Source organism: Poeciliopsis prolifica, unplaced genomic scaffold, assembly GCF_027474105.1.
Source record: "Poeciliopsis prolifica strain line A6 unplaced genomic scaffold, Auburn_PproV2 SCAFFOLD099, whole genome shotgun sequence".
Classification (NCBI taxonomy): domain Eukaryota; kingdom Metazoa; phylum Chordata; class Actinopteri; order Cyprinodontiformes; family Poeciliidae; genus Poeciliopsis; species Poeciliopsis prolifica.
In genome coordinates, this window is record NW_026562474.1 from 946494 (window position 1) to 1063465 (window position 116972).

The 116972-nt window shown below is 38.1% G+C and overlaps 7 protein-coding genes and 1 pseudogene across 10 annotated transcripts; 4 read left to right on the forward strand and 4 right to left on the reverse strand.

Moving 5' to 3' along the window:
• The first annotated feature begins 42169 nt into the window (after nt 1-42169).
• On the forward strand, nt 42170-48582 carry zc3h15 (zinc finger CCCH-type containing 15). Its single transcript, XM_055023394.1, has 11 exons — nt 42170-42391; nt 44476-44577; nt 44737-44848; nt 44952-45104; nt 45202-45293; nt 45413-45595; nt 46454-46534; nt 46645-46710; nt 46788-46898; nt 47600-47729; nt 47860-48582. The coding sequence occupies exons 1-11, from the start codon at nt 42317-42319 to the stop codon at nt 48042-48044; spliced, it is 1290 nt and encodes a 429-aa protein (XP_054879369.1). The 5' UTR covers nt 42170-42316; the 3' UTR covers nt 48045-48582.
• Nucleotides 48583-50106: 1524 nt separating this feature from the next.
• Nucleotides 50107-59520, reverse strand: rbm45 (RNA binding motif protein 45). Of its 3 annotated transcripts, none has more exons than XM_055023392.1 (11): nt 59214-59520; nt 57510-57632; nt 56565-56691; nt 56282-56407; nt 56030-56188; nt 55407-55527; nt 53948-54038; nt 53151-53308; nt 52992-53067; nt 52282-52412; nt 50107-50484 (listed from the first exon to the last, which is right to left on the reverse strand). In XM_055023392.1, exons 1-10 carry the CDS (start codon nt 59487-59489, stop codon nt 52296-52298), a joined length of 1374 nt encoding a protein of 457 aa, XP_054879367.1. In that variant the 5' UTR covers nt 59490-59520; the 3' UTR covers nt 50107-50484; nt 52282-52295. The 3 variants fall into 3 exon arrangements, with proteins under 3 accessions (XP_054879367.1, XP_054879368.1, XP_054879366.1); XM_055023393.1 differs by having other exon boundaries at nt 53151-53287; nt 56018-56188; XM_055023391.1 differs by having other exon boundaries at nt 56018-56188.
• Nucleotides 59521-65360: 5840 nt separating this feature from the next.
• Nucleotides 65361-67996, forward strand: LOC129353957 (cytochrome c). Its single transcript, XM_055023406.1, has 3 exons — nt 65361-65479; nt 66667-66849; nt 66945-67996. The coding sequence occupies exons 2-3, from the start codon at nt 66681-66683 to the stop codon at nt 67088-67090; spliced, it is 315 nt and encodes a 104-aa protein (XP_054879381.1). The 5' UTR covers nt 65361-65479; nt 66667-66680; the 3' UTR covers nt 67091-67996.
• Nucleotides 67997-76453: 8457 nt separating this feature from the next.
• LOC129353956 (gap junction alpha-5 protein-like) lies at nt 76454-86161 on the reverse strand (annotated as a pseudogene).
• A 5464-nt stretch (nt 86162-91625) lies between these two features.
• Nucleotides 91626-96550, forward strand: LOC129353932 (follistatin-related protein 1-like). Its single transcript, XM_055023360.1, has 10 exons — nt 91626-91700; nt 91841-91912; nt 93609-93698; nt 94230-94357; nt 94454-94483; nt 94597-94748; nt 94835-95114; nt 95208-95318; nt 95402-95493; nt 96325-96550. Exons 4-10 carry the CDS (start codon nt 94333-94335, stop codon nt 96337-96339), a joined length of 705 nt encoding a protein of 234 aa, XP_054879335.1. The 5' UTR covers nt 91626-91700; nt 91841-91912; nt 93609-93698; nt 94230-94332; the 3' UTR covers nt 96340-96550.
• A 144-nt stretch (nt 96551-96694) lies between these two features.
• Nucleotides 96695-101457, reverse strand: runx2a (RUNX family transcription factor 2a). The gene is made up of 6 exons (XM_055023359.1): nt 101409-101457; nt 99008-99201; nt 98728-98887; nt 98238-98342; nt 98090-98152; nt 96695-97032 (listed from the first exon to the last, which is right to left on the reverse strand). Exons 1-6 carry the CDS (start codon nt 101455-101457, stop codon nt 96695-96697), a joined length of 909 nt encoding a protein of 302 aa, XP_054879334.1.
• Nucleotides 99830-109173, forward strand: supt3h (SPT3 homolog, SAGA and STAGA complex component). Of its 2 annotated transcripts, XM_055023358.1 has the most exons (12): nt 99830-99907; nt 101160-101257; nt 105072-105156; nt 105232-105318; nt 105932-106028; nt 106101-106237; nt 106401-106476; nt 107363-107475; nt 107558-107662; nt 107747-107875; nt 107965-108054; nt 109043-109173. In XM_055023358.1, the coding sequence occupies exons 2-12, from the start codon at nt 101178-101180 to the stop codon at nt 109082-109084; spliced, it is 1041 nt and encodes a 346-aa protein (XP_054879333.1). In that variant the 5' UTR covers nt 99830-99907; nt 101160-101177; the 3' UTR covers nt 109085-109173. The 2 variants fall into 2 exon arrangements, with proteins under 2 accessions (XP_054879333.1, XP_054879332.1); XM_055023357.1 differs by lacking the exon at nt 109043-109173 and having other exon boundaries at nt 107965-108351.
• Nucleotides 109166-116398, reverse strand: cdc5l (CDC5 cell division cycle 5-like (S. pombe)). The gene is made up of 19 exons (XM_055023356.1): nt 116203-116398; nt 115015-115118; nt 114713-114874; nt 114461-114588; nt 114283-114382; nt 114049-114175; nt 113853-113944; nt 113628-113772; nt 113306-113497; nt 112934-113082; nt 112488-112650; nt 111676-111840; nt 111509-111589; nt 110796-111047; nt 110607-110714; nt 109981-110070; nt 109753-109884; nt 109587-109667; nt 109166-109476 (listed from the first exon to the last, which is right to left on the reverse strand). The coding sequence occupies exons 1-19, from the start codon at nt 116245-116247 to the stop codon at nt 109363-109365; spliced, it is 2430 nt and encodes an 809-aa protein (XP_054879331.1). The 5' UTR covers nt 116248-116398; the 3' UTR covers nt 109166-109362.
• Between the last annotated feature and the right edge of the window lie 574 nt (nt 116399-116972).

Here is a 116972-nt window from a genome sequence, read left to right on the forward strand (position 1 = left end):
GGCTCTGAATGCAGTCCAAGCTGTTTCACACACAATGAATTCATATTTATGAAGTGGACAAATTGTGTTTTTTCCTTCGGTTTGTTTTAAGCACATTGTACAAACAAATGACAACAGCATTAAAAGCAAAATGCAATAAAAATTTTCTGAAAACGCTAGATGGCAAAAGGAGGGTAAAGATTGAAGGCATTAAACACAGAAACATTTTTCTCCAAAATAAAATTTAGGGAAACATCAATGAAAACAAATAAGTCTATAAAAACATTATTATGTGAAAAGTATTCCACAAATTACGAGCAACGATTGAGCAATTACAGACAAATGTTTCCATCTACTCACAATGGGGATGAAAGTCATACTAAATTTAGGTCTTTAATTATTTATTCCAATTATATTGCTAGAGCACATTAAACACAGTATGTTCAGCCACATACTGTACAAAACTAGAACAGATCAAACCAAGATATAAGGTAAAAAATAAAGTACAAAGAGCAAAAAACAATAACAGCAGAATAAAATGTGCTGTAGTTGTCAAATAAAAATAGAAACTACAATAAAGCCACAGAAGCTGAATCAAAAGCCACTGAAAAGAGGTTTCTGAGAAAGACCTAAAAGCTTAAAGAAGTCTGTCTAATATGAAATGACAACTTGTTTCAAACTTTTGGAGCCACGACTGAAAAAGAAAGATTAGCTCTGAGTTTTAGTCCAGTAGTTATACCAGAAGATCTCACCTCTTTTCTTTTCAATGTGTGTTTGCTAGTTTTGTGAATTAAGTAGTTTAGTTTTAGTTTAGCTTCTGGTAGTTATAGCAGTAATTTTAGTTTTTTAGATTTAGTTGTTTGGAGGATTGAACAAGAACTGTAAATTTTCAGGTGTAGTGTTAACATGATCACAAAGTCGTGCTTTGTGATTATGTTAACACTGATTTGGTAATGAATACTCAACAGAACATACAGTTTTCCAAAAATGTACTCAGTTATTTCTGAACAACCAACTGATTGATGTTTTCTCCCAACTTTCGCTGTCATCATTTTGCGGACCAGCCAACAAGTGATGTAAACTGCTTGTGTGGGATAAATAAATACATTTCACATCAGTTGTACTAGAATAGATTCATTAACACAAAATCAAAGGGAGTTACATCTACATATCCAGTATGTTTTATAGCAAAGTTCCAGTTAGTTAAAGTTTTTCCATATTAATTAACATTTTTATGTATTTCAGTCAGTGAAAATGTTCTCAATTTCAGTTTACATGATTTGGATGGTCTTAGTTCACCATAACAACTAATCAAATCATTTGCAGCCAGTATCCATGTTGCCCCAGAGACGGGTCCAAAATATGAAGAAGTGGTGAAGGCCACGGCCGTGGAGACGGGGATCCAACCGTCTCCTTAGTGACTTTGACGGCGAGACTACTGCAATCGTTCTGACTAGAACTTCTAAACCTGTTGGTTTCAACCATGTTCAGACCTGAAGAATCATTTTGGATGAGAAATGAAACAAGAAACAAGAGTGGTCCGGTTTCCTTCATCTGGAGAACTTAGTGTTTCCTGGACGACTGAATGTCAGCCTCAAAGAATATTTCTGACCTTTCCATGAATTCCTTGTAGAACAGAAATCCTGAACTGCTTATGTTGCATATTGATTATCTTGTCATTAATGCATGTGATTGATCCTCTATCCCATCACTCATGCTGAGTTGTGGTGTAACTTGCCGTTTTTGTCAGTATTTTTACAAGCAGGAAGTCTATTAAAACAATCAATATGACTCTCTGACATTTTCACTTCACTTTGTATGTATGAGGCTAATTGGCCTGCTAAGCCCCTCCGTCAGATCCCAAATGCTTCTACGGATCACGGAGGATCAAACCATGGAGAGAACACAACATAAGTCAAAATGGCAACCTTGCACACTGTGGTCAGTTTTCAACTTCGTTAAGGAAATTGTAATGTCTTCCTCCAGTTCTCATTGTTCCATTGCTATTTCTGCTGGTCTGTGCTGCCCTGGCAGCAGATGGATGTCCAGCTGTCACTGTCGGTTCCTTCTGTCAGGATTTTGTCCGGAGCAGGGTCCGATTATATTTGCTCTGAAAATTCACAGATGACTCATGTAGCATGTGGTGACCTCCTAAAGCGCCCTCGAGTCATAAGGACAAAGTTTAACTTTGTAGTTTAGAAGTATTATTTTTCAGAGTTAAAGCTATTATGGTGAACTAACTTTATTAAAACTATATATATTTTCACATATTTGTTTAAATTGTCGCTATGTTGACACTGTAATATGAGGCATATAATCTGTGAAAAGATCGATCTCCTCCACTTTCTCCCTGAGTTACCATGACCACTTAAAGGAATGCATCGCTCCCGACCAAAAACAACCAGAGCAAGGAGAAGGGTCTTACCGCGGTCAATCATCCTCGTATAGTCGCTGCTAAATGTGCTAATGGCATTGAAAAAACTTACTGTTACAGGAAAACTATTTGTCCACCATCATCTGTGGCCATGCTAATTAGCTTTAGCATTCACAACAGACTTTGCTAGCTGTAGCGTTAGCGGTACAGAGAGGAGGGGGGGAGTGAGAGGGAATGAGCAGATAAGATTGCGGTCGAAACTTAACTATTGCCTTGGTTTAATCTTTATGTTCAACAAAATATTTCATAAATAAATGTTTGTGTACTTTTCAATAATAATATGTTATATTTGTTAGCATTTGTTGTTGTGGTTTCTCAGTTTTGTTTTCTCTCTTCCTGAAGGCAGACTTCATCGGTTTTGGCTTCATTCTCCTTCTCTCCCATCTTCTTCCCTTTTAAGCCTTGTCTACCTTCTTGTTCTCATTTTTCCTTTTTATGCTCACGGTGTTTGGAATAAACCCAAAGAAATTTATAATAAAGTTTTATTTGTATATTAAGTAGAGCACCATGGAGAAAGCCGTAAAACTCCACTCGAGCATTACGGATCAGGAGGAGCTTTGAGCAAAGCAAATTGGTTTGGTGTCACTTTAACACTCAGACAACAAATCTGAGGGCAACAATAAAAGGACATGTAAAAAAAAAAATCAGTGTTCATTGGCTTTAGTTTTGTAATTCCTTTAGTGTAACCAATTCCTTGATTAGTTGACAAAGTAGTCAAACTGATCTTATGACAACCAGACTTCAATATAGCTGAAAAAAGAAAAAAAAAGTCAGTGCAACCAACGACTTTCAAAAGTTACCCTATTAACGTACAGAGTCCACCTGAGAGTAATTTCATCTCAGTACAAATCCAACGGTTCTGTGCAGGGCTCCGAGGTTTATTAGAGAACATTAGTGAACAAACAGCAATAATCAGGAAAGAAGCCAAGAGGCCCGTGGTCCACAGCTCTCATGGGGGAATCTAATCAAACCACATTTATTCGTGAGGCAATCAAAAAATCTGGCCTTTATGGAAAATCCGCAAAAAGAAAGATGTAGTTAAAGGAAACCTGGAGCAGATTCCCTGCATCCCTCTGTAGTATAAGTGGCCACAGTACCAAGCTTTTCTGCAGCATCTTTAGCACTATGGAGCGCTAAAAGGGACATTATATTAATATGTCATTAAAAACACCATGAAATAAATACTGTATAATACTTTACAATAAATAAATGCATAAATAATTTATTTATTACATTTGTCATTAAATTATTGAAATGCAAACTTCTAGTAGTCAATTAAGGTAGTTACAGAGCAGCAGGGCCTAACTTAGAAAATCAAACATTTACAGGAATAAAGTCAAAATTGTGAGTACAGTCACAATTATGATAATGAAGTTGTAATGTGAAACTAGTCACAATATTATGACTTTATTCTTGTAATGCTGTGACTTTATACAACAACTATGCAAAAAAAAACCTTTTTTTTATAAAAGCTACATACTGCAGCTTTGAAGGTTATTTTGAAAAGGTAGTAATAATCTGACAAACGGTCAACATCTGAATGTAAATTGAACATGACTGTTATGGATAAATGATTATGTTTTTTTATCTGATCTATTTTAACTCCTCACATGCACATGGACACACATACACACACACACACACACACACACACACACACACACACACACACACACACACACACACACACACACATACACGCGTTCGGATACAAAAAGACTGCACAGGCGAACGCCCTCTTTAAGGCGTAGCTCATGTAAAGCCCACAGGGCCAGAAATCTGTGTTTTCTCTGAAGGGCGCCTGGTGTTGGACCAGCTCTGAAACTGTAAACTATTTTTCTGTTTTTCCTAATCAATGTTATCATTATTTGGCTTTAATAAGTTGAGCTGATGATCTGAACTCTTGTTTTCATGGTTATTAAAGACAATTCCTCCCAAATAAAGAGTCCAGGGCAACATGACTGTATTTTTTTCGGTAATGGAGCACTTCCATTAAAGTAAAGAATAAAATCATAAAAACAAACAAAAAACATATTGTCCAAATCTCATCTTGTTCTTCTGAAGCCAAAACCATGAACTGTTTCATTTTGTGAGCAGGACAAAGTTAAAATCTGCATTTCTATTTCCTGTTAAAAACCAGCTCTTTGTTCTTTGTTCTTCACTTCATTCAGAAGGTCTGGGCTCTCGGCCTTTCCTGAAGGCGTGAACTCTGTCAAAGTTTAAAATTTTACCCAACAGCTAATGTTTTGTCTGTGATGTGTTAGTGCACTAATTCGGTGCTATGAAGCTTACAGGAAATTGCCTCCGCTGAACAAACGTCCTCCCCTGCGAAGAGAGAGGTGCTCAGTCAAAAGAGGCGATTATAAATATTAATTCAATATTTGGAAGCGTGGCCAACATGGACTGAACGACTTCGTTCACTTCCTCTGATGCTGTTGCTAAAGCTACAGGCAGACGACAATTTTAAAACAGAGTAGGAAATTAACTTTACTGCTGATTGGCACCGTTAAATTCACTTCAATGTGATATGAGATTTAAATCAAACATAGTAGCATAGGAAGCTAATGCCCAGGCTAGCATCGCTAGTGTGGAGAAGAATTTACAGCTTGGGTCCAGTGTCTTTGTTATGAGTCACAAAAGATGGGACATGAGGGGAGCATGACATTCGTTAAAAATAGCAAATGCTGACAAAATATTTCTTTGTCCTTAAAATGATTCTGCAGGAACAGATTTGGCTGTAGCCCATCCTAGAGGATGCGTGTGTGTGTGTGTGTGCGTATGCGTGTGCGTGTGTGTGTGTGGGTGTGTGCGTGTGTGTGTTGGGGGAAGGGGTGCGTGTGGGTGTGCGTGTACATGCGTGTGTGTGTATGTGTGTGTGATTCAGAGGAGAAAGTGGGAGGAAATGAACGTCTCTGTCTCAGTCTGCCTTGTTTCTTCCTCCTAATACATCCTGAATAGTTCAGTTATCATGAGAAATCTCAAACAAGATGCTGTCCTTTGTCTTGGGATAAAAAAAGAGCTTAAGACAGCATTTAGTCTCACTAGTAGATGAAGCTAACTGGACATGTTGGCAGGGACAGAGGAGAGACAGCACGTTTCTGTGTGTCACAGTGGGAGCTTGTCATGCCCAGTTGTCCATGTCCGGCAGATTTCTGCTCCCGATGGGATGCTCTCACACACTCGAGGACACGCTGTTGTCCAATCACACACACACACATACACACATAGGTTATTTTGCTGACGCTGCTTTTTATTAATATTTCACTACATGCAGGGTTGGCCATATGCTGCCCTGTCAAACACCTACACACACACGCACACACACACACACACAGAAATGTGAACACTTGCACATTTTCCTGCAGCGTTTTTCTATATTTCCATGTGTATCTGTGAAATACTCAAGCTAACACTCTGTACTGAATAAAAATCCTCTTTGGAACATTTAACAGCAACAAAACCTGCTGCATAATGAGATCAGCTCTTTTACTCGCCAACAAGTCTCATAAGCACACATATAAATCTCCCACACACTCCTAACACCTACAGTTTGTTTTCTGTTACACTGGAAAAAAAAACAAAAAAATCTTTTTGCTTCAGTTCTTAGAGGCTGGGTTCTCACCATTCAGTGTGTTTATAAGTACAAAGAATGTAGAGCAAAACTGCAACGACTTTGCCTCGCCTCCTTAACCTAAGAAAAACGATGCAACTTGTCAACTTGTTTTGAGATTTTTTTGGGGAAAAAAGGGTGAAGTGAAGATTTTCTGCATTTCCTGCTATTGGCCACTGCTGTAAAATAATACAGCTTTAGAATTCAACCTCTTGTACATCTTCAAGTTTTCTGTACAAAAAAAGCTAAATAAATTTTATATCAACCCATTTAAGCAAGACAGTTACGTCAAAACTTCCTGAAAAGTGGCAAACACTAACTGTTTAATTAAAGAAGAGAAAATTACACAAAAAAATGGTTATGAATATCAAAGGCAATCATTAACAAATTGAATAATTTACTATAGATAAAAATGACCAAATCAGTGCACAATAGCCATACAGTTTAGTGTTTCTTTTAGCCAAAAATAATTATGTTTGGATAAAAAGTAAAAACAGTGAAATTGAACAAATAAAAATATTACCAATTACTTGTTGGAAAACAAGGTTTAGTCTGAGGAATTAAAAAATTAGTCAGAATTAGTTTTCAACTAATGAAGATGAGCTCCGATTGAAATACGTTATTACTCACACAATGCAGAAAATCCACCTAATTTAGCTAAATTTGATCTTATTTACTGTTTGTCATGTGAAAGCCTGATGTAAGAAATGAGAAAGTAAAACCAACCAGCCTGAGTTTATTTGTCAGTACAACAGTGGATGTAACTCTTCTAAAGTTAAAGTCTGCCTCACCAGAAGTGCTAACTCTGTAAATTCAAACTTTTTAGCTCATAAGCCACTGTGGGAAAAAAAAAAAAAAAAAAATTCTAGGCTAAATTAATTATTGATATGAGGTCAAGTCAGTATTAGATTATACTAAGAGCTGGTGAGGAATCTTTGAGCTTAAAACAGAATACTAAAACTACGGAGGGCGCATGAGATGCATGTTTGTGCTGGTGGGGAGGTGCAGCTTTCTGTCCTCTTTCCTTTACTGCATGTTAGACAAATTAGAGCCTAATTCTAACACTTTCCATGTGTTTGGTTCTGCTGAAGCAAGACTGAGTCTGTCTTGAGGATTTCACTTTCTGTTCAGGTCTGAGTCTTATAGTGTCTTGCAAATATGATCATTCTATTTTAGGACTACAAATAAATAATAATAATAAAAAACTGCTTTAATATAAAAAAACAAACAAATCCTTCTAACCAAGGGCTGAAATGCAATGAGAAATTATTGGTTTTCAGCTCTGATTATTTATTTGTTTGTTTATTTCAGTCTCAACTGTAGTAGAGACTGTTCTTCCTGGAGTCCACACAAAGAGTTACAACAAAAATCCTTTACAAATATTACAAAACAGACAATGGTATTCCTTAATGGACCAAAACATAATCAGCCTGCTATAGCTTTCCTTCAGTCAGCTTCGTTTAAGGAGCTGCTCTGTAAACAGACACAACATTTTGTTTCCATCTTTCCAACTAGCTGCAACTTTGTAGACATCTTGTTGTAAAATCTGTGCAGTTGAGGTCATGGAATTGAATTTTCGAATGAAAAGGAAACTGTTCTCATTGAAAGGACAAATCAGGGTGTCAAAGCCTAATCATAATTTAAAAAAAAAAAATGTGTGTGTCTGGTTTAAGCTCATACAAACGTGTGTCAAAGATCCATTAGAAATGTACTTACTACTTAATTGATATTCTGCTAACGTTGGTAAAACTACTTTGCAATTGCAGTGTTTCCCTTAAATAAGAAACCCAGTTAAAATCACAGTTTGTTCCCAATAAGTCATTAAAAAAAAATTCTCCTCCTACCACTTCCTGTCGTCGTCTTCTTTGTGGTTTTTACCAGTAGTAACATCCAGTTGTTGATCACGTGACTCATGTGATGTGAAAAAAGTGTTCCCATTACAAACTTAGAGTCTCTGACCAAAGCCAACGTTACTGGAGCTCTTTAAGACAAAAATAATACACATTGTTCAACAATTTAAATATGTTCTTCTAGCCTGTTGGCATCTAGGGACATCAGGAACACAACAATTTATGGCTGCAATACATGGTACAGTAGAACTTTAACAGTTCAAAGTTTAAACGCAGGTTTCACCAGGGCCATCAGACATCTCAAAGTCAGAGTAAACTGCCAGTCCTGCTTGCTTGACTCTCAGCAGCTCTTTCTGGATATGCAAAACAAAAACTGCTGGACTCTGATCTGAATTGGATGTGCTGGAATAAAATGTGCAGATCCAATAAATCCATCTCAGTCTCATCATGCCGTAAGCTGAGGATTGATCTCTGGATGCGATTCGTCTGTATGGGAAAAGAACAAAAAAGAAAAGGCAGAAAATAAGTCAGACTTCTCTGTCTTATTAAACAGATGAAACGGGAATTTCAAAACGCAACTCCTAAGAAAAGACCGCAAATCTAAGTTGGCAGCATTAACAGCTCATTTATTGAGCGTCCGGGGCCCGGGCCCGGCTCTGACTGATGGCTGTAGGAATGATGGAAAAAGGAATTATAAAACTCCCAGCTGGCCCCGCCGCTCCTAGCAAGACCAAATAAATCACACAGTCACTATGAATCACGGAGTCTTGTCATGCTCTTGACTCCAGTTGGAGACTTCTGTCTCCTGTCATGTGCATTTAATCTGATTTTATTTTTATGCTGATCCGCCGCGGCGCCACCGAGGGACACAAAGACAATAATGCCTCCCTCTGGCTCTCGCTGTCACAGTATCGCCTCCCTCTGAGCGCCGCCGCTTTCACCCTGCTTAAAATTCAAACAATTCAGTCTTGACATACTGGAAGCTTTTATTGCAGTGTTAATAAAATTGCAATCAAATGTTCGTGCCTGGTAAAGGGCCCTGGTCTAGAGTGTCTGTTAGACTCAAAGGGGGGAAAAAACAGAAAAATATAAAGGATTTTTATTTCATTTTTTATTTTTTTTATGATTGTTTGTTGAGAGTACTTTCAAACTTTTAGTCATCCAAGTTTCATAAAGTTTCATGTTTGTTTTACAGTGAGTCAAACATTCTTGTTTTCTTTTAAGGTGGTATTTATCACCAGTTCCTCAGGCTTTCTGAGCGTTCTTTGTTACACTCGGCCTGCATTTTTTTTTTTGTTGTTGTTGTTGTTTATTCATTGCAATCAAACAGAATATGGAATTTAAATTTGCAGGAAGTAACTCTTCCATAAATGTTTTGTTATATATATTTGTTAAAGCTGTCCCCACACTGTGAAGAACAATATGAGACAGATAATCTGTATTGCCTTTTTTTTCACTGTCATTATTAATATAATTTATTAATGATTATCTGCCATTGTCATTGACATAATTATATTTTTTATAAAACTTTCATACTTCAACTTCAAGCATAAAATCCTGAAGCTGAAGATTTTAGCTTCAATCTAAAGTTTGATTGTGTGACACAAATGTTTCTGTCACACTTTTTGTATGTGGGAGGATCTAATAACTTTGTGTTTTGTTTCTCTGAATGTGAAGAAACATATTCTCTGGAGCAGTAAGTTCTGTCATCAAGAATATTTGATGTGTTTTTGATGTCCCCGTGTTTCTTACAGTCATGTTCAATAAATTAGAATATATTTCCTGATGAATCCCATTTGACAGATTAAACGTCCATTTTGAAAATAACATCCTTTAAGCAGACATTAAGAACATATTAAACATGTTTTACTTTTTTATTGGTCTGATGTAATTTTCTAATTTTAAAAGTCCTGCTTTAAATAGCTGTAAGAGGAAAGTTATAGAAAATAAAGGCTTTCAGACATTGATCTGCGTGTAATTGATCTATATCATGGATTCACATAGCCAAAGCTCCTGAAATAAAAGAATTCAGAAAATATTATAATTTATCAAATGGGTCTGTAAGCATTCATTATGAATTATCATCTTTTTGTTACTTAAATAGTTTTACAGAAGTAAGGATAAAAAATCTCAGTTAGCACTAAGCATTTAGCATGTAGATGTGAGTAAATCTTCATCATTCTGCACATTATGTAACGTTATTAGGTTGCAATATTTAAGTAGAACCTCTAGGCGAGTTTGATACTTTCACAAAGCATTTCAATCTGGATCAACTCACACAGAGAAAAATAAGCAGTTAGAGGATTTTAATGAACAAATCTTTGGCGCTCGAACCGGCGGAAGACTAGTGAGCGTAGATCGCCGGGGAAGATGCTGAGTCCGGCGAAGCTCACTAGTCTTACCCCCCGGTCCGAATACTGGTGATGGAGCAGAGCCTTGGATGGAGGAGCGCGTACGGCGCCTGAAGAATGGTCATCGTGCTGAAGGTGGAGATGGGGAGGAGGTGGGCGAAGCACAGCTGACGAGCAGGCAGATCCCCGGAAGCTCGTCTTCTTGAATGGACCGGCTTGACGTTGATTGGCTGGGACGCGCAAGGGCGCCGATCCTGATTGGCCGCAGCAGGGTGTGACGTGATTGAAGAGGATCAGCTGTGTTGTGGATCAGCTGTGTTCTGTCTCCCAGCTTGAATTTACGCCTTAGCTCCATATCATAATATTTTACATTTAACAATATGCATATAGTTTAATAATTCTAACATGTTGTCTGTTCTACTTTTTGATCTGGTAAAAAAGAATAATTACTATTTTATATTATTGGTACTCAAAAAAAGCACAGAACATCCATTCAAAATTCTATGATAACAACATTCTAACAATAAGAATCTACAATTTTATCTCAATCTTGCTGTGGAACAACAACTAGGAACTAGAAAACTAGGAACAAATCCCTACAGGACAAATGGAGAAATAAAAGAAAGACAATCAATTTCTGAAAAAAATAGTGAGTGATGTATTTTTGCTACATCATCTGCTCAGTAAAGTCAAATAAATTCTGGAAAAACCACGTTATCTGAAAAAATAAAAAATAAAATGACTATGTGAGTTAGAAAGTAGGACAAATCCAGCAGTTTAAAAGCTTTAAATCTGGGACCCTTTATTTACATTTTAAACCGAGGAGAAGTTGTTTCTCAGAATCCTCTAAACATTGCTTAATTTTAATATCAGGTTTGGATTATAACTTTAAATTGAACAAATGATCTTTGATGATTGAATAACTTGCCCTGTTCAGAAAGTGCCAGTTAATCAGCGTACAAATACTTTATTGTAATTTGATATGTTACAATATCAAATTTTTTACTTCAAATTATATTTTCTGTGATTTATTTCACTTCTAAAAAAAATAAAAAAATAACAAAACAAAGATGATATTCTGGGCCTTATGGAAATTCTCAAAGCTTGAAACCACAAAGCTGTTTTTGAGGGAGAAGAGCTGCCAGTGACATAATGACAGTAGTAAGAAAAAAACAGGCCCATAAAAACATATTTATTTACAGAAGTTAATCTGGAGTGCACTGACAATATTAGTGCTGCAGTGTTGTCATGGAAACAACACTGTAGCGACGGCCAAGTCAACACTTGCATGTTTAAGTGGAAAGTCTGTGAACAGGAACACTGTAGTTGGTTAATTTTTCTGTTTATTTATTCAAAACCCATAAATGAGACTTGAATTCGTTAATCACAGCTCTTACATTTTGCTGTGGCTTCATTATTTCAGCTCATATTCTATGCAGTTTTCTTTTCTCTTTTCGGACTTTGTTGCTGTATAAAACTTTGAGTGGCTTGTAAATGTCTTCATTGTGTTCAGTGACTCAAGGCGGTTGTGGCTATTGCTAACCACCTGCTAATATACCCTTCCTCGCGGCTACCTAAAGGGGGTAAAACTAGATAGCTTTTTTACGTTCATTATAGATAAGTGCAAATTTATTGCCAGTTGGCTGAACACTGTTGATCTTGGCCATTGCCTCACTTGTGAAGCCATACGATTTATTTCTTTGCAATTTTCTTTTATACATGCTGCAGGTCTTAAATTTCTTTCACAAAGGTCTTAAAAAGTTGTTCATTTGAGTTGGTGAAACCACTCAAATTAGTGCCGCACTCAAATAGCGACAGACCTGCTGCAGTTTATGCAACAACATGATGGTGATGTAAATGTTCCATATTTTGCTTTAACATTTGTATCATTCAGGTGTTAAATACCTTTAAGAGCCAGCATCATTCAGCTATCTGCTACATCATCATGTAGCAGACAGCTGTACATGTACAGTGTCTCAGAGTGAGGAGATTCATACAGTGGTTGGTTGAAGATCAAATACTGAATGTTACAGTTTAAAAGGCAAAGGAAGGAATGACATTTACTTAAACCAACTAAGCAAAGAACCAATTTCTAACTGGATCTTTAGGAACCTTTTTACCGACTGTAGACAGTTTTAAAAGGTTTACTCTTCTTCTTAAGTTCAGCAAATACCAACTCTTTTCCTCATTTTTAAGGCACACATTCCACAGTGGGCTGTAAAGTGTATGGAATGTCCAGAAGGTCTGGAGGACTGTTGATTTGGACCAATATTAACAAATCACAACAAAGTCTTGCTGCAATTAGAATTGGTTTAAAACGCTTGTTTAGTTAAAATGGAGCGTGTCTTCATTACAATTAGTTTGGGATTAAACATGACAATACATTAGTGTTCATCTACAAGCCTTTTTGTATTAAAAAGAAAAAGCTGGAAAACATATTTTGATGCAGAACATTGATGCTGGAGATGTTTTTCTTATAGTTACAAATTATTAGTGCTATAAAAAACAGTCCTGTTGTAATTAGCGAATGCCCAAAGACTGAAACTTTCACCCAAAAGAACTTGCAGTTATAATGAGAAATATATATATTCTTGTGAACCAAACTAATAGAACAACTATTTTTTGACTTTCCAGAAAAAGACAATTCAACTTCATAATTCTGGTTTCAGTATGGTATAAATTTAATGCGTAGCTGTCTGTCAGTTGAATACTGATTTGCATGTTGCCCACATGTAGTGAATGTCCAGAACATTTGAACATTTCACTCAACTATTCTGTTTCTATAAACTGCAAACTGAAATATTTTTAGAAATAGTAATTTTGTGTTTGTAGACCTGCAGCCTTTTATGACCAAAATGCAAAATATTGTCTATATTAGATTTCAGTACAAAATGTCATGCATTCTCACACACATAATACATAAAATACTATCTCTATTCCCAGCTCCATATGCACTTTTTATGCTTTGGAAACTTTATTTATGGTACAACTGAAAGATTTTTTTTTTTCTTTTAACCCGATGCTCATGAGCCCCCCCACTCTTCCACCCCCCCATTCTGATGCCACCCTGAGCAACCGCCCATATGGCCCATATCAAATACAGCCACTGGCTGCAAGTTTAGATAATGAAAGACATTAAAATACTGATAAACAATCAGATGGCAGCTGTCGTCAAAGACTGGAGGAAAGTGTGAGGCAGAGAGTGAAAACTGCAGTTTGTTTTTGGATTACAAACAACACGTCTTCCTGCTTCGTGTTTTATCATGGCAGCTGTGTTGTAGATGTGGCCTGACCTGCTTTCTGACTCCATCCCTCAGCCTTATGTTGCTCCACTCCTTAAAGCAAAGGTTGCGCATGAAGTATATTTCCATAATTCTGTGGTAAAAAGTGTTTCAACAAAGTGTTTTTGGCAACAGAGTAGAAATAATCCTTTTTCACCTACTCACTTAAAATCTGCTCCCTTTTCCAAAGGGAATGGATCCTTGGGAAAAATAAAAGTGTTCACTCTTTCCAGGAAGTTGTAACACACCCTTTTTTATATGTTCTTTTTGGATTACAAACACTGTTCTGTATTTATCCACCAATTCAATATGGCAGTGGTTCCTGTTATAACATCTAAATCACTCTATATAACTACAAGCATTTCAGCTGCACAATATCAAGATAAATTTGGTTTTATCTTGTTAATGTTGGGTAGACTGATAGCATAAATTTATATATAAAATTTATGTTGCCCAAACATAGGACAGCAGAATGACACCTTATTTGTTTGATCTTTTAAATCTGAAAGGGAATGGTTGACCTTTGTTGACCTCTGGAAACATTTAATATATTTAAAATGATGGCAGCACAAGCTAAAAGTGTTTTTTTTTTTTTTTACAAGCCAGCACAAACGTTTGACACCAATTTTTTTTCAATCTGAACGAGGTGGGCAGCTTTACTCAGGTAAATTGAGAATGTAAGAAGTAAGCAGGAAAATCCAAAGCTTTTTAAATAGATCTAATTGAGATGCTGTATTGTTTTGTTGTTTTTTAAGGAGGCCATAGATTCATAAAACTGAATTGGGGCTTTAAAGTTTTTTCCAATTTTCAACTAGAAAATAAGAATAGAAACTGAAATAAAAGTATTCGAGACTGACGTAAGAGCGGGTTGGGGTTGAAATGTTACTACAGGAAAATACTAATGTGGGAGAATAACAGGAAAGGGAGCTAAAGAACTGTGGTTTCCCAGCCAAAACAGGAGAGTTGACAGGTATGGTGTTATTACACTCAAACTAATGTTTTCCTCAACTGGAAATCTTAGTTTTGATTATATATCATCTTTAGTGAGATTTTTGGTCTTTCCATGCCATCACAAGCCTTTCTTTTCCAAGGACAAAAACGCAAAAGCAAATTAAACATCAGTAACTTTTCTATTGAGAAAACTATATTTTTAGTGTGATGTCCTAATTTTTTTCACATGCTTGTATAAAGTAATCCATTTGGCTATGACAGAGTTCAAAGTAAACAAATTATTTCATCACTGTAAAGGAATGTGTGTTTTCTAACCCAAAAATGTGTGTGTTTTTTTTTTTTTTTTGATGGTCTCATATTTACTGTTTACATAAGCATCATGCTTGTTTTGGTCCCTGATAGCTTCAAAACATTTACACTTGAAAAGCACTGCTGTATAAATAAGAATTAGTGAAAAATCTCTAAGAGGAGAGAGATAAACATCTGTGTTGTTCCTGCTTTCATGACGGATCAGTGTGATGCCTCAAGAGGTCCAACTGGGAGCAAAACTATAAACTCTTGTACAATTTTCAGTTTAGTTTTCTAAGGTTATTTACTGCATCATCGTTAAAGTAAGGTATTTTTTTTATTATATTAGCTCAGATTTGTAGCATTTTGACTAACTGTAATGGAAATGCACCAGATTTTATCTCTAAACTAAAGTTGTCGTAGAACTGTAACATTTGGGAACCTGTATAGCTGACAACCAGAGAAGCTAATCATAAGTGAGTGGATGCAGCTGGGAAAGGGAGCAGAATGGCAGGTATGGTGACAGGTAATGCAAAAGTAACCGAAGGGTATTTACAAAAGTTGTTGATAGCTAGCTCAGAGCCTGACCTAAACCTTCTCCTTCCTGATGTGTTCGCTGATTTGATCAAACCTGCCTGAATTCACAGAACATGATTTATTAACCTGTGTCATAAACAGCGTTACACCAGAGCAGACAGTACAGAAGTATAGATGGTGAGGCATTTTTTTCCATGGTTGCTAATGGTTAAACATGAACACTGATTACATGTAACTAAATCTGACCTATTATGAAGTATGTGAACGTTAATCTTCCTACCTTGTAAAAGACATTCGCTGCAAATTTGCAAATTCACCAAGAGCTGCAGATCCTTATGATTGTCAGCTGCTGGTCATCTCCTCATCTGAAGGTTTACAGTGGAATATTTGGTTTGCATCCTTGTCTGTTTGTGAAATGAGGTTTTTGTGAATATATGTGAATGTTGAAGTATACATTTATGTATTGTCATACACATCTGTCAGTTATGTTGTACACTTTCAAATCTTGCTGTACACTCATAGATCTTTTCAAATCTTGTTGAAAGCTTTGTGAATCTTTTTGACACCAATGTAGTTCCATATTATGTGGCTTAGTGACATTTGTTAGAACGTAAACAGAAAGAGATCCAGAAAAGCTGACCATGTTCCCTCTGTATGGATCAAACCTCTTTGTCCCCCTCCTCTCTCCATAAGCTGGCTTTATGGTCCATAATTGTTCATATTTATCACACTCGTAAGACTACAACTAACCTCGGCTGACTTTGATAACTCCACATGGAGCTGATGACGATGTGTGTGTGTGTGTTTTTTTTCCTGTGCAAGTTTGTGTAAGACCGAGTTTGACTTTCAGAGCATCTGCTGACTGCGGACATGGCAGGGGGCACAGGTGGTATATTGTTTGTACCCACACACACTCGCACAATCACACACACTGATGAGGCTCACAGATGCTGACCTTGTACGAGGCCAGACTCCTCGACTGTCAGCACTTGTCACACACACACAGACACACACACACACACTCGCATTAAAGTGAGGTGCCCATTTACTCTGGGCTTGTCAAGGGCTGCCATCCTTCCCAATGGGGGTATATTTGTGCTGCTTGTGAGGAAGAGGTGGAAGTAGGTGGGGGGTATTGATGAATAATGCTCCAAGTAATGAGATGGGTGATGATGGGGACAGAAACATGAGCAGCCACAAACTTGTTTTATGTACTTTCCTGTCTTCAAACCTCTCAAAGTATTTGTCAAATCTGTGGAGAGATAAAACCCGATACTCGGAGCGCAGAGGCAAAGTCACGATGCTGGAACACATTACAGTTCCTAAGGAGCTTTGAGACGAGCATTACTCTGCACTGTGACAAAATCTTAATACATAGAAAAGGAGAAGATGTGGAACATACCGATTATTTTTCATCAAAATATTCTGCTGCCAACACAAGTATAAACCCAAACTCCTGCTGCCATCACAAGTTGAGCTTTCATTCCAAAACTAAAAAGATTTGAAGCTATTTTCTAAAAAACACTAAAAGATGAAAACAAAATGGCTGTGTATCATTGGCACATTACATTTGTTTTACTATACAAACCATGTAGGATTCATGTTTAAACATAATGTCTTAAAAAAACATTTAAGATAATCATTGTTTGCTCATAGTGACAGTATTATGTGTTTTCCAGACACATACTGCTTTTTTATAACACAATCAAGTTGCCTTATAAAAATGCTCAAAATATGTCACATGATTGAAAAACAATTTAACTTCACAATTTGACACTTTGAAATTGAGCCTCTGTCTCTTTAAAATGTCCTGCTGTGTTTTGAACATCCAACCAGGAGTTTTGAACAGCTAAATAACCATTCAAACTATGGAGGTGGAAGTATTTATCAAACATGCTTGAAATAATCCAGGCAACATCCCAGATATGAATTTGATGAGGGAATAACATTATAAGATGACGTAAGCTCAAAAAGGTTGATTTTACATAGTGCTGTCCTTATAAATGTTATTTTATCAATTGAATCAGAGTTCTTTGTATCTATATGAGGTTAAATTACATCAATTGATTTCTTTGGTTTTTTGCAATTCCACAAAATAAACAAATCCCCTGCACTTATTCACACTAATGCATAATTGTGAGTATATTGGAAATTTTATTGTAAAGTTATTCTACCTCCCACCTGTAGGTGGCAGCATGTCTTATGTCTATTACTGTGCTACTTAGCACAGTAATATGAAAAGTAGCCCCAAGCATTGCAAATTCCCTTGCAAATATTTCTAAATTAATTCCTCAAAATCGATGGTTTTGATTGCAAATTTTATTTTTTTTGAATTACAAAAACAATCTTGAAGTCCAGGAGTGAAAGGATGAAAGGATGTTGAATATTATTTGAGTTTAAGAAGTACTCATTGAATGCAGACACAACTATTTATAAATATTTTAACAGTGTGTCAATGAGTTTTACCAATATATTCTGTCTCAACTGGCCCTTTAAGAACATTCATGATCTTGAGTTTAACACCCCTGATATAAGATTAAGATTAGCACTGAACATTTATGGAAAAAAGTAAAGGAATAACTCAATTTTTAACATTGTGTGAAATTAAAGGATTGATTCTGTTTTTGTGAAGTGACGTTCTGTGACGTCGTCAACAATTGGCCCCTAGAAAGATGGTCATGTTCAGAACAGAGGGAGCTAACCGCTAGTCAGACTAATCTGTTGCTGCCTATCTTTAGTAAACAACTCAAGCTGAAATGTTCATATCAGTGAGATAAAACGTATCTTAGGGGATGTTAGCAGCGTAGAATTTCACAACAGATGGCTAAGCCTGAGTCTGTGTTGTTGAGCTGAAGACGTTTGCGTTCCTGTGTGGATTTCCATTGGTTGAGGCTCCCGGTTCCGTCAATCTGCCAGATCTGCTGAGATTTGTCAGTCTGCTCCCGCTGGAATGGACTAAACTTTTAGGTTTTTCTGTCAGGCTGTCATCTATTCAGACACTTTGAAGATAATACTTTTCTGTGTTTTCTGTTAGCAATTTGAAAATTACTCTATTCAGTTAAAAAATACTTTATCTTAAAAAGGAAAGTAAATGTTGCCATAATTAATTAAGTCATGAGTGCACATCAACGGGGGTGCACTTATGGGGGTGCACATCAACGAAAACCTCAGCTGGTCTCCCCACATCTCCTCACTGGTGAAGAAGGGCCAGCAGCGCATGCACTTCCTGCGTCGGATGAAGAGAGCATCCCTCCCGCCCCCCATCCTTCAGACCTTCTACAGAGGGACCATCGAGAGCCAACTGACCAGCTACATCTCCATCTGGTCTGGGAGCTGCAGGGCCTCTGACTGGAAGTCTCTACAGAGGGTGGTGAGGACAGGGGAGAAGATCACGGGGGCTCTGCTCCCCTGCATCAAGGACATCGCAGAGAGGCGCTGCCTATCTCGCGCTCACCAGATCCTCTTCGACCCCACCCACCCCAACCATGGACTGTTTTCCCCCCTGGCGTCTAGAAGAAGGTTCCGCAGCATCTTGTGCAGAACAACCAGACTACTGAACAGTTTCTTCCCCCGGGCCATCAGACTGCTTAACCCCACATAACTCCCCTCCACACACTCACAAACCAAATCACCCCCCCATGGACATGGTCAATACATGCACTTTAGTTTAGTTTTGTTCACAACACTGAACCTGTGTATTTTATGGCACTTGTATTGTATTTATTTATTTATTGAGTAGTATAAGGTTTCAGCTCTGCTACACTGGTAGCCAAGTAATGACATTTCGTTGTCAAGATTCACCTTGTGTTTTTTTGTACAATGACAATAAAGGAAGTCTAAGTCTAAGTCTAAGTTTCTAATTCATTATTGTGGATGGTGATGCTAAGGACAGGAAGGATCTCTGGTAGCTAAAAGCTTAAATAGTTTAGTTTGGAATAATTCACTTGGTCACCAATGGAAATGGCAGAATTGAAGAAATAAGGAAGAAATAACTTGTTAGTTACATTTAGTAGTCTGGTAGCTTTTGCAGAGCTCTTTGAGTGGATTATAAGATTTTGAAGTTCCAACTTGTTACAGGAAAATAGAAAATCTAAAATTAACAAAGGGACGATCTGAAAGCACATTTAATCCACAAGAGCAACTGAGTTTTTTTTTTTTTTTATTATTAGGTGTAAAAATAACCAGAGATGGTAATTACATTTCTGGGTTGCAAGTGAGGTAAAAATTTACAGCTCATCAAGAGGAATATTGGCAGTAAAGTTTGTCTTTGTCTGACCAGTCAGTCAGAGTCAGAGAATCAGTCAATTAAACATGAGACGTATCTGAATCCTTCAACCATGGCTCAGTCACAATTAATCCTCGAAAGGGAGAACATATTTTCTGTTCACATTTGTCTTTTATGAATATCTCTTATGTTAGTGGTTTTCATTACCTCATGAAGGGAACAGGGTGCTCTTTTAGTTTCTTTGTGGAACAGGAAATACTCACAGATTTTAACTGTCTTTTAGGTGTGGAAAAATTGTGTTTTCCTTCTTCCTACTAACTGATTAGCTCAGTGGCAGGTAAAATGGAAGACACGGGAAAAAGTCTGGAAATTTCCTTCGAATCTGTTTGAAAGGATTTTAAATGAAATATTTCAGAAGTAGGATTCAGATCCATTCAAACCATGGAAGTTATAGGAACCAAACATACCAATATGTTTAAAGTCATAAAATAAAGAATTAGCTCAAATGTATGCCTCGAGAACAAGAGGGCCACATAAAACTTATGGCACTTATGACTTAAAACATCTGATTTAATCAAGATTTTTATTAGACATGGAAAGATATGAAGTTGTGGTCAATTTTTTAAGTTTAATTAAAACATTTCTTCCATTTAAAACTTAGGAATCTTATACTTACAGATGGTAATACATTTACAGTTGGTCTCCATTTGGCTCAAGGGGCCAATTAGATAGAAAATTACACTTAAAACAAAGTTTGTGTACAAACAGGAAGTCTCATGTTAATGTAATGTGTGTCTGTGTCTCACAAATGTATGGGTAGAATATGTTTCTTCTTCATTCTGTGAAGCTACTCACAGCAAGAAGAGTAGCCATAAATTTTATAAAGTAAGTGTAGTGATAGTTCATAAAAATCTGTGGCGTTTTGGGAAAATTGTCGCCGACCGTTTTACAGAGGAGCGATGGATTCAACACTTCTGGATGGCGAACTGACCTTTTGATGAACTGAGAGATCCTATGAGTTGTTGGAGCCAGCCGCACATTACATAAGCATGTAGCAAATAAACGTTAATACTTTATAAAACTGCCATTAAAAAGTGTTTCCATTGCAGTTTTGCAAAACACCAATTTTGATACATCTGGAAAACCTCCTCATGCTAGCACAGAAACCCATGTTTTCACAAAATTGACACATTTCCGTTAGGCAGTTTTTGTAAGTCAAACTTTATGGTCAATGAAATGCAGATTATGTCGTTCCACACCTCATCGTCCCAAATTGCCCATTTTGTCACTTGTGAAAGCTCACAGCTACTCAGGATGTCACTGTCTCCACTGGCGGCTTATAAATAGTCAGATGCATTTTGGAAACAAATCATTTTTGTGTTCATGATGAGATTTGTGTTTTGTGAAAGATGCCACTCACCGGCCAATTCCTGTACCACACTGCCCACATCTCTGATTGTTGAGGCAGTGGAAAAAACACAACATCCTGTAAACATGCCTCTTAGTATATATTCTGAGAATTCAAATCTTCCACACAAAAACAAATGTTCAATAAATACAAAGGGCAATAATGGCAAAACTGTAAAAGTGAAAGATAGAAAACTGTCAACCCTAAAGATATAAACTTTTTAATCATTAGATAAAATCCCTCAGGTCAAATATAATGCAGTGTGAGAAGCTAAGACATGACCAAACAAATAGTAATATTCTTGTGGATCATCTGATATTGATATTTTTATCAGGTAGTCAGGTTGTCTTCTCAGAGATGAGTGCATCTTTACACACAGTTTCCTGCTGTGGGCGGGGCGGGTTCAACAAACAGAGGCAGAGGAAATAAGAACCTCAGGGAGAGGTTTTCTCTCCCAGATTAGGAAACATCCCTCTTCCAGCACAGACATTTCAGCAATAGGTGCCCTGCAGACAAAAAGCAATTGAGATACAATATGGAAAAAGGAAGTTCCAAACATCAGGGCAAAAAAACGCATCAAATAAAGCATTCAGAATGCACTATACGCTTGTATTTCCCCAAGGAAAGAGAATACGGGAAAAATGCAGCTGAATCAAACAAAACTTGTCACATCAAATTGTTTTATCAATTTAGAAAACTTTTCAAACCTTCCTTATTAAAAAAAAACAGTACCACCTCCATTATGTTTTCCCTAAAGCGTTCTCTTTCATAAAACAACAGCAACTAAATCTAACGTTATGGAAGGTTCTAGGTTTTTCACGCCGAAGCATCTCATCAGCTGCAGAAAATAATACGATTAAACAGTTTGAAGCCAGGAGCAAAGTCTTCAACAGAACCCACCTGTAAAATAATAATTCATATGTGACTATTTCCCACCTGAAGGGCTTTGTCATGTCTGTGTGAAGCTATTTAAATAAAAACGCGTACCACTGCTTTCTTTGTTTTATTGCCTGCTTTTTGTTCTAGCCTTTACAAACTGAGCACAACGAGGATTTTCCTGGCAGCTGGGCTACCCTGACCGCAATAGGTTAACTGAAAATGGATTTGGCAGGCTCCACTTAGCCAATAGCAACCATTAGAAAGAAAGAAAGAAAAAAAAAAAAAAAACGGTGATTGTTCCAGGCATCGATCCTGTGGATCACCTCTGGATTTACAGCTCTGGAAGCTGCCCAGTACGACCCAACTGGTTGATGAAGCTGCTGCGGGTGAAGCACTTCACTCAAGGGCAGAATGATTGTCGAGGGAGGCTTCAAAAGTGCAATCCAAAACAGCACTTTTTGGGAAGGGAAGAAAAAAAAAACATGAGTAAGTGGAGATGAAAAACAACGTAATGCGTCAAACGTTCTGCCTGCATTTGGTCAGACAGTTTAATGTTTTCTGGCGTGTTGCTGGAAGAGTAAGCGGCTGCATTACTCGCTCTGAGGGCCACAGTCATTCACATTTATTTTAAACGTGGAGGAAAACAACACTTCTAGGACATGCTGCGTAGAAAGGTGGCAGATCCCATGTAGCATTATTTCTCTTGGTGCCCAGGGTCAGACTTTTCAAGGGAAATGTTTCCTTCTCAGCTCTTATTGATATTGAAAGCTGCTGAAAAAGCCATTGCGTGCCAACCTTGACTCTCTGCTGGAAGAAACACTCAGAACAGAATGAAACAGATAGAAAATGATTCATGTGCTATTATGACCACTTGCCGTCTCACTGTGAGGGTTCAGCTGCTGTCATGAACTCAGCTGGCGACCAGATGTGAAAGCACAGGTCTTAGAGTCACAGGTCAGAGGTTATCTGTGAGGCTCGGTGGTTCACCAGGCCTGGTTCCATGAATATCCACAGACGTCAATTTATTCAGTTGGGGCTTCATGAAATTGAAAAACATAACATTTTTCTTAAATGAAAAAAAAAGGTTGTTTTCTTTTTTTGTTCTTTACAAATAAAAGTATAAAAAGTGTGTCTTGAGTTTTTCTTCGGTCTCCCTTAGTTAGTCGTCTGCAATACTTACCATCCAAGGAGACATTTTTGCTCTCAGTCCAGCTGCTTAAAACTTGTTCAGGGCCAGTAATGGTAATGGAGATGCATCGATCCGATCTTAATATCTGTATCAACCCGATATTAAAAAAAACTAATTGACACCAATGTTCCCGATCCATAGGGGCAGATCTATTCAGTCTGATTCTATGCTTTGTGCTTTGTTATGTATTTTACATAGTATTATAAATTTTGTTTCTTAATATAGAATTAGTGCTTTCTGAACCATTTGAAACAAGATTTGTTGCAGTTAAGTTTTTACATGTTTTGCCTTTATAGTCAACATGTCAATCTCAATTCCTTTATTATTTATGTTACTTTGGCTATTATATGCCTAAATAACAGTTGCTTTCTTTGTACATGTTTGTGTTGAATTATTAAACTAAAATGTTATAAGCATTTTTAGATGTGATCTCAGGTAACTGCAGATTTTAGCTAACCTCTGTAGCCATTTACTGTGCATGTGAGCTAAAATGATGCATTTTGACAAATGCATCTTCCACCTGTTCACTGTGTCCACCGTGGGACAGTTTAAAGGTGATTTCCAATGGGTTTCTTTCAGTTATGACTTTCTGATTGAGCTATTCACATTTCTATTAGCAACACAGTAAAAGTGTGTACTTTTTCCCTCCACTTCACTTTGCTGCTTTTTGATTAAATCCAAATGCATGAAGTTTACAGTTGTAACGTGACGGTCCAACACTCCATCTATGAATATTTTCTCAAGACATTTTATAAGAAACAGAAGTCTCAAACCATTTTCTGTCATTGTATCCTCAAGTCTGTAAAATATAAAATCATGTCCTATTTTATTTCAAACGGATCTTTAAAAACTAGAAATCAGTAGGACAAGAGAAAATTATTGAGTTTCCAAACAGTGAACTACTTCACAAGGTTATTTTAAAAAAAAAAAAAGCTTTGCAAATTATTAGAGAAATTAAATGCAACACATACTGTAAGAGTGGTTCTATTTTTTTTGTAATTTTTAAATGTCAGAGGACACAAAATATTTAAACCACCATAATCAAACCAATGTTTTAAAAAGATGGATGGATGGATGGATGGATGGATGGATGGATGGATGGATGGATGGATGGATGGATGGATGGATGGATGGATGGATGGATGTTGATTTATCATTGTTTTGATTGTAGACTTATGCAATAGGATTAAACTACAATCCAGTTTAATCCAGTCAGACTTGACAACACAGTACTCATTACCAGGGTTCACAACCAGGAGGGGGTTTTAATAATACTTTGTTGAAAACAGGGAATACAATATTATTAGATCAGTCAGAGATATTCAAACTTCAGTTCACAATCGCTATCATAACTTTAAAAATAACTTCTTTGCAGTCTCTCATTTTCTAAGAAACTTTTCTTTTTTGATAAATCCAAGAAAAAAATTAAACAAACAATAAGCTTTCAGCGCTACCTCTATATGTCTCTGTTGTTGCCATGGCATACGCATGGTATGTGGCCCAAAATAGAAGATTAATAATATTGTAATCTTCATCATCATCTTTTACCTCCTGCAGAAAAATCTTCACTTGTATATAAAGCTTTTCTGATCGTTACTTTTCTCACATGTGGCACAAGAGTTCTGCAGTAAATCTCAATTTCTGATATAGTTGAGGCTGGCAGGTAAGGAATTATCTGATACTTTTACTTGTACAATTGGAATAATACTTTCTCTTCTTGCAGCTGAGCTACTGCTAAAACGCATGACTGCATAGCATTGCAGAGCCAGAGAGGACAGAATCATCTGCCCAAATATTCAATGATCAGTTGTCATGAATTTAATGTTTTTCAGGTATTTTTGCAGTCTAAAGGACATTAGCTTGGTGAAAACCGTCTCCTTGTCCAGACCCTCAGCTACTGGAAAACAACCACTTCCTGGAGCCGTGGACTCTGTTGAAGTTTGACGTTTTACCCAGTCGCTCACATCAGCCCATGACATATGTAATGTGCCAGTTTGACGCTACGAAGCCTACCAGAAATTATCTGCACAACTCAACAGGCAGCTGTTGATATTTGAATGAGTGGGAAACACAAACTGACCTACTCTATTTGCATCCTCTGCTGCCATTGCCAAAAATGCAGGCAGAGTAAAAGTCTAAAACAGAAAATTGATGCGATTGATCACAACATCTTCTATTTGCTGATTTTGTCTGGTGGAAATTCTACTGGAGAAATCCAAGACAAAGAGAGAAATGCTAGATAGAGCAGTGAAGAGAGACTAGAATCGAGCTGAGTCAGGCAAGAAGGCAATGACCAGGCTAAAAGACGCCATCCTGTGATGGCTTTTCCAGGCACATTTAACTGGGAGTCGAATTGAAAAGAAGATGTGACATTTGAGGATCCCACATCCGAGCCAGAGGAGACAATAGATAACTTGGCTGGACCTGTTACAGGATTTGGATCTCAATTAACCATGTGTTCTCTAGAGATGTTACTTGAATATAAGTTTTCTCTGCTCTTCACTTCTAATATGCTGAAATATCTGCTCCAAATTCCTTTCTTGATATTTCACCTGTGAGAAACACAGCTGAGCTGTGATCGCTCATCACTGAAGTAAGTGATTTTTATCTTCATTAATGTTCTCTGGGCTGAATTCAAATGTTACACTTTCAGAGATGCTTAACTTTTAAATGTAGCTTATCACAAGGCTTTTGTTGTTGGCCGAGGCTTTGCTGTGAAGAAAAGTATAACACCGAATTTTAAAAGTTACTTTTCCCACCTAAAACTAAAAATTCAAATGGTTTCAGATGATGGTTTTTGAAAACCCAAACGTCCTGTGGCAACATGCAAGTTCCCAGTTATAAACCCAGAGGGAATTTTCAGCCGAAGCTGAGCCTAGCTTTATCTTCACGAGACATCACCAACTTTATGTGCTTCAGCAACGATGAAGACCTGCAACCTCAGAACCCTACTGATGGAGTTCCTGTCAACTCCATCAGTAGGGTTCTGCCAGTGTCTGTTTGTTGTGACTTGTTGATACAATTCATCTGAAAGTTGAAATATGTGTTTATGTCTGTTTGGAGGGCTGACAGTACTGGTTCCTTTTATGGCCTCACATATTGTGGCAGTTTATTTGAGAGCTGGAGGAAAAGAAAGGGAACAGAGAAAGGAAGGGTGTGTGCAGTAAATGATCCAGACCAACTACCAGAGCCAGGACAACTTAAGACTTTCCCCTTTAATATCTGCTGTTTATTGACAAAATTGATGAAATGGAAATATAGCTTTTATGGTAAAAGTCATAAAAGACTAACAGAGCCAGCCCAAGGCATGTGTGAGTTGAGTGGCTGCTCCCAAAAGGACCAAGCCTGCATGATGAAAATAGAAAATCAAAAAAAACAATGAATGATACAAACCAAATGCTATTACACATAGAAACATAATTTCAGTATTATTTTTATGGTTGGTACGTAATTATTAACTTCATTTCGTCCTGTTGTTTCCTGCTGGCTCTGTTGGGAAAATAGAATTAAACTTCTTAACTTACTGTAAGTTCAGTGTGAGTAGCTGACGATACATGCAAGAACTTAAAATGATATCCTTGATAATACATTTCAAAATTCAAATTTATGTTTTTCAGTTTGTAACTCAGTTCAAATCAATGGCCATTAATAACTACTATAACAGTAATGACAGCAGGCATGTTGCACACATTCTAGTCGAGTAGATCAGGAGCGATGCGGCATCTAGTGTTGGCATTTTGGGGGGCAAATGAGAATATGCTCAGGGTCTCAAAACGACTTAATCCAGCCCTGCTAAAGAACAAGATGGAGTTTTTCATTTTTTAAATAGTCCAGTTTTCACCTGCGTCTGAAATAATTTTACACATACACATTTCACAAGTTTACAGTTTGAGGCATCCGCCCCAGCAATGCGTAAAATGGAGGATTTGCCTGTCAGTAGTTAAAGAAAGACGTTGTTTACAGCTTTAAAGTTGGGCTATTTTGTTTTTAGAAATTCTCTGCCTTAATTGGAAATAAGTGTCTCTGTGATTATTGCCTATTTTGTGAAGAGTACACAGCATATGACCAGTAGTACACAACACAGACAGAAGCTGAAAGCAGTTCAATGAATCCATCTACAGATGTTACAGAAGTTTTAAAGAGGAACACAAATGATTTTTATGTTTTTGATGGAGAACAGGGGTTATCAAATCCAGGCCTCGCAGGTCGATGTTTTTTCCCTTCATTTTAAAATTGTCTCTCATATAAACAAAGCTATTCTCCTTTTTGTCATTATTTCTGTTGATGTTTTCCTTTATCTAAGTGTACACTTCTGTTTATGCACCACCAGCATTATGTACATTATCTGTAATGTACATAATGTATAATATACATTATACATTAATATGTATAATGTACATAAGAATGTACAATAATATACATTATTGTACATTACATTACCAATAATGTAACCAATGTTACATTATTAGTAACTTTGAGAATATTTAGCTCACCCAGCTTCAGTTTCTCTGGATAAATTCTAAAGTGCTAGTTTACTTGGCTGCTTTGTAAACTATCTGATGAATAAAATTTGACATTGTGTTGAAGTTTTGGTTTTCGCCTGCTGGAAATTCTTCAAGTCGATGTTTAGCAGAAGGGATGGACTGTAGAACCACCAACCCTCCACCTGACCCGGGAGCTTTCACTGCTCCCCTGTTCGTGTTATGATTTATGCATTACAGCTGTTTAAATAGTTCAATAATGTAAGATAGTTTTATCTAGGTTTGATATGCCTTTAACACATGCAAACCTATAATGTTGGTGAAAAATAAATGCATCATCTCAACCAGATTGTGTGTAAAAGCAAATCCCTGACAGTCCACTTTGTTAACAGCCTTTTTATGATAATATTTTACTTGTGCAATAATTGGAATGCTGTGCAACATGAATAAATCATCCAAATCTGTCTTTGCCCTTGGCCTCTGCGTAAATATATGAAATACTTTAGTGATCACTCAGTCTGCATCGGTCAGAATTGATCATTACTGGAAAAGAAGTGTTTATGTGTGTGTATATTTCTTAAGTGAGTTAGAGGGTGTAAGGCATCAACATAAAGTATGAGATTTTCTGCATTATTGCCCTGATTGGTCATTAATTAATACTAACTGCTCCCAGTCCACATGAGGTTAGTTATAAACCTCTTAGTCTTTCATAGATCAAGTACAAGAAATAAAATTAACCTTTCAAAGCTTCATGCAAGTTAGATTATTTACAGTGGATGGCAAATTGAGTAGAGGTAGAGCAGGTGCACTTAAAAATGTTGATCACTCTTCCACATATTACTAATGAAAAGCAACTCTAAACAGTCTGAATATTTAGCTCAGCTTTAGTTTCCATGTTTATAGTGGTTGATTTTTTTTTCGATTTCATTCAAATAAAGTTCTGCAACAGGACAGGAACTGAATTATGAGAAGAAAAAAAACTTTATTTGGTGAGTTAAGTTTAATTCAGTTTATTTTTATCAGCGCCACTTCACAAAATCATGTAATCTCAAGGCACTTTACAAACTATTCAGTTCGGCTGAATCACTAACATTACAGTTGTAAAAAGTCAAGTTCATTATTCAAATTAGATTGAAAAAGTTTTCAGATTGCATCAAGTTATTCTGTATTTCCATTGACGTTTAAATTGTTCAAATTGAAATTAGGAAAATGAATTTGCTTAATGAATACTCGGCAAATTGGGAAAAAAAAAAAACATGTTTGCATGAAATGGTTTTGGGCTTCATCGCATGAGTCAAACACGAGTTTTTGTTACTAACAAAAACCACGAAGAAGAAGAAAGCAGAAAGTGGGAGGAAGACCATGAGTTATTAATTAATTATTGCGTGAACAAACTTGACATTTTAGTTGCGTTTCACATTTAATGGAAGCGCTGCAATGATTAAATTGTGTTTCTTCAACATTGCCAGAATATTGACAAAGAAAGAGATTTGGATGTAAATAAGATGAAATGAGAAAGGGACAGAAGCAATGAAGGCGATTTACTGAAAACTGAAACTCAAACAGACTTTATGTCAACTATCCAAAGACTTAAGACAATAACCCCATAACCCACAGTCCTTAAAGTTATGGAGGGCATAAGGATAAAAAAGCCAAGAGGTAGACCCCAAAAAGCCTCAACCTAAAGCAAAACTTGTTTTCAATTTGCAAAGAAGCTCCAAACATGAGTCTGTTAGTCTTAATGTTATTGAGAGAACATCATAATCTGGGGACTTTTTTATTCAATGGTACAATGAAACCATTTCTGAAGCCACATTCTACACTTAGGGAATCTTTGATTCAGAGGCAGACACCTCGGGTCCAGTATTTTGTTCTGCTACCCCAGTTTGAGAAAACAGCCTAAAAAGCAGGACAGACTTTTAATAACTACATATGCACAGTTAAGTCTTGATTAATGTTCTAATTCATTCCTCACTAAACATAGAATTGTTTACAGAAACATTTCTCTGTTATGTGATATCTTCTTTCACCATATACACATAACAAGAGGCATTCACAAGCAGTACAGGGAATATTGAAACAGACTCTAATATCCCGACAGAGAGACTGCAAGGCTGGTCAACCACACCTCCGTGGTAAATTACTTTGCAACCAGAAGCTTCCCTTTCAACCATTCGCCTTCCTGATTGTCAGGTTGAAAGACTGAAAGACTGCCTCAGAGGCCTTTCAACGTCCGCTTTCTCGGCAGCTTCTAATCTTATTTTAATTTCCTCTCACTTGTGAAGTTATCTCTGTGAAAGAAATGAACCCTTTCTTGATTTTTGTCGGTTTAATTGTCCCCAGGTTTGCTTCATCTCGTCCCGTCTCGTGACGCTATTATCTCCAAACTAACACGGTAAACAGAGCGGAATCAAAGCTCACGGTTTGAGCTGTTCCCAGGGTTTATCAGGCTGCCTTTGAGTTCCAGCTCATCGCGGGAGTTTGGATGGGAAAGAAAATCGTCTCGGTCAACTGTTTCAGAGCCACGTGTGAGAAAAGGAAACGCGTCATCTGTAAAAGTCACACACCTGCAAACAAGAAGAAAAGTGCAAGGTGATACATGAACTCCCATATCCATTACACAGGCAGTCAATAAAGAGGTTGAGATTTTCACACAGATAAAGGAGTGAGTGGGGGAGGTCAGGGCTGAGGAGGACAAGAAATCTACTGCAACACACACAGAGAGAAAAAAGAAAGAGAGAAAGAAAGAAAAAAGGAAAGAAAGAAAGAAAGAAAAAAAGAAAGAAAAGGGGTGCCATCAGAGGTTTGATTGCCTCTCCATGTCAAATCACTGCATTTCTTATTAACAGCCTTTTTCTTCTTGCCCCCCTTGTTTTCTCCGTCCTCTTTTTTGCCCTCCTTTCTTCCTCTTCCCATCCCTCTCTTCTCTCCTTTCCATTCCTCTTCCCTCCCTCCCACTCCTCTGTCAGAGAGCAGATCTGCCTGAATAATTTCTTCCCCCTGGACCAGCTCTGCTCTTTAATTCATGAGCCGGAGCCCGAGTGAATGTGTGTTTGAGAATGTGTGTGCTTTTGTATTTGTGTGTCAGCAAGTAAGAGAACAGGAAAAAAGGCTGGTGGTGACAGAAAGTGTGACACTGTCTGTGTGTAAGCAAGTTTTTTTTTTTTTAATTAAAAAATCCACAAAATATAATTGTGCCTTTATAAGTTCATGTTTGTGTGTGTGTGGTGACAGTGTGCATCTTTGCATTTACGTACGTGCGTGTGTGTGTGTGTGTGTGTGTGTGTGGATGTGCGTGCGTGTGTGTGTGTGTGTGTGTGTGTGTGTGTGTGTGTGTGTGTGTGTGTGTGTGTGTGTGTGTGTGTGCGTGTGTGTGTGTGATCTTTCTTCATCCACAGAAAACCTATTTTTAACTCCTGGATGAAAACAGAATGCGAGTCATTTAGAACCGACTCCTCTGAATGAATCCCTCGCTTTCATTCATTCTGCTCAGATGAATCGTTTACTCTCAAAACTAATTTTTTACTCTTTTTTTTTTTTCAAATGTCCCAAAATTAATTATTTGCTTTGTTTCAGTCGCTCCAAATTGAGCCATTTAGCTGATTGCAGATCTTAACTGAAACGCTCAGATCATTAACGCAAGAGTTCATTTCAACTCTAATCAAAGTAGTTTGAGTGGAGCCGCTCGCCATTCACACCAAACGTGACTGGACTTCAGATAAGGATCGCTGCCTTTATTATTCAACAGTTTATGCATCTAATCATACCGCGCAGTGAAAAAGTATTTGTCCCCTTCTTCTGATTTTGTCTTTTTGTAGCGTTTTTCTCACACTAAGAAGTTTCAGATCAAATAATAATAACCTCAGTAAATATAAAAAGTAGGTTTGAAGGGATTATTCTTTTTATTAAAGCTTCCAAACCAACCTGGGCCTTTATGTAAAAGAACAATCGCCCCTAAACTTATTAAGCCACCCTTGCAAGCGTTAGCAAAAATGGTTAATGAGTCAATAACATCAGAGTTGATGAACACACATACTCGTTTAGCCTCATTGTATTAATTACTTTAAAATTTGATTCAGTGGATCCCCAGTGGGCTGCACAGTGGTGCAGCTGGAAGCACTGTTGCCTCGCAGCAAGAAGGTCCTGGGTTCGAATTCCAGGGTCTTTCTGCATGGAGTTTGCATGTTTTCCCTGTGCATTGAGGATTATTTCCGGGTTCTCAGGCTTCCTCCCTCAGTCCAAAAACATGACTGTCAGATTAATTGGTCTCTAAATTCTCCCTGGGTGAGTGTGTGTACATGGTTTTTTTGTCCTGCCTGTCTCTGTGTTGCCCTGCAATGGACTGGCGACCTGTCCAGGGTGACCCCGCCTCTGACTCAGAACGTTAGCTGGAGATAGACCAGCACCTCCCAACCCCAGTAGGGACAAGGGTGTTAGAAAATGGATGGATGGGTCCCCAGTGTTCTCAGTGTTTAGGGACCACAGCCGCCCACGAACACCTGAAGATCATGATTACTTGAGATCCTCTCTATAAATGCTTATAGATAAAGATGAACCTATTTAAACCTAGAAAGCCCAAATGCACAAGAAGGCAATGGCCAGGCTTAATTGAAGTATTTCAAGTGGCATTTTCTTTTTAATGTTTTTAATATTCGCTCCAAATTATTAGCGTTTTCACTAATAATTTGGAGTCAAGCTCCAACATAATAGGTGAAATATTTTCGTCATTCTTTTAATAAACATAATTATCTGTGTACCATCCTCACTGGCAGATATGTTTTCTTAGGGAAGGCAGTGTTCCCCAACATTGGTCCTCAGACAAATTTCATTAATTTAAAGTTATTAAAGATATTAGATCTTTTAGCCTACTGAATGTTGTGAGACATATTTTGTTTAAGTCATTTTTTAATTTTAAAAGCCAATCAGTGAGCAGGTCTGGGAGTCACTAATACAACCAAAGAGATATGGATGAGCTGTGATCACTGTTGAATTACAATTTGATACAGAAGCTGGTGCTTTTTCTAAAGAGGTGTGCATAGCTTTAATCCATTAGTAAGTAAAATTATCATATGAACATTGTGTTTTGTACTCTGAAAAAAGGTTATTGTTTTCTGATATTAGCACTTGTTTTTTAATTTGAAACATTCAAGTTACAAAGAAGCAGAAACGACATTTACAGGGTGAGAGAGAAAAAACTCAGTCGGAGATCAGAAACTGATTTACAGGTTTAATCTTCATGCAAAATTTTTCTTCAGCATCTAAAATTAATCTGTTAATATTTCGCGGACAGAGTTTATTAAAGGCCCTAAATTTTAAACAATTTCCTCACGTCTCCTAATGTAACTCGACCAGGCTGACAGCTATGAGTTTCACTGCTGCAATTACCGTCTGGTTTTCATAAAAACACATTAGAGTACATATAAATATTTCTTTTGGCAAGTTCCTTGTGTTTAATCGCGGAATGAAGGCATAAATTTTTGATTAACAAGAGAGACTCTAATTATCTCCAGCTGCTTTTTAACCTGGGAACAGAGCCGTTATAATCCGAAATAAGATTTTAATCAAACAAAACATGAACTTTTCAAAGAAACTTTGCAAAGGAATAGCAAGAGAATTACTTTTCTTTGGGTATTAATGAAGGGTGACTGAAATCAAAAGTAAGACATCAAGCAAGGGGGGAAAAAACACATTCTATTGTGCCAGACTTTGGAGAAACAGCATTTAATTTTGAACACATTTGTGCATTAAATATTTTCAAAAATCATTGAAATGTGAAGACATTTATTTTACGTACAGGGATGAGATCTGAAGTCTGGAGAAAAACAAGAGCTGTGGTATCAGGAAGAAGCTTTCATTTTAATATTCATCGCTGAGTGAATAATAAATCACAGGGCCAATATGTAGAGCATCAAAACCTACCTCTGCAGAAAGGAGCCGGATAAATAAGCGGCGGTTACTGGTGCACGATTAGAGACACAAAGATGGAGTGTCTTGTAAACGTTGTCACACCACTTTCACTTTTCAGTTACAAGCACAACCTTTCATGCATTTTGCTACATTAGGGGAACAACTAGAGCTAACATTTCTTTGGACCAGTACCCCCGTAATTCACCCAAAGGCAAACGTCCCATTTCCACACACCTGTCACACACATCAGCATCAACACGGGGACAACTCTTCCATCCATCCATCCATCCATCCATCCATCCATCCATCCATCCATCCATCCATCCATCCATCCATCCCATCCATCCATCCATCCATCCATCCATCCATCCATCCATCCATCCATCCATCCATTTTCTAACAATTTTGTCAAAACTGAATGGAAACATTTTTGCATCATACAAGTCACATGATCAACAACATGATGACAAGAAATAGTTGGAAGACGATGACTTATCTAGTGAGCAGCTATTCATGTGACTTTAGTTGCATTTCTTAATTAATGGAAACACTAACTAAGAAGGCTTGTGCGGTTTTTCAACATTAACGGAATACTGATAAAGGTTTGTGGTTGTAGAGTGATGGGTAATATTTAGTTGGTGTAGATATTTTTGCGAGGCCCTGTGCTTGAATGGTTCTGCAGGATTGGACTCTGGGCTGTAAACAGTAAACTGTGAAATTAAGCAAATCATCTAAAGGCTGCTCTAACAACAGATGGATGGTTAGGCCTTCTAGAACACAAGATGGATTTTTTGGGGGCAAAATAGATTTTTTTTCCACCTTTTGTCCGTTTGGAAATAGATTGTTTTTTTTAATTATTATTATGATTATGCCTCACAAGTTATTTGTTTCCTCTAGTTGTGTAAAGTTCTGTAGTTTCAGCTCACTAATGACCTCACAAAACTCTTCAAGGTGGAATTTAAACATTTTTCGGCCATCTTTGTGACCAGCACAGTTCTAAGGAATTATAAGATATATAAAATAACAATGAATCAGGCAAACCCCTTAAGTAAATAAACGGAACAGGAAGTGCTTTTATTTTGATACCAGTTTGCCGGATCCTTGTCATCCCACAGCTAACTTAACAGTGACAGAATGTCAAAGGTAAGTTACTTTTATTTTGTTCTGCAATGATCCAAACTGCTTTAATAAAGCTTTCATTTACAGAGGTAAGGTGAGGTTTATTTAAATAGCACATTTTCTGCAACAAGGCATTTCAAAGTGCTTTGCATGAATAAGAGTCAAGACAAAAAAAAACAGAAGAAAAGCAAAAGAAAAGAATACAACAACAACAAAAATACTTCACAATTATAACCTAATAGGAGTTTCTCTAAAGAATAATAATAAGTATCCAAATTTATAAACTAATAGGGGTTTTTTCTGGATCCTAGGTTTGTTCTAACTAGGAGGTTTTATTCCTGTTCTGGATTGAGTGAAGTATAAAATTAAATTATCCTGTTCTGGGTTGCTGGATAAGAATAAATCCTCCACAATTTACAAACTAAAAGGAGTTTCTATGGATAAAGTAGGATGAAATGAAACCATCAGGAAGGATATGGCACCGTTTGCAAAAGGTGGTGCAAGCAAAAGAAAGACAAATTATATTCTTGACATTCCTGCAAGACGACAAAAAAACTCTGTGAAGAAACTCACTGGTTTCCAAAGAGAAAGCTCAACTATGGACTTAATTTTCTTTAAGCAAATATGCTAAATGAGTCAATAGTGACTGATTAGCTTTTGCTAAAAACAGCTTCTGAAATTATATCCACATCTCTAATAAATAAGTGATGAGGAGTTTGGTGTCTGACGTTTCAGCTGGGGTCTTCCTATTTTCCTGTGGGGAGGATGGAAATGCATTTCACCTGCCAGCTCTAAGACAGACTGTTCATTATGTGGAAATGCAAATTCTGCCAACCTGCAACCAATTTTCAACAATTACTCCAGTATCTTGAGTAACTGGAAGTAAAGAAAGGCATGTAGAGTGATTGAAGAATAAGTTATGAAATCAGTCTAATTTTGTTGAAATGTATAATATCGCTTTAAAGATACTGAGGTTAAAAGGTTTAATTCAGAAACAGACTGGAAATTGTGTTGTTGTGCGACTGGAACTAAACATATAAATTCAGTTAACCATGTGTCATCTGGATGCATGGCAGATCTATTAGGACCCAATGAAGCCTTACAGCCAGTGATTTATTTAGGACTAAAGGCCAAATCAACATCTGTGCTATTTTTTCCTTTTTATATTCTATGTATAATATTCCTGAGCAATTCAAGGCTCATACATTTTCAAACTCACAGTACAATTTTGAATCCTATCAATTTTATCATCCTTATTTTCTAAAAACTGTCCCTCCCAGCAGACAGGTTTCATTGGAAGTATAGGGGCAGTGCAGCAAATAAAGGAATAAGTTTCCCAATTCACGTAAACATTGTTGGCATATAAAATTTTAAGAAATAATAATAACAAAAAAAAACAATTTAAAAAATCCATATGTAGCCAAACATTTTGTATTTGTATTTATAAATGCTACAGAAAGACAATTTATATACTGAAAAATGTAACAAAAATATTCTTATTTTCAGAGTTGAGTTGAGGAGCAAATCGACTCAGCCAGTAAGATTTATTATTTTAACTTATATTTTACGATTGGAAAACAGATTAAATTGTCTAATTAAAAAAACAAGTTTGTCAAAATGTTCTTTAAAAAGTATTAGAATAATTTCTTTCTGGTCATCCCTCGTTTTCTGAGGCCCCTCAGCGCCCCCTGATGCCACCCACTTAGAAAAACACTGCTGAGACTAATTCAATGTCCGAAAAAAAGGCTTTTATAAGGTGGATGGAAAAATCTGGTTTCAACTTTAGATGTGTTTTCTATGTTCGTTTTATTATCGCTGTTAAAAATGTACTTAGCCATGTTTTATTTCTGGGTATTTTTGTACGTTACTTTACCTAATGGAACAGTAATCTAAAAGCAACACTTCACACTGTTTGACTTCATGAATGCAAACCTCTTCATTTTAGGCATCTAACCTGCTTGTGTTAACACAATTTATGGTCAAAGTCACAAATGTATTGTTTCACCTGAACCTCTTTTAAGCTCTATCAAATTCATTTATTTTTCCAACCATTAGCCAATAAAAACAACACTTTTCATCCCTGCCCCACTTCCTCCCTCATCCCCTTTTTGTTGATTCTGTGCAGCGCTGTTCAATATCTGTTGTCCCCCGAGAGGAGCATAGTTTGTAAATTGAATAAACAATATAATAATGAAGTGAAATACACAATAGAAGGCATATCAGGAGTGAATTAAAACAGAAAAACACAAATATGATAAGAAAAAAAAATCCTCAACGGTTTTATGGCACGCCAGTAAAAATAATCAATAAAACCTTTCAGGTGTGTCGTCACTTTTACCAAAGACAAACATGCTTGCAGGCGTATAAATAAAGATTGGTATGGAAAAGATTTCTCAAGTAGCTAGAATCACCCTGTGGTCAATCTGGTCATATGTCAACATGGTGTTTCTATTTGAAGTAAAGGAATTTAGAACAAGATGGCGGATCTGGTGGACCACATGCAGGGAGGACTGGGACAAAAAATATTGCATTTTTGGTCCACCATGATGGGTCAGACATAATCTATGTAGATGATCTTCATAAATTCTAGTTTGTAGTGGTGCATTGTAGGAAAATGTTTGGTTGTTGGGTTTATGTCTTGCCTGGTGGAAGCCAGTCCCTTGCTCTACACTTCACTTGGTTCAGAGGGTCTTGACTCCGGGCTATTGAGAAGCGATTGCTTCCTGGAGGCAGGGATGCTGTTAAATTTTTCAATTTTTACCAATCACTTACGTTCATCCGTGACATATGCAATATGTCAGTTTGAACCAGCAACCCACCGGTTAACCCATGCCATCGCCACAGTTGCTGCCACATTCCCATCAGCCCTTCTTGGTCCTCTTCAATACAACTCCAGTCTGTTTGCCATGAAAGACTGGCAAACAGCTTCATTTGGGGAAATATGAATGAAATTCTGGTCCACCTAAAAACCCAAGGTCTTAGTTCAGTTGAAATGAACTTGTATTCGTTTGAAAACAGTTTAAGCTTATTGAACTTATCTAAAAACAAGTATTTCAAACGTTCAGTTCTTTCTTCTTGTTTGATTTCCTGGAGTTCTGTGGCTAGCTAACACACACACGCACACGCACACCCCACCCACACACACACACACACACACACCATTTCCATCTCTCTCCGAACATCAGCAACATACTAAAGATGGTGTTTTTGGTGCCAGTCCCTCAGGATTACCGAGCAAAGCGTTCCTCTCTCTCGACTCTTCATTTCGAAAGAGTCTTTCAACCATCACACGGCGAGAAGGAAATCCACCAAGAGAGGAGGAATACAACAATCTCTCGACTGACACCAGCCTCCAGGGACCGGGGGTACAATGCATCCGGCAGACGAGTTTTGTTATCAGTAAAGGATACGATTCATCCAATTCACGGATGACAAAAAAAAACACGTCACTATCGCCGCTGCTGCTGGTGTTGCTCATTACCTGAATACAAAACACAAAACTAAATAGAACAAGCGCACACCTCCTCTCTTGGGGTTGAATGAAATGTAAGAAATCCTCATTGAAAAATAAATGGAGGGAGGGATGGATTTTTTTTAAAGGAGGATGTGAAAGATGTGCGAGGAGAAAAAGGACTGCAACTCAGAAAGCATTCTGAAGTGAAAAAGATGTCCAGGAGATGATGAGATCTCAGCGGTGGGCAGAGAAAAAGCCGGGGGAAGTGATGGGTGGTCCGGGTTTTAAGCTGCAGTTGACTCTGCTTTCATCTGGAGCACAGTTTTTTTTCTCGTTCATTCTCGCTCTGTAGCAGGTAGTTACCTGGGCGTACCTGATGGGAGGCCATGTTTTCCTGGCCTTTTCTTCTGCTCTCGGTGTGCTGCATCTCCTTGACAGGAAGGAGGAAAGGGGGGAAGCTGACAGCCGGTGACCTGCCCAGCTGTCTGTGGTCCAGTCAGGGTGGACGCCGTTTGTCCTTGGAAGCGGGAGGCCGAGCCAGACTGAAGATAGGGTCTTGAAAAAGTATCCATATCCATATGACTTTTTTTTATTATTCTTTCATCTGAACCACGAGCTTGAATTGCATATATCTGCTATGTTTCTTTCAGTGCTAGCAGCTTTAATGCACGTTAATCAGAAACTTTAAGTCGTTCATATTATGTAACTCAGATTAATCTACCGATTTTGACTTAAAAGCCTCTCTAAGGTTACCTATTTAAGGTTACCTATTCCAAGCAATGCATTATAAACTCAACAGGCAGGGAGCGACGAACAGTTTTACACAACAACAAAAAAAAGCTGAACATTTTCCAACTTTCTCGTGCCGTGTTTCGAGTCCGTATGTACATGGAGCTTGTCCAGGGAGGTAACAGAAAAGGGAAGGGCGACCAAGAGCTATAAAATAAAATATCTCATCTGTCAGTTGTTCTCTGAACAAGTTCACTACTGCTTGTTTGCATGTGCAGTGAAGTAAGTTTTCTTTAGTTTCTGTTGAGTCCTGGGACACCACATTACCTGCTTTCTGCCCCAAAAAAACAATACATAATTGCTTGCATTTTAATTGGTTGAAGTGTGGCAGAAGGCGGGGCTTGCCCAGTACTCCATTCCTGCAAGAACCACAGCTACGTCCATGTTCGTATGTCATGCTTACAAAGTCTGGCATAATGATCAATCATTATTAATCACAACCCTGGAGTGTAATTAATATTATAAAAGTGTTTAATCAATTGCTAAACATTTTAGCACACCACACTTTTCAGATTGTATACACCAAAACATGCTGCTCATGTGAACATGTTCAAGAAATATGAATACTTGTGCAAGCTGTCTCTGTAAGCAGGGCATCATTAATACCTCAGACAGACATTAAACTCGGACAGGCTCTGTTTACTGTTGTGCTTTGCTAATTAGGCAGGGGGATGCTTCTCACATTTGCAGGCTGCAGGTTGAAATGCATTCACTGGAGTGCGTGCGCGCGCACCTGACACCAGTGACCTCTGCAGAAAAAAGATCAATGCTTGTATGAATATGAAGAGGTTGGTATTGGAAAAAGTGTTGCTGTGATTTATTAGGCTGCTCTCAGAGATACAATCTCTTCCCAGGAAGTGAAGAGGACGGCGCGAGACAAAGACAGGAGCGGAGATAAAAGTGAGCCCGAGGCGATAAAACACGGCTTTGTTGTTAACGCTCTCAGCCATGCAAGTTAGTGGTTACCTTGTCAATATAGGTTACGATACGCGCTCTCACTCAAACTCTCATGCGCCACGCATGATAAACGTGTTATGAATAAATACCTCCACATCACATGGAATGGAAATCACACCAGAGCGCGGCGGAGTGACGACACTGACGCTGCTTGGTAACACGAGAGCGATATTACTGGAGTAAATTCACACTTCGCACTCTGGGACTCATTAAGGCGCACTTCTAGCTACGCCATTATGTGTGCACCCAAACTGAGTAAATGTTGTTCCGAACCCTCTAGAATCAAAGCTCATTAAAGCGCACGAGAGCAAACTAGAAGCCCGAAAGGAGCAGCGCGCGTGACCCATATTGGATCCCGGTACTGCTGTGGTTTGCTAACAAACAACAACAAAAGAAACTAACGGTGAACTGACCCCTGAACTCCTTCAGGATGAGGCCAACATATTTCAAATGTTCCTCATCAAACTATGTTAGTAACTTAAGTAAAAATCTCATTAAATCGAGCTGAAGCAGTAAAACCCCTGCTGATTGGCTCACTGCCCTGCAGCTATCACACACTTCTGGTTGCAAAAGAAAGAAAAGACAGAAAAGAGGGGGACTTCTACTGATTAGGAGTTGAAACACAAAGGACTGCAGCCGTATTGTAGTTTTCCTGTTTTCTATTTCCCCAAGTGTTCAGGCTGCGGGAAATACACGGGAAATTTCTTCCGTTTTTGGTTTTTCTTTTTGTCACAATAAAACTAATGAGATTCTAATATATATGAGTTAAATATATATCAACTGAATATAAAATGCAGTTTTCAAACAAAGATTTTATTTATTAAGGGAGAAGAAGCTATTGAATCATTAACTGCAATTAAGTCATGATTAGACACATCTTAGAGCTAATTTTTATTTAATTATGAAATGACTTAAAGGGTTAGTATTATCTTTTTTTCCAGCATATAGTGTCATTTTATAGTACAATCAAGTAACTGCTTTCAGTTGTTTAAAAAATTCTAAGTATATTAAATGTCACTTAAAAGAATTGACTTTGTAATTAGCGCCTTGAAATTGGGCCTCTGTCTCTTTAAGAAACTCCTACTTTCAATCCTGGTGCCACTACTTCCAGTGGGCCTCCGAATTAGAGAATAATTATTTAAGGATGGATCCCTCCATGTGAAGTGGAGCGGACGTCTGCTCTGATTGGAGCAATAAACCAGCAACCCTAAATTCTTTTGGCAAAATTGAGGGAGTTATTTGAATTTTGGGTTGAAAATCTTTGACGTCTGAGATTCAGAAATTTCCAATGTTTTTTCTACAAGATTTGTGAGACTAATCTGAAAATTTGTGAGTTTTTCTAGCAAATCTCAAACTTATAAATGTCCTTAAATTTTGGGGGGAAATTTCTAACATTAATCTCACAATTTCAGAGTTTTCTGTTGTAAATGTACTCACTATTTTTATTTATTTATTTATGTCTATTTATATTGGTGATAGTATGCCGTTGTACAAAAGTCCTCTTTTTAGACTGAAGTCAGTTTTGCAATCAGGGTCCCAGAGTCTGAAGGAACGGTGGAGAAGAACAGAACCCAAGTTGCTTTAAATATTTCTAGTCAGTAATGATTGGCCATTCATTCAAAAAGAGCCCTGAGAAAGTACTGAATGCATATACTCTACTACATCATACGAACTATTCCAATTTTCTAAGGGATGTATTTTGGGACTACTATAAGCCACAATCAAAGACTTGAAATACATCACAATGTGTGTAATAGACTCATCTAATATATAAGTTTCCCATTTTGAATTAAAATCCTGACATTAATAAATTTTTGATGATCTTCTAAGCTATTGGAGTGATCACATACAACAGTAATTTTTTTCTGGTAATCTTCTGAATATTCATACAGCAGTGGTTTGTGCAGTCTTTGCATCAGACAACTCAAGACCAGATTTCTCTCTCTGATTTGGACGTTTCAAGCGTAAATCAACTAAGTCAAAGCAAAAACAATTAAATTCAGGGGAAACTGAGGATTATTAGTGAACATAAAACTCTATTGCAGCATAAATGCATTTTTTTCCAGTATCGGGCTGAGTTAGAAGAAATTAGGTTACTTGATTTTCACTGTTTGAAATGATCCATCTTGATCGCTTCTTTCAAATCACCAAACAAATGTTGTGATACTGACCCCAAGTGGTCAAATTGTAAAAATGCAATGAAATCTGGAACTGGTTGCGGAGACATTAAATCCTGTCAACTACATATATTCACTTGCGCTCTAAATGGCTGATTAGGCTCAGCAGATTGAGAATGAAGCTGGTATCCAAAGAAGAAGTCTCACTTTAACTAAAGCTGTGAATGTGTATATATAATAAGGTCAAGTACATTTTGGGATAAAACTAAATTATCCCAAAAGTTTGGGGGTTTGTGAACGTCGCAGAAAGATGTACCGCTTACTGCGTTACCCGTCATGCCTCTTTGGCTGGGTGATGACGTCACCGGACAGCAACAACTCACATGTGGCCTTGAAGGCGCCGCCGTTGCTTTCCTGTTGCTAGCATTAATTGGTTTATGTCCATTTCCAACCGACATACCCGACTCAAACAGCCACACGGGTTCGTAGAATAGCGTTTCCTAAACCAACATGCCACCGAAGAAGCCCGCTCCGGCTACGGGAAATAAAAAAACTCAAGAGAAGAAAAAGGAAAAGATCATTGAGGTAAATATAGCACGAGTTAGCATGTCGGTTAGCTCGTTGGCTAACGGAAGCTATAATAAGTTAGTATTAAAGTTATTTCGCTCTACATAGTCAATTATATGCTATTTTGACTTTACTGTCTTTTTCTAAGTCAAGAAAGAAGTTGACTGACTGTTAATGTTAATTTGAGACGCTGTCATAACTCACATTTGTACACGAAGCTCGTATTGAAGCGGTCAGTGTCTGCTTTAAGGGCCCAAGCTGGTCCAGCGAAGATTTAGCAGTATATTTAAGATAATGCTCACATGTCGTAGATTATGTTGATAGTCTATGTATTGTTTTTCTGTTTTTGTTTTTGTTTTACTTTGTGTTTACACACAAAAGTAATAGATAACCTGAGAGTTTCGTGTAAATGGTCTTCTAAAAATGTCCAAAATAGAAATAAAGTTAAGCAGAGCGCCTGACATATTAGGCTATTAATGCGTTTTAACTGTTTAAGTCTTTCTACGTCCATTAGCCACCTGACAGGATAGATTATTTTCATTTGTAAAGATCATGTTCATATTAGGTGTTAGACTTTAAATGGGGTGATGATCAATAATTCACCCATTATGACCCAGGTACTCCTGATTAGCTTTTATTTTTCAAGCCTAATATAAACAGTGCTGAATACTACCACTTGGAAAAATCTCCAGAGTATAAAATACACATTTTCCCCTACTGTGGGTTGATGTCAGGTGTTGATGAAACTTGGAGACCGACAGTGAAAATAGCAAATAGATGGATTTTTTTTTATTTGTCCTAAATATTAAATTTGGTGGAGAATCTAGACCAGGGGATCAGAAGAACAGCAGAAAGCTGTACATGTTGCTCCTTTTAATTCTGAGTCAAAAATCAAATAATTTTATTTGCATAACGCATCTCAAAGTGCTTCATGTCATAAAACACAAAAATACAAAGTCGTAGAACACAGTCAACAATTGAAACATTACATTTTGCCTTTATGACACATCAGATTTTTGATTGTTTCATGATTTTGTTTCAAAAGCAACTCTTAACCAGGTGGGTTTTGGCCTTCATTTAAAGGCACTCACTGTCTTGGCTGTTTTGCAGTTTTCTGGAAGTTTGTTCCAGATCTTTGGTGCTTAATGGTATCTATTAAGTAGCTAATAGATAAATGTTGTATCGCTATGAAATACAAAAGATTAACAATATTTAAGAAAGAAGCCATTTTAAGATGCAATATCTTGTTTTCAAATGTCTCTTATGTCTACATTCATAGACATAAGAGATGTGCAATATTTTCCGTCCAAAACAGAATTATGCACTTTTAAAAATGTATTTATTGTATTATCACTTATAGTGATACATTTCTTACAGGAATTTTGCTTTATTGTTCTCATAAGTTCCAATTAATGATGTTTAAAACCTCCCTTGTTGGTGGTGATATTTTCTCCACTGCTTGCTTAATAAAACTATCGATGGATACCAATATTTTTAAGAATAGTTTCTGTTTGCAGTTTGGTGATACAAATCACAATTCTGTATTTGACAGGTGTCCGGTACACGCATTGCAATTAGTATTTTTTAAAGGCATTGATTGTTTGTGAAGCTATAATTACTGACTCACCATTATATAAATAGTTAAAACATAACTTCAGTCAATTAAAAAAAAACAAAAAAAACTTGGTTTTCAGTACAGAACATTGTGGCTGACCAGATGTTATTTTTTTAAACATGGTTGTTTTATAGAGCTGTGGCTCCTCTAACTTGTTTTTCTTTAACTTATTTAAAGAAAAAAGTTATTTAATTAATAACTTTTTAGCAAACATTGGAAATGCTTCTCTAGGTTTTTATTACCCTGAAGTTAAACCTGTGATTAGTTTTTTATGGAGCCACGCTAGTGGTCACCATGTAATTATTTCCTTCCGTCAGTTGTTGTCCTTTATTTAGAAAATAAATGTAAACACAAAAGCAAAATTATGTTTTTTTATTTGTCTTGTATCATGTCTCATCCAACAGTATAACAATTAGAATTATCAGAGTGCCAGATAGGTTTTTAGTGTTTTTTGTATATCTTGATGATGGGACTGTTTCTTTCTCAGGACAAGACTTTTGGCTTGAAGAACAAGAAAGGTGCCAAGCAGCAGAAGTACATTAAGAATGTCACACAGCAGGTCAAATATGGACAGCAGAGCGCCAAACAGGTCAGCACACTTTATCTGTTTAATGCTCAAATGACCTGTGTTTCTCTAATAATCCAGTTCTCCATTTTACAGGGATTTTACCTGAAATCTAGACAAAGCCTCTGTTAAAACTAGCTAATTTGATCCAAAACTCTACGGTATCTTTATTCCTGTGTTCAGATTGCCCAGGCAGAGGCAGATAAGACCACTAAGAAGGCTGACAAGAAGAAAGAGCTCGACGAACTCAATGAGCTGTTCAAGCCTGTAGTTGCTGCCCAGAAAGTCAGTAAAGGTAACGCACAGTCAGCCAAAACAACTCCCTTTATGGCCTCAGTCTGATCTAAACTAACCATCGTTTGCCCAACTAACTGTTTTCTTGTCTGAATTGTGTTCAGGTGTCGATCCAAAGTCAGTGCTGTGTGCGTTCTTTAAGCAGGGCCAATGTACTAAAGGTGACAAGTGTAAGTTCAGCCATGACTTGTCTATGGAGAGGAAGTGTGAGAAGAGAAGCGTCTATGTGGACGAAAGAGACGAAGACCTGGAGAAAGGTTGGTGGATATGCCGTTCAGTGAGGCAGCTTCAAAGCTGCTTCCCGAGTTAGAAATGGAAACTTCTTTCATATTAGTAACTTTCTGATTCATTCAGACACTATGGAGAACTGGGATGAGAAGAAACTGGAGGAAGTGGTCAACAAAAAACATGGAGAAGCAGAGAAGAAGAAAGCCAAAACACAAATAGTAAGTGTATTTTTTCATTTTTCATGTCAAACTGAGTTCAAAAGTAGTGATGAAACAGTCCCACTTCACCTACCGGCCCCCAAACACACCGTCATTTCTCTTTGTTTGCTTTTTTGCAGGTGTGTAAGTACTTCTTGGAAGCCATAGAAAATAACAAGTACGGCTGGTTCTGGGTGTGTCCAGCAGGGGGCGACAATTGTATGTACAGGCACGCCCTGCCACCCGGTTTTGTATTGAAGAAAGACAAAAAGAAGGAAGAGAAAGAGGAGGAGATCTCGTTGGAGGAGCTGATAGAGAGTGAGGTGAGCCGGCCACTCGTAAATAAAGAGTCAAAAACTAGAGATCCACTGATCTGATGTTGATTTGTGTCAGTCACAATACTGAAAAAAAATCTAGACCAGATATTAATGACAATGTGCCTGAACTATAAGAGCTGATCTATTCTATCTAATTCTGTCATGATCAGAGATATCATAATTTATTTTTCTATCATTATATTGAGAATTCTTAATTGTTTATTTCTGAACCATTTGAAAGGTTTGTTGCTGTTTTATTTTACATCTTTGACCAAAGTAGCCAACCTGTTTTTATCAGTTTCAGGTTCTTTCGTTTCCATTGGCTGTTCTAGTCCTGTTTGCTCTTACTGAACAAATTAAACTTGTTGTTTTTACATGTTTGACCAAGTTTTGGAAGGTATTGATGAATTAAATGTTAATTCAGTACATTTGCATATGTGTTTACAAGAAATGCATGTAGGGATGGACAGATTTGAAAATTTGGGCTAATATCAATATCTGATATTGTTATTACTTTTATTTACCAATATTAGATTATTTCACTATAGTTTCAATACTTATGGGGGGAAAACATGACCAGAAACAAGATAAAAATAATGCTGGTTGTTCATGTCGGCTCAGTTTTGTTCGTTGTGAAATATTTGCATCTCTAGTTTTTTCAGTGCTGTGTTTCTGCATCAGATTGGTATCGGCTAATACTAAACCTCAGATATCGGCAACAGAAGTGAAAAAAGTAGATCGCTGCATCTCTCGCTAAAGGTTTTCTTTGAGTCAAACGTTTGGCTGTATCATGACATGCTGACATGACAGCATGTCATCGTTTGGGTTCCTTGGTTCTGTTCTGACGTGTGTCTCCATGCGCAGCGGGCCGCTCTGGGAGTAAACGTAACTCGGATCACGCTGGAGACCTTCCTGGCCTGGAAGAAGAGGAAAAGGCAGGAGAAGGTTGGAGTTCTCTTCACCATCAGTGTCGATTTCGTTCCTGTCCTGCTTACTGCTACAGAATTCAGCTGCTCTCCGGCTCTGATTGGTCCAGTTTCTGCTTTTGGTTGCAGGTGGATAAAGCCAGGGAGGAGCTGGAGAAGAAGAAGGCGGACTTTAAGGCTGGCAAGTCACTCATTGTAAGTAAATGTTTATTTCTGAAGGCACTACTTTTCTACTGGGACCTGCAGCTTTCAACCCGGTGGTATCTGTCCAGGTGAGTGGCCGTGAGGTGTTTGAGTTCCGGCCGGAGCTGGTCGATGATGACGACGATGAAGCTGATGATACTCAGTACGCAGATGAAACGAAGGAAGAGGATGAGGAAGAGGTAAATGGATAAAAAAGATCATGTATTGGTTTTTATTTCTGTTTGAGATAAAAACTTCATATGATGTCTGTTTTCCAGGTTTATTATGACCTCATAATTTTATAAATATACTATTTACTGTTTGACGTAAAACCATATAAGCAGGTAGCGTGGAAATTGTTGTTAATATTAGAATAAACTCTTCAATCTTTCAGATGTGATTAGAAACCTCAAAGCTTGTTAAATGATCTAATTTTGCAGTACTGATTTGTGTCAGCAGGTGGCAGAGTTGTACTTTATATTGGACTATATCTTCTGTAGCCATGTTTGTTTCAATCTAAAGAAAGGATCATTTACATTAAAATACAATCCATACTGTAGTTTATTGATACCAAACGTCCTTTACCTCATTTTTTGCTAGAGATGGAATCAGTCAACTTATTTACCTCCGTATTAATTACATCAGAACTACAAATGGAGGTTAACACCATATAGTTTGATGCATTGAGTTTTATTAAAACCTGCCAAAGGTTAAAGATTCTGTGGCGCATAAATGAGGATAATTTTAGTTTCTTTTATTTTTTGTTGGATTTAAAACTTAATTCAAAGTGTTATACAACCCTAATGGGAAAAAAATAAAAACTGCATAAAATAAACATGTTCATGCCATTGTGTTGCTATATTATGAAACATCTCTGAACTTCCTTCTTCCCTTCTTTCAGACTGATCTTTCAGATGTCCAGGACATAGACTTATCCCGTTTTGTTCCACAAGAGGTCGACCATACGGGTATTACAGTAGCATCTACAGACCGATTCAGCTCCAGGAATGAGACGGCAACAGGAGACAACGGTGAGGAAGAGGATAAACCAGCTAATGTCCACTTTGACCTAAATCCATTCAATTCTTGACTGTTTTTCTACTTTGTTTCACAGAGTGGACATGTTTAGATTTTTACCTGACCTCCTTCTTCTATTTGCAGAGGATCAACTAAACTCAGCCTGCGGCGGCGCCGAGGCAAACGGGCTTTCAGGAGCAGAGGGAGGAGGGCAGGACAGTGGAGGGGAGGACGAAGAGGAGGACGTCCCTGTTGACGAAAATCTGTTCACAGGAGAAGATCTGGAGGAGTTGGATGAAGAACTGAACACGCTGGGGCTGGAGGACTGACGAAGAGGAGGACTAAGTGACTAAAGGGAACGACAGACAGATGCATGGAGCTAAACATCAAAGAGACCAGACGTTTGAATGATTTCAGAGACTCCAGTAATAAAAGCCTGATTATCTCATGACATCACTTCCTGTCTCTACGCCCTGTGTTTTCAGCACCGACTGTCAAACCTTCATCATTCTGCTGATCTTCACAGCTGGGCGATAATCTGGGGCTGCAACCTTCTCTTTGTGATTTGTTCAGTAATATATTTAATAATCCAAGGCATAAATCTGAAATGAAGTGTCACTTCCTTTTATGCTGGAGTTCCACAGTAAAGATGCACTTTTTGGCTCAACAAATCCATAATTTCATTAAACTGATTTAACACTTCAGCCTGATGACAGACCGGTTTTCATTTAAATCCAGATCTTTCTTCATAAGCATCACCCTCAGAGACTACATTCATTCTCATTCTCAGCTCCATATTGTAAATAATCTGAGATGCCTCCTTATGAAATAAAATAACTACATTCAGTGTTTTTTCTTCTACTTTAACTCACCCTTTATCTGTTTTTTACTCCTGATTTGTCACTTAAAAGAAATGTGATTGGTGCAATCTAACAAGCATACAGTATGACTGGTTCTCCACTGGACTACACAGTGGTCATAAGGCTTTTATCTATATTTGATACTTGTAAGAAAAACAGAAGCACTTCCACAGCAATGAGATTTGAAAAGTACATTTATTTCAGCAACAACTGACAGATCAAATACACACAGACTGATCTTTTCAAAGCTTTATTTCTGTGATTTTCCACTTCATTGGAAAACATTTGATTCCTTCAGAGATTAGAGTATCACATCAGAACAAATTCATTTCATACAGTTGAGGGTTTAATGATAAATGTTTGATACTTACTTAAAGGTTGCTATGTCCTAATTTACTGAGATCTACATTTTGATCTGTATGGCTTGATCTGGTGGGTTTTGTAACAATAATGAAAACCTGGACATTGAACAAGTGTACCTTAGAATCACATTAGCAGGCGTCTCCTTAGGATGGATTTAACTGGTTAGTCCTGGTTAGTGCTTTGACTTTACAGATAAAGCTTTAATTTCTGGGCTTATTTAGTCATAGTGTGTCAGCAGACCATCTATGTACTGTAACACTTAAAGTCTATTATTGGTTAACTTTGAAGCAAGTTAAATAGATTTTGCATAATATTATTCATGGAAATTTGTTTTATGTAGGAGTGAGTCGATTGCAGTTTTTGGGCTGATCGCCGATTTTTAAAAAACCTCATCCAGATTTTGGCCGGTACTGATTTTATTTGAAAGAAAAGTCACAAAGTTGGCAAAAGTGGTGGGCAGCTCTATCAGTTAACTGCAAAACAGAGGGGGACCGTGACTGATTTTTAGACTTGCAGCAATGAGTCAGATCAGTTTTTTATGTATCCACCAATCACTAATCTACCAAAATATTAGACATCGGCGACAATTTATTATTCTTAACCTAAAAATGTGCTCTTATGGGAGTTGATGGGACCCAACTGGTCAAGACACAGCTGCTATTCTTTTAGTATTGATGTACAATATATAGTGGTATCGATCAATTTGCCTTTTTTAACATATTAGAATTAGAGTTTGCATCCATCTTGTTGCAAACAGCATCGAGATGGTTGCAGAAAGGGGAGCGAGTATTAGTTTGGTATTGGTTTGGTCATGTGACAGGTAGTGATGGATCAGGATTTTGGGGTCTTTAATTAAAGCAGAGGTGCAGATGGTTTTTACAAAGTGTTGAAAGTCTAGGAAAATATGTATACAATATTGATAAGTGTTGTTATCAGCTATAACAGCAGTATTAATATGGTATATTGGCCCAGATTTTCAAATTGGTGCATTCCCAATAAACTTTGCAACAAAAGGGATCATAGAAATGAAAAATTAATAATAGAAAAAAAGTTTGAAATTTTAATTGAAATGTAATTTCTTTGCAATGTATGTTTGCATGTCTTGATGTCAGAAATTGTAACAATAACATCCAATATAAATTATGAATAAAAAACGCTGAATGCAGACCTTGATGTACTTTTTATTAATGAAAAGAATAAAAATCAGTCCAAATAACACAATCATCTGAGCTTAGTATGGGTTTACATACCTGATCTGACTGTTCAGGTCAAGTTCTTTAAACTTAGACTACAGGATCCTGCTTACAGTTTAACAAAAACAGATCTTCTGAATCATAATCTAGCTCATTTTTAAACTCCAAATTTTGCCTATTTTTTTCCACAAAGTCTTGGTTTGAAATGTAAATTAAACAGAAACATCATTAAACACAGAGATGCTTACTGACTGAATACGAGTCAGGCAAAGGGTCGGGTCAGAGGTCAGGAGATGATGTTGGTGTCTGTTGGTCTGTCAGGTCAGGTGTCGTTTTGTTATGACAACAGTCGCCTAGGGAACAAAAAGCTGCAGTGTTATTAACAGGGAATGGGGTGACATCTTTTCAGCTTAAAAGTGCTTCATTTAACCAAGCTGTCAGTCGACTTTACCTTTAAATAAGAAATAAGGAACTAAATGAAAGCAGAACAACAAAGCCAGAGCATGCAAGCTGACAGACACAGTGCCTTAGAAAAGTCTTTGTAAATAAATAAATGAAACACATTCAGATGGTCTCAGTCCAACCTGACTGAGCAAAGAAAAAATATTAAATAAAACATTTTCTATTGCACCTTCATTTATTAAAAATGAAGGTTTTTAACCCCATTAAACCAGACTCAAGTTGTTGAACAAAACACAACAAAATGGAAAAAGTTTGCAGGATATGAAGACTTTTGCAAGGCTCTGTAACTTACATATGTTATTGTGAAACTAGGGCTGAGCAATAAATCAACGTTTTCAATTCATCACATTTTGAAGACTTCATTTTTGGAAAATTTAGACATTTTTTTTCTCACCAATTCATCTTGTTTGATAAACATATTTTATAGTTTCTATTTATTTAGACTTTTAATACAGGTCACCTCTACCAGGAACTATTATACCCAGGCTAAAAAATGTTTTTAATTACGGGACTAAAGTCATTATGCTATCAGAATAAACTCATACTATTAGGAAAGTTAAAGTAGTAAGTTTAAGAGAACTATGACATAAAAATTTTTTATTAAAATGAGAAATGTTAAGCATCTTGAGAAGTTATAGTTTGTAATCAATTTTAAAAATAATATTTTATATTTTATCACATCAGCATTGAATTATTAATTCAAGCTTTAAAACAACATGCAAATAACTGACTTTATTAAGAAAAAAACTACACACACTGAGGTTCTGATAGTTAAGCTCTTGTAATTTTATATGTGTATTTTCATATTTCATAATGATTTTTTTCTGAGGGGTTCTGCTAATATTATGACTGTATTCTCTGATCTAAACAAACATTCTCATATGGCCCTGATAGTCAGACATACAACCCACAGAAGGAATGATAGAAATAAATTCACTTTTTGACAATATTTTTTTGTAATTTCTATTTTAGAAAAGGGAGAGAGCAAAATAAGAATAATCAGACAAAAAAGCCTAAAAAGCCGACAAAAAAATGGTTAAAATTAAAAAACGGATCTGGTTTGAAAAAAATGTTTTTTTAAATTGAATTTTATTTTTAATCCTTATCGCCCAGCCCTGTGTGAAACTCATGCACACAGTTCTAACTACAATACCATGAGAGAAATGATCTGAGTTGTTAGATACAGGGTCTCCCCCAGAGTTTTAAAAGATTGGCAGACTACTAGGCTTGACTTGTGTCCCCACCAGGCTACCAATCTTTTATTTGGAATAGGTTTCTGCCAATCTTGTACTGGTCTACATGCCAAGAACTTCAGCAAATAAAGTGACAGGTCATGGATAAAGGACCAATACATTTTGGACACTTCAATTAGTATGAAGTGACTAAAACAACAGTAAAAAAAAAATTTTTTCAGGCACTTCATACTAATTAAAGTGTCCTTTTATAATTTTACAGTTGGTGTTTAGGTATTGCTGATAATATCTTCCAACAATACATAATTACAAATTATATTTTCAAATTTTCTGTAAATGTAACAAAATAATGTAACTCAAAAACATGGTGGGCCACAGGGTGAAGGCCCTGGCGCTCCATCATCAAGCTTAGCAAGTTTTCTGTGGGAAACCCTGTAGAAGTGTGTACAACATTTAGGCATTGTTTGCTTATGTTCCTTAAAATGTAACCCTTACCTGCCAGTTCTGGTCTAGTAGGTCCGCGGCCGCTTGTGAGACTCCTCCCGAGGAGGATCAGCCAGCATCACCTTCATCTTCACTCCGTTGACGATCCGACCGTGGAGCACGGCCATGGCCTCATCTGCACACTGAGACGCACAAAGACACAGGACTGAAACTCACACAAACTCCTTCCCACCAGGCTTCACACCTCTGTCTTTGTGTCAGTAGGTAACTTCTCATCGGAGCAGATAGAAATCACATGTGGTAACCCAAGGCTCAATTCTGGAACTCCCATTTATCTACATCCTCCTGCAAACTCACGTTTTGACAAGACAAAAAGTTGCCATAATTACACAGATGATACACAGCTTTACATTTCCATGTAACTACTTAACTGAATCCATCCAACCACTGAACAGATGCTTAGAACAAATCAACATAAGGATCCATCATAACTTTCTCCAGCTGAACAGAAACAAACCAAAGTTATTATCTTTGGACCTCAGCACTCAGTTTTTACAGCTGGAAACTAGAGATAGGCTGAAATCTGAGTGTTGTGATGAACTTTGACCTGAAAATTCAGAACTACATAAAAACAGTTACAAAGTCAGTCTTTTACCACCTGAAGAACATTTCATAAAGACTTTTTATGATCTAAAGCACTTTTTTAAACATGTGCTATACAAATAAATTTGATTTTACTCATTCATTCCTGAGAGACTCACCTGTTTGTCAGCATACTTCATGTATCCAACCTTCCTTCCTGGAACCAAATGGACTTCGATCAGGGAACCGAAGCGACTGCAGAGACAGACATTAGCAGGCATGTTTTAGCTGTGGGATAACCCAGAAACATTGCGACGGAGTGGAGTGTCAACGTTTACCAGAATACATCCTCCAGCACGTCAAGCGGCAGCGGGGAGGGGTTGAAGACAACAAACAGGCGTTCTTTGGCCTTACTGTCAGATGGAGCTAGCTTCTTGAGAGGTGGCAGAGTGACATCCGTCTGAATGCGAGACATCTGCGAGACAGACGAGTATCCCTGGTGGAGAGAGACCAGGGCGGGAAATATTAGTTTTATTAAAAGCATTAGGGTTAAGTGATGCTACCTCCCACCTGCATGTGGCATTATGGCTGGAAGACATAAATTCCAGCTCCAATCAAATAAGAATAAAATCTGATTTACAATTTTAATATATTTTTTTCCCCTTGAATTATTTTATTTATTTTACAAATGACAGAAAATATCTTTAAAAGCTAGCTTTATTTCAATCATTCCTTCACATGACCTGAAGTCAGAGTTGAGGCTGAGGGAAAGATGGTAGTTCTTGGGTTGGTTGAAAGAAATCCAGATTTTGCAAAACTGTAAATCTTCAAAGCAAGAAAATTTTATTAAAGATAAAAATGATTTACTGTCCATCCGTAAGTGGCAGCATTTCACACTTCTTCTACACTACCTGGATGCTGAGTCAATATGGTAAATAACAAAAAGTCCCACTGGTTTTCACACATAAGTGTTAAGATCACAAAATTCCTTGCAAATATTTCTAAAGTAGCACCACAAAATCAGTGATTTTGATTGTAAGAAGAAAAAACAATTACAAAAACATATTTAGTCTTGTGAAGGAATGTATTTGCAATAAGAGGAGGAGCAAGGAGAACAGGAAGTGAATAAACTCACGGTGGGTTTGATCATACTGCTGGAGGCTCCGTTCCACACCGAGGAGAGGATCTGGGCTGTAACAAACTGAGAGGCCATCCGGTTTGCAGGGCTGCACATAAACAATGTTACTAGCACTCAAACGCTCTTGCACGACCTCCCATCAGTCAAGTTCTCATTTAGTTGCTACGAAACAATATCAACATTTATTGTAGGTCATATCAGTATTACATATTAATTAACCTAATTCTATGACAGGTCAGTCCGTCTACATTTTCAAATGTTTGTAGAATCACCTTTAAATACAGCCTCTGAAAACATTATATGACAACCAGACAGGCTCAATTTATTAAATGCATAACTTCTGATTTGATGGGTAATGAGAGAAGGGGGAGGACCTGCGATACTAGATTTGATTTTGCTGCATCAAAGTAAAGGGGTTTTGATTTGTAATATATTTCCTAAACAGATTTGTAACAATGTCAGATTTTTTCCCCCTCAGGTATAGTTGAGAAATGTACATTCACCCAGTAAGAATTTCTTTTTTTTCTGAAGTTAAATCTGACTTAACTCGTCTTATTTTAGGTTAGTCAATTCTACTAACTGATGTCTTCAGAATCAGAAGTTTACATACATTTTCTCAGTATTTGGTAGTATTGCCTTTGAACTGTATGGCTCTGATCAAACCTTTCCTTTCTCAAGCTTCTTAGTTTGCTGGAGTTCTGGTTTGTCCTGACAGAATTGGTGGAACTGAATTCATTTTGTGGGCCACAGTGTCACGCTTTTTCACACCTGCCCACATTTTCTCCAAAGAACTGATGTCATATCTTGGCTGATTTCTTCTGGCTTTCCATTGTGTCAAAAAGAAACACGCGTATTGATGTGGCCTTCAAAAACATCTACAAGTGTGACTCCAATTAACTCAAATGTGTCAGTTAACCTGTCAAAACTTTTTGCTGCCATGACATCGTCACTTGGGCTTTTTCACACCTGGCCTCATTATTTAAAGAGACAGTAAGCATTCTGTATGTAAACTTCTGATTTTGAAGACATGAATAAATAAATCTCTGACACATTCTGTAGTCATTGTGGAACTAACAAATAGAAATACTTTTGTTATTTCTAAGTGACCTAAAAGAAGAAAACTTTGGTCTGACTTAACTTCAGGCTGTTTTTTATTGGATGTAAGTACAATTCCAGTTTCAACTGCATTGTACTGCTTAATGACCCATTAATGACATGCTGAAGTTTGTGGTTGTAAAGAAACAAAATGTGATAACATTCAAGAGGAATGAAAACATTTTCAAGGATCTGCCAATAGATTGTTGATTAGAAAGATTATTGACAGTGAATGCACTCTCTAAAATATTCAAAGCTATCTTCAGCAATGCAGGTAGCTGTGTGTGTGTGTGTGTGTGTGTGTGTGTGTGTGTGTGTGTGTGTGTGTGTGTGTGTGTGTGTGTGTGTGTGTGTTTAGTACCTCTCTCCATCATCGTAAAAAGCCACTTGAATTCGGTTGCCAGGTGGATATTCAAAGCCGTTCAGCTTCTCCTTGGCATAAACTGCTGATCCGAGATTATTGTAGCGAATCAGAGCGTGACCTGGAGGCACATGGAGGAGCCCAATTAAAGCGGGTCATCTCCAATCAGAACCAATACAAACTGCTGACACCAAAACTTCTGCTTCATATAAAAATGTTTCAGTGAACAGGTTTGTTTAGACTCCATTGATATCTACTAACAAACTGATCCAAGACAGCTGACCTGCCATGTGTGATCATTAACGCCAAGGTTTGGTCATAACTGGCCCAGTTACCAGCATTAAGGTTTTAAACAGCTTAAAGACTTTCCTATCATACTCTTCCACTATTTGGAAGTTATTTTACTGAGATGCATGGCCACATTTCTATGTCATAAGCTATGTAACAAAGAGTCCCTCCTGCCCCCCACTTCACAACTGCTCACATCATACATGATGCTCGAGCATGTATCGACTTCCATTTGCCACTAAAAGCCATAAGAACAGTGAGAACAATCTGGATAAGACCTGATAAAACTCACAGCAAAATGAATCCACAGTGGGGGCAAGTACCTTTGCTCATACCGTACGAGTCTCTGTGCAGCTCACAGTACTCCATGCCTGGGATGAGGTCAAACAGAGCAAAGATCTGCTCCTGGGTGAGCGCGGCCCGCGTGGACACCATCAGAGAGCGGGTGAACTCACTTTGGCGGTAGTCCATCATGGAGTAGTTCCCCTGATCAGCTGTAGTACAAAAAACAGAAACAAACAAGGTAAGAAACAGAAAAAGAGTTCATATTTGAAATGCTTGATTCCATGTGTTTTTAAAATGCATACTAGTGATGATGGGGTACTGGTTCATGGAGTCACCAGAGCTGTAATCTCCACCCCTGGTCCCTCCTGCAGAGTAATCTTCAGAGGAGTTATTTTTACTGCGTGGTTCAGCCAGGATGGCTCTGTAAGCTGGAGACGATACCACAGTTTTTGTATTTAACCAACAAGACACTGGCTGAGGTTCTAATTCATGAAGTCTATTGTTATGAACATTTCCAAAACTACTCTTCAAGTGATAAATTCCACACTACAACCTGAACCAGTGGACCAACCGGCACAGACTCACATTTGTCACAGTTCTCGATGGCGAGGGCAGCTTGAGAGGGTTTGTAGTAGCGCACATAGCCGAGGCCTTTGCTTTCACCTGTGACCTTGTTTCTGATAAGGATGCAATATTCAATATCTCCGTACTCCTGGAAGACATGCAGAGAAGAAAAACAGCCGTGGGACAGAAATGAAACAAATGCTCCTCTAATATTCTGAACAAGTATGCAAGGCAATCTAAAGTTGATTGGTCTTATTGATTAACAATTAATTGATTAGCTTTCTTAAAAACTTGAGTTTTCTCTTATACTAAGATGGCTAACGAACGTTCCATAAATTTTTGTATGATAAAAAACAAAAACATTACATTTTAACATTATTTTGTGTTCGCTGTATGAAATACTGACTGAAAAAAAGAAAACTGTGGTTTCCTCACATTAATGTACTTTGACATATTTATAAAACAATTTAAGAAAAAAGAAACTTCTTAGGTTGCTGAACAGAAAAATAAAAGATAAAAAGTATTAAATATGTGAAACTGTCTGTAGTTGCTCTTAAAGGAATGTTAAAACTTTGCTCCAGGTAGCGCACTAACTCACAACAGCCCTCAAAATCATTTTGCATCCCTAACCAGACTCTGGACCATTTCTCTTTCCTGTTCTGGCATGGCTCTGCCATCTTTGTTTCTGTATCAACTGGCTCCACTAGAGGATGACCAGCAGCACCATCTTCTATGTAGCTGGCAAAAGCAGATCAGTGGTTGATTTTCATTCTTTTGTAGAGGTAGATAAGCTCAATAGAATAAGATCAGTTTCTAAGTATCGGCAAATCACTAATCTTCCAAAACAAAGGAAATTGGGACAGATTTATCTGTGTTACTCCTAAAAAAAAGGGCTTGAAATATTTCACTGTATTTGCTTTACAATTTAAAATGAATGACAAAATGATAATGTAACAGAGTAATTACTCTGAATGTGTTTTTTAGATCCTCCTCTGTGAAAGTTTTGGGAATCATGATGAATATCCTGGTCAGCTCTTCATCCTCAACATCTCTGTGTCTGCCTGATCCTCGTGACTGTGCTATAAACACCTAAAAAACACACAATACAGCATCCATATTATAGTCTAATAAATCATATTCATAAATTAAGACAAAGCAGAACTTTATTGTCATTCGTTCAGGACTCTGCGGCTGACACCATCTGGACCTGCAGCCTTGCTCTGATTCAGTCTCTCCAGCTGCCTCTTCACTTCTAAATACAGAAAAGTAGGACGGGGAGGCAAAGGGAGCAGCAGCATCTCCTGATTTGGTTGAAGACAAACTTGTGGAAGCAGAAGAATGCATGACTGAGGTGGAAGATAGGACACCTGAGGTTTGACAGGAAAGCTGTCAGTCAGAGGAAGGTGGGATGTCTGGAGACAGGAGAGGATGATGATGATGCTGAACTTGTTCCTGAACTGAACCTGTTAAAAAATGTGTTAAGCTCATTTGTTCTGTCAAGGCTTCCGTCAATCTGATTCTCCTTTTGCTTGAAGCCTGTGATCTTCTTCATCCCTGACCACACATCTCTGATATTGATCCTCTGCAGTTTATTGTCCAGATTCTTCCTGTACTTCTCCTTGCTGTCTCTAATCCTGACTTTCAGCTGCTTGTATACTCTTTTTTAAGTCACTGGTGATCCAGGGTTTGTTATTTGGGAAGCATTTCACTGTTCTGGGAGGGGTGTTGCTGTCCACACAGAAGTTTACATAGTCAGTCACACACTCATTCATGGCCATGATGTCGTCAACATATGGCTGGCAGAGAGTAGTCCAATCAATTTCTTCAAGACAAGCCTGGAGGGGCTCTTCTGCTTCCTGTGACCATTTCCTAACAGCCATCTTCCAAATAGGTCGCCTCACCAGAGTTTTGTATTCAGAACAGAGAAAAACATGTTTATGGTCAGATTTCCCCAGAGGAAGTCTTGGTTTGGAGACACGCATCCTTGACATTGGCATAAAACAAATCCAAAATCTTGGTTTTTTTGCTCCGGCTCTGCATCCATGACACTTCCTGTTTAACTCCTCTAGGCTTTCTGGCTTCAGCTGTGGTATTATTTCAGCTTTTCCAATGTTGATCAGCTGCTCCCTGTTGTAAACCACTCTGTTGCTATGGTTATGATTACACAATAGCAAAAATACAAAAAATATTGGCAAAATATTTATCCAAAATAAGAAAGGACAACTGTTCAAAACAAAATATTTTTCTAAAAAAAGCAGGAATTAATTTTTTTAAATAAAAAAATAAAAAGAAATCTCAATGAAAACACAAAGCTATTGACCGACTAAAGAAAGAATGGGTAGTAATTTAAAAATGCTATTTCTTAAAATTTATAAAAGATAAATTAAAAAATGTAATTGGATAATATCAGCAACATAACTTTTGATGAATACCTGGAATATGAAAAGATGAAAACGTTACATTATAAAGAAATGACCTCAGTGGGTCAAAAGAAACATCTTACGCGTCAGAGGGTTGATAGCTAACATGATAACATGTTAGCTGTTATCATGTTAGCCACTAGCATGCTAGCTACAGCTTTAACCAAATTTACTTAAACATTAACATTGACAGATAATATTTCAGTCAGCTGGTGTAACTTCTCTGTTATTACCATCCCTTTAGTTGTACCTTTATCGGTTTAGTCCCCTCCTGCAGCACCTTTCCGTGCATTTCTTCCATGGCTAAGCAGGCCTGTGACGACTTAGCGAACTTCACATATGAGACGCCTTTGGGCTCCTTTGTCTGCTTGTCTTTGACCAGCCAGACCCCCTGAACCTCCCCAAACTTCGAAAAACTCTCCCGAAGCTCGTCTTCAGTTATAGACCGACTGGTGACCACGAACAGACGGCTGTTCGGAGGGTCGTCCAGGTTTTCGGGCATCTGTTTTGAAGAGCTGTCCTCCATCTTTCCTTTTCTTGCAGTCGCCGGTGATGCGTTTGGGTGTTCCTCTTCCTCCTCAGAAAAAAAACCCCTGCGCTAGTTCTCAAAGCTCCTGCTTTCTGTGAACTGGTTGCAGATGCGACTGCAGATCTCAAACTGTGAATATTTCCGACTTGTCCTGTGTTCCTAACAACCCAAAAGTTACATATTGATATAAACATTTTAATATATGAGTTTAAAACAAGAAATGTGTCTCAAACTTCTCTCGTCTCGACAAAAACAGATTATAAATTACACTTCCGTTAATAAAAACATAGAAAACATTATCGTCATATTTTCATTTAATTGTTTTCTATAAGAACCTTGCTTTTATTGGTCTTTATTGCAGATATTGTAGAAATTCCAACTCAACGATTTACTGTGCGGGGATTTAGAGCCGTTCAATGGAAAAAATTATAATTACATCAACTAATTGATGTAATTGGTTGATGTAATTTTTTTTTACTTAATTTATACAAACCAAAACAAGTGATTTATGGCCTGTAGGACTCATTAAAGTATTGGTGTGGGGCGTGAATGTTTATGACTAATATGCAAGTGATGTATGGTGGTCAGAAGCAAAATGAACCCAACGAACCCAATCAAACAAAACCACACCCAGAGGCCAAAACTCCAGGGGAATCTAAGGTAGAAATTAGCCAAAAATGTTGGGAGAAGTTGGCTTAGACATAGAGGCTACGTTGGGCCCAGGTGTTCCTGGTCAGCCCCTGATGCCTGTCCAATCCCATCTCACTGGATAGACAAGACGTAAAAGCCAAAAAACAAGATTTTCACATTTGATGACTGCTTTCAACCTGACTCACTTTCAGATGAAACCTTTTGTCTATATAGTGTTGGTTGATTGCCACTACTGGACGTCAATTTTCATCCAAATTGGATGAAAATATAATCCAGACTGATCATATCAGGACAAGCAGTCCTGATATGAAATAAAAACAGAAATTATTTACAAAAAATGATCATTCAGTACAAAAATAACCAAACGCAATCTAGGACCAAAAATTTAACTCAAGAAAATTTCACTGAAGAGAAGTTTAAGAATCCTGTTATCTTGTTAGTGAATGATGGTAAGATGGAGCAAGAGACAGACAGGGGTCTTATGTGCTGTGGAGAAGCCACTGCTCTATGCTACTCTTCAGGTGAAGAACAAAACCGAAATAAAAACCTCCAGATTTACCACTACAGTATGACTCTAAGCAATGGTCATGAAATGTGGATCATGATCAAAAGTACAATTTCTTTCATTCAAGAGGCTGAATTGAGATTCCTCTATTGGGTGACTGGACTAAAGGGTGTGAGGTCTGTCATCTGAGTAAGCAGATGACAGAAGCATTACTTCACCTTTACTTCATGGGATCTAATGAATGCCTCTTCATTCCTTGGAAATGGGTGCTTTTCAGGAACATCCCACTGTGAAGAAAGCCCTGCACAAACCCAGAAACAAAGCTTTTGGACCTATCACCCCATTACCCAGTCTCAGACAACCAGAGGTCAATGGATGGACAAACAGACAGATGGATCCAACTTATTTTTCAAAAGTGCATGTCTTTAGATTTTTGCCAGTCAACAAAATTTGACTATTGACAGGTAAAACCGGTTCTCCAGATGAAAATAAAATCCAGGAGCTACAAGGGTAGATGTTGTTTTAGGCCCAGATGGTCCAGTTACCGTTGAACCTGATGCGTGGGAATTAATTTAACTAAAACGTCTGAACATATGTGTCTTTTGGCATCCAGATAAGCAAGGATTGTGCAATGAGCAGCGAATGGTTGGCCTGATGTCCAAATCCTAAAAGTCCATGATGGAGTAGATGTGTGTTAAGATCCTGTCTAAGAGCATCAGACACAGGATCAGTGACAAGAGGCTACCCTGACTGACTCCAACCTGAACTCTTTGCTTTGTCCTGAAACTGTGGATGGAGCCTGGAGAAAATACAACATCCGATACAGAAAAAACTCATTACTCATCATATTTGTTCACTGAGAAAGTTCAACAAAACTTTTCTGCTTATTGTTGTATTGAAACACATGACTTAATTTTTAGATAATGCTGATGACTGATTTCTAACTAGTCTTCTTTACTACTGTCTGCTGAACAGATGCTGTCAATGCATCTATGGGCATTTTAAGACATAAAAAACGTTTCCAAATAACTAGGAGTTACTAGTCCTATTCTCATCTAACTATTTTTAATACTCTCTTATTCTTGCTCGCCAGAGCACCATAGACACACAGGACAAATGAGCACACCTAAGGAAATTTAGAGAAACCAATCAACCTGACAGTCATGTTTTTGGAGGAAGCGGGAGTACATGGAGAGAAGTCATGCATGCATGGGGAGAACATGCAGACTCCAGGCAGCAACACCTCAGGCTGGGATTCGAACCCAGAACCTTCTTGCTGCAAATCAACAGTGCTACCAGCTGCGCAGCCTATGCAATTTCCACTGTTTTTATTTATCCACTTTTCAAGAATATGTCAAGCCATATATAAATGTACGTATTAATTATTTAGTTAAAGCTATTATTAATATCACTATATGCATAGCCTTTGTTACATTCATTTTCTTAGATGTCTGCCTCTAATTGATAGTTATGAAACTAGGCTGATCTCCAACAACTCCTTAAAACTCATCCTTGTTTATCTTTTAGGTATTTTAGGTATTTTATTTTAGGTCACCCTAATTTGATCCTATTCTATATCTAAACCCTTGACAGGTGAAAACGTTAACTTTATTATCCCTTAGCGGCTATTATGTCCAAGGAATTAAGAAAAATCTCATGATTTATTCAAGATAATATAAATAGGACTCGTTTTGTTATTTTGTGGGTTTGGGCATGAAATTAGAAGTGCGGTAAATCAAACTTTTAATGCTTTAGGGATTTTTCTGGACCAAAAATATGGATTTTCTTCACCAGATTTTCTATTTCATGAAATTAAATTAATTTTGTTGTAATGTGATGAAAAATTAATTTTATTGTATTCATCCTTTAGTTTAAACCTGGCCAAAATTCCTCCTAAATACATTTCCACAATACTTTAAAGCAGATTGTGTAACAATTATCTTACAGAATGTTAAATGTTATAAAGTATTAAAAGAGACCAAAGCAGTGGTAATGAATGTTGATGCTTTCTGTCACATCTGATCTACCTCTGAAACGCTAATCCTCTTCAGTTACGGCCTTTCTGAAAACCAGGACAGGATTTGAAAGTTCTTCAACAAATCATTGTTGCTTAAATGAAAAATATAAAATATATATGAGAAATAAATAAACTGGGTGCAGTGAAAAACACATAAATAGAAAACAACTACAGGAAAATAGGATATCTTGACTTGGTTGGGATGAAACATGAAGGTGTTACAAGGGTAAGGATTATCCAAGAATATTATGAATTTAAGTTGACTTACACAGTGTGAAATGGTTTTATATGTTTTTGTAAAATATCACTATTTATAAGACAAAATATTCCTTTGTTTTTTTTATCTTTTCAAAGTGGATGAGTTATGCTAAAGGAAGGGTCTATTTGGAAAACGGGAATGAGAAGTGAAGAGATAATGACGATAAAATAAAAAAAACAGATCATGGACTTGATCATATTTAAAATAACAATTTCCTAATTGTGTCATCCTGTCCTCTGATTTTTGTTTTCTTTTTTTTGTGGTGCAGCAGAGTATTTACTGCTAAGGCAGATTAGATTGTATTTAGACTTCAGCTCAGATCAGCTCAGATCAGTTAATTAACTCAGGGATTAGTAATAACTTGTTTACAGAAGGCTATACTGACTGCAGATGTACTGAAGTGATGCTCAAATGTGAAACGTGCACAGTTTACTATCCACATTTATCACTCCAAGTTTATTGTCAGACAGTCTAAGAAGATTTCAATTTCATGAAACTATGTTAATAGATTAGGCAGGTTACTTATAGATTATTGACTTCTTCCTAGAATGACCAGAAGCCATTTTGCCTTCCTGATTGGAAAGTTTGTACAATTGTCCAGAACTTTGATCATAACATGTCTGCTGTTCTAAGCTCTTGACTTAATTAATGTACTGTCTACACAATGACAGCTTGCTCTATAAAGATGAGTAAATATTTAAACTCTGAGTAATTTAAAAAAATATAAGGTCAAGGTTCTCAAACGAACTAAGGTAGAACTGAATAACAACTGAAAGAGTTGCTTGAGTGGCTGCTGCCAGTTTTGGTCATTTTGTATTTTTTTGGAAACAAAATACCAAGTGACAGTTTTGTACCAACAATGTGTCAGTTCATACCAAAAACATAAAATTCTCTTTACTTCTTTTGTAGATGTTTGGTACGCATATTTAATATTTCATTTTCCAAATATTAAAAATCAATGTAGCCTTTAAATCTGTCTATAATTTTGGGTTCCTTAGCTGGAACAGGCATACAAGTATGCTTATAAATTAGGCATTTTTTTAAACCAATAGTTTTCTTCACAGCTCATTAAACGACTCTAAAACATGATAATAAAATTTGGATAAAATGGCCATCATAGTTTTGGTCATGTTGTACTCGACCTTTTGGCCGATGAAGTGGAATCATCTCCCAAGGGATGTTTTGTACTAAGCTATTCAAGTTTTTTTTTTCTTTTTTTAATTACATGTTAACGAAATGTACATTTTGAAATCATACATAAAAAGCTCACTTGCAGGCGTTTATTCAAAACTATTACAACATGTCATATTTTGTAAGTCTTCAGTCCAAAGAGAGGTAAGAAACAAAAATTTTGGAGAGAGGTTTTCCATCCACTGTCCTACACAGCGTTGGAGGGTCTGCCAGGAGTGGTGGTGCCCGTCTCCAGAGAGGTGGGTTCCCCCTGAACCGGTTGCCATTCCATCACAGGGAGAAAGGCTAATACAACATTTCTCAGAATTGTCAGAACATATTAAAATGTGCATGAAATCTGAGTATTTCTAGGATAGTTTCGCTACATAATTTATGAAACTTCCTGAATGAAAATAATGATAAAAAATACTGGTAGAAGGGGATGGAATGGTTTGTTTAGGAATGCAAAATGAAAAAGAAATTTATAAAATGATAATAAATGATATCAAAAGCATTTTATAATTGTGTCACTTTGGAACTTAACATAGAATAAAATAAAATTTGAATAAAACTTGAAAATAAAGCAAAAGCACAAAATTCAGACTAAGCTTCAGTGCCAATATGTAAGTTCAGTATTTCATTCTATCCTAGTGAAACAGCACAACAAATAAAATATTTTTGCTATTTTAAGATGTCAATATGTTGGTCTAAACCTAAGTATTTTTACCAAGGTAAGTCTGTGAACCTTTGATCCAAAGGATTAATCCTCAATCTGGTTCTGCCTGCACACAAATGAACCTCAATAAGTTTCTAATAAAATTTCAATATCAATTTTATTTCGATACCTGAGATATTTACTTTAGTTTATCTTAACATATGTAGGTACCTCGGTATTTCTCTACAGCGTGTACAAGTTTAACAATTTAAGCTGTTTTTAGTCATTTGGGGACATCGAGGGTCAGATGGAGACGACCCAGACGCCTTAACTGTCTGTCGGACGCGATTTATGCACGTGTTTTCAACCATTCCATCCATCTGTTTTTGAATAAAATATATTCAGTTTATTTCCAATTTAGTACAAAAACTCAGCCTATTTTCTCTTTAAATAGATAATGGTTCATTTAAAGTAGTTTTCAACATGGTAAAAATCTGTGAAAACATGGAGGTATGGTTTGATAAACTTTAAAATTCCTAGTTGTCCTTGAATGTAGCGTGAGCGTGGCGTAAATCCTTAGCACGTGATGTGATTGCGCAATGACGTAAAAAGCCGGTGCCTCAAAAGCGGTGTGACCTTCGCACGTTAGTCAGAGAGCGCTGCTCAGTGACAAAATTACATCAGTTCTGTACCGAGAGATTTCTTTTCACCGGCACGTTTTAGCCGAAAGGTAATTTTTATGCCTTCTATTGAATTACTATATTCTAAATAGATAGATAAAGACATGGTTTTCTAAGAATAAGGCTCTGAAGGGAACTGGGCGAATTTAAGGACATGGTGTGCCGTTACCGTTAGCTTGCCTGTTGGTGAATAGCTCACTTGCTCTCTTTGCGTAAAGTGTAACGGTTAGGTAACGTGAGGCTTTTATAAGGTGCAATGCGGGCATTTTGGCGGTTATATTAACGTTTCATTTTTACGTAGAAGCCACCCGGTCCTCCTGGACATTTCTTATCAAAAACTGCTTTGTCGGTGCTCTGCTTGAACAGCGACATTGAATCATCCTTGACTGCCTTTATTGGAGAAGTTCACGCGCCTAACCGAGAGGCAGGCCGGTCCGGAACAAAAGCTATTAGAGTTGGTCGAATTTGCTCTTTTAGTTGCTTTTAGACTTAAACACATGTGCCTTTTGTTAGAGATAAATTTATGTAATATGTTATGGTTTTAGAAAGCATCAAATTGCTATAGTCAGGGTAACACGTCTTCAGCTTGACATTATATTATATGGTAGTTAAGCAATAATTATGTTTGGTGATTGTGTTAAAGAAAATGTAATCCCTTAAACTGACTCTTATCAGGGTCACTTTAAGATGTTTTGGGGGGAATTGAACTCTAAACCTCTTAAAGAAAGAAGAAAGTAGGGTTTAAGTTGAAATTAACCTTATTTGACCAAAGTAAAGACACGACCATCAGGCTTATATAGTGTGAGCTAATCTGCTTTACTTACCAGACAAAACACCAGAGGCCACAGAAGCACCTATTATTAAAACACCTTTAGCTAAGTTCATTAGTGTTGGCTTCTTTCCTCGTGAACCTTAACACCAAAGCTGTCCCCATCTGACTTTATACTATTAAGACTGACCTTGATTACCTCTCAAAGCTGGCAACCGTCTTTTGCTTTTTATGGAAAGAAACTAAAAGCTTTGTAGTGCCATATCCGTGTGTCAGGTTTTCTTGAATTTACATCAGCCAGATGCCGGTGTTGCATCATGAAAGCTGCACTTGTTACGGATGAGGAACACGGTGTCACCTTTAGTAACCTTCAAAGTTATAGAAACAAATGGACAGAAGTGCCCAACACTTATGTTTGTTTATACATATCAGTGACCCTGAAATTTACCTTTCATTTTGCTTTCCTAGTTCCAGAGCTCATCATGGGTGACGTTGAGAAAGGAAAGAAGGTTTTCGTCCAGAAGTGTGCTCAATGCCACACCGTGGAGGCCGGGGGCAAGCACAAGGTGGGCCCCAACCTGCACGGTCTTTTCGGACGCAAGACTGGACAGGCGGAGGGCTACTCCTACACAGATGCTAACAAAAGCAAAGGTCAGTGACAATTTCTGTGTTCAGATTGTCAATAGAAAGTAAGAAACTTTACCTAATTTAGCTTTTGTTTTTTTTTGTTTTTTTTATTCTGCCAGGTATCGTATGGGGTGACGACACCCTCATGGAGTACCTGGAGAACCCCAAGAAGTACATCCCTGGCACCAAAATGATCTTTGCTGGCATCAAGAAGAAGGGAGAGCGCCAGGACCTCGTCGCTTACCTCAAGTCGTCCACATCGTGAAAATGTCAGAAGAGAGACAAAACAAAGATGAGAATATTTAATGTACTTGTTTAGGTTATTTTCAGCTCCATGCGTGTTCAGTATCTGGTTTTGTGTTTAGTCATTTGTGCAGAAGGTGTATTTATTTCGTACATGTTTGGCAAAGAACGGTTCCAGGAGGTTGTACAAATGACCAAACGTAACACTGCAGCACTTATTATTTGTGGATCTGTCCTAATAAATGCTAATCTCATTTAAAAGTTACTTGCCATGATAGGTGGCCTGACCTGTCATTCATTCTGTTCTCCATGACAATGGTTTATTTTTACTATTGTAAATTATAAGTCAGATAACAACAATAATTCAGAGAAATGTTGGGACATCTGGTAGGGATTTGGTGTGGAGTGGAGTTTCTGAGTGAAGCTTTCTCCTGATATGAGCGCTCTTAAATTTCCACATGCTGAACTCAGACAATACCTTCTTTTTGTGTTTTGTTACAACTGAAGAGCCCCTCCTTTCAGCTCTTGTTTATACTCCTGCCTGGCATCGGATTTGATGTACGTCAAGGAGACGAATCATGCTAAGGGTCACACGTTTGTTATCTGCCTCTTCACAGCGAAGAATTGTGAGTGTTTAATATCTTATCGCGGCCTTTTAAAAACCACCAACTATGCTCAGAGCGTGAAATCAGCTGGCAAACAGTCACCATGCCTAACTTTGTCACCAGAGCTTCTGTTTTCAGAAAAACTACCAAGGGTACCATCTGGATCGACAGATTATATTCACCTGATTTCACAGACTGCAAGAGTGTCGGTTTCATTTATTCTACTGTATTCGGTGCTCTAAAGACAAGGATTTTGTAGCTGTGTTTGGTTTTGGACAGAAAGGTTGAAAGGTCAAAATAAAAAACTTAAGCAACAAAAATGATTTGTTTCCTGTTTTTTGTAACCTAACTTCATTTAGCTAAATCTTGTAGAAGTATCCATACATCTTAAACTTTTTTTCACTTTGTCACTTTATATGTAAAGGGACATAAAGTAGCACTTTGTTTTATGAAAGACATTCACTGACTCATCCGTTCAAATCTCTGAGCTCAGGAGGATAGCACCTACCTGACTGGATTGTGTAGACTGAATCAGGGGATTAGGGAGTCACTGTTAAGAGTTGGACACAATCTCTTAGGTGAGTTTGATTTGGAAGAAATTGACTAACTTCAGCATCTCTGGGCTGAATTGGAGTGTCAAAGCTTTTGGTAAATTATTAGTTTAAAATGACAAATGTGGTTCTGGAGGAATGGTACAAAACTGACACAATTACAATCGTAAACCTTGGAAGCAGATTCTGGAAAGTTCTTCAAGTCTTCAGATTAACAACAGGATACCACTGAAGTTGACATGAGTGTAAAGGCAGAGCACATACTTTTGACAATAATATTCATAAAAGAAAACTAGAAGAAGCTTAAAGAATTATATGTGGGACATTTTATTAGATACTCATCTTGGTTGCTTTTTTTTTTTTTTTTCCAAATCCTATTATTTGTGGCTTCAACTGCAGACTTTCAGGCAATGTTCCAGACAGTTGTGCTGAACAAAGAGCTGAGTCAAGAAGCAAAGCTTGTGATTTACTGGACTCTATGTTCCGACCCTCATCTATGGTCTTCAGATAAAAGAATGAGATCCATAGATGTTGGAGGGATGTCTGGGCATCCCTCATTGACCTATTCGCCTCTGGATCCAAATTTTGGATATGAGAGGGATGATGGAGGAATTGACAGACTGACATAAGGGATACTAAAGTCTAATTGAGAATGTGTGGCAATACTTGAAAATTGCTGTTTGTAAATCTCTTTGTCTGCCCTAACTGAGCTTGAGCTATGTTGCAAAGAAGAATGGGGACATTGAAAATGTCAGTGTCTAGAACAATGTTGTGAGAGTCGTTCCCCGAAGTTGTAACTTCAGCAATGTGACTCCACATGATTCACTATCACTATCAGTTTGTCTAAAAATGCATCATCAATACCAAGAGTTTTCCCTTCCACCAAAGCCCAGTTAATAGCAGCAACGTGACTAGAATGTCTTTAAAGAAAAGCCTTAATCAGCAGCAGTAGTGCATTTTTGAGAACCTTGTATCATTTCCCTTCCACTTCACAATTCTGTGCTAATCATGGATGGATTCAACAAAATTTTGGAAATATTCTTCATGCAGTATTTATAATCTAATAACGCATATTGAAGTTTGTGGTGGCAATGTGCTAAGATTCAAGCAGTCATCTGCAGGGCAATGCAGCTGCCTTCATATGCTTTTGTATTTGTATGTAAAAACTATGATAGTTCTGGTGGCCCAAAAGGATCAACAAAATGCAAAGTTCAGTGCTCTCTATTTTGAAAGAAGTTAATAAAATTGCATTTTTATCTATGGACTTGGAAGCTAGGTGGATTATACAAAAATAATCTGACATCTGACATGAACATCTAGTTCATGTCAGATTCTTTTTATTTCTTCCAGAGAAGTGTTTTCTTTCTTGATCAATCCAGGGCACTTGAAACTTCCTGATTTCTCAGGATTAGTTTTCTTCAGACAGGATCTCACCAGCGTAATCTTTGGATTTGGACACACGCTACCTATTCTAAGGTGTTATAATCACTACTTATGGATCTGGACAATCTGAGTGCCACACCTGCTTAGTTACTGTATGTGTCACTCGATCCTTCATGCTCTTCTTGGATGTGTGGGAAATGAGCCAGCTGTAAGCAGCTCTGGCTGGGATCAGTGTCACCTCCCTTCCACCAAAGCCCAGTTAATAGCAGCAACGTGACTAGAATGTCTTTAAAGAAAAGCCTTAATCAGCAGCAGTAGCGCATTTAAAGGCTGCTGTTGTTAGTTTTATAGTTTTATATGTACAAATGTGAAATAAAGCTTTATAATGATTTGAATCCATTGTTATGGGTTCAGGTGAAAATCTTTGTGTTTTGTGAATATAATTAAACTCTGTAACCTGATGATTAATATAAAACAAACAGGGAAATTGTGGAGGTTTTTATTGTTTTTAGTGACACCTAATGACAACAGTGGGTACTGCACAACAAAAGGCCTTTTGCAACATTGACAATTGTGTAAACAAAAACAGAAACTAGAGGAGCAGGATCTGTTTTACATGAGGCCACTTCTCCTCAGCTGTTACGAGACAAAAAGTCTGTGAAGGTGGAAGATCGGACGAAAAAGTTTTAATATGTCACGCATGGCTTTTGTTTTCCAAGATTAAAAATGAGATTACTATACTTAGACAACAAATTTTGTTTCGGATGTTGGCAGTTTCAGAATCAGGAGCAAACGATCCTGCATCAACAAGACTTTTAGGTTTTATTTATGTTTTAAGATCTATGTTTTTCAAACATAAACCTAAATGTGTTTGTGATGTATTTTTATTTTATAAACCAAACAACAGAATGTAATACTGTTATTACTGTTATAATAACAGTAAAACTGTTATTATAACAGTGTTACTCACCCAATAATAACAGTAATAACAGTATTATTGCCTTCCAGTCTCACCCAAAGTAATCCATCCACCAAAGCCTGAATGTTGTCTTTGTATTGGCACCAAACTGACCATGCCTTAATGCCTTGAAGGATGTTCATAATGTTCAGGTTTTTTTGTTATTTTACATAATTTCTTTTAATTGCATAAATTATTTTTGTATTTTTTTTAATGTGAATTTTATTTTGTATGCCTGTTATTTTGAACATGATTTTAAAGACGCAGCTTGAACAAAATTGTCTCATTTTGTTCAAGCTCCCTCCCACTCCGGACTCAATAATGTTCCGGAGCCCTTCTCATCTAGAGATGGAAATTTGGCCTGTGTTCTTTTCAAGATGGGTTAAACTCTGTCAGATTGTATAGAGAGCATCTATCAGCATTAGTATTTAGGTTTTGCCACATATTCTCATTTGAATCCATGTCTGGATTCTTTTACTAGACCATTCTAGCACATGAATATGTTTTTGAAATGAACTATTCCATTGTAGCTCTGGCATGAGGGTGTTGTTCTGCTCCATCTCAGTCTCAAGTCTTTACAGCTTCTAGGATAAGCACTAGCTATCTTCACATTAACCTTGACCGTCTTTTTTTGCTCCTGCAGGATTAAGATAAATATAAAATCCTGCCAAACCTTTCAGTTTTATTAAAAATACATTTGGAAAAACATGTATCATTTTCCTTTCACTTCAAAGTTTTGCACGGCTTTGGGTTGGTCAGTCACATAAAATCTTAATTAAATACTTCAGTGTTTTTGGTCATAGTGACACAAAATGGAATTTAAGTTCTGAATTCTTTTGTGAGGCGTTTTACGTGTTTGTTTAAGACGCTAACCCTAACCCAGCTCCAAGAACAGAAAGTTGCTAAATTTTACGATCTGTTGAGGTTTAACAACTTGTTGTTAAAAATGTCCTCACTTTAGCTTCACTTTAGCTTTTTGAAGCAATTCTTCCCTTTTCAACCAGCTAACTTCCTGATTCTATGCATTTAAATAAACAGTTCATAGAAGCCAAATGCTTAAAAGTTTCATCCAGCCATCGTCTGTACCAGGGCTACAGGGGGACCCGAACAGGTCAGGGTGTTCCCCTGAAACAACTATGCACAACAATTCATCTACCAGTCCTAACGTTGGACTGTGAGAGAAAGTACCCGGAGAGAACCCATGCATGTAAAATCTGTGCAGAAAGGTAGGGATTTGAACCCAGGACCTTCTTGCTGCAAGGCAACAGTGCTGAGTTATAGTAGTACAAGGACCCCTACTCTACAACATATCAACATTGTTGAGGCTAAATAAATGAAGGAATCAAGGTGTCTGAATCTCATTCACAGGTCAGACCTTAATTCAGTCATTAGTCAGTCGACAAATGATAAATCAACGTGCAATGTTAATAAACATGCAGAAACCTGGATAAATAAATGAGAAAAAAATTATGACGTAGCTGGCAGTTTTTTTGTTTTGACAATAACTTGTTTGTAAAATATTTTTTTTAAATCAGCCAGATTCTGAAGTTGCAGTCACAAAATTAGGCAGAGGATCACAAATGGTGCCAGGGCCACACTTTGGATGCACCAGCTGCAAGATGTTTTAGACTCACCTGGCTTTTCCTCACAGCAGCTCTAAATAATCTTTAACCATGTAAAGCTCATTAAGGTCTGACACCTTGGTAAAATCAGCTGAGAACCTACTAATCTCTTAAGACGGCCTAACTTAGTTATGGCACCTTTTCACCTCAGTGTATATTCTGCCAAACTGTTGTTGAAACAATGCAGTTAAATAAAATGAGTTCAGATTCAGATTCTGCTTGAGTTATGCAATCAGTATCAGTAGTATTTTAGCCAGTCCCTCTTGTTTTCAAAAGAGGGAGAAAGAGCAGGGAAAAGTTAGAACATTTCATGCTGACAGCAACTAAAAGTGGCTGGTAAAGATTGAGAACACTAACTCACCATTCAGATTAACTACAACAGGTTAACTGGGGCCAAGCAACAGCAAATTACTTACTGTAAACAACAACTAAATTTATTGCCTGGCTTTTAAATGAGTCTGGATTAAACAGTTTAGATAATTGTCTTGAACCTGCCTCAGATTATCTTGCATTAACCTGAACTGTCTGACTTGTTAACCCATTCAGAGAGACTACAGCGAAGGATCAGCTGTGTCACAGGAATGCTGGGAATTTGATCGAGTTTCAAAATAAAGGCTTTGTCATGACACATTTTGTGCTGAAGGACAAAAGTGCAAATCACTTGCTTTGAGGCGCAATAGCAGAAGTTTATAGGCATAAAGTCATGTTGACACGTGTCACAATAGAAAACTTGAGTCTGTGGTTACGTTTCATGTGAGCACCGCCTGGAAACTCAAACGTAGACATACAGATTCAAAGAATTTCCTTTAATAAATCTTCTCATTTGTATGTAACTGTAGTGACTGGAGGCAGCAGTAAACAAGGTATGTTTATGATATAAATATAGATGACACATGAGCTGCAACATGCTGTGAGAATATGGATGTCGAACAGGTGAGAGTGTAAATATGGGAAAGAGAGAAGATGAACATGGCCGAAAGAGATGACACCAACACGGCAAGTGATTTCTCATGTGTCAAAGTGATTTTTTATCCATCCTGAAATTAAAAAAAAATGTTTACATATGATTACTGGTTATCAATTTTGGTAATGCTGAGAAACTAAAATATGAAGGAGCAATAGAAACAGAAGAGATTCACTTTTCATTACTTAAAAGATAGAAGACATTGCAACTTGAAAAATAACTAGGACAACTCGTCATTGACTCTCACCAAAACTGATTAAATCAAACAAACAATTAAATTTGTAGCTTTGAAAAAGCTAATTTTTTTTTTATCATAAGACCTTTTTACTTTGACTTTACCTGAAATGCCACTGCTGTATTCAGCTTCACAATAGACTTATAATATTCTGCCAATACAAAAAAAAAAAAAAACAGAAAACAAAAACAAATTGCCATAATGCTAATATCAATCATCGTAGGAGACATCAACAATTTGTTCAGGTGTTAGGCTCCTTATAGTTGGGAGCGACTACACTGCAGCATTTTGAGGACATTGTAGTTGTAGATTTTAGAGAGGAGCCATAGATTCAACACTTTGCCATCATACAACTTCTGTTGAGCCCACAAATAAGAGCATCGCTGCTGTATACAAACTGGAGTGATTCGAAAAAAAGTTATGTGAAAAATACCAATTTTGATATGGCTTAAAAACCACTTCATCCATGAGATAAACATCTTATCTTATTTTTATTTTTTATTTTTGATTGACGTGTTTTGGTGAAGCACATTTATTTTTGTAATTCTAATTTGCTCGATGTTATGCTTAATGGAAGCACAACTATTGCTGAAGTGAGTCTAAATCCCATGTTGTGATCAAAAGAGCTTTCTGAGGCCTTCAAAACAATATTGTAGCAGCTTATGAGTCTGCTGAGGGATTTAAAGAGAATAATCTAAAAGCAACCAGCCAACTGAACAGAAAATAGTCTAAAAATGGAGGACATTCAAAATAACTTGCCTGAGTTTGGTTGTCTAAGCAAGCTAACCCTGAAAGTAGGCCGCAAAATGCTAAAAGAAATCTCTAAATATTCACAAAACATTATGTTTTTATTTGTCTGATGACATTTTTTGTTGGGTATTTTAACCTGTTCATATAAAGAACCACACAGAAAGTATTATCACTTCAGCCTTTGCAAAGGGGGACAGTCTCAGTGGTACCACAGGACAATTCCAGCCTGGTTTTATTGAAAGTGGGGTCAGGGGTCAGTCATAAAACAGAAACTTAAAGATAAGGAGTAGAGGGGTTTCTGAACTAGCTGAAAGCGGTTTCTCCAAGAACAGGATGGTCCATCTCACTCTGCTTCCAGCTTAGAGTGGAGAGACAAACTTATTCACGAGATAACTATTAGCAAAACTCTGACATTTTTAATATTAAATTAGATGTAAGGATCAGTTTCTCAGTAGCTAAGTACCCACTTTTACCAAATATCTTTTTGAATGTTACTCAAATAATTTTATAGAGTGTATTTTTTTCCATTTACTTAAATAAAATAATGTTGAGTTAGTACTACTCTTACTTAAGTAAAATGTTTGACTACTTTACCCACCTCTGTTCTAAGAAAATCAAGTGTTTGGGGGAGATACTCTGGTCTGATTTATTAACATTAAGGCCACCAGAGGGCGGTGTTGGCCAAAGAATTGCTGCTCTTAAAACTAGTTGATTTTCATACTACATTTACATCAATCAACTGCACAGTGGCGCAGTTGGGGCGCAGTTGGTAGCACTGTTGCCTTGCAGCAAGAAAGTCCTGGGATTGATTCCCGGCCCGGGGTTTTTCTGCATGGAGTTTGCATGTTTTCCGCATGTGTTGTTCTCTCTGGATGCTCTGGCTTTCTCCCACAGTTCAAAACCATGTCTGTCAGGTTCAGGTTCATTGGTCTCTCCAAATTCTCCCTTGGTATGTGCGCGTGTGTGTGTGTGTGCATGTGCGTGTGCATGGCTGGTTGTCAGATTTTCTGACAAACAACCTTATCCTGTATGTCTCTGTTGCTCTGTGACAGACTGGTCACTTGTCCAGGGTGACCCTCCTTCTTGCCCGGAACGTTAGCTGGAGATAGACCAGCACCTCCTGACCTCTCTACGGACCAGGGCGGATGGATTTACATCAATCAACCAAACCTTACATTTAGTAGCCTTGTCAATTTTCTACCAATGAAATTCTTAATAGGATGGAGTAAATTTATTCTCCGCAGCCTTTACTCTGCTGCTTCTAAACAAAATTAACTGCAACCAATTGGCTTCAGAAGTCACCTATTGAACAGGTAATAATATTGAATGTAATCTTAGAATAAATTCAAGCATTCTGTCTGAGAGGTTTGCTTGGGAACATGACTGAATAAACAGCATTACAAAGAGGATAAGTTTAGTCTGTGAAACACTATCCCAAGCTTTGAACATTCAGAGTTCAGCTGTGGGAAAATCTGTCAACAGAACTATTAGCAGTGCACTTTACAAACCTGACCTTTAAGGAAGAGCAGTAAAAAGAAGCCAATTGTTGATAGAAATACACTGATCAGTCCATGATCTAAAAAGAAAGATTATTGGAAACTAATAATTTTCCAATTATTCTCATTAAATACTTTGTAATTATATGTGTTTGTTGACAGTTATCCCTGAACTCATTCAGTCATTATAAAAATGCCACCTGAGAGTGCTGTTGAAAAAGTTACATGAAGTAGTTTTTATTTATTACCAAGAGCTACAACATTAGGAAGACCAAATCAACTGAAATGGAGTAAATTGAATCTGGCCATGAAACTCAACTTGAATGTTGATTTCATCCTTTTCTTTCTTTGAATATAAAGACAAACATAAAGAAAAATTATTTCTAATTTAATTCCTCTACAAATATTTTTATTATTTTATCCAACCATGTACTAGTTCCCTGCAAAGGGAACTAGTACTAGTCCATTTGGTTTTTTTTTTTTTGCAAAAAACTCAAAATTAACTTAACTGATTTAATCAAAAACTTTTAAGTCCAGAGTCAGAGCTACAGGGATGACTTCCTGAAATCATGACTGTTTATTACTAATTATTTGTGTAATTACTTGTCATGGCTGTATAACCCTTGCTGCCTCTCGGCCAGGTCTTTCTTGTAAAATGCTATTTTGTAAGTATCATTTGGTTACAAAGAGGTAAAATATATATTTTTAAATTATATATTGTTATTTTTAGTTGAAATACACATAAAATTATTTTTCATCCATAACAGTAAAAACACTGAAACAAAGGAAAAGAGAAGCAACATTTTTATTGCTCCCAAACTTTTGCTAAATTAAGACGAGCTTCATGGAATTTCTCCCATCAGCCACATTCCCGTTCTGGACGCTGGTCATGGGAACCAGCTTGGGAAGATTTGTTTGTAACCCCAGAGTACACTTCTTCAAATTTCATTATCACAGCTTACTGTCTGATACTCAAGTTCTTTTTTCTTCTTCAGCGAACAAGAAAAGTCTGAGAGGCTTCAGTTGAACCTAAGTGGTAAAGTTACATTCATTTTTGTCTCAACATTCCACTCATATCAGATAAACAGTGTGAGAGTATATTTTTATTTGGGAATATTTCCAATAAAATGTTAAATAAAAACATTTGACAGATGGTTTAAAAATTATATAGGAGTTGTTAACTGATGTGCTGAAAACAAGGAAGCGATAGTGAAAAACATCTCTGATTCTGTGACATATATTGACACATCATCAAAAATATCATCGTAAGTACAGCGTATGATGGTTGCTCATCGTATGCTGTTGAGGACTTCAACCACACATAAATTACTAAAATCCTCATTTCAGAAACCCCATAAAAATGCTTAGAACTGCCTATCTTAATATTTTAAATGCCAAATATATCTTAATATTCACAATGGAAACCAAATTAGCGCTACTGCAGAAGCTAACATCTGCCTTCTTCCACAGCACCAAGGAAAATAAATGGTGCTCCTGGACTCTATATACATTTTCAGGCCTTCACATTGTCACAAAACCAACTGGCTCAGGTGCAGCCTATAATGATTAAACGGTTGTTATCAGTAATATTCCCTTACATATGGTCAAAAGATGTTACAACACTGTGAGCATGTTGGAATTAAATAAATGCTGTGTGGTGGAAGCTAAATGCTAATCGAACAAACGCCGCCTGTTTTAGATGACTTTAAATTAAAACTTAAATGGACTCAAACTGAAAGTATTCACAACATGATGCAACAATATTTGTTTTGTTTGTTTGTTTGTTTTTAACCAAACTATGCTATAGTACAACTGATACAAAATCTAATGATTTGCTCCGTTCTCGACATAACTAGAACAGACTGATGATTTACAGGTGAAATGCAATAACAAATGACAATACTATTATTACTATTTCAAAATCTAAAAGAAAACAGCACCAAGTGTAACAGATGGTACATGTGTGGCTAGCTGTTAGCTTCCCCCACACCAACAATGTGCTTACATGACCAACAGTCACATGCTTATATTATGTTTTGTGCAACTGGTAAGGGACCTACTAATAACTTCACAGCACCTCATCTAAAAAGAACTACAGAAATCATTTGAGAGGCTATTAATACTCATGTTTACATTAACCATAGAAAAGTGCAAATTGAAAGTACAAAAATACATTGGAAGAAATACGCCAATTTCTCAAAATCTCATACCTTTTTATAAAAGGTGTTGCACTAGAATGAGGTGTTTTTATGGCTCCCTTGAAATAGAGGTACTTTGAAATTGCATTGAAACAGGGCACTTTTTTGTCATATCACACAACTCGTGTGATCAACAGCTGGATGTTACCACTGGCTAAAATGACAAAGAAGATAACAGCAAGTGGTAGGAGAATGAAGGCTTGACTTTTTACAGACACTGAGTAACTGGCTCCACCAGCATGGCTCTACAGCATCGCAAAGTTGTGTCATTCCAAAGTGTTGAATCCATGGCTACAATTTCCTCAAAATGCCGCATACCGAGTTGTTCCCAACTATCAGGTGCTTGTTGACCCAAAATTTGAATAAAACGCAAATGTCTTCTGTGACAGCTAATGCCAACACTAGGGCCATGTTTGAAACATGAATATATCTCATTATACTTTAGCAAAAGAGATACATTGTGATGCAACAAAAAAAACATGTCATCCTAGAGCAGAGACGTTTTATAAAACAACTAAAGTTTTTTGAAATTGTCGTGTTTCCAGTAAGCATTTATTTTCCTAATCCAACATCCCCAATTGTGAAGTCAATGGAATCACAGCCAATGTGAAAAAAGTCAAGAGTCATGAACCCTGTTGAAAGCTAGAGTTGTAGCTGTAGTCTATCTGCGGTTAGATTTCTAAACTGAGAGATCGCCCGCTCTTATTCGGCTGCTTGTTGCGCTTGTTTTGCTGAATCTTCTCTTGTCCTTCAGCAGCAGCCCATCTGTGCCGTTGCTCTGGATCTGGAGGCACATCATGTCTTTGCTCTCAGGACTGTAGCTGTTACTGTCAGAACTCAGGTACACTCCATCTTGAATCTGGCCGTCTCCACAGTTCTCCCATTTGGTTGAATAGTAATTCATGTGGAGAAAGTTTGCCTCCTTGACCGCAGCGGTCCTCTTGTTCTCCGTCACCATGTTCTCTGAGTTTTGCTGAGAGGCCAGTCCGTTGTGAGGGAAGGGGAGCGGGAGGAAGTGCGAGGAGCCAGTCACACACTGATTGAAATCAGGAGGTGGGGTTGATGGTCGAGGTGGAGACATGGAAATCTGTCGGCCCATGGAGGTGTTAGCAGACGTGACACTCTTTGAGGAGAAGAACTTCCTGTAATAGAAATTTTAAAGGAGTTAGTTTCAAATGGAAACTCCTTCCTGCTTATATTTCCTGTTGATAATAAACACAAACCAATAAAATATAAGACTATGATTTAACCTAAACTATCTTGGGGTGCTACATGGCCTTGAATAGTCTTCAAAATAGCTGTTCTGAGTTAAAAGCAGAAATTTTGTTTTTTGCGAACTGATTCTGAAACTATGTTTTTACAGCTAGAAGCAGCCAGTATACTCCATGCCTGGATTTATCCGATGTGGATGTGCTGAAACCTTCTCCAGCTGAATAGAAACAAAACTGAAGTTATTATCTTTGGACCTACAGAGGAATGATCTGAAGTCAATGCACAGTTCCACCTGATACAGCTGAAACCAGCAATCAGGCTCAAAATCTGGATTTAGTGATTGATTCAGACCTGAACCTTCAGAGCCACACAGAGACAGTTACAAAGTTAGCCTTCTGTCACCGAAAGAACATCTTAAGGATTAAAGGACTAATGTCTCAGCGAGGTCTAGAGAAACTCATCCATGCGTTTCTCTAGAGTCACATTGATTACTGCAACAGTGTCTTCACAGGTCTGCATAAAAATAAAATCCTCCAGCTGCAGCTGATCCAGAACTCTGCTGCTGGAGTTCTGACTAAAACCAGGAAGATGGAGCACATAACACCAGTTCTACAGTCCTATTGAGAATAAATAATTAGGGTGTTGCTTCGAGATGCAGACCAACAAAAGGATTATTTTCCTGAGATATCCACTCCTCTACCTGCAGCAGTGTTTCCATGCCAGGTGATGCAGCTCGATCACGCTGAGCACCAGGGAGACGACCGAAACAGCCAACATGAACACAATGAAGACATTCTTCTCAGTGGGTCTGGAGACATAACAGTTGACTGGATGTGGACACGGCAACGCCTCGAGGACAAGAAAATACACTCAAGTTAGAATTTGAGGATATGGCTTTATGAGATGATTTTGATCATTTCTGTTTTTACCTTGCAAACATACAGAGAATGGAGGAAGATGCCATATAGAAAGTACTGCAGGCACAAAAACACCACCTAGATAGAACAAAAACAATCAAGCTTTGATTCCAGTTTGAGAAGAGCTCAGTCAATGGGCATTCATTTTCTAGTGCTTATCAAACATGCTTTTTTGCTCAAGATTTTTAACATGCAGTCATGATCAAGTAGTAGATAGAATTGATGCATATTTTAAAAAGCAGCCAAAGTCTAAAGAAAAGCTTTCAGAAAGCAAAGATGTCTTTAAAAGGTTTTGAGGATGTATAAAGTTGTGTGAGGTGATTTAAGATGTCTACCAGGCTAAAAGTATAATCAGTAAAGCTTTACCTCCAGGATGGTACGGATCAGAATACTCATTATGTATGTCTTCAGCAGTGCCCCTCTCAGCCGAACTCGACCTGCAGACGAACCTTCATCTTTTTCCTTTCCTTCATCCTTCTCAGCACTCCTTCCCTGCTTGTTTCTTCCTCCTCCTCCTTCTCCACCTCCTCCTTGGTCTTCCTCTTTCCCTCCTCCACCCGCATCCTCTTCCTCCTCCCTGCTCCTCCTCTTCTCCTCCCTGCGAACCGTGTGCATGGCGTGGCCCATATAGATTAGACTCGGAGTCGACACAAATACAATTTGCAGCACCTGAAAAGACAACAGCCATGAGTGCCAAAGCACAACGGGAGAATTTCTGCACAGTTGTGCATTTGTTGTGCACACATACACATATTTGCATTTGTAACATCACAAAAGGTGGAAACACCTTTCAAGTTCATGCTTTTTAACACACTGTGAATTTATGGCATCACACTAGCTTGGCCATTACCTTCTTATGCAGTCCTGCATGATTCAAATCTGATTTACAGCACAGTCTGGGATTTCTCATGTTCTCAAAATCTATAAGTATTTTAACCGGGTCAGCCAACAGAAAGAGTTGTGAATGGTGATGTCTGCCTTTAGTTTCAGCAGTGGGAGCTGAGGAAATGAACGAAGCAGTCAGTCCATGTTGGCCACCAACATGAAAAGCTTTTTCATTCGACTCAGCTCTTCTCTCTTTGCAGTGCAGGATGGTTGTCTATGGAACAGGCAACTTCCTGTAAGCTTCATAAAGTCAAATTGGCACATTTCACGTCACAGGCAAACTTCATCGACTGAGTAAAATCACCTCCATTTCTCAATAGCCGAGAGTTCAGACCGTTTGAACAGATAATTACAGATAATTTGTCTTAGATTTCAAATCAGTTTCTGAGTTTCTGGGTCAGGATGTGTAAGAGTCCTAATATTAATTGATGTGAAGACAAATTTTGATTCAGTGTGTTCAGGTTATTACCCAGTATCGTATGTGTGCTATAGGAAATGCTCGGTCATAACAGACGTTCTCGCAGCCCGGCTGCACCGAGTCACAGTTGAAGTCTTCCTGCTCATCGCCCCATGATGACTCGGCTGCCGTACCGAGCACCAGGATACGGAAGATAAACAGGATGGTCAGCCACACCTGAGGAACGACAATCAACAAGCAGAATCCATATGAAAACGCTTGGAAGCAAAACCAACATGGCAAATACAACATGTAGAAATGTTAATTACTATCCTTGTCGGTAGTTATGTGAAGTGTTGTAAGCTACTGATGTGGTACTTCAGCATTAGTCAAATTCTTGATCATCTTGGACTCAGAATTATGAGTTTTCTAATTTTCTCAAGAGCAGAACAACAACATCACCGCTGCAAGTTTTGTTTCCTCTTCAGTTTAGAATAAAACTCCTGGCCGTATTCACATGCAACCAATAAAGTTATTTTACTTTGAAGAGTGTAATGTTGCCACCTGTGCCCGAAGGGAAAAAACAAGAGAAAGACAAATATTCCAGTGCATATATTTGTTTTTCTGTTCATACAACAGTGTGTTTCCACTGAAAGAACTCACATTCTAGCACAGCTTCAGGACCTGAATGCACCTGAAAGCATTGGTGCTTTGTTGAGAGCCGACACCTGTTTTAATCCGTTTTGGGATTATGCCAAACCCCTAGAGGGAAGTGCAGCACAAAGTTAAAACCTATGCAAGTGAAACAGGGGTGCTCAAGTCCAGACCTCAAGAGTTACCATCCTGCAACTTTTAGATGAAGCCTTACTCCAGCAGACCGGGATCAGCTCTGAACAGGCCTGGTAACGAGTCATTCATTTCATTCAGGTATGTTGGAGCAGAGATGCATCTGATAGTTGCAGGATGGTTCCTCTCGAGGACTGGACTTGAGCACCCCTGCTGTAAAACCACCAGAACTTCCTGCTTGGAATTAAACTGGGCTCCTGGAGGTTTCAATTGTGTTTGAATTGCACCAAGGCAAGTATGTGGATTTATTAGCACTTTATTCACAGACTTTATTCACAGCACATTAAGTCACAGACTAAAATGTGCTGAACCCTAAAATTTTGTTTTTCCTGCACAAACACAAACACTGACATTTGTCAAATCTTCACTTTTCTCAGAGTTTTCATGAATAGTTTTTATTGAGCTTAACTCAATGAAAACACAGTATTGTGCATCACTGTCCTGTTATGCAACACAGATGTTGGATAATATAAGCTCATGTGTTTCCCTTCCAGAATGAATGATTTCCATATTTTTGCACAGTAAAGCAAACTGAACAGCATTAACATCATCTTATATCTGCCCAGACATAAACTTCAGACCAGGACATAAACAGGTCAGTCTGGAGAAACATGTTCTATTCTGAGGGTATAAATGTTTATCAGTAGTCAGAGTGTTGTCCTGCGTCATGTGGACATACGCAGCGTGTCTTTTTGTGCTTGGACGGGTCATACCTTGCCAACAGAGGTGGAGTGTTCCTGTACTTCCTCCAGGAAGTTTCCCAAAAGGCTCCAGTCTGCCATGACTGACTCAAACTGCGCTTGGAGCTTTTAATTCACCCGCCTGATGACCACTGAGCCACTGACCTGCAGATGCAAGACGATCGAAAGTAAGAGAGAACAAACAGCAGTTTTAAAATGTTCAGGGGGAAACATGGTGCGTCAAGGAACCCCATACTACTGTCTTGGCTTTCATGCCTTCAGAAAAGGGTGCGATTTTGATTATGTTGCAGATTTTCCTTTATAGTCAGATATGATAATATATACAGAGAGCAACAAACGTAATGCATAAAAGGTCATTTAGAGGATCTTACTGTCTCCTGCAACCTTTATAAGTAATTCTAAAATTAAACAGTGAAGAAGGCAATCTATACTTTTATTAAAAAGTATAGATTGCCCTCATGTTGTGTTGTGTGTGAGAGTATATGTGTGTGTGTTCTTCTATTATCTTAACCCTATTGACTCCATCTCCGCTCTGGCCCTGACCCCATTTATAAAAATGTCTGTGCCCAGTTTTAGTTTAGACTCATTCCAGTTCCCACACTCCCTCTCTGTCTGCCTCTGGGGACGGAAAACTGGACACACACACACACACGCACTCACACACACACACAGAAAGCCTTCACTGTATCATTGCCCTCTTGTGTTCTTTAAGTTAAAAGGACCTCCATGTATTTCTTCTCTTTTTTAGCAAACTTTGGAGTTTACAATTTGGATCCTGTAGAAACGATTATTAAACCCTTTATAAAACCCATGAAGTTGAACTGGATGAAACGAATGAATACAAGTCGCTTATGTAAACTATTTATATATATAAGTATATTAGCTTATATATAAGTATAAGCTAAATATATGAACTATTCACATTTTTAAGCGTCATACGAATGTATTTCTAAAATATTCTTTACGTATTGGAATGACTTTCAGCAAATCTAAATTGGCAGAAAGTGATTCTGAGACACTGTTACAAAACAGAGTTAAAACTGTCATCACTTTAGATAGTTATTTAGATAGTTATGTCGTTTTATTATTTTATGCTTTGATGCTTTTAAAGCTAATTGCATCTGTTTCTCTGGTTGAATGTAAATGTTGATGCTTGTAAATGTTACTCCTATCTTGCCAGGTTCCGCTTGAAAACATTTTAGATCTTAAAGAGATCTCAGGTAGCTGTTTTGGTGAATTCTTGGTCATAAAAATGTCTATTATTCATCTTGGAAAAGAACGTCATTCAGAGTAAATAACATTTTTGGTCATCTTATGTTCAAGTTTCCATTTGCTTTTATGTATTTATTTATTTAACTAGTTAGCTGGCTATATGTATCCGTAAAGCATCGTATTCATCTATTTAGAAAAGTAGTTTATTTAGAGAAACAGAGATGAATACACAAAAATGGAAAACTTCACAAACCCTGTTTTCCCAGGTTTTAAGGAGCCAGTTGCAACACAGCTGAGTAAAGAATCTTTCCATCTCCTCCGGCTGGATTTCATTCCATAAAAGAAAGAACTTCTCAAAATTTCTCAGCAGACATGCCGATTTCTCTGAAATGTAATTAGCATTTTACGAAGCACCTCAGTTGAACTCAATGACATGATCTGACTTTGCTTTCTGTATCTCTTTCTGAATGGACTCTTTTCATCTATTACTTTTATTAACTTTTTTATTACAATTTACAATTTAGTTGGCGTGATTTAATTGGAAAAAAGGTTCTAACTCCTGAAAGGGGGCAGGGGAGAATAGAAGATAACATTTAACTTTGAATTTACTGCAGAAACTGTTTAAATGATGTCTGGAAGGAACCAAAGATGAATCAGAACTCCATTTTTAACCACTTTAATGCCCTTCCTTTCCTGTTTTTCTAAACCCAGAAGAGCTTTAGACAGATAGTGTGTTTGAGTGCGTGTGTGTGTTCATGTCTTTCACAAGTGCTCCCAGCATCATTAATAACAATATTACTTCCTGGTATAGACTTTCGCTTGACCTTTGTGTGTCAATACATGTGTGTGTTCATTACCAGCGTATTGTCCTGCATCCTGTCGCATGCGCGTACACGCACACACCCCCCCCCACACACAAACACACACGCACAGACACACACGCACACACACACACACACACACACACACACACACACACGCACCCCCCCCACACCCCCCCCCCCCACACACACACACACGCACACACGCACACCCACACCCCCACACACCCACACACACCACACACACACACCACACACACACACACACACACACACACACACACACACACACACACACACACACACACACGCACACACACTCCTCCTCTGATTCCTCCTCTGTCTGTTAAAAAATGATCAAGACTTGAAATCACTTCACACTGACAATTAATGGAATTTTCAATAACATATAGAATAAATCAATTATCATTCAATAAATTAAAATGTGTTCAAATGAAGCTTTTTTTTTCTAATTAAATAAATTTTTTGAGTTAAAATAAGTAAACATTTCCAAGAATGTTTTTAACTTATTTTCTATTAACCACACAAATATTAAGCTTTTTTTTATTGGTCTAATGTAATATTCTACTCTTAATGTCATGTTTTTATTTTGGCTGAAAAACATCATAATTAAGAGAAAAAGCTTTGAAAACTTCAGTAAATAAGCTACATAGCGTGTTTCTCTTTCAGAATTGCATTGCTGAAATAAATTAGCTTTTTAACTAAACTACTTTCTTTAAAAAAAAAAAAAGCCCAATTTCAAGACGTTAAATTTTGAATCAGTTTTTTAAAGTCATATTATAAAATTTTTACAACAACTGAAGTTAACATAGTCACTTGATTGTAACATTATCACTTGATTGTGATGATGTTAACAATAAAAATGGCAGGAAAATTTAGGATTGTCTGTATTCCATCCTCAACCCTCAATAAGAGGGTTGAGGATGTTTTTGTTTTCAAATTCAGAAAGTTCTGGACTACAGGGTGCTTAAGAGCTGTGAAGACATTTTACCTGATTTTAAATGTAGACGTTGGTAGTTTGATGCAAACTCACAAAAGGTTTAATGACGGTAAAGCGATGGACGCCTTTTTCCTCTGTGGTCGGTGTTGCTGAAGTGCCCTTGAACAAGGCACTTGATGCCCTACTTCACAGGTGATCCGAAGAGATTTGCTGAACACAGTTTGTATCTGACACAAGCCACAGTGCCTTTCTGTTGTCTGCAGTTTGCCTCAGCCCAGGCCGGCAACTTCAATCTCAGAAAAACAACTTATGGAGACCAACGCAAAGACGGATGAACTAGGAGAGTTGAGCAAACAGAGTCCAACCAGCTGCTGTTTGGATCCAGAGATCTGGAGTGAAACTAAATGTGAGGGAGGTTGTGATTTATACACGCCTCTCCCCCCTCCTCCTTTCCTTGCTGCTTCTCTTTCTTATCCACATCTCTAGAGGAAGTGGGCCTGGTGCCTCGCTGCCTGCTATTCAAAATTAATGTATCTTTGTTTGCGGCTTCTGGCATCTGAAGGAAGTCGTGCATTGTATGAGGACACAATAGCTGAAGGTCTCCGTCCTGCATTCCTTCTTGTGTTCTCTATATGTCTCCGGTTGCCCTTTTCTGCCTTAAATAACAGCTACTGACAGAATTCTCATTAACCATCCAAGTTCAGCTGAATTTAAGGAGCAAGTCTTTTAGTTGCTTACAAACTATATGATCCAGATCACAAGGATTCCTTCCTTCTGTGGGTTAAGGTGGATCCATCCATCCATCCATCCATCCATCCATCCATCCATCCATCCATCCATCCATCCATCCATCCATCCATCCATCCATCCATCCATCCATCCATCCATCCATCCATCCATCCATCCATCCATCCATCCATCATCCATCCATCCATCCATCCATCCATCCATCATCCATCCATCCATCCATCTATCCATTTTCTTACACCCTTGTTCCCAGTATTTCATCTTAAGTCCAGGACATAATAGTTTTTTTGTTGTTGCTGCTGCTTTTACTACCACTAGATGATACATGAAAATAGAATATATATTGTAGACAGCACTGTCAGAGATGCAATCAGTTTATAACAGGTGTGAAAATGATCTAATTCCCTGACTGTTGATTGCAGCAATCCACATTATTAGCAGAAACAAAAGCAATACTTTCACAGGACATGGCTCCAATAAAAGAGGTTTAGTTTTCCTTGCTTTCGTCTCCATATTTGTAGATTCAACTCAAACTGTTTCCAACTCTTTCAAGCAAAAAATTTATTTTTAGGTGTTTTGTGTGAGCCTGGAGTTGAGACATGGTATCTAAAGATCAATGATTTAAGGAGTAGTTTTGTCCAAGACGTAATGTGTACAGATTCAACATGTGATATGAGTTCATGACTCCAGAATGGTGGAAGGAGAGAATTTTCTCCCACAATTTTGCTTAAGGCTCTAATGATGCATGCAAAGAAAATTTGTTTTGGTTACGACTTTTTTTTTTTTTTTTTTTGACAACAGAACTTGTGATAGATTCAAATACACCATCACTTCCCACAGGCCATTACTGGTGGGTTTTATCTTGCACTTTTGAAGTTGCGGTGGCACCATGTGACAACATCAGAGAGGAGCAACGTTATCCCACCACAAACATTTGATTTTACACCAGATATAATACAATCTAAACTTAGTTTTGATTTTGAGAAGGTGGCTCTGTGCTAAAGTTTCTTGATCGTGTCATGACAGACGATATCAAGGCGAGTTGACTGCTGAGTTAACACAACCTCAGGCTATTGGGCAGCTATTAAGTTCCACTTTGTAGTTGAATTTTAAATTTATTGATATTCCATAAAATTTAATCAAAGACATATTGAAAAGTCACACAAATGCGATAAAACATTACTAATTTCTCAAATAGTCTCTTTTAACTTTTACACATTGGCTTTTGCCTCATATGACCTGTTTGTTAAAGCAGACAATAAACAAACCAGGATGGAGGAAAAAAAACATCTGTTTCATTGACATCAATAATGACAAGCAGAAAGAATGAGGTTAGTGCAGCGTGTGAATGTACAGAGTGACCAGGTTATTCCATGAATGGATGGAAACTCTAAAAATGTATTTGGGCTGTTGTTCATGTTATGGACTTATTTATGTTAATCGCACTTAATTCTTCTGGTTTAATGATGACGACTTACTGTTTTGTGTTGAGTTAACTTAAAAGTTACACATTTTTAATCTAAAGGATTATTTTACTTTGACTTTGCTTGAAACAATTAAATTCAATGTCCAACATCTGATGTAATGACAAAAGCTTCGCCAGGAACAGAACCAAACAGGCTGTGGTGCAGGAGCCCAACAGACCTACGCAGGGAGACCTCAGCCCTCGACACGGCCGTCTCAAGTTCGATTCCTGGCCTCATGATCTTTTATTACATACTACTATTAACTACTCTTAATTACTCTCAAATAAAGCCAACCTGAGCCAAAGAAACAAAAATTAATAAAAGATCCTTTACTAGTTTACTTCAGTATTTAAGGTTAACTAAATCATTTGAGTAAGAATGACTTAAATGTGTAAAGTTAACACAACATGATAAATTAATTTGATAAATTTAATTGAATTACTTATCAATTGAAGCGATTCAATTAAATTGGTTCAGTTATTCTCTTTGAGTACACTGGTATTCTCCTCTGATGTCAAGGTGACAACGTTAGGGTTCATCAAAAAGTGTTTGCATACATGGGTTGGCCTCCACAAAGCCCAGACTCGAACCCAAGAAGATCCCTGCAGACATGTTGCATGTTATTGTTGATATGTGTAAATTTTGCGCATGCTTTTAGCCATACAGGAATGCTGTATGGCTAAAAGATGATTCTTTTGCTTACCATCCACAGCGGTAGAACAATTCTGTTAATAAAATGAAACGGAATGATTTTTAATTTAGTACAGTGTGCCACAACAAAGGGAAAAATAACACGGAAAAACCATTGAAGAATAACTCAAACCCCTTTGCAGGGGTGCGGGGTCTGATGCACATAATGTCAAGTTGCAACTCGTCTTTAAGATCTTGGTGAAAAATAATGCAAATCTGAACAGAAAGTAAGATTGTGCTTTTCCAGGAGTTCTTTCAGACCTGAAAACAGTCTGAGAAATATTAGTGTGCTTTGTTTTGGACTGACAATTTAAAGAAAATATTGAATGTGAAATTTATTGATGCTTAATGATATGTTAATGGAAAATATCGCAAAGCTGAACTTTACTCAGTGATGAACAGCAGGATTTGAGCAGACTTTCTTGTCATCACCTCTTCATCAGCTCCTCTGAGTGGGCAGTGATGTCTTGGTGAAAGATTTCACTGTCCTCCTGCCTGCATCACACCTCTGTTATCTGTTGCACTAAGAGCGATAGCATTCCTTTCCTCAAAAGAGAACACACACACACACATAGGCAAAAAGTGCACACATTTGTCCTGAACTCTTTGGACTAATTTTAGGAAGGGCTCCATTGGTGTCGCAGTAAACTGGATGGAGGTGTGAAGGTAGGTCTATCAGAGGCTCAGTCCTTCTTCGGACACACGGCTGGCAGTCAAATTTCTGATACTGGGATGCTTCCAGGATGAGGAACGCATTTAAAAACGGTGGTCTGAACAGTCGATGCTTGGTTGTTTGATCTGCCAATGAAAATTAGCAGAAAATGTCTTCTTGTGAGCCAATGAGATAAAAAGTCACAAAATCTTAGTTAAAAGTTGGTAGAAAACTGGATGAATCCTGATGAAAGAAAAGCTACAAAAGAATATTTTAGATGACAAAAAAAACTTCTGAGTGCTAGCTTATCCCCTCAGAATATTCACTAATCAATCATCAATGCTCTTCTTGTAGTCTGTGGTGTTATTGTTTCTGTTTATGTGATGAGGCAGCTGGAGATGTGATGCTGATATTCTCTTTGTGCCTTGTTGTCTGATGAACATTATATGCTATTCAAGTCTTTCTTTATTCTAAGTCCTTCACACTATGGGGCCTCGTGTCACATGTCTGAAATTGTAAAATTACATAAATAGATGAAATCACAGACAGTAAATCAATGTTGTCACTTTAATCTAAATGGAAAAGATGCTGAATTAACTCTTAATAATGTTAAAATTAAGTTTATATTTACTGAAATTAACAGTGCTCTCTGTAATGACTAAGTTTCAACCCAACTTAGTCATTTTAAATAATGTGGTTTGGCCCCCTGCTGTTCATATCATGGTACTACATTAATTCCGATTTTATTCAGGTCCCTAATGGACAATTCTTTTTACAAGAAGGTACAATAGAAACACCAATAATTAATATTTAATTAGTGCAGAGCTCCAGATTACAATAGAAAAAAACAAGACAAAACGAAACAAAAAACTGTCCATTAAAACTATGTCAGGTGCAGGAAGGACTAAATGCTGAACAGTTAATAAGCCAATAAATATATAATACTTAACATTTGAAATCCCTCACTTTAAGAAATAACAACACAATTTGAACTCAGAGCTTAAAAATACTAAGTGTTTCCATCAACTACAAGACTAACAGCTCCTCCCCCAAAATCAGTGTTTCTCAATTCCAGTCCTCACGCCCCACCCCGTCCCGCTCCACTGCATGTTTTAGGTGTTTCACTTCTGCCACACACTAGAATTGAATCGGTGGGTGATTCTGCAGTACTTGATGGCTGCAGAAGAGGTCATGCAATTGTTTGAATCAGCTGCCCTGGAATAGAGGCACATCTAAAACATGCAGAGCAGGAGGGCCTGAGGGTTGGAATTGCACTAAGTCAAGAAGGGAGACATTACTAGGAATAAATTGATGTTTACACCTATTTCTAATAGTCCAATATAAACAGGCAATTACTTGCATTCACAGTTACTAGTTTTCTAGCAGCAACAGTTGAAGTTAAAATGATTCAATTTAGATTCTTTTTAAAGTTTTGCAGGTTGGCAGTAGAACCAAGCGCAGAAAAAACATGATTAGTTTTAAAGGGACAGGATTTTACAGCATACTATGTTACCTTCAGTTACTATAAAATGTTGTCTGTATCAAATATGTCTTAAAAGACATTCGACTTTGTAATTCATCGCCTTTAAATTGGGCCTCTGTCTCTTTAAGAAACTCCTGCTCTTTCTGAAACTCCGCCTTCAGGAAGTCATGAAGGCGGAGTTTTTACCAGCACTGCACTGAGAAGTAGCTGCTATCGTGAGCTCAGTAGATGCTCCACCAAGTATTTGCTAATTACTGTTGGCTAGTCTGAAGGAGCTGAAAAGGGGAAGTCAGAGGAGGGCTGCTCTGTGAGGTGGAAGTGGAGCTGCAGTTTCCATGTTTCTCAAAGCTGAATGGTTGCCATGGACATTAAAGGATTTCTCAAACATGCATGAAAGAATCAAAGCAGCACTGCAAATATATTTTTGATGAGGGAGTAACTTTATAATATGATGTAAAGCTCAAAAATGTTGATTTTACATAATACTGCCCCTTTAACGATGAAAACAAAACTTGTAATGGACAATGGAGGTCAAATAAAGATGAGCAAACTTTCTGACATTATATTTAGTTAATCCTCTGAAAATGTAGGTTTGAAGCAGTTTGTGCATCAGTGAGTCTTGGTGTGAGTTCAAAGCAGTCGGCTCATGTCAGCTGCTTTAACATTCAGTCAGGAGGAGACAGCAGGTGTTGGGGAGGGGCACCAGGACAGCTGCTCCTCTTTCTGTTTCTGAATCCCTCCTCCCTTTTCTTTTCTTTTTTCCTTTATTTTCTCTTACTCAGATGTTCCTCTGCAGAACCAGCAGCTTCACAGATCTGACAGAACTCCTTCACACACAGATAACATTTATCTGTTTGCATGTGTTGACAGTCAACTTAAGGTTTGTTCTTCATAGTTTTTATTGTTCCATTTATTAACATTCACTGAAACTGTTTAACAATAGCTGAGTTGGCAATGATGCTGGTCATTTCCTTCTTGTTTATGATTTTCGAAGCATTTTGGACGTTTGATGTCTTCCAGATGATGATCTCTGCGCTGCTGCTGCTGCTGTTACTCCTCATTTCTCCTTCATCCTCTTCTCCTCTCACAAAGGTAAACACTGACCATGAACATTTCAACTGTTTTGACTGTAGACGCTGGAAGAATTTATTCGTGATCATAATGACCGCTGCTGAAATACTGTACATTTTTCAAAGCTTGAGTGAGTTTATTGCAAGAAGTCAGAATTTCTCTGAAGTCATGCTAGTTGATCCGTTAAGTTTTTACTGACACCAGCTGCGTTTTCATTGTTATCTCAAGTCTGGACTTGAACATGGTTGCAGTAATCTGGCTGTGCAGCTGTAATTATGGTCAATGTGAACTCTATCCTCACAGTGCTTTCAACACAACTGAGTAAGAGGCGTTTTTTATGCATCAGGGTTGATTTGGTAATTTGTAGGTGTCATGACACGATGCAGTCGAACAAGATTTACAGAAACAGATCCACAGACTCACAGAGCCTTCACCGTGCCTCCAGTGGACTTGATGAAGCTTTCCATACACATTCTTTGCTTCAAAGTGAGAAGTTACAGTTACAGTTTCATCAAATATTAACAGAATTCAGACATTTAAAAACATATTTTAATGATTGCTATGGTGTTTTAGTGATCACAAGAATCCTCTTTGTGCTGCATTTCTCTGAGATCAGGATTTCTCCTCCACCAAAATCAACTGAGATCATTTTTGTAATTTAACCTGTCAAATGACATTCATAAAATGTCACAGTTTCAAATTAAATATTTAATTATCAATATAAATATTAAGTTTACAAAAAAGTATTCATAAATACTGTATTTATTTCACAAGCGAAATATTTAACCATGAGCTAAATCTTTAGTTCTCGTACTAAATATTAATCATTTTGTTCAAAACAACGACATTTATAAACACACACACACACACACACACACACACACACACACACACACACACACACACACACACACACACACACACATATAGCAATGCACTGTGAGGATAATGGATATTTTTGAGGCGATGGACAAAGAGAGATATAATTCCAGCTGAACCTGCAGACTAGTGACAGCAGGTCTTCAGCGCAGGGTGGGGGCGCTGTGTCCGTGAGTTAACTACCCCATGGCTACATTTAAAACAACATTGTGATCATTAACATCTTTATGACATTATGAGTATTATGATGCTCTGTTAGCTGCAGACCAAACACTCAAGTCCAGAAAGCATCTAGATTGGCTTTCTGGACTTAAACCCCAGACCTCCTCAGGACTTCTTATGGTTTGCTCACAGACATCTTTTGCACCTTTTTGGAGGATTTTCAGAGTCCTTTCCTCTGAAATATGTAACAATTCTCTTGTTTCAGTCACATTTCCATTTGCTGATGTGGGTTTATCTGTTTTTGCTGAAATTCAAATTTCAGGTTGATTCTAGACATTTTCCTTCTCTTGATCAGCAAAAACACATTACTGCAGTCATTTTAACTTTATCATGTATGTTATAAAAATTTCTTAGTAATAATTTTAACAGCATAGAGCCACCAAACTATATATTTGTAATATTTTCTACACTAATCTGATTTCTATCGAATTTTACACAAAGAGAAAGTTTCAATTAAAATTAAAAAAAGAAAAAACGCTCTGTTCCGCTATGCAGCTGTTTCTGCTGGGCCTTGCCATTCATGCTTGAGGTTAAAGGTCACCATCTGGAGGACGAAAGAGAGTATTGACCCCCCACACAGGTTTAAACACACACTTTGCCTGTGTGTGTATTTTAGGATCAGCCTGTGTGCGGCGGGATGCTGTGTGGTGCAGGCAGGGAGTGTGTGTCGACCGACAGAGGACGAGCGGAGTGTCGCTGTTTACAGGTACAGATTTATTAGCTTTTCTTCTTATTGTTTTCTGATTTTACTCAGGTAGAATAAATCTTGCATCCTGCAGTGAATCTGAAACATTGTTTACAGAACCTTATCCCTATAGAAAACCCTGCAGAAATCTGACAAGCGAGGGTGAGAACTGTTTTCTAACTTTTTTCTGGCCAAATTTTCTTAACTCTCACCTCTAAATGTCATGTGAAATTAAAATAAGAACAAAAAAATCCTAACTAATAATTGAAACACTTTAAAGTTCTCTTGACTTTCTCCTTCGATGAAGTGATCAGGCTGCTGACAGATAGACTGTTTTCCTGTAATGTGAGACCTGTTTCTCCACCACTAGCACATTGAGCAGCTCGTACCTGAGTGTGATTAATAGCACTATGATCTTCCACATAGTGGAGGTTACAAATATGCAAAAAAAATCTTTTTTAAAATAAAACTGATGTACTGCAGCTTTAAATTGCTTTTGTAAAATGCTTCCATTCTTTATTTTTCCGTTGTCTTTATTCTTGCTGTCTGCAGCTTTGTGACGACTGAGCGCTGGGTGTGTGGCAGCAACAACAAATCCTACCGCAATCACTGTGAGCTGCACAGAGACGCTTGCATTACCCAAACCAAAATACACATGGCTCACAGAGGAGTGTGTGTGGGTGAGTTCACATTCTTCTAACAGGCTGTCATCACCCTGGACATGATAGAAACTGTGATCTTATGAGGCGTTTTTGTTTCTTTCTTTTAACTTGCAGTTAAGCTGACAAAGACAGATGTGAGTCCAAGTAAGTGAGGCTTTTGTAAAAGATTAAACATCAACATTTTAACTCTTTACGTTGTAAATTATTGTCTTACATCTTAATCTGCAAGTGGATCTGTCTGCTTGTGTGGCTTGTAGTTGTGTGTTTTCTGTCTGAGCGGGATCGGCTGAGAGAGCAGGCGATCCGGTGGATCTACTCAAAGATGGAACAGAATCATTTGGCCTCAAACGCCTCATCATCTTCATCATCACAGTCATCATCCAGTGAAGTCCTGGAAATGTATTTTCAGGTGACACATTGTCAGAACTTCTGAAAGTCCTTAAAATCTTATAGTACTTGTCCCTGTTTATTATAATAGTATTTTCTTCATTGCAGGCCTATGATAACGGGGATTCCCAGCTGGATTCCAAAGAGTTCCTTCACTTCCTGAGTCTCAGTCAGAGCACTGATGGGACGACACGGCTACTCAGGTCCTCTTTTGCTGATGCTGTGTTTTGTCCACAGCTTTTGCAGTTTCCTGAAAATCTGTTGTCTCTCCCCAGGTCTCTTTGTGTCGATGCTTTAATTGAAATGTCAGACGAAAATTTAGATTGGAAACTGAGCTTACCTGAGTTCATCAACTGCCTGACCCCCACCTACCACCCGCAGGAGAGAAGTATGGCACAAGTGAACATTTTAAGCAAACATATTGCAGCTACAGTGGAAATAGTGAGTGATGTGTTGTTGCTCTTGTTTGTACTCTGTTCAGAATGCGCTTTGGAGGATGAAGTGTTTGAGGATGGAGCTGAAACCCACAGAGAATGCAACAAGTGTGTGTGCGCTTGCGGGAGCTGGGTGTGCACTGCTCTGACGTGCCACGGTGAGAGCCAATAAGAACGCTTCTTTATGGTTGTGTCCAAACACACTGCAGCCTGGACAGGTTCCCTTTACATTGGGTTTCAGGTGGACATCAGGTGAAGGAGCAAGATGGAGGAGAAGAAGAAATGACAGAGGAGGAGTGGAGAAAGACGGTGTCAGAGCTCAATGCTTTACAGGTTGTTTTTTTTTTCATACAACTGCATTCATGGTATCATCTTAATTTTAATAAGGTCGCTCTAAAATAACAATTCTACACATCTTAAGTATTGTCACTCTACCAATGTGCCTCACTCACTGAGCACCCAAAAAATCAGGCTCAGTCATTATAATCAGTTATAGCAACATATTTAAATAGAAATGTGTGAAGTATGCTAATAACATCAATACAAATCAGAACAAAACATTTAGCTATCTATTCTGTGTGGATGGAAGGCCAGAACCAAAAAAAGAAAAGATTTTTTTAAGAATTCACTCAACGCTGTTATTGTACTATAACTGAGTGGATGAGAATCTGGTTCCATTGTTGCCATTGTACAGTTTTTATCCTGCCATTCTGTCTTATTCATAATGTATAGAGTCATCACCGAAAGTCTTGTTTTGATGGCAGTGAAATTCAGAGTGTGCTCATCAAAGAGTGAAAAACTGGAAATAAAATGAAGTGTTTACACAAGTAACATTGATTAGATTTTAACTTAGAAATACATCAATACATCAAAAATACTAAATATTATTTTCTTTAAATAATCATTAATTAATAAATTGGCTACTTAATGAAATAATGACATTTCCTTTGCCCAGATGTTTAAATGTTTTAGGACGACTAATCTAAACCAGCATCCTGGGCAAAAAGAAAAGGCTTAGAAATGAAATCTCTTAGCTTTTTAGAATAAGCTAAAGGCATTTCCCCTTCAAGTGATCGACAAGCTCTATAAATATACAGTTCATTTTAATGGAGCTAAAAACATACCTGATCACTAATGCATGAACATTTTTCTCATTTGATTCAGGAGACTGGTACCTGAGGACACTTCAGGGCATTTTCCAAAAATGAACTTTGACCTGTTGCTGTGCTCTTCTGTGATGTATTTGTCTGGCCTGAGCTTTTTCACTGTTTCTGTTTGTGTGAACTCAAAATGTTTAGAAGGTTCTGATTCTCACATGATGATTTGGGATTTCACATTGATGTGATTGTAACTTTTGACCTAATTGGTAATCCTGTTTACAGGATTAGTAATCCTAGTCATTTGTAAACCTATTCTGATTTATTAGTAAAATAACTTTGGGTTTATTTATTTATTTTTAAATAAAATAAAATAATAGTACAAGACAATGCATGTGTAAAAATGAAATAAAACAACAGTTTGAATGCGTCTGTCATCAGTAAGGCCTCCAGACAGGCTCCTCCCCTCTCATGCTAAGACACGCCCCTTCCATGTAATTGGCCATGGCTGCAGCGACGTTGCGCTCCTCCGCTGAGCTCTGGTTCAATTGGTTCGACCCGTAGTAGAAAGTGCTGGGCTGGAACTGGGCGCTGTGGCTCAGCGCAGGGGGAGCAGGTGGAGCAGGAGGCAGGTAAGAGGTGTAGGGCGGGGTGGAGAAGGGGACGCTGGGCAGGTGGTGCAGTCTGGGAGCTGAAGTGAAGGAGGATGTCAGAGACGTCACCTGACCAAGAAATGATGATTCGTTGTTCCACAAGGAGGAAAAGGATCTGCGGTCTGAATACATAAAACAACAATAAAAAAGAAGTCAAGCCAAATAAAATTGTTTATTCAGATAGTTTTCAGCAATCATGAACAGAATCTGCTTTCTAACTTTTTTCATGGCGCCTGCATTTAGATATTGCTGATTAAATGTTTTGATAAGCCGCTATGCAGATAATATTCTGATCTACCTGAACAATGGGCCATTTTCACCTAATGCACTTTGCAAAAGTGAGAATATATTGAATTACATCCATTGAATTAAAGGGATGTAATTCAAGGGATGTAATCACAACATCATAATGAAAATGACCTTTTGACCCAGTGGTATTCTTCACTGCCCTTGGATGGATTTGGACAACTTTGAAGATGATCCATTATGCTACTTATTTTTATTGATTTTATTTTATTTTGCACTACTTTATTTTATATTCTTCTATCATATATTCAAGCCTTTGGTCAATGGCATTTGGTTTAAAAGTGCCTCATAAATCAATAACCTACCAGAGTAGATGAACAAAGAACATTTGACATTTTGTAAGAGTAATCAAAAAGTAATCAACATAAAAAAGAATAGTTGTGAATGTTACTGTTTATTTTTTATGGTGCCCTGATCTATTTCATTGTTTTATATTGTTATATTTCACTGGGATCAAAGGTATTTTCCCTTTTATTCAACACTGTTACAATAAGATGTACAATTTGAGATTTCCTTTCAATAATCTGTTTGATCGTGTCATTTGGCTTGGATGCCCCGACTGTCCACAACTCTTGCATATTTGGTGCATTTTATAAGACAGCAGGTTTATCAAGAAAAGAAGCTGTCTTCCTGGTGCTTGAGGAATCATTGTTTTGGTCCTTCCTTTAGAATCTCATGAGGAAAAATGATATACTTCCTGGTTGCTCCATATAACCCGATCTTACATAGCATCTAAGTCACTTGATGTTTAATTACAGATCTAATTGTAGATTGATCTAATTATAGATTTAAATGTAAAACTTTTGACTAGAATTTTACATACAATTTGACTGAGATAAAGATAATTATTTAAACATCCCATACCTAATGGACCAGTACTGCCGATACTGCTGGGAGGCCGGAATATTCCTGATTTCATTTCCTTCTGTCTCTGACCTGATAAAACATAAAACAAAACTGATCAAAAACTGTGATGGTACAAGATCAAACCTTTGGATATTTCTTCCCAGGGTTCACTGACGTCTCGGGAGCCGAGGTCCATCCACAGTGATCTTAATGGCTCTGTGTACAGTGGCTATTTGAGGAGGAGAGGTCAGCACGTTGATCGACAGCGTGAACGTTTTACCTAAAAGGCCAAAACATGGAAGAATACAAGAAGTTCACAGGCAACTTGAGGTGACACTTAAAAACAAGATTCTGCTTTGGCACTTTTTCTGACTGTAGATATGTTTCCATCTAAACTCTCATAAAAATTTTAAGGAAACTTTTGAAATATTGCAAGAAAAGTCAAAAAAGAAAACATTAACTGCAAATTAGGCATTTACTAGCTTGGAATTAATCAACCAGAGTAATTTTGTCAGATGTTGATGCTGTGCCTGTTTGTAATAAACATTGGCTATAAGTGTTATTTTCCAGATAAACATCACTAAAATAATGGTGGCAGCAGATAACATGGATGCTCAAAAATTGAAAACATTCATCTTAAGAATATTATGAGGTGAGCGGTGTACCTCTGCCACTGCGACCAATGAACCGGAGATCGTTGAAGTGGGCATAACCTTGCTTCATTGTTGTTGTGGCATTGCGTAGCTCAGCGCTGCAGTTGTCATCATTGCCAGCCATCACTGTAACAACCACACCGTCTGGCACGTCATTACCCAGAGCAACTACCTGCAAGATGCAAAAACACAGAATCCTAAAAGCTGCAGACATACCTCTAAAATCTTAAACGACTCATCAAACTGAACTAAGGCAGAGACTTAGGGAAGGTTTAATAGTCTGGCAGCTCACAGTGAAAGCTCTTGGCAGGGTCTTGTTGCACCTCCAGTGTGGTGGCAGGATGCTGCAGAGGAAGTTTGGGCTGTCAGTGTGCACCAAGCCTCTCTGGGATGCTGCGCCATGCTGCTGCAACGGCACCCTCACCTCCTGCTCTTCCTGTTGGTGAGGTTTAGGTGATGGAACCTGCCGGCATTTTCCCACAGTATCTGAAGAGGATGCAGAGACAAGTTTGACTTGAGTTCCTCTACTTTTATGTAAGAAATTAGAAATAAGCATTCTTTGTTTAATTAAAATTTGGGAATTTCATGCCGCTGGTTTCAATCATGCAATATAAATGGTGAATGGCTTTGTGCTTGTATAGCGCCTTATCAAGAGGACCCAAAATGTGCTTAACACTGCAGTCATTCATGCACACACTGATGATGAGTGACAGAAGGAAATGGCACCAGAGGGTTAATTGACCAACAACTCATTTAACTCAATTCATTTAACCAATTTAACCTTTTATTTAACAAACCAAGTATCAAGTATCAAATAGTTTATTTGATCAATTGTTCAGCCATTTTCTTTTAACCTCCAGGATCAATAACCATAACTTTCTAAGTCCCACCAAAGTTACCACAGAGTTAGTGCGTAATGTGAGATACAGCAACGTAATGGCAGCTTTTCTGTAACCTGTGATATATATCAACCTGTAACCTGTGATAATTCACAGGTTACCAAAAAAAATTTGTAACCTGTGATATGTCACCGGTTACAGGTTGTTCTTCATGGATAATGAAGAACAAAACTACATTTCCCATCACCCCGCGGTCCCTGAGCCACAGCGTCATCATTCCGCGTCCAAACAAAATTCGAATCAGGAAAAATCAACACTTTGCAGCTCCACTTGAATGTCTCTGCTTGTCTGCGGTGAGACTTTTATTAACTTATTTTCTCTCCGTGTGCTCAGTTCCCCTCTCAGTCCTCCTGTCCTCCTGTTCTCCTGTCCTCCGTGTCGTGTCGCTCGCCGCAGTGTTTGAATAGGAGGGAGCTGCGCTGCTTTATTATTCAGATTGTGCTGCCGGAGGGAAGTCAGTGCGGTCACAGCGCCTGTCTGTCCCTCCGCCTGTCTGTCTGCTGGTGTTTGTTCGCCTCACAGCTTTTCTGCTATCTTGTTGTTTTAGGCTTTTGTCTCAGCCAGAGTTCTTCCAGAGGGGAAGTGACCCAAAAATGTAAAACACCGAACCGACAGCAGGTTTATGGTTGGCACGAGGACGTTAGTGTGGACATGGAGAGGAAAGACAACAGTTTATTAGTTGTGAGACATTAACTCTGTTGTTATGCTAAGCTGGTCAGCACACTCACAGCTTGCTCAGTGTATTATTGATTGATTATTGATTGAACATGTTTGGGTCTTTAGTGTATAACCTGCTGCTGAAGCTCCCTGTCAGACAGTAAAAGTTGTTTATTCTATTTCTATTCTTCTATGAGCATTTAAAATGAGAACATTTTCACAGTAGAATAAAGAGTTTTTTATTTGTTCATTGGTTTTGGAAATCAAAGTGTTCTTAGTATTTTAGTTTTAATGTCACACAAACCTTTATTTTTTCTGCATCCAGTCATCTGTAGGACTTATTTGTGAAACTCCAAATCTCTTTTTTTCCCTCTATGATAAAAGAAATGGAGACTATCTCATGCACAAATAGACCAAGGCTGCAGCACATTCAAAAATACATCATCAATAGTTTGTCAATATTTGGGGTTCAGCAGAGACGTTGGAAATTTATTTCAATTTTTGAAACTTGTTTAGTTGTGCTCATTTGTTCAATACCTCTTGATTAATAGGAACCGTTTTCTCCAATAATTTGCTGCATTTTTTTTTTTCGTTTAGTGATATTATAATAATGAGATACGGGCTAAATGTGCAGTCGTGAAACATTCTTTATCTTAAGTTGCATCTTACACAGAACAAGTGAGTCTTAATTTCTGATTGGCTGGTTCTCAGTTAGACTAATTAAGCAGAAAATTTTAGTCCTAGAAATTAACATGGGTTTCAAACGGATGCTTACAATAAATGTGTATGTTTGTCTGTCATAATCATGCAGATTACACAAGCAGGACGGAATGTGGTGTGAGTAAATTCTGGTTCTGGTTGGGTTAACCTGTGTGTCTCTGTCACCAGGTGGGTAACAGTGATGTCATGGCTGGCTCAGTCACCTCCAGTTCTAAAGAGCGCCCAGCTTCCAGAACCAGCTTCATCCCAGAGCTGCAGAGCATGATGTATGACACACACACACACACACACACACACACACACACACACACACACACACACACACACACACACACACACACACACACACACACACACACACACACACACACACACACACAGACGCTCGCGTGCAAACAGTGGAATAAAACATCTCACCCCAGTACAGCATGGGACTAGTGCTGCTGAACAGACTGTTGGAGGCCATGAAAATCTGTTGAATAAAAGAAAAAAAGCCACAGTTACAATCAAACTGGGTGATATTTTTGGTTAACGTTGTCAGAGCTAAATACAGTCCTCAACTCTTCACTTTGATACATGATTATGTGATAATGTTAATGGTCGTCTGGTGTTCCCAAGAAAAAGCATTGCCAGTAGCAACAAGGCGACTCGTCTGAGTGTGGTGGTATTATTGTCTTTAACGGCGAATCATTAAGATGTCTGTCTTTGCGAATCTCCACTAGGAGGAGGTTTTGCTCGTCCGCCTTGTTTTCCTGCACAAAACTGTCAGCGAAGTGGCAAAATTTCACAGATGTGTGTCACGGAAAATTTGGACTGTACAGAGGGGGCACAGCTGCTGAAATGACGTAACTTGAATGTGCAGCGCAGCATACGCTTCAAGCATAAATAAATCCAGCTTCAAACATAAATCCAGCTTCAAGCATAAATCCAGCTTCAAGCATAAATCCAGCTTCAAGCATAAATCCAGCTTCATGGACTTGACTTAAACAACTGATCACAGTGGATTGGAAGAATAACAATTATTCCAGCAATAATCATTTTCAAAATGTAGTTGAACAAAAATAGCTTCAGGTTTAGGTCAAAAACTTGTATTTATTTATTTATTTAAAGTTTTCAAGATAAAGTAAATATGTTTGTCTTTGATACTTTTTCTTCATCTTTAGTTTAAACCAGGGTGTCTGCTCATCCAAGTCTTATGTTTGGGTACCTAAAATTGAGGCTTTAAAATGTCTTAAGTTAATTTAAAAAGATAAAAACAGTGGCCCTTAAATACATTAATCACAAATCTTACATTTTGCTGTGGCTGCACTATTTTTAATGCATTCTGTGACTCGACTCAGTTGAAGCTACAGCTAACTAGCTGGTTTTAAACCTTTGATAAGTAAATGGGTTGTTATGTCTTATGGATAAGAGCAAATTTATGGGCAGTTGGCTGGATGGTTCATTGTTGGCTGGATGGTTCATTGTTGCCAGCGGCTCTCTGGGCACTGTGCTGCGTAAAGCTGTAGAGAACTTTGCAAAATATGTCATTTTCCTTTATGCATTTCTGTCTTGGTACATGCTGCCACAGCAAAATCATATTGGTCTTAAAATGTCTTATTTGATTTGAAATCTGCAGAAACCCTGTCAAATAATTGTGTATAAAGTAGAGAAACAAATGTGTCAGTTATGTTTGTCAATAGTTCAAATAATATTTCTCAGTAAACATGTCCAATTCTATGAAGCAAACACAATTTTTTACTTTATCCAATTCTTATATCCTTGTACACGTCCTTCAATTGAACTATTACTCAACAAACACAAACAATGAAAAAGAAAATACAGTTTGTGTAGCAGGTTCTGATATTTTTATGAAGTAAACAAAAGGAAAATTGAAATGTATTGTACAGTATAGTTTAGATTTAGTCATAGAAGTAGCTGAAGAAAATGACATGAAATTTAATATTCTAATAACACATTTTCTTAATTTACACTTTTTATCTGCTCTACCTTACCTTGTTCAAATAAAATGTAATAAATCTTATCAACAAGTCTTTGCTTTGCCTGTGCTTTCTTCTTAATAAATTATATTGAATGCATATGGCGGTGCTCACCTCGTGTTTGCAGCAGAGTGGTTCTGGTGGTTCTGGTGGTCAGAGAGGCCCAAACCCAAATTAACCCCAAAACCTGAAACGCTCCCTCTGCCTGGAGCCGCCGATGGAGCCTGAGGCCAGAGCCGTCCGCAACCCCAAACCAGAACTGCTCTCACCTGAGTGACTGACGCCCACACCCAGCCAATCAGAGAGGGGACACAGCAGAAGGAGGGGGGGGGGTGAGGGGGGGTCAGGTGTGTAAGTGATAGGGAGTTGATTGGGAGAAGGAAAGAGGTTGAGGATGTGGCTTCAGGTTGGTCTGTCAGAATGGAAGTGGGCTATCTGGATGCAAATTGAGGTTTGACCAAATTGTGGTCAAACTGTGTGTGTGTGTGTGTGTGTGTGTGTGTGTGTGTGTGTGTGTGTGTGTGTGTGTGTGTGTGTGTGTGTGTGTGTGTGTGTGTGTGTGTGTGTGCGTGCGTGGGAGTGTGGGTGTGTGTGTGTGTGTGTGTGTGTGTGTGTGCGTGTGTGTGTGTGTGGCCTTTCGACCCTGAGTGTGTGTGGGAATATTTGCAAAGCTCTGTTTTTGTCCAAGCTGAGACTTTGAGGAGAATCCATTGTTGCACTTTTTTTAATTTGTTTGTCCATGCAAATGGTGTCCTGAACATAATTCAATCAGAACTGCCACGGCTGAAAGGAAAACAAATACAGCCTGATAGAGGAACATAATCAGAAATCATATAGAAGAGCATAGCCTTTTGTTTCTGGAAAAAATAATCATTTATCAATATTTGTGCTGATATAACAGGAGAATAAGAGGTTATTTAGTCCATTCTGGAACCTCCATCTCTTGAGCTTCTGTTCAGGTTGAGGATGATGATGAAATGTTTCAAAAAGAACCTTAAACCTCTTCACATGTCACAATGTTAAGAGTACAACAAGGTAGCATGGCATTAGGATGAAAAGCAAACATGCTCTCTATCATGTTTTGCTGCTCACTGCAGAGCCTGGTGCAGAGATGCTGTTGGGAAGATGGGTGGAGCTATCTGGAGGAAAACCAGATGGAGGTTCTGACCGTTTGCAGGCTGCTCAATATATCACAAATATATTGCATTGCAATGTCAGCATTCATATTTATATCACAGAGGACTGCTTGGAGTGCAGTAATTGTTGACTAATGTATTCCCAGTATTCTGAATTTTCATTTTATATTCTAATGTCCTCAAAGTCTCAGGACAGCAGATTGTCTCACCAGACACTAACAATGTCACAGAGGAACTGGAAGCACAGATGAGAAATAAAGGAAAGAAGAAAGCAGGCATGAATATCACAACTGATACAGCCTTCTCATTATTTACTAATATTATTGGCATCATAAGATTATCCAATATTGTACTGCTCTAGTTTTGTGTGGCTCCCGGCAAATCTGGTATCTGAGCTCAAGCAGCTGAAGCAGAGGGACATTTTTATTTTTAGGGGAACATTTCCACAGGCAAATAAAATGCTAGATACGACAAAGAACAATATTTCTCATTAGTTAACCAGGTTTCTGCATTCCTATTAAATTTGTAATAAATTGAACCTCGACACAAAAACAGACTTGGGTGCCCCAAAAATTCGAGCCTGTTCTCCTGTCTTCTGAACACGGTCCTGAATGACTATGTTTATGTTTCAGGACCTGCTGAGATTTGCAGATCCCTGTCCTACAAAAAACTGACTGTTTTGATCATTTCAGTGCAATCTTTCACTTTCATGTTTAAGTTATTATTGAGTTATTGTTGATAAATTAAAAAAACAATGCACTGTTAAAATGTGATAGAAAACAAGAAAAAGAGAAGTGGCTTTTAGACTTTGATCATTTCTCTGAATTGTCTCCACTGACAGGAAGGTTGTTTTATGGCTTCTTCATAAATAATAGACAAACTTCTGACTCTATGACCAAAATGTTCTACAAAAAAATCAAAAATATGCTTCTGCTTCATACAACTAACACTTTGTTGCGTTTCAGGTTTGCTCTGGGGGACACCCGCAGGCCTCTGTATGAAACTGCAGCCCTTGTAGAGGACATCGTACACACACAGCTCATCAACATGGTAACACCAAAGACACCACAACGGTTTTTTCATTTCAAAAAAATATTTAATTGATGGTTTTAATTTGTGAAACAGCTGCATCAGGCCTGTGAGGGCGCTGCTCTTCGAGGTTCAAGGGTCATTTCAGCTGAGGACATCCTGTTCCTGATGAGGAGAGACAAGGTAGAGGAAATGCTCACCTCAGGAAACAATGTGTTTTAAAGGGCCAGTGTTGTGTAAAATCAACTGTTTTGGTCTTTACATCATGTTCTAATGTTATTCCCTCACCAATAACATGCCTAGAGTGTAACCTTGATTCTTTCATTGACGTTTGAATTTAATCTCCGTGGCAACTATTCGGCTGTGCAAAATGTGCGGGTGGACTTAGCCCACATTTGAGGCACATCTCCTCCCAGGTTCCGCTCCTTCAAACTAACCCGCAGCAATTAGCAAACTCCTGAAGGAGCTGAGCTTCTTCTCAGTGAAACATTGATAAAACTTGTTAAAGAGTTCATGGAGAAGCCATGTTGTGATGACTTCCTGAAGATGGAGTTTCAGAAAAATCAGTTTTTAAAGAGACAGAGGCCCATTTTCAAGGCGTTAAAAAGGGATGCAACTTTTTTTAAAGTCATACTTTGAGCATTTTTATGACGGTGATGGTGACATAGTTATTTGATTGTGCAATAAAATGTAACTTTGTGTCTGAGAAACACTGCCCCTTTAAAAGTGACCTTGTAGAGTAAAGATGTTTTTTTTTCTTTTTTTGACTATTTTTGTCTGAATGTGTGTTGACCAGAGGAAGCTGGCGAGAGTGTTAAAATATCTTCAGTTTAGAGATTACAAATCCAAACTATTAAAAAATCTGGAGGAAGAAGATGTGCAGCAGGAGCCAGGTAAACAAAACCTTGATCACATGACCAGCGTTGATTTTTATCTTTGACTCACTCAGTCTGTTTGCCGCTCAGGGGGTCTGGCTGCTGGGGGGAATCAGCGCCGGCAGCGGCTGGCCCAGGACTTCCTGGCATGGATGGACCAAACTGGAGAATTTCTTTCATTGGCTGAGAAACAGGAAGTTGACCCAGTCAAACAGGAGAGGATGGAGGTCAGAGGTCACCTTGATATAATCAGTGTTTCTGTAACATAATGGACGATGAAGATAATGACACTGTGTTTGCTGTGTGTGTGTATGTGTGTGTGCGTGCTTGCGTGCGTGCGTGCGTGTGTGTGTGTGTGTGTGTGTGGGGGGGGGGGGTATGAATATTCAGCGTTTGGAACGACACACTAGAAACATGGATCCGGCTCAGTACACAGAGTTCTGTGAGAGCCGCCAGCTGAGCTTCGGTGAGTCCAAACTGCTTTTCTAATACTTTCACTGTTTTATGAAGGGGTCGAGTCAGGGCTGGAACAATTCATTATGGGAATAATCATCAAGTAATTAATTGTTGACTGGAGTATACTGACTCATAAAAACAATGGCTGAAAGAACAAACTCAGAGCAGTAATTAAGTCAAAACTGTATTAAATATATATATACATTTTCTATTGAAGTTAAAAATAATCATCTCAGTTTGGTTTAGCTGGAACTCAAGTGGCAATTTTACATTCTATTAATAAATAAAAACTGGACATAGCAATTTAAAAACAAAACACACAAAACAAAGACTAAATTGTGAAAACATCTGATTCGTTAATGAAAAAAAGCAATATTTAGAACATACCCTCCACACTTATTGGCACCCTGGTAAAGAGCCTTAAGAAAGCTGATGTTTTATTGCAGTGGCATAAATTTTGCATTCTTACATTCAATCCTAATTCAACATCTTTGACTCAAACCTCGATTTTGAATAAATTTGTTATTTATGTGAAAAGAAAAAATGTTCACATTTGCATGTTTGGGGGCCATGCTGGAAATGTTTCTCTGCTCCACCGTTTCTGTCTCTCTTTAATATTGAATTTCTAGAAGTAAAATAATTTTAATATCAGTTAATAGCAGTTAGGATGCATAACCATGACAATAACATATTGCTTCCCCTCCAGTTATCAGCTGCTTAGAATTTCAAAGCTCAAACAAATAAAACTTCAGTTTAAAAGACGAGCAGCAAAAGCAAAAGAGGAAGATCAGCAGTGATATCTAACAATGGATTTCTTACATGCAGAACATGTTACTGTTGATCATTGCATTATGTGGTCCAACCGTCCATTCTTTATCACCTTCATGCTACAACAGCCAAGAAAGCGTCAAAGTTTCGGGACTGGCTGGACTGCAGCAGCCTGGAGCTGAAACCCAACAGCATCGCCACGGAGATCCTCTCATACCTGGCCTATGAGACAGTGGCACAGGTAAAGACCTAGAAAGCTAGATGAGCTGGATGAAAACTGCGGCAGGAGTTTGGTTGTGACATGTTCCTGTTTTGCTCCCCAGATTGTAGATTTGTCTCTGCTGGTGAAGCAGGAGATGACGGTAAAAACCAATCCAGTCAGCCATGTGATCTCAGCCAGCTACATCCACTACAACACACACACCGAGGTACACGCATCAGAACACCGCAGCCACTCGCTCACTCAGCAAGTCTCTTTCATTTATTTCACTCAGTAAAATGTGTGGCTGCAGGTGAAGAAAGATCCAGATTCACCTGAAGCCACGCCCCCATCCACTCCAGGCTCCTCCCACTCCTCGAAGCCCCTCCTACAGGGAAACGGCAGCATGGACAGCCGAGCCAGACAGAGGAAACGGAAAAAGGTGTCCGGCTGCAGGCTTGTGTTGTGTGCCCTTCATGTCGGTCATCCTTTTATTTTCCAGGCTGCTCAAACGAATGCTGTGTGTTTCAGAGCTCTCCAGCCACAGTGGAGCCCCCTAGTGGAGCCATCCAGCCCTGTCACATCAGAGAGGCCATCAGACGATACAACTACAGACACACAGTGGGTACACAGCAGAAAAAACCTCTACTTGCGTTTTCATTATACAAATTCAAATTTCAAAAATAAATTTGCTTAATGGAAACATGGCAATTTTGAAAAAGCTCACTGGTCAACATAATTTCAGCGCTGGAACAAGGCGTTTCTTTAGCTGTATCAAAATTATTGTATTTTTCATGACTGCAACGAAAACATTTTTTGTGCATCACACGAGTTTAGTCTAAACACGACTAAACACAAGTTTAGTCAAACTTCTTCCTGGTTTGGGCCAGATGTTACTACTGGCCCAAACCAGGAAGAAGTAAGGAAGCAGTTGGAAGACGATGGTGTGTGACTTGTTGTGTGATTTGATAATGAAAACACCACAACTGGCTTCTTGTTTTTGATAGATTCTTTGGATTCAGTCTTGAAAATCTATGTACACACTTCATTACGGTGGAGATAGTGGACATTTAAACCTAATGTGAATTCTACTTTACATTAGTGGCATTGGCTCACCGATAAATTCTCCCAGATTTCCTATTGAAATTATTTTTTGCACTACAAAAGTCTCTGCTGGGGGGGAGACAACAGGAAGTTGTAGGAGTATATATTTTTTATTTTATAGCACGAACAAACTTATACATTTTATTTAATGGAAACATAATAGTGAAATTGTTTATAACATTAGCAGAATAGCAATAAAGTTTTTGTCGCATTTGTAATGGAAACACAACTAGTGTGAACCTTTTGCTCCGCCTAGAGGGCAGTAGTGACCCATCCACTTTACAGTTAACAGTCATCCCATTGTTGCTATATTTAGCGACTATTCAACAGTCAGTAATGGTAAAGATCAGTGATTGGTCAGAAAACTGCAAGTAGATTGAGAGTTGTAAACTAACAGCTGTCAGTTGTGATTATGAAAGTGTAATATTTGACTAATATTTTTAACTTTTACCATTTAGATTGTGTGAACTTTGACCCTATGGTGACCCAAGTCTCTTTTTTTCAGAGTGCATACAGGAGGAGTGGGATGGCTTTCCTCACCTGCTGAAGCATCAGAGTTTATGTCAATTTTCTTGTTTGGTTTATTTTTAGCAATAAAGATTTAAACATGCATACAAGGACTTATGGGTTTGATTGATGAAAAACTTTATTGGTCACTGGTACAGAGATGGCGACTACTGAACATGCTCAAAACGCAGCTTGGGGCATCACAGCAACATCAGCACATAGAGGCAGAGCTTCTCAGAGGATTGAAGATCAGGAAAAAACAAAAAAAAAACACTGTTCAATACAACGATGTGAAAGGTTATGTTCTACATGTGTTGCTCAGAACTTCTGTGTGCCGCTGAGCAGAGACTCCCTCTCCATCAGCAGTTCTCCATATCTCTGCTGAAGTTCTTTTTCTCTCTCCATCTGCCGCTCCACATCCTCCCGCAGAGCCTGAAAAACACAGCAGATTTCATCTTAGTATTTATTATCATGTAGCTGTAACCTTCACTTTCTACAACTAATTGAAAAACCAAAATCACTGAAAGTGTTTCATGTATTACCGCTTGTCTCCTAGGAATGGCCAGATCCTCTTGTTGCTTCAGCTGATTGAAAGTCTGCAGCTCGGTGGCTGCCTGCTCCACCTAGTGGACAGCAGAGACATTACATTCCTGCAAACTTCATATTGTAAGAGCAACGATCTGCTGGTGTAAAATCCAGTGTCAGTACCTGCTCCCAGAGTTCATTGTGCTGCTTAAGGAGCCCCAGCGCTCTGGACTGGAAACCACCCAGTAGAATTTTCAGCTTCTTCTCTAGTTTAGCTGCTCTTCGAGCCTCTGCTGTCATGTGGCCTCGGTTCACCTGCAGGGTTCACAAGTACTGGATCAGAACTCACATAGACAGCAGCATAGAATAAAAGAAAACCAACAAGACTCTTCAAAATGTTCTCCACTTTACCTCTAGTTTCTTCTCCAGACTTTCGATTCGATCTTTCTTTGATGCCAGGTTAGCTCGAGTGTACCGGTTCTGACCAGCCAGGTACAGCACCTGTGCAGCAGGACAAACATGTTTTACTACTCTAAAACTTTAGAATGATAAAACTGAGTCAGGGGGATGAATCGAGAGCAGTCTTCCAATGTTTTTTAACCTGAAAACCCCAACTAACTACATCTGAAAATACAGATGTTTTTTTTTTTTTTTTAAGCATGTTATATTACTGTGAACTCAATACAAACAATGCTGTTTTTATTCTAAGTTTAAAACATTAATTAAATTCAGCGAACTCCGCTGCTGGGCAAAACCATCTTACAAAAGCACTGCCACCCTGAGGTGTAATTCAGTATTACACCTAACTTCAATATACTAACTGCCTTTTAATTCTGTTAAAACGTTAAATTGCTAATACAACAAAACCATGTGATCACACCCTTGCATGTCTTACTTTAACTATTTGTTATTCTTGTTAATGTGTATTCAAGGGCAAAAAAATAAAAAAAGAAGATTCATGTTGAAAGACCTCTGATCTAGAGCATCAATCCACCAACATTTCATTTGCTAAGTGCTGCTGTAATCATGGGTTTTACCTGTCCGTAGCATTCCTCCCACACCTGGGTGTAGGCCTCCATGCTGAGGTCTCCGTGGCCCATTCCTGCCTTCACCACCTCCATCTCTGCAGTCAGGATCGCTTTCGCCTATTCATCAACATGTTTAACATCAGTTTAAATGAGATTTAAGAGTTGGACTGAACATCTGCAGACAGTGGTGTGTCTGACCTGTTCCATCTCCTCCGTGCTGATGGGCTTGTATGAGTGGGTTTCCAGGTAAGAGATGTGTGAGGCGTTGTTGGATGTAGAGGTGGGTCCCTTGGTTTTGCCGCGCTGCAGCTGACTGACCGCACTAGATGAGGGGTGGTGCAGGCAGTCGTAGTGCAGCATGGTGATCATTTCCTGTTTGATGAGCTCTTCGGCCACCTGCAGGTCGGTGAGCGGCTCCATGGACGCAGGGCGGAGCACTGACTCGTTAACCTGCACCATGAACAGATCTAGGTTCACACGCTGGCATCTGTGGCTGAGTTTCTATGAACTGTAGATTGACACAAACTGAACTTACCAAAATAAATTTGCTTAATGGAAATACGCCAATTTAAAAAAAAAACGTTTTTCATTAAAAAAGTTTTGTTGCTACAATGAAAATAGATGTATGTCACAAAATGGAAACATGAGTCACATGATCAACAACCAGGTGTCAGTACTGGCAGAAAAGACAAAGAAGACAACAGGAAGTGGTAGGAGGATGATGGGTTTTTTGTTTTTTTGCAGATAATGTGCAGCTGGTGTTATTTATTGGAAACAATGTAAAAAATGTTTTTTTTTACATTAGCACAATATTGACAAAGATTTGTGCAGATTTATGATGCAAACGCAGATTACAAAGATGAAACTAAACCTTCACTAATTGGTCATTTGAATAACGAATCAAAACGAACCTCAGTCGGCCTGGGGAGGTTCCTCTGAACAGATGTGTGCCGAAGTTTCAGCTCCTTCTCTCTTTCTGCGTCCCGTTGAGCCTGATGAAACAAATCAGTAGACTTTAATAAAACAGAGTCAAAAAATCTGAATTACACCAAATCCTTTGAGTGTTTCTGTAACATACCTGCTTGCGTGCCTCTATGTCCGCAGAGTCCTCTACGAATCCGCTCTCCATCTCCGTCTCTTCCAGTTCTTTCTCTGCGTTCTCAGGAAGAACGATCTCAAAGTCGTTCTTGGGGACAGGAAGTGACATCAGGCCTTGTCTCAGCTGCTGCAGGCTTTCCTTCTGCTGTAATGAGAAAACATACAACCTTTAGTCTCCATGTTGTTTTTCCCAACAAATGAACTTCCTACTGTAGGCAAATTAAATCAATCACTCACACATGCTAAAGTATTCACACCCATTCAAGTCATTCATATTTTATAAATAAGCCAGATTCAAAAAGTAATTAATCAATTATTAATTTATCATAACTACATGATAGATTAAAATGATCTTGATCATTTTGTTTTGAGACTTCATGATTCAATTTATTTCAGTTTCAGTCGAGCGTGGTTTTATGTCCATTTTATTTTGAATATTTATTTATAGTCTTCCAGGTATAGTGTGAAGTGTTGTTTACAAAATAAAAGGTTTACTGGGTTTTGAGGGGGAAAATAATTACATAATAATACCTGACAGTAATCTGCAAACATCAATTTTATTGTTTATTGCAAAAATTACTGGACAATTTATGATCCAGTAGAATTTATTGACGGGTTTTTATTTGTGAGGTTGCAACCAGGAACTTTATTTTTCTTGATCATATGTGTCAGTTTAATCACAGAAATTCCCAATAAAATTGATCAAACTCTATGGTTGTAACACGACATAATATGAAAACTCAGAAGGGAATCAATGTTTTAAGAGGCTCGTGTTTTTTTCAGGTTTTCTACCACATGTTTGGCGAACGCCGGGTCTGCCAGCTGGTCCTCTGTGTTGATGTTCAGTTTGTCCCTCAGCGGCGTGCGGGCGGGGGTCAGCCCCGGAGTACCCCGAGGGGTCATCCCCCCAGCCACAGGGGTCATCCCGTCAGAGGCCTGGCCCGGTCCGGGGGTTCTGGAGGAGCAAAGGGAACCATGAAGGCCAGGATGTCGAATTCATAAGAAGAAAACGACACAAATGAGACGTGAAAAAAGAAACTTTTCCACCATTTCTCAACATTTACATAAAGCAAAATAACAAGCCGACAGTTTAGACTCTGCTTCTAAACTTCTTATTTAATTTACGGTTCCAGGTTGATTTTTATTTTGGATATTCAAAGCATCTAACAGTTCCAGTATGAAGTGTTCTTCATAAAATGAAATTGACTCTGAGTGTCTGCTGAACCAGCTGCCTCTACCTGAACGGTGTGCTGAGCACGGTGTTGGGCGTCTGGACCTGCTGTCTCTGGGGCGTCACGCCGCTGAAGTCGCTCTCGTGCAGCGGCGTGTTGAGGCCTCCCTTCAGAGGCGTGTCGATGTTGGTCAGAGCCATCAGGTTCTGGGCTTCCTGACAGAGAAAACACACAACAGTCCAGTTATGCACTGGAAATATGACAAACATCCTACTGAAACAAAACAAGCAAACTACAAATGAGACAGATGTTTTAGATCAGTTAAAGAAATAAGAACTTGCTTTTATTTTTTCCGTCAGTCCTTGTAGGTAAGGATTCGTTTCTATGGCAACAAGAGGCACACAAACAAACAATGGGAGTAAAAGCTGTGTGATTCACCTGCAGTATCCTGTCCTGGGCAGCAGGGGTCCGCGGGGTGCGGAGTCCTGTGCTCATGTTGTTGGTGACGCTGTACTCTGACAGCAGGGTGGAGGAGGCCGAGTTCCCGCCTTCACTTTCCTCGGCCGCCTGACGAGCCACCTCGCTGGCCACGCCCATTTTCACCACTTCCTCCAGCTCAGCATCACTGATCTAAGAGTGCAGACGCGTGAAGCAACTGAAGCGGTTTGTTTAGAGTATAAACAGGATCATGCTGCATGCTGATCTCCAGTCAGGCACTGCAAGCTGCTGTGTGACAATGCGCTGCTCTGGCAGCAGGTACCTGTGGTGCAGGTAGGACCAGTTTGGAACGTTTCTTGGTGAACTCGGCCACTCCGCTGGTCTGCAGGATGGCAGACGGCAGATCGCTCTCTTTCTTTTTCTTGATCTTCTGTTTATCCTTCTTCCTATCTCTCTCCTCCCGTTCACTACAACCAACCAACCACACATTGGTTTTTATCTGTAAACGCTTCAACTGATGCGTGAGAACAAATCTAACGTTACTGACCTGCGGAGTTCTCCATCCAGGTGCTGCTGTCTGAGCCGTTTAAAGTTCGGTTCCAGAGCATCGTATTGCTCCATGCTGGTGTCATAGAAACCCTGTATAAACAAAAACAAACCAATGAGCTTGTCTCATCGTCTCTCACCTCTTCCTCATTGTGAACGTATGAATCAACATGTTCTGCTAATTCATGATCAAATACCGCTGCAGGTTTTTTCTCAAAGGGGATCTCAGCGTTGTAGTCCACTCCTCTCTTCTTCTTCCTCTTCTTCTGCACATTGATGCCCGCAGCTCTCAACTCCCTGCGTTTCTGCAGAGCAGCCAATCGTCTGCAGTCAAAGAGAAAATAATAAAACATTTTTTAGAAATTCTCCTGAGACTGAAATCCCTCAGCTGTGAGTTCATTTAATAACTGAGAACACAAAGATGTGTGAACCTGGCTTCCTCCAGCTGTTTCTCTCTGGCTTTTCTCTTCGCTTTTTTGCCCTGAGTGTTGGCCAGACGAGCTCTGGCCTCCGACAGCATCTCCAGCTCATCTGCAACCAGAAACACAGACAAACATTAACACGCCAAGCCAGCTCCCAGAGTAGATCCAATCCCTGAGCGTCGACCACCTTCGTCCATGTCCACCGGGTCGGGCCTGGCAGGTTTGGTCTCGGGATTCGGATCGATCTCTCCTGGTTTCAACTTCCGGGGATCGTCTCCCACCTCTTCCTCATTCTCTCTCTGGGCGGCTTTGTCTCTGAACAAACACAAAATTACACATATAACTCACATTCATCCTGAGTGTAATTGGTAGAATATTCCAAACCACAGGTAGTCTGATTTGGTTTGAATTTAGCGAAAAATGTGAAAAAACGTCGTACAGCAGGTATTCGTAATGCTCCAGACACTGGGCAGCGGTGCGGCCGATGATGGGAGCGATGGTCCTCCATTGAGTGGGCATCAGCTTGGCCAGGTGAAGCAGCTTCTCCTCTTCTTCTCTGGACCATTCTGTCTTCTTGATGCTGGGATCCAGCCACTCGTACCTGCAGGAAGAAGCAAAACCAGACTTCACAATTCAGATGTAAACAAGTCAGCTCCACTGAAGAATGCTGGTAACACTGTTCGTAAGTAAAAAATGATTAAAGCACATCTTTTAGTAATTTATGCGTCTTTCAGGACTCACCATCGGGCCTTGCACTGTTTGGCAGACTTTCGATGGAGCAGTGAGGCGATACGCGACCACTGATTTTTCCCATATTTCATCACCGCCGCCTTGAGGATTTCATCCTACAAACACAAATAATCAGTCAGATTAACTTCCATTTCCAGCAAAATGACAAATAAAGTAAATTGTGACATGTAAAATAACAAATAAAATACATTTCTAGATTGCAAAACTATGCTTTGATGTGGAGCGTTGCCAGATTGGGAGGGTTTCTACCCAATTGGGCTTCTAAGAGGTTGGACTTGAAAGCACATCTTTGGACAGGCTGCTCAAATTTGGGCTGCCCAAGTATGAAATTTCTGTTCATACATTAGAATGGAAATTTCTATGAAAATAGTTATTGTGTGGCAGAAAAGTTAATTTATTTTAAAATGCCTAGAACATGTACAGCTTGACAGAGTCTGCGCTTTTCAAAATGAATATAAATAATAGTAATTGCATCATCAAGAGTCACCACAATGTCAACCATAAACACCCCAAATGGTGTTTAGAGTTATTGTACAGGCGAGAACACATATGCACAAAAATGAGGTTGTGTTTGGGCTGGAAACAACCAGATCTGGTAATCCTGAGAATTTGACACAAAAAAGTTCGTTTTATTGGCTAATTATCTATTAAAAATAAATAATTAAATGGGAAATTATCTGATGGGGACTAAGAAAGGCAGTCTGTCACAATGCCTGAATGAATCCACTGCTTTTCAGTGTAATGCTGCCTAAAACTTAAGGTAGCCAGCAAATTCTATAATATTGAATATTTTAGGTTATGGGAAATGATAAAACATCTTAAGAGTAATGCAAAGCAAATATACGCAATCATAGTTGTTTTTTTTTTTTAAATATTTATCTATTAAGCTATTTGTCTATATATCATCACTTAGGAGACACTGCTAAGTGTTGCGGGCTGTATTTCTCTTTGCTAAAGACGTTATCGCTTTTAACCAGCTGGTTAACAAGTTACTGGTCAATATCGCATAAGCTACGGCTCTCATAAATTGTATAAACTGTTTATACTGCATAGACGCAAATAAAATAAAGTTGCTATTTGAGCAGAATACCGTTATATTAACGTTTAGCTTCATGCTAACTTTAGCCATTGGTTCAGGGTAACAGCAGTTAGCTTCAGGCTAATCATGTAAACACGTACCTCAGTGTTGCGCCAAACGCCTCCTTTTATCATAATTCGCGGCATCTTGAAGGCGCGCTCGTTTCTTTCCCTTCAACAACTGGAATAATCAACCTTCTCACAAGTCCTGAGCTGAGGAACGTCAAACTTGTGACATAAAAATTAACAGCCAACAAAATGCAGAATGCTACGAGAAACCGCCATGCACCGGAAGTGTCGCAGAATTCTTGACGGTGTTCGGGAAAAAAAGTCCGAGTGTTCCGTCCATATTTGTTCCCATGTCATTTTAATCTTATATGTCTATAATTTTAGTTATAAAAGTCGCACTTTATGAACAGACTAGTAGACATGTTAAAACACTAATTTAAAAGCTTAACCGATTTTGGTTAATCACATCTCATATTGAGTCAATTTATTAAAGACGTTATTTTAAAACATTTTTTAAAATAAATTATTAAAAAAATGTTTTATTGCAAAATAGTTTTCATAAGGTCTGCAGTTACAACAAAAAGCAAATAATTTTACATATTTTAGAATGTAGAAAACTCCTCTCTTTGGTATCATTTCAATCGCTTCAACTCAAAAATACTTTGATATAAAAGGAAATCTACATGTGCATATAAAATTGAATATCAGGGGGAAATGACTGGCCTGCAATATTGCACTTTAAGTGTAAGAAATCAATGTAAGAAATCAAATAATGTAATATTCTGGATGGGGTTTTTTTAGATTCTGTCTCACAACTAAGGTGTACCTGCACCATTCTTTGTAAGTGGGCAAAGTTGTTGTCT

Coding starts and splice junctions, on each gene's coding strand:
- zc3h15 (XM_055023394.1), top strand. CDS start 42,317: ATGCCACCGAAGAAGCCCGCTCCGGCTACGGGAAATAAAAAAACTCAA. Junction 44,578..44,736: donor GACAGCAGAGCGCCAAACAG/GTCAGCACACTT, acceptor TCCTGTGTTCAG/ATTGCCCAGGCAGAGGCAGA. Junction 45,294..45,412: donor AGAAAGCCAAAACACAAATA/GTAAGTGTATTT, acceptor GCTTTTTTGCAG/GTGTGTAAGTACTTCTTGGA.
- supt3h (XM_055023357.1), top strand. CDS start 101,178: ATGGCTGGCTCAGTCACCTCCAGTTCTAAAGAGCGCCCAGCTTCCAGA. Junction 101,258..105,071: donor CCAGAGCTGCAGAGCATGAT/GTATGACACACA, acceptor GTTGCGTTTCAG/GTTTGCTCTGGGGGACACCC. Junction 106,029..106,100: donor AGATGTGCAGCAGGAGCCAG/GTAAACAAAACC, acceptor TTTGCCGCTCAG/GGGGTCTGGCTGCTGGGGGG.
- LOC129353932 (XM_055023360.1), top strand. CDS start 94,333: ATGGCTCACAGAGGAGTGTGTGTGG. Junction 95,115..95,207: donor CTACCACCCGCAGGAGAGAA/GTATGGCACAAG, acceptor TACTCTGTTCAG/AATGCGCTTTGGAGGATGAA. Junction 95,319..95,401: donor CACTGCTCTGACGTGCCACG/GTGAGAGCCAAT, acceptor ATTGGGTTTCAG/GTGGACATCAGGTGAAGGAG.
- LOC129353957 (XM_055023406.1), top strand. CDS start 66,681: ATGGGTGACGTTGAGAAAGGAAAGAAGGTTTTCGTCCAGAAGTGTGCT. Junction 66,850..66,944: donor AGATGCTAACAAAAGCAAAG/GTCAGTGACAAT, acceptor TTATTCTGCCAG/GTATCGTATGGGGTGACGAC.
- cdc5l (XM_055023356.1), bottom strand. CDS start 116,247: ATGCCGCGAATTATGATAAAAGGAGGCGTTTGGCGCAACACTGAG. Junction 114,875..115,014: donor AAACAGTGCAAGGCCCGATG/GTGAGTCCTGAA, acceptor TTCTTCCTGCAG/GTACGAGTGGCTGGATCCCA. Junction 114,589..114,712: donor GAGCATTACGAATACCTGCT/GTACGACGTTTT, acceptor GTGTTTGTTCAG/AGACAAAGCCGCCCAGAGAG.
- rbm45 (XM_055023391.1), bottom strand. CDS start 59,489: ATGGAGGACAGCTCTTCAAAACAGATGCCCGAAAACCTGGACGACCCT. Junction 56,692..57,509: donor ATCTAAAAAACACATTCAGA/GTAATTACTCTG, acceptor CATGTCTTCCAG/GAGTACGGAGATATTGAATA. Junction 54,039..55,406: donor TTTTACGATGATGGAGAGAG/GTACTAAACACA, acceptor GTTTATGTGCAG/CCCTGCAAACCGGATGGCCT.
- runx2a (XM_055023359.1), bottom strand. CDS start 101,457: ATGGCCTCCAACAGTCTGTTCAGCAGCACTAGTCCCATGCTGTACTGG. Junction 99,202..101,408: donor TAGTCCCATGCTGTACTGGG/GTGAGATGTTTT, acceptor CATCCTCTTCAG/ATACTGTGGGAAAATGCCGG. Junction 97,033..98,089: donor CAGCAGTATCGGCAGTACTG/GTCCATTAGGTA, acceptor TTATGTATTCAG/ACCGCAGATCCTTTTCCTCC.